Source organism: Erpetoichthys calabaricus, chromosome 6, assembly GCF_900747795.2.
Source record: "Erpetoichthys calabaricus chromosome 6, fErpCal1.3, whole genome shotgun sequence".
NCBI lineage: Eukaryota > Metazoa > Chordata > Cladistia > Polypteriformes > Polypteridae > Erpetoichthys > Erpetoichthys calabaricus.
This window is the reverse complement of record NC_041399.2, coordinates 207,446,756-207,560,925: the sequence shown is the minus strand read 5'-3', so window position 1 is coordinate 207,560,925 and position 114,170 is coordinate 207,446,756. Positions and strand designations below refer to the sequence as shown.

Here is a 114,170-nt window from a genome sequence, read left to right as displayed (position 1 = left end):
AGATAGATAGATAGATAGATAGATAGATAGATAGATATGAAAGGCACTATATAATACATAGATAGATAGATAGATAGATAGATAGATAGATAGATATGAAAGGCACTATATAATAGATAGATAGAAAAGGCACTATATAATACATAGATAGATAGATAGATAGATAGATAGATAGATAGATAGATATGAAAGGCACTATATAATAGATAGATAGTAAAGGCACTATATAATACATAGATAGATAGATAGATAGATAGACATGAATATGATAGATAGATAGATAGATAGATATGAAAGGCACTATATAATACATAGATAGATAGATAGATAGATAGATAGATAGATAGATAGATAGATAGATAGATAGATAGATAGATAGATAGATATGAAAGGCACTATATAATACATAGATAGATAGATAGATAGATAGATAGATAGATATGAAAGGCACTATATAATAGATAGATAGAAAAGGCACTATATAATACATAGATAGATAGATAGATAGATAGATAGATAGATAGATAGATAGATAGATAGATATGAAAGGCACTATATAATAGATAGATAGTAAAGGCACTATATAATACATAGATAGATAGATAGATAGATAGACATGAATATGATAGATAGATAGATAGATAGATATGAAAGGCACTATATAATACATAGATAGATAGATAGATAGATAGATAGATAGATAGATAGATAGATAGATAGATAGACACTATATAATAGATAGATAGATAGACATGAATATGATAGACACTATATAATAGATAGATAGATAGACATGAATATGATAGACACTATATAATAGATAGATAGATAGATAGACACTATATAATAGATAGATAGGTAGATAGATAGATAGATAGATAGATAGATAGATAGATAGATAGATAGATAGATAGATACATAGATAGATAGATAGATATGAAAGGCACTATATAATACATAGATAGATAGATAGATATGAAAGGCACTATATAATAGATAGATAGAAAAGGCACTATATAATACATAGATAGATAGATAGATAGATAGATATGAAAGGCACTATATAATAGATAGATAGTAAAGGCACTATATAATACATAGATAGATAGATAGATAGATAGATAGATAGATAGATAGATAGATAGATAGATAGATAGATAGACATGAATATGATAGATAGATAGATAGATAGATAGATAGATAGATAGATATGAAAGGCACTATATAATACATAGATAGATAGATAGATAGATAGATAGATAGATAGATAGATAGATAGATAGATAGATAGATAGATAGATAGACACTATTTAATAGATAGATAGATAGACATGAATATGATAGACACTATATAATAGATAGATAGATAGATAGATAGATAGATAGATAGACATGAATATGATAGACACTATATAATAGATAGATAGATAGATAGACACTATATAATAGATAGATAGATAGATAGACAGATAGATAGATATGAAAGGCACTATATAATACATAGATAGATAGATAGATAGATAGATAGATATGAAAGGCACTATATAATAGATAGATAGAAAAGGCACTATATAATACATAGATAGATAGATAGATAGATAGATATGAAAGGCACTATATAATAGATAGATAGTAAAGGCACTATATAATACATAGATAGATAGATAGATAGATAGATAGATAGATAGACATGAATATGATAGATAGATAGATATGAAAGGCACTATATAATACATAGATAGATAGATAGACACTATATAATAGATATATAGATAGATAGATAGATATGAAAGGCACTATATAATAGATAGATAGTAAAGGCACTATATAATACATAGATAAATAGATAGATAGATAGATAGATAGATAGATAGATAGATAGATAGATAGATAGATAGATAGATAGATAGATAGACATGAATATGATAGATAGATAGATAGATAGATAGATAGATAGATAGATAGATAGATAGATAGATAGATAGATAGATAGATAGATAGATAGATAGATAGATAGATAGATATGAAAGGCACTATATAATACATAGATAGATAGATCTTGACACACTTCTGCTGAGTTAGTTTGTTGCCTGAAGGTCCTCAGTGTTGGTGTGTCAGAGACAGGATGTGTAGCATTGTCCATAATGGCCCTCAGTTTTGTCTTCATTCTTCCCTGCATTACTACCTCAATGACAGGTGGCACTGGTCTCATAACACAGACCTAGAACTATATAAGAAATGACAGAGCAGGCTCTTCTTCCTTAGCAGACTGTGTCCCTTTATTGTAGGAAGTGACACCCTTCATATCTTCAACAACTCTGTGATGGCCAGTGTGAATTTCTACACTGTGGTGTGCTGGGATGGTAACATCACTTCAAGAATGGCCCACCAAATCAACAAGCTAATTGAAACAGCACAAGCTCAGTTATAGGACGGACTCCGGGACCCCTGGAGGTTGTAGAGGAGGAGAGGATGTAAACAAAACTGAGTGCCATTATGAACAATGGTGCACATCCTCTTTGTGACACACTTACACTGAAGTCTTTCAGCCAATGAATGATTCAGTTTAAGTGTGTCAAAAAACGTGACCGGGGGTCCTTTGTACCTGTGGCAATACACCTGTATAGCGCCTCACTGGGACTGTGATAGACAGCAGGCGCTTTTATCCAATGTGACATGCAAATGAGTCCAAGTAAATCAAGTAAACTTTAGTCTGGGGACTGTTTGGGAACAAGTGTGACAGGACAAGAGTATGAAATAGATCACCACAAGTGAAGAGCTCAAAACAAATCACAAACGAATTCCAATACCTACAGCAGATTATAAAAACCTAACAGCCAGCTAATATCACAGAGGAATTCACAGAACAAGAGAATCTTCAAATATGTCTTAACACACTGAGGGACTCTGAGGTTCGAATGGATGTGGGCAGCTCGTTCCACCAGCTAGGAGCTACAGATGAAAAGAGTCTGGACTGAGATTTGATGCCATGTAGTGGTGGCAGCACCAGACGCCATTCATCAGCAGACCTAAGTGGCCAAGCAGGAGCATAGGACTACAAGAGTGTTTCCAGACATACTGTATATATACAGGTAGGTGCTGACCCATTGACTATGCTGTAGTCAAGTATCAAGGATATGACGTTAATATGTGGTGTTACAGGGACCCGATGTTGTGATCTGAACAGAAGAGTGACGTGTATCTGAACACCAGATGTGCTCCAACATTCTGGATTATCTGCAGTGGCTTAGTGACACAGGTCGGTGTTCCTGCCAGTAAACACTTGGCCAAATTCTGGACCAGGAGTTTGTCAGATTACGGTCTGATCTTGCTTAATAATGTGTAACGCCTCTCTGAGGGTACCGCTAACTTCTAAACGTTCTACCACTTGTCTTAGGACGTGACATAAAAGGAGTATAAACTTCCTGGAGGGTCCCACCTCTGTTATTAAAGCCCCCCACCACCACCACTTGACCTAAGACAGTACAAGCATATGGGCCAGGGTTGCCTTCTGGTTGCTCCTCTTTGAGCAGTCAGTAGACATCTCCCTTTCTTTTGGCCTACACACTCACTCTTTTCAATCTGCACGTTAATAAAAGATAAGATTGTCCAAGGTCCCTTTAAATATCAAAATGGCCTGGAGGCTTTTTGGATGCTTTTGATTAGAAGTGCTCAGAGTCCTTTATTCTCTCCTATGGCTTCCATCCAACTCTCTCTTCCTTTTGAACTGTTACCTAAGGTGCTTGCCAAAACAGTCTTCTAAATACCCCGGCCAGCGTGACTCATTTCAACCTCCCTTTCATCTTTTCTCTCACTCCACACGCAGCTTACATGAGCCTTCTGGTCAGGTGACCCTCCAAACCAGCAACGGTGAAGACAATGCTGGCCACTTGGGCTGCCGGCCTTCACTAAGCAAATGCTCAGCTGGATGGTGGCATCACATGGCGTCAGGTTCAGGGTGAGGTCACTGGGCTCATTTGGTTCTGCGACGCTCTGCCGCTAATTAGGCGTTCACTGGATAGGCGGACCACTTCAGCAGGGCGGCTCCTCGGCTTCATCACACACCAAGCATTTAGCAGGAGACAGATGCTCCGCATTTTTGCATTCTGCTGTTTCATTTCGCTGTCTGCTGGCAGAGGAGGGGAACCATAGGAGAGATAAAAGGACGGTTTTCATTTTATAGGAACTGTACAATGATTCATATTCCATTAAACAATAAAGGAAATGTTTGTCTGTTTTATTCCATGCTGCGTATTTTTGTTTTCAAAACATTCTGAGCCTTGTCACAAAAAATAGACGCAAGAGTCATAAAAAGGTTTGGGGCAGCCACCCGTATAATAGTTCCTGGCTGCATTGTTCACACTGATGTGCTCAGAACAGAATCCAAAACAGAACTGACGAGTCAGGGTAAATATGACGGCCAGCAAGGGAAGTGAGGTCATTCAGGGCGGAATCAGAAGGGCCAGACGTGACGTCATCAAAAGGGCCCGAACCGGAAGGCTCTTCATTCATAGGTTCCAAACCGGAAGTGACGTCATCAAAAGGCCCCTGAACCAGAAGTGACGTCATCAAAAGGGCCCAAGAGCCGGAAGTGACGTCATCAGGGCCAGGCGGGATTTCCCATGAATGGTCTCCAGGAAAAGTGAGATAAAAGGTCAGCACACTCTGCCACCTCCTGGTCTGGCGTGGTATTACTCTCACTTTGACCCTTTAGCTGCCTCCCATGCGCACGTGTGTGACGACCTCTTTAATCCAGTTCAATAATACGTATGGATGAATTAAATAAATGTAGAAATAGGATATTTCTTTACATTGTAACGTCCTCAGTCAGGACTGGAGAGGAACATGTTTTTCAGGTGGCCATGGATTGTCAGAATGGGTGTGCCATGTCGTGGAACTATCTAGAGCAGTTGGACATGAAAGCAACCCCAGAATGTGGAAGTTGAGCAAGCCAGCAAGTAATATCCTAGATTTGGATCAGCTCATGGATCTGGGAAAAAGTGTGGAAGAAGGTGGTGCCACCGAACATCGGGATGGCACTATGGAGCGGCCAAAGAGAAAGAGAGAGAGAGAGAGAGAGATGGAAGGTTTGACCATGAAGACGCCCATGGCTTTTATAAGGACCCAGCTAACGCCAATGTTGCCTAAGAACTATGTCTTTCACACCCTTGAGAGGAGTGGGAGAAGAACTGGCTATTGACCCGAGACAGAGGACAAGTTTGGTATGGAGAGACAGTTTACGGGCTCAACTAAATGTATTTCCCCGCCGGACCTGGGGTTGGCACTCCCTGCTAACTCTTTCTTCCTCTGTCCCGCTGACCAACAGAAGATACCTCAGCCTAATTCCTCTTCTGGTCCTGAGATGTTGCCTTCCAATGCCATCACTTCCTTTTCTGCCCCTCAAGATCCCGCTTTACCATGACGTCATTTTCTCTTCCAGTCCCCAGGACTCCACCCTTCAATCAACATCACTTCCTGTCTGTTGTATATATCTATATATACAGTATATATATAAAAATTCAACGTCTGTCTGTCTGTCTGTCTGTCTGTCTGTCTGTCTGTCTGTCCACTTTTCCACATGAGAACTACTTCTACCTACTTCTACTATCTACATGCTACACCGATCCCTCTCCCACTTGGACAGAGGCAGTGGTGCTGTAAGAATTATGTTTCTAGACTTCTCTAGTGCCTTCAACACCATCCAGCCTCTGCTCCTTAGGATCAAGCTGACAGAGATGGGAGTAGATTCATACCTGGTGGCATGGATCATGGACTATTTTACAGACAGACCTCAGTATGTGCGTCTCAGGAACTGCAGGTCTGACATTGTGGTCAGCAACACAGGAGCGCCGCAGGGGACTGTACTTTCTCCAGTCCTGTTCAGCCAATATACATCAGACTTCCAATACAACTCGGAAGTCCTGCCACGTGCAAAAGTTCGCTGACAACACTGCTATCGTGGGCTGCATCAGGAGTGGGCAGGAGGAGGAGTATAGGGAGCTAATCAAGGACTTTGTTAAATGGTGCGACTCAAACCACCCACAACTGAACACCAGCAAAACCAAGGAGCTGGTGGTGGATTTTAGGAGGACCAGACCCCTCATGGACCCCGTGATCATCAGAGGTGACTGTGTGCAGAGGGTGCAGACCTATAAATATCTGGTAGTGCAGCTGGATGATAAATTGGACTGGACTGCAAATACTGATGCTCTGTGTAAGAGAGGACAGAGCCGACTATACTTCCTTAGAAGGCTGGCGTCCTTCAACATCTGCAATAAGATGCTGCAGATGTTCTATCAGACGGTTGTGGCGAGTGGTGAGCGCCCTCTTCTATGTGGTGGTGTGCTGGGGAGGCAGCATAAAGAAGAGGGACGCCTCACGCCTGGACAAACTGGTGAGGAAGGCAGGCTCTATTGTAGGCACGGAGCTGGACAGTTTGACATCTGTGGCAGAGCGACGGGCGCTGAGCAGACTCCTGTCAGTCATGGAGAATCCACTGCATGCACTAAACAGTGTCATCTCCAGACAGAGGAGCAGCTTCAGTGACAGACTGCTGTCACCGTCCTGCTCCACTGACAGACTGAGGAGATCATTCCTCCCCCAAACTATGCGATTCTTTAATTCCACCGGGGGGGTAAACGTTAATATTATATAAAGTTATTGTCTCTCTGTATACCTGCATTGTTATCACTCTTTAATTTAATATTGTTCTTTATCAGTATGCTGCTGCTGGAGTATGTGAATTTTCCCTTGGGATTAATAAAGTATCTATCTATCTATCTATCTATCTATCTATCTATCTATCTATCTATCTATCTATCTATCTATCTATCTATCTATCTATCTATCTATCTATCTATCTATCTATCTATCTATCTATCTATCTATCTATCTATCTATCTATCTATCTATCTATCTATCTAAGGTATAAGGTGACAGGCATTCTGGGATACAGGATTTAGCAGATTATTGAAGGCTTTGTAAACCATCAGCAGTGTTTTCAGGTCAATTCTAAATGGCACCGATAACCAGTGTAGTGACGCTAAGACTGGGGTGATGTGCTCGGATTATTTTTTCCTAGTTAACATTCTGGCAGCTGCATTCTGCACTCGTTGCAATCGATTGATGTCATTTTTGGGTGGTCTTGAGAGGAGTGTGATGAAGAACCTCCACATTCTCCATGCGTCTGGGTGGGCTTTCCTTCAGGTATTACAGTTTTTCCATCACATCTCCATGTGTATCAAGTTAAATGGTGACTCTAAGCTGACCCCAGCGTGTGTGTGGGTGTGTGTTTGTGTGCCCCCTGGTCCAGAGAGCCTTCCTGTGAAAGAGAAGTGCTCAAAACTGTGACCTCCTTTCATGATTTCCAGCCTTTTCATTGAACTGGTTAAGTAAAGGCCATTTTCCTCTTTTCTTTTTTATTCAGTGTTTTTGGAAATGGCAGGACTGTATCGGATTAGCACTCCCCAAAATGATGCTTGGTTGGAGTTTCTTTTTGCTAAAATAAAGGATTTCACACAATGCTGATTCTAGTGCCTTAGTGAATTCTGTCAGCAATGAGCTCTCCAAAGCTAAAAGCCAGGAGTCGTTGCACAATGAAGAGGAAAACCTGAGCTGTAATAACAGTATCCGTTTCCAGCCTCTCCATTTACACGGCACAATGTGGCAATTCTTTATATCAGAAGGTAGCAGGATGACTTTATACTCGGGAGAGTTATAAAAAAACGCAGCTGATAATTGCTTAGTCACTTTGTACAGGAGACACTCACTCCGGGATGCGTAGGAAACGTCTCATCTCGGCTCATTTACGGGGGCTGCTGCGTCCTGCTGAGGGAGTGGCGGTGGTGAGAGATGAACAGGGCAGATGAGACGCCCAATATAAGAGCGAGGTCTGCGTGGTGAGGTCTGCATGATGAGGGTGCGAGATGGTCAACTGCTGCTCTCTGACATTTCAGGAAGCAATCTCTCATGTCAGGCTGGAGGAGACATGATCCTAAAGTATCAGGTGGGACTATCCACGGTGGCAAAGGCGCTATATAGGTATCGACCCAACACGTAAAAATGAAACAAAAAAATGTATTTTCTTTAGCTGGGGGCCACGTCTTCCCCGTGTCCCTCAAACACACAAAAGCACAAAGCAAAACACCACCACAAAACACTCTTCTTTCTCCTCTGCTCCTCCAAGGCAGCTTCATCCTCCTCCTCCCGACTCTGGCGCCCGGAGTGGTGGCTGCTGGTCCCTTTTATACTTCACCTGGGAAGTACAGCCGGAACTCAACAATCAAGCACCTGGAGCACTTCCAGGTGTGGTGAATACACTGCCCATAGGGGCTCAGGAGTCCCAGCTACAGCACCCCCTGGTGGCGCCTGCGGGACCCAACAGGGCTGCACCAAACTCCAATTCCCATGGAGCCCTGCAGGAGGCCGAGGCACCGCTCCAACCCAGGGGGGTTTGCCATCTAGCGTCCAGGGGGAGGTATTGTGAAGTCCATGGCTGCTCCCCCCGACCATATACAGTGGAACCTCGGGTCACGAACGTCTCGGACCACGTACAAATCGGGTTATGACCAAAAAAGTTCGCCAAACTTTTGCATCTGTTCACGACCACACACTCGGGTGACGAACACGCCAGTTTCCCTTCCGGTGATTTCCGCACGTGTGCAGTCTCTCCCTGTACAGTACATTGTTCTCGGTCAGACGTGTATCACGCAGAGAGACTTTATCTCAAAACTGTAACCTCCTCTCCACCCAGCTTCCTCCTCACTTCCTTCACGCCAGAACTCGACTCATGCAAGGTGTTGTGATGTGAGATTTTACATATAACTTGATGAATATTTTGTACTGTATATCTTTATTTGTAATTTAGACAAAGCAATGTAATGTAAGGTGTACCTTAACATATGGTTTGGGGGTGGCAGGTGTTAAGATGTTCTGTTTCCCCCATTGGTCTGAGGTATGGCTGTTTGGAATTGGCTTGTCTCAGAGGCCTTTAAGTACCATGATGTCCTATTGGCTCTCAGCGTTGGACAGAACATCTATAAATGTATGTGTTTAACCTCACAATCTCTCTCTTACCAACCAACATATGATGAAGAAGCATCTCTCTTGCTAACCTGAAGAGAACACAATGAACAGCACAGCCCAGCAGCCATTTTGAACAGACATGTGGCTGAAAGCTGAGCACCAATGATGCCTTAACTAGAGACATTTAAGTAACCACAAGACTGTGTGCCGCCTGAACTACATATCATCATTTAATCAGGTTGTATGGTTGCCAATATTCAAATATACTTTGCATTTTGTTATTATTTATGAATATTATCAATAATACTAATACATTGTTTAAACTGTAACTTAACTTCTGCTTGTCTTTTACTACATCTAATTGCCTGAGGTTATAGATATAGAAGGGAAGGTGGGGATAAGTTATATACAATAATACCTTATAAACAGTGGTAAGTCTGTGAGATTAGGCATTCTAAGGCTACATATTAATAATACAATAGGGGAAAGTAGAGCAATATATATTACTCTACCAAGACAAAACACAAGGTTAGTTTTCTTGGTTGTTTATGGTTAGTTAGTTAGATATTTAAAATGTTCATTTTTTTCCCTGTTCTTAAAACTCACTGTTTACAGCGAGCAGTTCGTAAGGCTATTAGCGTGAACTCCTGCAATGTTAGTTTTCTCTGTTCAAGGTTTTTACATTTAGTTTACTATTACACTGTGCATTCTATGGTATAATTAACTATTTTTGTGCTTAAAAATCTTTAAAAAAATATATTTACATACAGTTCACACGGTCCGGAACGGATTAATTGTATTTATTGTGGAAGGCATACCCCCGGACACAGACAGACAGACACCAGAATGTCCAAAATAAACTTCTTTGATTCCCCTGAGCACCACAATGCCTTCCTCCAACAATTCTCTTCCTTTCTCTTTCCACTCCCCTCCTCACAAGCTCTGTCTCCTTCCTCCCAACTCCGGCTCGTCTACTGGAGGGTGGCGGCCCCTTTTATACTGACCCGGATGGGCTCCAGGTGCTCCCCCTGATGACACTTCCTTAATAAACCTGCTATTCTTGATAAATTTCAGTCAGGTTTTAGAACAAATCACAGCACAGAAACTGCACTTGTTAAAGTAGTAAATGACTTGCGGGTAAATGCAGACCGAGGTCATTTATCTGTTCTCATCCTCTTAGATCTGAGTGCCGCATTTGACACCATTGATCATAATATTCTTAAGAATCGCCTTAGTCAATGGGTGGGCCTCTCTGGCAGTGTCTTAAACTGGTTTGAATCCTACCTGGCAGGGAGAAAATTCTTTGTTAGTTGTGGTAATTATAACTCAAGGACACCTGATATCCTATATGGTGTTCCACAAGGCTCTATCCTGGGTCCGCTGCTCTTCTCAATCTACATGCTTCCATTAGGTCAGATTATCTCAGGGCACAACATGAGCTACCACAGCTATGCTGATGACACACAGCTGTATTTATCAATTGCACCTGATGACCCCCGATTCTCTTGATTCACTAACACAATGTCTAACTTGTATCTCAGAATGGATGAATAGTAACTTTCTCAAATTAAATAAAGAGAAAACCGAAATCTTAGTGATTGCAATAATGGATACAATGAGGCTATTAGAATAAACTGGATACATTAGGATTAAAAGTCAAATCGGAGGTAAAAAGCTTAGGGGTAACTGTTGACTGTAATCTGAATTTTAAATCGCATAGTAATCAGATCACTAGAACAGCATTTTTTCACTTAAGAAACGCACTCCTCTCAGGACTACCCAAAAAAGACATCAATCATTTGCAACGAGTGCAGAATGCAGCTGCTAGAATCTTTACCAGGAAAAGAAAATCCGAGCACATCTCTCCAGTTTTGATGTCACTACACTGGTTACCTGTGTCATTCAGGATTGACTTTAAAATCTTGCTTATGGTTTATAAAGCCTTAAATAATCTCGCCCCATCTTATATATCGGAATGTCTGACATTTTATATTCCAAATCGTAACCTCAGATCCTCAACTGAGTGTCTGCTTAGACTTCCAAGAGCAAAACTTAAAAGAAGTGGTGAGGCGGCCTTCTGCTGTTAGGCACCTAAAATCTGGAATAGCCTGCCAGTAGGAATTCACCAGGCTAATACAGTGGAGCACTTCAAAAAACTACTGAAAACACATTACTGTAACATGGCCTTCTCAAACTTTACTGTAAATTAAATCCTGATACTCTGTATATCCAATTCATTATAATAAATATTTATGGTGGCTCTAAAATCTGTACTAACCCCTACTCTCTCTTCTGTTTCCTTTTCCGGTGTCCTTTTGGTGGTGGCGACCTGTGCCACCACCATCTACTCTAAGTACCATGATGTTCCAACAATGATGGATGGATTAAAAGCCAGAAGTTTGTATGACCATCAGCATCAAGTGACTCCGTGAGAAACCCTAACTACAAAGAGGGACTATTTCATTTATGTTAGGTAGAATGCCCAGAGGGGACTGGGGTGGTCTCGTGGCCTTGGAACCCCTGCAGATTTTATTTTTTTCTCCATCCATCTGGAGTTTTTTTTTGTTTTTTCTGTCACCCTGGCCATCGGACCTTACTCCTTTTCTATGTTAACTAATGTTGTCTTATTTTAATTTATTATTTTGTCTTTTAATTTTCTTTTCTTCATTATGTAAAGCACTAGATAGATAGATAGACTACTTTTTGTATGAAAATGTGCTATAGAAATAAATGTTTGTTGTTGTTGTTCCTGGTGTGGCGGAAATGTCAGGAGAGCACCTGGAACACTCCGGGTCCCCTGGGATTTCTTTCCGGCAGCACTTCCTGGTGTGGTGGATGTTCTGCCATCCAGGATTTCATAATTGCCCGGGCACCCCCCCTGGTGGGTGCCACATCCTCAGGTAGGGATGAGCGTCCCAGCTCCGTTCCAGTGGCCCACAAGCAGACCCGGCGGGCTGCCCTCTCGTGGCCCAGGGGAGGTATCTTTCATCTCGGGGACCGTCCAGGCGTCCCGGCTGGGTAGGGTCCCCAGCCGTCTGGGACAATTACATGCGATCTTATTGGGGGAAATTACTTTGGGTCACAACCAAATCGGGTTTGCGACCAGAGTTTTGGAACGAATTTACAGTTGTGACCCGAGGTTCCACTGTACTGAAGGGGCATCCCGGCCAGGTATGGGCCCTGGCCGTGCGCCACACCACTTACCAAAAATAAACCCAAATATACAGTGCCTTGTGAAAGTTTTCACTTCCTCTGTGTTTGTCCTGTTTTGCTGCTTTACAATTTGGAATTAAAATGGATTTTCATTAGGATTTTATGTAATGGACTTAACAATATACCTGTAGTCCAATATTGTTTCAGTGTGGGTTGAGAAAGAAACTACATGTCACCACTGGAAAATGTTGGGGTGCCAACCCAGCTGTCCCCAATTAATTCCAATCAAAAATCCTCCTGGTAGAGTCCTGGCACTTCGAAATCAAATCAAAATCAAATAGCCTTTCATCGTCAATTCACTAGAAGAGGGCGCTCGCCACAACCATCTGATAGAACATCTGTAGCATCTTATTGCAGATGTTGAAGGACGCCAGCCTTCTAAGGAAGTATAACCGGCTCTGTCCTCATCAGTATTGGCAGTCCAGTCTAATTTATCATCCAACTGCACTCCCAGATATTTATAGGTCTGCACCCTCTGCACACAGTCACCTTTGATGATCACGGGGTCCAGGAGGGATTAATAAAGTATCTATCTATCTATCTATCTATCTATCTATCTATCTATCTATCTATCTATCTATCTATCTATCTATCTATCTATCTATCTATCTATCTATCTATCTATCTATCTATCTATCTATCTATCTATCTATCTATCTGCACAGAACATACAGGAGAATTGAAATACTCATCTTCATAGTACAATAAAATATAAAAAGTATAAAAGTATAACATATAAGATATGTAACATTAGAACTTGTAAAGTAGACCTGTGTACAATGTGCTATAGGCATTAGTGCAAAAGCCACTTACAGTAAAAAGTGAGAAGGTGCCTTACAGAGCAGCTTATGAGACGCACACAAAGACAGACAGTTAGCAGCAGATGTAATATGGAGTCCTTATAAAATACCAGCTGAGGTAGGGTACTTGGTACACAGTGACTGTTGTTACGGTCCAGGGGGCAGGGGACAGGGGGCAAGGGGGGTGGGGGTAGTGGGAAGAGTTCAGCATCCTATAGAATAGAATAGAATGCCTTTTACTGTCACTATACACATGTACAATGAGATTAAAAGCAGCTCCTTCAGTGCAGACGTACAGTGCATCCGGAAAGTATTCACAGCACATCACTTTTTCCACATTTTATTATGTTACAGCCTTATTCCAAAATGGATTAAATTCATTTTTTTCCTCAGAATTCTACACACAACACCCCATAATGACAACGTGAAGAAAGTTTACTTGAGATTTTTGAAAATTTATTAAAAATAAAAAAACTGAGAAATCCCATGTACATAAGTATTCACAGCCTTTGCTCAAAACTTTGTAGATGCACCTTTGGCAGTAATTCCAGCCTCAAGTCTTTTTGAATATGATGCCACAAGCTTGGCACACCTATCCTTGGCCAGTTTCGCCCATTCCTCTTTGCAGCACCTCTCAAGCTCCATCAGGTTTGGATGGGAAGCGTCGGTGCACAGCCATTTTAAGATCTCTTCAGAGATGTTCAATCGGATTCAAGTCTGGGCTCTGGCTGGGCCACTCAAGGACATTCACAGAGTTGTCCTGAAGGCCACTCCTTTGATATCTCAAAGGTACTCAAATGTGGCACTTGGTGCCACGGCCCACCCGCCAAGTTGTTTTGCCTGCCTAAGGAAAAAGTCATCTCTGATGGAGGATCGCAGGAATCGTGGGATAGAGGGGTCCTTTCATCGGATTGGCTGGCCCAGCACTGTTTCAGCTGTGGAATGGCCAAATGGGGGGAGGCAGCTTGAAGGATGAGGTCTCCAGGACTCTATACAAATACAAATCTTATTATGGGATATATCATCTACTGTTAAATTCTGCTCTGTACTTCTAAAATTTATATATATTTTTTTTTTATTTCTTACTATATTCAGAAATTGTTCTGTGTACTGTACTGTATTGTATTGACCCCCTTCTTTTGACACCCCACTGCACGCCCAATCTACCTGGAAAGGGGTCTCTCTCTGAACTGCCTTTCCCAAGGTTTCTTCCATTTTTCCCTACTAGGTTTTTTTGGGAGTTTTTCCTTGTCTTCTTAGAGAGTCAAGGCTGGGGGGCTGTCAAGAGGCAGGGCCTGTTAAAGCCCATTGCGGCACTTCCTGTGTGATTTTGGGCTATACAAAAAATAAATTGTATTGTATTGTATTGTATTGTATATCTTGGCTGTGTGCTTAGGGTCGTTGTCCTGCTGAAAGATGAACCGTCGCCCCAGTCTGAGGTCAAGAGCGCTCTGGAGCAGGTTTTCATCCAGGATGTCTCTGTACATTGCTGCAGTCATCTTTCCCTTTATCCTTACTAGTCTCCAGTCCCTGCCGCTGAAAAACATCCCCACAGCATGATGCTACCACCACCATGCTTCACTGTAGGGATGGTATTGTCCTGGTGATGAGCGGTGCCTGGTTTCCTCCAAATGTGATGCCTGGCATTCACACCAAAGAGTTCAATCTTTGTCTCATCAGACCAGAGAATTTTCTTTCTCATGGTCTGAGAGTCCTTCAGGTGCCTTTTGGCAAACTCCAGGCGGGCTGCCATGTGCCTTTTACTAAGGAGTGGCTTCCGTCTGGCCACTCTACCATACAGGCCTGATTGGTGGATTGCTGCAGTGATGGTTGTCCTTCTGGAAGGTTCTCCTCTCTCCACAGAGGACCTCTGGAGCTCTGACAGAGTGACCATCAGGTTCTTGGTCACCTCCCTGACTAAGGCCCTTCTCCCCCGATTGCTCAGTTTAGATGGCCGGCCAGCTGTAGGAAGAGTCCTGGTGGTTTCAAACTTCTTCCACTTACGGATGATGGAGGCCACTGTGCTCATTGGGACCTTCAAAGCGGCAGAAATGTTTCTGTAACCTTCCCCAGATTTGTGCCTCGAGACAATCCTGTCTCGGAGGTCTACAGACAATTCCTTTGATTTCATGCTTGGTTTGTGCTCTGACATGAACTGTCAACTGTGGGACCTTCTATAGACAGGTGTGTGCCTTTCCAAATCATGTCCAGTCAACTGAATTTACCACAAGTGGACTCCAATGAAGCTGCAGAAACATCTCAAGGATGATCAGGGGAAACAGGAGGCACCTGAGCTCAATTTTGAGCTTCATGGCAAAGGCTGTGAATACTTATGTACATGGGATTTCTCAGTTTTTTTATTTTTAATAAATTTGCAAAAATCTCAAGTAAACTTTTTTCACGTTGTCATTATGGGGTGTTGTGTGTAGAATTCTGAGGGAAAAAATTAATTTAATCCATTTTGGAATAAGGCTGTAACATAACAAAATGTGGAAAAAGTGATGCGCTGTCAATACTTTCCGGATGCACTGTAGATGTAGAACACAACAAGTAAATAAACAAATGGTGCAAAAAGTTGCAAAGAGTTGCAAAGAAGTCACAAAAAAAGTTCTGCGATGCTATATACATAGAATAAAAACTATTGCCCTATTGGGTTATTGCACATAATTTAAATATTGCACAATAATGATGATCATGTGCAGTAAGTAGTGGATGTTGGAACTTGAGAGTAACGATATTATACAATACTAGCCAGCCGCATAATTATGTATTGATGGGTGAACACTTCTGAAAGACACAGTTGTCTAAATGGGGTGGGTTTGAGGATATGACTGTAAGTGAATGAAGAGCTGCGAGCGACCACGACAGGGCCGATCCGAGGACCTCACTAAACCATCCAATCAGTAGTAGCGACTCAGAGCGAGTATATGACCCGCACTTACTGGGAGTTCCTCATTCGTGGGGAACAATTGCAAGCCCCGGTCCCCATCACAGATGGGGTTCAACAGCTTACCCACGCCTCTCGGCGCCGGGTAGACACACGTTGATCCATTCAGTGTACCGCGAGTGCAGCCCTGGATATCTAAGGGCATCACAGACCTGTTATTGCTCAATCTCACGTGGCTGAAAGCCACTTGTCCCTCTAAGAAGTTGGACGCCGACCGCTCGGGGGTCGCATAACTATTTAGCAGGCGGGAGTCAAGTTTCAGCGTATCCCATGGGCTCTGTCTTAGTGAATTGTCGGTGGCCGTGGCTCTGGCTCTGTCTTGCGTGCTCCATGGTTGTCTTGCGTGCGACGTGGTGGATTATCTATACAAAAGCAGCCAGAAACCGAAAAGAACAATGAAAAGTCAACGTGGCTCAGAGGTGCATGTGGACTGTAGCACAGACGAAAGCGACTGGGGCAGTGTTTGGTGAGCTCTTGCGAGCGGACGCATGACCAGGTAGTGTGTATGCTTCGAGAGTGAGGCGTGGATGTGAATCGCTGTATGCAACGTGTAAAACAATTTGTTTGTCGCAGATGTGAATCGCTGTATGCGGCGTGTAAAACAATTTGTTTGTCGGAGATGTGAATCGCTGTATGCGGCGTGTAAAACAGTTTGTTTGTCGCAGATGTGAATCGCTGTATGTGGCGTGTAAAACAATTTGTTTGTCGCAGATGTGAATCGCTGTATGCGGTGTGTAAAACAGTTTGTTTGTCACAGATGTGAATCGCTGTATGCGGCGTGTAAAACAGTTTGTCGGAGATGTGAATCGATGTATGCAGCGTGTAAAACAGTTTGTTTGTCGCAGATGTGAATCGCTGTATGCGGCGTGTAAAACAATTTGTTTGTCGCAGATGTGAATCGCTGTATGCGGCGTGTAAAACAATTTGTTTGTCGCAGATGTGAATCACTGTATGCAGTGTGTAAAACAATTTGTTTGTCGCAGATGTGAATCGCTGTATGCAGTGTGTAAAACAATTTGTTTGTCGCAGATGTGAATCGCTGTATGCAGCGTGTAAAACAATTTGTTTGTCGCAGATGTGAATCGCTGTATGCAGCGTGTAAAACAATTTGTTTGTCGCAGATGTGAATCGCTGTATGCAGTGTGTAAAACAATTTGTTTGTCGCAGATGTGAATCGCTGTATGCAGCGTGTAAAACAATTTGTTTGTCGCAGATGTGAATCACTGTATGCAGTGTGTAAAACAATTTGTTTGTCGCAGATGTGAATCGCTGTATGCGGCGTGTAAAACAATTTGTTTGTCGCAGATGTGAATCGCTGTATGTGGCGTGTAAAACAATTTGTTTGTCGCAGATGTGAATCGCTGTATGTGGCGTGTAAAACAGTTTGTTTGTCGCAGATGTGAATCGCTGTATGTGGCGTGTAAAACAGTTTGTTTGTCGCAGATGTGAATCGCTGTATGCGGCGTGTAAAACAGTTTGTTTGTCGCAGATGTGAATCGCTGTATGTGGCGTGTAAAACAATTTGTTTGTCGCAGATGTGAATCACTGTATGCGGCGTGTAAAACAGTTTGTCGGAGATGTGAATCGATGTATGCAGTGTGTAAAACAGTTTGTTTGTCACAGATGTGAATCGCTGTATGCGGCGTGTAAAACAGTTTGTCGGAGATGTGAATCGATGTATGCAGCGTGTAAAACAGTTTGTTTGTCGCAGATGTGAATCACTGTATGTGGCGTGTAAAACAGTTTGTTTGTCGCAGATGAGAATCGCTGTATGTGGCGTGTAAAACAATTTGTTTGTCGCAGATGTGAATCACTGTATGCGGCGTGTAAAACAGTTTGTCGGAGATGTGAATCGATGTATGCAGCGTGTAAAACAGTTTGTTTGTCACAGATGTGAATCGCTGTATGCGGCGTGTAAAACAGTTTGTCGGAGATGTGAATCGATGTATGCAGCGTGTAAAACAGTTTGTCGCAGATGTGAATCGCTGTATGCAGCGTGTAAAACAGTTTGTTTGTCGCAGATGTGAATCGCTGTATGCGGCGTGTAAAACAGTTTGTCGCAGATGTGAATCGCTGTATGCGGCGTGTAAAACAATTTGTTTGTCGCAGATGTGAATCACTGTATGCAGTGTGTAAAACAATTTGTTTGTCGCAGATGTGAATCGCTGTATGCGGCGTGTAAAACAGTTTGTCGCAGATGTGAATCGCTGTATGCGGCGTGTAAAACAGTTTGTCACAGATGTGAATCGCTGTATGCAGCGTGTAAAACAATTTGTTTGTCGCAGATGTGAATCGCTGTATGTGGCGTGTAAAACAATTTGTTTGTCGCAGATGTGAATCGCTGTATGCGGCGTGTAGAACAGTTTGTTTGTCACAGATGTGAATCGCTGTATGCAGCGTGTAGAACAATTTGTTTGTCACAGATGTGAGTCGCTGTATGCAGCGTGTAAAACAATTTGTTTGTCGCAGATGTGAATCGCTGTATGCGGCGTGTAAAACAATTTGTTTGTCGCAGATGTGAATCGCTGTATGCGCGTGTAAAACAATTTGTTTGTCGCAGATGTGAATCGCTGTATGCGGCGTGTAAAACAATTTGTTTGTCACAGATGTGAGTCGCTGTATGCGGCGTGTAAAACAGTTTGTTTGTCGCAGATGTGAATCGCTGTATGCGGCGTGTAAAACAGTTTGTCGCAGATGTGAATCGCTGTATGCGGCGTGTAAAACAGTTTGTCACAGATGTGAATCGCTGTATGCAGCGTGTAAAACAATTTGTTTGTCGCAGATGTGAATCGCTGTATGTGGCGTGTAAAACAATTTGTTTGTCGCAGATGTGAATCGCTGTATGCGGCGTGTAGAACAGTTTGTTTGTCACAGATGTGAGTCGCTGTATGCAGCGTGTAAAACAATTTGTTTGTCGCAGATGTGAATCGCTGTATGCGGCGTGTAAAACAATTTGTTTGTCGCAGATGTGAATCGCTGTATGCGGCGTGTAAAACAATTTGTTTGTCGCAGATGTGAATCGCTGTATGCGGCGTGTAAAACAATTTGTTTGTCACAGATGTGAGTCGCTGTATGCGGCGTGTAAAAACAGTTTGTTTGTCGCAGATGTGAATCGCTGTATGCGGCGTGTAAAACAGTTTGTTTGTCGCAGATGTGAATCGCTGTATGCGGCGTGTAAAACAGTTTGTGAGGGGTATCCCATGGTCTTACAATTGGTGGGCGAATCTCTGTTAGTTGCTCTTGTGAGCGGGGCACATGGCCATGGCAGTGTGTATGCTTCGAGAGCGAGGGTGGACGCGACAGGACCATCTAAGAAGAATCATATTGGTTGCGGATGTGAATCGCTGTATGTGGCGTGTAAAACAGTTTGTGAGGGGTATCCCATGGTCTTAGAGTTGGTGGGCGGGTCTCTGTGAATTGGTGGGCGTGGCTTCGTCGTGCGTATCCCATGGTCTCTGTCTTAGTAAATTGTTGGTGGGCGTAGCTCTGGCTCTGTCTTGCATGCCTTAGTGAGTTATATATATAGATACAGATATTACACAGTTATTATCAGTACCATTTAGATATTGGATATTGCACAATTGATGGATAGAAGGAAGTCCAGAGTTTGGGGGGTTAGACTGTGTAGTCAGTGCGTGTGTGAGTTTAGAATGGTTATGGCTTTTGGGAAAAGCGTAGTGACGCTATGACTGGGGTGATGTGTTCGGGTTTCGTTTTCCTAGTTCAGATTCTGGCAGCTCCATTCTGCACTCGTTGCAGTCGACTGATGTCTCGATGATGGACAGATCTCCTGCGGCTGTTCCAGACCTCACTGGGTGGAATTTGTTTTGATGTGCCGACAGTTTCCTCACTGTGTGTGAGTTTTTTTTTGTTGTGGGAAGTGACTGGAGTTCTACATCTGTGTGCTCCCAGCTTAGGATGTCACAAGGAGGAGGAGGACACCATGACGCTGCTCAAGCAGAACCCTGGAGCCTGGTCTGTGTAAAGGGTCCAGTTCAGAGAAGAAGAAAGAGTGAGTTATGGAGTCAATAGTTCAAAGAGCTCACAATGTGACCTGGGGGTCCGGTTTCAATCACATAGCACCAGTGAACAAATAAAAATGTGTGTGAACCAGACGGTCACATTCTGACAACTACAGCCAAGACATAAGATGCCAACTTGAAACTTTGTAATGAAGTTTGTTCCATTTCTGAGAAGCTGAAAGTCACCAATAACCACCACCACTACCATCATCATCATCATCATCACTGTGACAGACTGGCAAGGCACTGCAGAACGCGCCCTTCTACTTTTTTATGTTTCACACCCACACACACGGAAGGGAGGCGAGTGACTCAGAGGAACACAAGCAAAAACGACACAAATAAAGCCTCGATTGTCGTGGACGGCTCTGACTCAGTCTTCCTAGCCCTTGTTTATGGAAAGACCCTGAGCGAGTGTGCTGAAGGCTGGTGATATATTTATGTAAGCTGTACTGTCATAGAAAGAATTACATGAATGTAAAAATCCGTCTTCGTTTCATGGTTACGTATTTACCAAAGGGGGTCTGTTCTAGTTGGTGTCCCTCCCTGGACCTGATTAATGAATGTTTAAATGTGTTTTAACTACCGTGCAGGAAAAAGTTCATTTTGAAAATTCAGTGCAGTAAGAAATGAAAAGGAACTCTGTGAGGGATAAATAAACGAGCTGCAAAGAAATCGCAGAGGAAAAAAATAAAAAAGAATACGCAGTTGTGTGAAGCGTTCAAGGCGTAAAAACGTCAGCAGTGCCAAAAGGTGTATGAGAGGGCGCCCGACCCGACACAAGACTGACAACGGAGGCACGTGTAAAAATCAAAGAAACGATTTTATTTTTCTTCTTCACCACGTGGGAAACGCCTTCCCCGTTTCCCACAGGCACAACACAAACCCACAAGCGTGCAAAAGCAAAACAGAAAGCACAACTAAAGTTTCTTTCTCCAGTCCTCACAGGTAGCTTTGTCCTCCTCCTCCCGACTCTGGCGCCTTGAGTGGTATCGGTATCGGCTTCTCTTATAGCCCACCCTGAAGCGCTCCAGGTGATAATTGACCAAAATTTGGCTGCACTTCCGGGTCACAGCCCAGATGGGCTCAGGAAGCCATACAGCTCCCCCTGGTGGTGGCCACGGAGCTCAAGAGGGATGAGCGCCGGTGTAACACAATTGTGGCCCTGATGCAACCCAAGGGGGGCTGCCACCAAGTGTTTTCTGGAGGACATAATGTGCATCCAATGGCTGCTCCTCCTGATCCAGTGTCCCCACCAAAGTGGGGTCTCAAAGACCACAGCTTCTACGTACAGAGTTTGTTTTTTTTTCAACTAATCTTGATAACAGTTTCATGGTCTTGCTGGAGTACAATACAATGCAATACAATTTATTTGTCATAGAGCCCAAAATCACAGAAGAAGTGCTGCAATGGGCTTTAACAGGCCCTGCCTCTTGAAAGCCCCCCAGCCTTGACTCTCTAAGAAGACAAGGAAAAACTCCCCCCAAAAAAACCCTTGTAGGAAAAATAAATAAAAATAAAATAAAAATTGCCAAGTCCAGGTGTGCAAAGCTTGTTGAGTCAAACCCAAGGAGACTCCTGGCTGGAATGGCTGCCAAAGGGGCTTGAATAAAAGGTCTGAATACCAGTCTGGGATATTTCAGTTCAGATATTTCAGAATCTCCGCATGGCAAACAAGGTTGTGGTCTATGATGTGGTATGAATGTACATACGATACAATACAATTTAGTTTTGTATAGCCCAAAATCACACAAGGAGTGCTGCAATGGGCTTTAACAGGCCCTGCCTCTTGACAGCCCCCCAGCCTTGACTTTCTAAGAAGACAAGGAAAAACTCCTAAAAAAAATCCTTGTAGGCAAAAAAATGGAAGAAACCTTTGGAAAGGCAGTTCAAAGAGAGACCCCTTTCCAGGTGGGTTGGGCGTGCAGTGGGTGTCAAAAACAGGAGGTAAATACAACACAATACACAGAACAGAAGTACAGTAATCCTCCTGTTGTGGGGTGGAGCCTGAGGCGGGGCTGAGCCTGCTGTGGGGTGGAGCCTGGGGTGGGGCTGAGCCTGTTGTGGGGTGGAGCCTGAGGTAGGGCTCAGCTTGTTGTGGGGTGGAGCCTGAGGTGGGGCAGAGCCTGTTGTGGGGTGGAGCCTGAGGTAAGGCTCAGCTTGTTGTGGGGTGGAGCCTGAGGTGGGGCAGAGCCTGTTGTGGGGTGGAGCCTGAGGCAGGGCTGAGCCTGTTGTGGGGTGGAGCCTGAGGTGGGGCAGAGCCTGTTGTGGGGTGGAGCCTGAGGTAGGGCTCAGCTTGTTGTGGGGTGGAGCCTGAGGTGGGGCAGAGCCTGTTGTGGGGTGGAGCCTGAGGTAAGGCTCAGCTTGTTGTGGGGTGGAGCCTGAGGCGGGGCTGAGCCTGCTGTGGGGTGGAGCCTGAGGCAGGGCTGAGCCTGTTGTGGGGTGGAGCCTGAGGTAGGGCTCAGCTTGTTGTGGGGTGGAGCCTGAAACGGGGCTGAGCCTGCTGTGGGGTGGAGCCTGAGGCAGGGCTGAGCCTGTTGTGGGGTGGAGCCTGAGGTAGGGCTCAGCTTGTTGTGGGGTGGAGCCTGAAACGGGGCTGAGCCGGCTGTGGGGTGGAGCCTGAGGTAGGGCTCAGCTTGTTGTGGGGTGGAGCCTGAGATGGGGCAGAGCCTGTTGTGGATTGGAGTCTGAGGCGGGGCTGAGCCTGCTGTAGGGTGGAGCCTGAGGTAGGGCTCAGCTTGTTGTGGGGTGGAGCCTGAGGCGGGGCTGAGCCTGTTCTGGGGCTGAGCCTGTTGTGGGGTGGAGCCTGAGCCTGTTGTGGGGTGGAGCCTGAGGCGGGGCAGAGCTTGTTGTGGGGTGGAGCCTGAGGCAAGGCTGAGCCTGCTGTGGGGTGGAGCCTGAGGTAGGGCTCAGCTTGTTGTGGGGTGGAGCCTGAGGTGGGGAAGAGCCTGTTGTGGGGTGGAGCCTGAGGCGGGGCTGAGCCTGTTGTGGATTGGAGCCTGAGGCGGGGCTGAGCCTGCTGTAGGGTGGAGCCTGAGGTAAGGCTCAGCTTGTTGTGGGGTGGAGCCTGAGGCGGGGCTGAGCCTGTTCTGGGGCTGAGCCTGTTGTGGGGTGGAGCCTGAGCCTGTTGTGGGGTGGAGCCTGAGGCGGGGCAGAGCTTGTTGTGGGGTGGAGCCTGAGGCAAGGCTGAGCCTGCTGTGGGGTGGAGCCTGAGGTAGGGCTCAGCTTGTTGTGGGGTGGAGCCTGAGGTGGGGAAGAGCCTGTTGTGGGGTGGAGCCTGAGGCGGGGCTGAACCTGTTGTGGATTGGAGCCTGAGGCGGGGCTGAGCCTGCTGTAGGGTGGAGCCTGAGGTAAGGCTCAGCTTGTTGTGGGGTGGAGCCTGAGGCGGGGCTGAGCCTGTTCTGGGGCTGAGCCTGTTGTGGGGTGGAGCCTGAGCCTGTTGTGGGGTGGAGCCTGAGGCGGGGCAGAGCTTGTTGTGGGGTGGAGCCTGAGGCAAGGCTGAGCCTGCTGTGGGGTGGAGCCTGAGGTAGGGCTCAGCTTGTTGTGGGGTGGAGCCTGAGGCGGGGCTGAACCTGTTGTGGATTGGAGCCTGAGGCGGGGCTGAGCCTGCTGTAGGGTGGAGCCTGAGGTAAGGCTCAGCTTGTTGTGGGGTGGAGCCTGAGGCGGGGCTGAGCCTGTTCTGGGGCTGAGCCTGTTGTGGGGTGGAGCCTGAGGCGGGGCAGAGCTTGTTGTGGGGTGGAGCCTGAGGTAAGGCTCAGCTTGTTGTGGGGTGGAGCCTGAGGTGGGGAAGAGCCTGTTGTGGGGTGGAGCCTGAGGCGGGGCTGAGCCTGTTGTGGATTGGAGCCTGAGGCGGGGCAGAGCTTGTTGTGGGGTGGAGCCTGAGGCGGGGCAGAGCTTGTTGTGGGGTGGAGCCTGAGGCGGGGCCGAGCCTGTTGTTTATACAGTACTGTACAATACAATTTATTTTTGTGTAGCCCAAAATCACACAAGGAGTGCTGCAATGGGCTTTAACAGGCCCTGCCTCTTTACAGCCCCCCACCTTGACTCTCTAAGAAGACAAGGAAAAACTCCTAGTAGGGAAAAAAAATGGAAGAAACCTCTGGAAAGACATTTCAAAGAGAGACCCCTTTCCAGGTAGGTTGGGTGTGCAGTGGGTGTCAAAGAGAAGGGGGTCAATACAATACAATAGTGCAATAGAAATATTACAAGTACAGAGCAGAATTCAACAGAAAGATGATATCATATAATAGGATTTGGATTTGTTTGGAGTCCTGGAGACCTCAGCCATCAAGCTGCCTCCCACATCGGCCATTCCACAGCTGAGTGAGTGACGGGTCAGTCAATCTGATGAAAGGACCCCTCTACCCCACGATTTCTGCGATACTCCATCAGACTTTACCTTAGGCAGGCAAAGCAACTTGGCAGGTGGGCAGTGGGCACCGAGTGGCACATTTGAGTACCGAGAAGAGAAACAGCAGAGGTGAGGGTTAGTAATAAATTCTTACTATCATGTTACTTATGTTTTAGTGCTAATGACTGACAACAGAGATGAAGTCTGTGCAGTTAATCAGCAGCTCTAGTCAGGGTGTACTAAACTGAATTAGTGAGATTTGAAAGCTGAGACTGAAGGGGCATCTCTTATAGTAGCGGGCAGACCACTCCACAGTTTAGGGGTCCCCTGTAACTAAAAGCTCGACCTCCCACCGTTATTTTATTAATCCTTGGAATCCTAAGCAGACCGGCAACTTGAGATCTTAATGTCTGTTCAGGTTTGTAAGTCATGATGAGTTCAGATAAGTAAGCTGGGCCTCGGCCATTTAATGCTTTCTATATTCAAAGGAGGATTTTGAAATCTGCCCTAAACTTAACCAGGAGCAGGTGTACAGCTTTTGTCTTTGAGATTGCCTTTTGGTCTCACCGTGGCTGTGTTTAGCTGTGTTCAGTTTCCAAATGAAAGCGTTATAAGGCCAACACTGGCGAGTTTACACGACAACGTTAGATTCATAAATAGACTCGTAGACTGCAAGAAACCGTACAGGAATTGTAACCGCTGATCATAACATCGCTCTAATACACACAAATGCAGAAGGGCTTCCTGGTAACCCCCAAAACACGAGGACAATGTGCACACTTCACTGTCACTCACGTGAGCGGGTGTCACTGAGGAGTCACACATAAAACGGTTTGCTCAGTCACTCTGCTCTCAATCTTAAAGTTGAGGAGAACCACCTGGAAGCACATGGATGTCACGTCCTCCCTGACTTCTCTTCTGGATCGTCCGTCATATACATTGCTGCACCCCTGAAAGTCGGGGCACATTTCAGGACCACCTTCAAAAAGAGATGGATCTTGTGAAGAGGAAGCTTATTTAGTTCATGAGGAGCACAGAAGATTGGTGAACGGCCTCAGAACAACACAGTCAGTCAGTCAGTCAGTCAGTCAGTCAGTCAGTCAGTCATTGTCCAACTCGCTATATCCTAACTACAGGGTCACGGGGGTCTGCTGGAGCCAATCCCAGCCAACACAGGACGCAAAGGCAGGAAACAAACCCCGGGCAGGGTGCCAACCCACTGCAGGTCACACACACACCAAGCACACACCAGGGACAATTTTAGGATCGCCAATGCACCTAACCTGCATGTCTTTGGACTGTTAGAGGAAACCCACGGAGACACGGGGAGAACATTCAAACTCCACGTAGGGAAGCTAACCCAGGTCTCCTAACTGCGAGGCAGCAGCGCTACCCACTGCGCCACCGTGCCACCCTGAGAACAATACATTAATGCTTATCCTTGCTGCACATTAAATGGATGTGCACTTTGAGTGGGACCCCCCAACCCTTCAACATCCCCTCTTTTATGTTTCATTCGGCATCACGCAGACCCTGAGAATTCAGAGCCAGGACTTTGGAGCTGGGAGGCAGTGGAGCTAATCACCGTGCCACCATGGCTGCGCTCCTTCTACGCTACTCGTCCCCAGACACCCTTGACGTCGGTGCAGTGATCGTCTCGCAGAATCCGAAGTCGGCTGAGCGCGTCACCCTTAAGGTGCAGAGTCTGTAAAGCAAGCAGGTCTTGATTTGTCCGGATTCGTCTCCGCCCAGCAAATTGCTTCACACATCTGCGCCTTCGAGGGTTGAAACAAACGTCTCCTGCCAAGAGCGACGCTTTCACAGCTTTTTTTATTTTGTGCCCTCTGGTTAGAGTTTTTGTGACAGGAAGAAAAAAAAATTAAGAAATTGCAATGACGAGGATGGCTGTGAACTTTTCATCCCTTTGTGAGTCTGGGTGCCCACTTATTGCTGACCTGCCCTGCTGCCATCACCTCGATTGGCCCTCACAGGCTCGCCTATCCACGACATGGGCCTTGTACTGAACAAACGCTGGTAGCTCATTGTGCCAAAGCAGCTCTTAGTGACGCCATGTTCAACAGACGGGTCCTCCTCAACATCCCCACAAACCTCCATTCACATGCTACCACTGCCCAAGCTGACTGGACATCTGAGGTCAGATTTACAAAACACAAAGAGTCTTGAAATGTGCGTACGTGACCTCCTATGCAAATATCAGGATTTATAAAAGAAAACCCGACAACGGAACAATTATGGCAACTCTGAGCCATGAACATGGACCATGACAGAGAAACTGGGAAATGGCGACACCTTTCATCAAGTAGGGAATTGCAGCCGAACCGGCTAAATGACGACTGACGTGCATTATAATTCACACGGCCGAGCTGCTATTGTAATGTGTGACATGACAGACACATTAAACCTCAAAAGGTGATGAACATGACATACGCACTCTATTTTATGTCCCTTTAAAGAGGGCCAGTTCTGTGTATTTCTGCCATGCGTTGGTGGTCTGTCCAGGGTTTGTTCCTGTCTTGCCCCCTACGTTATTTGGCAAACGCTTCAGCTCCCTGCTGTGGCCGTGACCTGGATTAAGTGGGTTTGAAAAATGGCACGACATGACAACACTGCTTATTTGTACTGAAGAACTTCAAAAGTGATGGAAATGACGTGATGGCTCTGCTTTGGTTTAATTCTAAGAGGGTCAATGCTGCCTACTTACGCAGAAGAATATTTTGTTATTTAGTCATCAATTTATATTGGCTACCTTCTCAGGGACCTGGCCAACACGTCTGGGGGGTCTCGGCCAAGCTTCACTCCATCATGCCCACTATGCTGGAAACCATCAACTGACTGACAAGGCGCTACATCCACTTTCTATCTATCTATCTATCTATCTATCTATCTATCTATCTATCTATCTATCTATCTATCTATCTATCTATCTATCTATCTATCTATCTATTATATAGCACCTTTCACATCTATCTATTTATTATATAGTGCCTTTCATATTTATCTATCTATTATATAGTGCCTTTCATATCTATCTATCTATTATCTAGCACCTTTCACATCTATCTATCAATCTATCTATCTATTATATAGTGCCTTTCAGATCTATCTATCATATAGTGCCTTTCATATCTATCTATCTATCTATCTATCTATCTATCTATCTATCTATCTATCTATCTATCTATCATATAGTGCCTTTCATATCTATTATATAGTGCCTTTCATATCTATCTATCTATCATATAGTGCCTTTCATATCTATCTATTATATAGTGCCTTTCAGATCTATCTATCATATAGTGCCTTTCATATCTATCTATCATAGTGCCTTTCATATCTATCTATCTATCTATCATATAGTGCCTTTCACATCTATCTATCTATCTATCATATAGTGCCTTTCATATCTATCTATCTATCTATCTATCTATTATATAGTGCCTTTCATATCTATCTATCTATTATATAGTGCCTTTCAGATCTATCTATCTATCATATAGTGCCTTTCATATCTATCTATCTATCTATCTATCTATCTATCTATCTATCTATCTATCTATCTATCTATTATATAGTGCCTTTCAGATCTATCTATCATATAGTGCCTTTCATATCTATCTATCTATCTATCTATCTATCTATCTATCTATCTATCTATCTATCTATCTATCTATCTATCATAGTGCCTTTCATATCTATCTATCTATCTATCTATCTATCTATCTATCTATCTATCTATCTATCTATCTATCTATCATATAGTGCCTTTCATATCTATCTATCTATCATATAGTGCCTTTCATATCTATCTATCTATCTATCTATCTATCTATCTATCTATCTATCTATCTATCTATCTATCATATAGTGCCTTTCATATCTATCTATCTATTATATAGTGCCTTTCAGATCTATCTATCATATAGTGCCTTTCATATCTATCTATCTATCTATCTATTATATAGTGCCTTTCATATCTATCTATCTATCTATCTATCTATCTATCTATCTATCTATCATATAGTGCCTTTCATATCGATCTATCTATCTATCTATCTATCATATAGTGCCTTTCATATCTATTATATAGTGCCTTTCATATCTATCTATCTATCATATAGTGCCTTTCATATCTATCTATCTATCTATCTATCTATCTATCTATCTATCTATCTATCTATCTATCTATCTATTATATAGCACCTTTCACATCTATCTATTTATTATATAGTGCCTTTCATATCTATCTATCTATCTATCTATCTATCTATCTATCTATCTATCTATCTATCATATAGTGCCTTTCATATCTATCTATTATATAGTGCCTTTCATATCTATCTATCTATCTATCTATCTATCTATCTATCTATCTATCTATCATATAGTGCCTTTCATATCTATCTATCTATTATATAGTGCCTTTCAGATCTATCTATCATATAGTGCCTTTCATATCTATCTATCTATCTATCTATCTATCTATCTATCTATCTATCTATCTATCTATCTATTATATAGTGCCTTTCAGATCTATCTATCATATAGTGCCTTTCATATCTATCTATCTATCTATCTATCTATCTATCTATCTATCTATCTATCTATCATAGTGCCTTTCATATCTATCTATCTATCTATCTATCTATCTATCTATCTATCTATCTATCTATCTATCTATCTATCTATCATATAGTGCCTTTCATATCTATCTATCTATCATATAGTGCCTTTCATATCTATCTATCTATCTATCTATCTATCTATCTATCTATCTATCTATCTATCTATCTATCTATCTATCTATCATATAGTGCCTTTCATATCTATCTATCTATTATATAGTGCCTTTCAGATCTATCTATCATATAGTGCCTTTCATATCTATCTATCTATCTATCTATTATATAGTGCCTTTCATATCTATCTATCTATCTATCTATCTATCTATCTATCTATCTATCTATCTATCTATCTATCTATCTATCATATAGTGCCTTTCATATCGATCTATCTATCTATCTATCTATCTATCATATAGTGCCTTTCATATCTATTATATAGTGCCTTTCATATCTATCTATCTATCATATAGTGCCTTTCATATCTATCTATCTATCTATCTATCTATCTATCTATCTATCTATCTATCTATCATATAGTGCCTTTCATATCTATCTATCTATCTATCTATCTATCTATCTATCTATCTATCTATCTATCTATCTGTCTATCTATCTATCTATGATATAGTGCCTTTCATATCTATCTATTATATAGTGCCTTTCATTTCTATCTATCTATTATATAGTGCCTTTCAGATCTATCTATCATATAGTGCCTTTCATATCTATCTATCTATTATATAGTGCCTTTCATCTACAGTATATCACTTGCACATTTAAGGTCGTGAGAGCCGATGTCTATCTCTTCAGGATGTGTGAGTTAGAGCGGAGTGTCGCAGTGAAGGAGATGCTGGCAGTACGAGGAGGCGTAATCTCCACACTGACAGCAGCTGGCTGTGAGACTTGAACTCTAATCCTGGAGCTGTGAGGTGGCAGCACAAACTCTCTGCCCTCAAGCCTGTGATACGCTGTCACTCATGCATGTCGGTGGGTCTCCTTGCGGGTCGCTCGAGACACCAGCTCAGTGAAACCGCCCAGTGGGGGCACGTAGCCCCACCCCTTCCAGTTTGTGCGATATAAGAAGACCAGGCTGCCCAGTAAGAAGCGAAACAGAGCGGCCAGTAAATGACGCTCAATTCTATGGTGAAGAAGTGAAGATGTTTGTTGCTATTTGCCCACAGCGCTGCTTGTACCAGTGAGCTTTTTGTTGCACTTGACTCAGTTAAACGGGACATCCCGGTGGGCGTCCCAACTTGTCATCCTTTCCGCGACCCGTCATTCCTGCACTCGGCCACACACACCTGAGAAGGACACGAAGCCTTCTGCCTCACAGCTGCCGCTCTTCATTGCACTTTAGGCGTCTCCTCCTCGCTTCAATCATTTCAAAGGTGCCTGCCTGCTCTTTGCAGATCAATGACATAATAAGCTCGTGGCAGATGGAATGTAATGTTTGACTCCTCTCAATTCTGTCGGATCCTTTCTTGTCTTGCCAAGGCAGGAGTGAAAGTGTAACTCATCACGAAGCCTTCACTCAGCTTCTGCTGCTTCAGGTGATTCTGTCATGTGAAAAGCACAAAACTCTCTGGGGACTGTGGGGCTGCTCGTGGATTTTAATGATTACTAATAAAATTTACGATCCTAAAATAACATGCAAATAAAACCCAAGGTAAAGATAAGGGGCTGTTGATACCTAAATAGTTAATTCCTTCCGTTTCTGAAACCACTTCAGGAGGCTCACGTAGAGCAAGTTGAAGTTCTCCTTTTTGGCGACGAGTTCTTTTGTTGTCACCATTAAAAACTACAGCTTCACACCTTAGTGATCTGACTTTCATAAGTAATGCTCTTCAAAGAAGCACTGATGTAAGGATGTAAAAGCAAGGCATGCAATGGTTGGAAATTTCTAGTATTTGATGATCTTCTAACTTGTCAGCATGCATTTCTCTCTTATTCCCGTTCTTTCATTCTGCATCCTGCACTTTGTCTTGTGTGCCTTTGAGCCATCGTGTTTGCTTGCTGCTCAGTTGTTCTGTACTCAGGATTACTTCTTGCTTGACTGTGTACTTCAGTGTCTTGTCTTCTAATTGTTTCCTGTTCTTCGTCACTTAAGCGCCTACTGCGATCTGCTTGATGCTCAGCAGGTGTTGCTGCTCCTCTTCTTCCTGCCATTATGGTGGTTAGCACTTTGTTTTTTGATCACTTTGCCATAAACACACAAGCACAGTAAAGTAGGGTGCCTTTTGAGTTTTGAGACACAACAGAAGGCTAGATATAAAGTACAAGAAACTCTCCACTAGTTATTTACACATATAAGGACTTATAGTTAATTATGAATACTGAACACGTATTTAATAATCTTCTCGATTGTTGGCATGAATTTCTCTGTCTGACATTTTTACATTCTGAATTCCACACTTGATGCTCAGCAGAGGGCGCAGCTCTTATTCATCTACTTCCTATTATGATGTTCTTCATCATTTTGTTGGCTTCTGAGATTTACTTGACGCTCAGCAGATGTTGCTGCTCTTCCTCTTCTTTCTGCCACTATAGTGGTTAGCACTTTGTTTTTTTTTTTTTATCTTTTTGCCATAAACACACAAGCCCAGTAAACAGCCTTCTGAGTTTGGGATGGGGTCATGTGACCCAACAAAATGGTAGATATAAAGCACAACAAATCCTTTGACAGTTATTTACACATATAAGAACGTACACTTGATTATGAATGCTGAACACACATATGATAATCTTCTGTTATTAGTGTGAATTTCTCCATCTTTGTCATTCTGCACTTGACCATCAGCAGATGGTGCTATTCTTCTTCATCTTATGATGTTCTTTATCGCTTTATTATCTTTTGTGGTTTGCTTGATGCTCAGCAGATGTTTCTGCTCTTCTTCTTCATCCTATTATGATGTTCTTCTTTACTTTATGGGCTTCTGCGATTTGCTTGATGCTCAGCAGATGTTGCTGCTCTTTTTCTACTTCCTGCCACTATGGTGTTTATCACTTTATTTTCTGATCATGTGCCATAAACACATGAACACAGATCAATTTGCACAGGTCCTTAATGCACATTCAATAACATTCAGTGTCTGATGATCAATAAATACACTACATTAAAAAATAGGATGTTGTTAAAGTAAGTAGCCTTTCAAGTCTGGTATGGGGTTGTGTGACACAACAAAAAGGTGGATCTAAAGCACAGTAAACCCGCCGTCAGTTATTTACACGTGTCTCTGAAGGACAGGGTATGTTGGACAATTTATTATGGTCAAAAATGTGATCCGAGCTGTGAGCCACAAGTGCTGAATACTGTGCCTCCCTGAGGTCAAATCATACTCCATGTCCTATATCTCTCTCTGTGTCTCCATAGCTGCTATCACTTTTATTAATAAAGATGTTACATTTGCCCTTTGTGACAAGCCAGGATTTGACTGTTGACAGTATGGGGTGTAACAGCGACTCCAAACACAACCTCACAAACACAGTCCTGGGTACTATATGCATTTTAAAGGTGCATTCTCCATGAGCACAATATGGCACAGCAGTGCAATACAACACAATGCTTCCCCTTTCTCTTCTTTCGTTCTTCTGCTTCTCTCCCGATGCTGACTTGGCCTGATTGAGGCACAGCTGCTCCTCTTATACAAGACCTGGAAGTACTTGCTGTACCAGAGCATTGTCCATAGGAAGTCATTCAGGGTCAAATGGAACCTCCACAAAGTAGAAAAAAAAATGTTCCTGCAGTACTACAGTTCCCAGCATGCTCTGTGTGTGCCTGTATGGATACTGAAGCCCAGGGATGCTGCCATCTAGTGGTTAGAGGGAGCGAATAATTCACATAAATTGCACCATCTTATCCTTTCAGCATTCTGGCTACCTGACTGGGTAAGGAACATCGACTGAGCACTTCCATGATGCCAGCATTTGCTGCAGTGTTGACATCTTCTGCCAATCTCCTGATTAAGGTATGGAATCCCCTGACTTTCTTTAAAGGCACTATATATTAGATAGATATGAAAGGCACTATATAATAGATATGAAAGGCACTATATAATAGATAGATAGATGTGAAAGGCACTATATATTAGATGATAGGCACTATAAGATAGATATGAAAGGCAATATATAATAGATATGAAAGGTACTATATAATAGATATGAAAGGCACTATATATTAGATGTGAAAGGCACTATATATTAGATATGATAGGCACTATACAATAGACAGATGTGAAAGGCACTATATAACAGATAAATATGAAAGGCACTATATATTAGATAGATATGAAAGGCACTATATAACAGATGTGAAAGGCACTATATATTAGATATGAAAGGCACTATATAATAGATGTGAAAGGCACTATATATTAGATAGATAGATGTGAAAGTCACTATATATTAGATAGATGTGAAAAGCACTATATAATAGATATGAAAGGCACTATATATTAGATATGATAGGCAGTATATAATAGAAAGATGTGAAAGGCACTATATAACAGAAAGATATGAAAGGCACTATATATTAGATAGACAGATGTGAAAAGCACTATATAATAGATGTGAAAGGCACTATATAATAGATAGATGTGAATGGTATTTCTGGCTAAGTCTCTTTGAAGGTCCTGGTGGTCCTCACTCAGTTCTGTTCACTGCAGCGCCCTGCCTTTATCATTTTTTAATACACATGAATGTGTTTGCGGTCGGTCATCTTTTCCATGTACAGTCAGATGAGATATTGATTTTATTATTTGTGTGACTTTTCTGCAGGCAGTCAAAGGCGATAATTAGCCATAATAACCACACCAGAGGCCCTAATGAGGGAAATCCGCTGTCTCCAACAGCTTTAGCTTAATACGACAAGGCACCTGTGCCAGAAAATCGCTGAGCACGAATCGAGTGGATTTGTTCCAGTGCAGCTTGGAGTGTTTCTCATGAATAATGGAGGAACATAACCCTGAAGAGAAGCTGATGCCATCGTGATGATGTGAGAGTCCTAAGGGTTTAAATTCCTTCCACTGCTGACGGTCTTTTCAGCGCATATGCGTCATTCCTGAGTGTTGATATCAATCATAAGGGACCCTGATCTCAGATGGATATCTTAACCTCCTTGGCATTCACCCAGAGTGTGACTCGGGGCTCCAAATTCTGTGCTATTTACGGTTAAAATGGAGTCAGTCTTGGGGTGACTTGTAATGAGCCGCTTTATAGAGTTCATGCGGAATGACTCTTGGGACAGTACAGTGCTGCCATCTAGTGGATAACATAACATCATGCTGCAGAAAAAGAAACAAACACATGCATTTTTCTATGCTTTATGTAGTCTTGCTGAAGCCAGCCTTATAACATCTACTTATCCAAAGCAGGGGTCCCCAACTCCGGTCTTTGAGGGCCGCAGTGGCTGTAGGTTTTAATTCCAACTCATTTCTTATAGTTAGTGACCTGTTTTTGTTGCTAATTAACTTCTTCGGAATTTATTTTAGTCGTCTAATTTTAGTTTAGACAAGTCGTCGGAGATGACTTCCTGCACACTGTTGTCATTTGCCTGGTGGTGGCTCCATTTATTTGCTCAGACAATTCTCTCCATTCTCTTTTGACCTCTCTGTCCCATAAGCTGTTGTGGTCCACAGGATGACATCACAGTGGTGTTCATGACGACAGCTGCTAAAACTGAAATACCTAACACCAACTTTCACACCATATCCAGTCTGGTCACTCATGTTGCCCAATCTACTGTCCAACTGACCCTACAAACACAGGTCTGCCTGATTTCTATGACACACTGCCGTCACGGTGAGCTGGAGAATGGGGGTACAGGTAGGAAGTGTACCCCATAGGCTGCATTATTTTCCTCACCCCAGCCAAGGGCCGGGATCTTCTTTGTGTCTTAAGATACTGGGATTGCCTGAGAGTACCAGAAGAAAATTCATATGGGCATTGAGAGGAGACTTGAGCAGAGGACGCTATGTGGGATCCTAATCCTGGTCTGCGACTTTCTCAAAAATTTTTGATGAAGCAGAATTCTTTCGTCTGAATGACAAATCACATACTTGAGATTAGCAGTGGAAAGTAAGGGGAGTTGCATTTAGGTCTGAAGCCCGGAAGCAGTTCCTTACTCCAAGAGTGGTGGGAACAGAGCTGCCCCTTTCCATCTACAGTATCTCACAAAAGTGCATACACCCCTCACATTTTTGTAAATATTTTATGATATCTTTTCATGGGACAACATGAAGATAGGACACTTTTGACACAATGTAAAGTAGTCCGCGTACAGCTTGTATCACAGTGTAAATTTGCTGTCCCCTCAGAATAACTCGACACACAGCCATTAATGTCTAACCCGCTGACAACAAAAGTGAGTACACCCCTAAGTGAAAAATGTCCAAATTGTGCCCAAAGTGTCACTGAGCAAATTACATTGGATCAAAGTGTCATATCTTCAGTGTTGGCCCATGAAAAGATATAATAAAATATTTACAAAAATGTGAGGGGTGTACTCACTTTTGTGAGATACTGTATATTCAGATATAGGGTCCTGTGACCAGATGACCAATATGGAGCCGCCCCCTCTGCGAATCAGGACCTCTGCAAATCAACACCAGCCAGGGGCATAAAAAAAGAGAAAAAACATAAATCTGAAGAAGCAGCTCATGTTGTACTGGCAGGTGTGTTTTAAAAATCTCAATGTGTCAAACTTCCCGTAAGCCTGCATCAATGACATCAAGTGAGCGGTTTACGGGAGTAACAATGGAGTAGCATTACGTATAATAGTTTTGATATTGAGTGTTTAACGGATACGTATAATCGGAGATTACTGCACTGAGCTGTACAAATGGTTGAGGATTATTCATTACTACCACACTGACCTCGGGACGCACACTCATTTTTAAACATATGAAGTGCTCTGAATGTTGAGGACACGTTTGTAAATGTCACCAACACACTCAGGCTATCGTACTTACTAACTAATCAGCTGAACTGTGGAGAAAGCACCACATGAGCAGCTTTGACATCCAGAAAGACGCACTGGCTCAGATGAACTCCAACTGGTGGTTCATTTCATTGGCAGCTAACATTAGCGACTGAGCTGAAGCCTTATTGTCGTCGGCCGTCACTGGATGGACAAAATGAAATAAAAGATTTGATAAATTCAGAAGTGTGGGTAATACAGTCACATGTTCATTTATCCATCCATTATCCAACCCGCTATATCCTAACACAGGGGTCTTCTGAAGCCAATCCCAGCCAGCACAGGGCGCAAGGCAGGAAACAAACCCCGGGCAGGGCGCCAGCCCACACACACACCAAGCACACACCAGAGGACAATTTAGAATAACCAATGCAGCTAACCTGCATGTCTTTGGACCGTGGGAGGAAATTGGAGCACCCGGAGGAAACCCATGTTACCACTGCGCTGCCATGTTAATTTATTAAATATCTAAATATTCAGCTTCATTAAGACCCTGCATCTACTGCATGAAGTCACTCTATTAGGCATGTTCAGTAGTAGTAGCATGTTGTAGCTTTTATTTTATTATTATTATTAGTAGTAGTTTTATTTTATATCATACTAGGGGGCTCTGCCCCCTGCTCGCTTCCCTCGCTAACCCCTGGGAACTGTTACATATGCATATAGACTATTTTACATTGCAGAGAGTAATTAACCATAATTCAAAATAGTAAAACGTAATAAATTGAAATAAAATTATGTTTCATGTTGCGTTAGAGGTATTCATTGCGCAAAACGATTTCGTTCTGTTTGGCTTTGAAATTAACACGCAAATACATTTTAAACTTCTGTCTTTGATATCTCTGTCTTTGGAAACTATTTTTGCTGACAATTTGTCACATGTTGGTTTGTTATATATGCAAACGTGATTATTGGGATTCATATAGAAATCCAAGAAAACTTCTTTGTTCGTGTTTTGCAGATAAATTTTGTGCAAAGTGCGATACTTTTGGACGTATGGATTTGTATCCATTATTGGCTGTAGAATTTCTAATATGCCTGATCGTTTAACTGTTTCGACTCTTTGTTGCATCGCTTCTCCGTTATCATAAATTTTATACCTGACCGAATTTTGGTTTCTTCGAAATTAAACTTATAGTAGCTTTAATTGTTGTGGGACCACAGATTCTCATAGTGTATGGTCCTGAATCGTGTAAATGTACGTTTTGAGCATTGAATGATGTGAATGTGAACAGATTATTGTAAATTTGGATATTTTGCCTGTAGTGTTTGTGGATTTCACTTTCACCAAATAACAAATCTTTTAATTCTCGCGGATACGCCTCTTCATTGGGTAGAAACACTACTTTTCCCTGATGGCAACACGAATTAGACAATCTACAAGTCTCCGACTTAAAATTTAAAGCCGAACAATATCATATCACTGTATATTCGATCTCTTTTTGCTGTTCCATTATTTCACCAAGTAATAATTTCCATTTGTTATGACTAATGCGATGTTTGCTATCAGTTTTTTTGAGATTTTCAAATTGTAGTACTTTCATAATCGCTAACCTGCTCTGCATGTGTACCGCGCCAACATTTTTGAACCTTTTTACGACGTTCTACTTTGTCTTTTACTCTTTGTCTTTTATTTCCGACCCTGCTTGGACCTGCTAGGTTTTCAATTCCACTTGGTTGATTATTACTTTCCTTATTTTCCGAATCTATACTTATTATTATTGTTCTTTTTTGAATTCTTTTCTCTCCAAGGCTTTTGGGCCTCATCGCTTAGTCGTTGACATGTCATCTAGAACATATAAAATTATTGTCCAGAAAAGGACTACACTGAAGGAAATGAATAGATTTTACGTCTAAAAATACTGTCCAGAAAAGCTTCTGTAAAGGATGAAACTAACAGACTTTTCATAAATGACTTTAAATGAGGAAAAAATTTATAAGAGCTGAGAGCACAGGAACTGTTTCTGACAAAAGCATTCACACCAATGAGAGGTGAGAGGACCGCGGGTGTGGGCCGTTAACCTGAGAGGAGGACGGGACTTGAAAAAATCTCTTGGCCAAAGTCTTGTCTCACGGGACATAAAATTATCTCTTGGCAAAAAGTCTTGTCTCAAGATTTCCTTTTATAACAGAGAGATTTATTAGTAATATCATTAGAAGTTGTTGTTTTATATTATTATTATTACTATTAGTAGTATATTATTATTAGTAGTAGTTTAATTTTATTAGTAGTATTTATTATTGTTATTATTATTAGTAGATGTAATAGTGGTAGTTGTAGTATAATTAGTTTTGTCGTATCATATATCAGAAGTACATGGCTATACCAAGCAACAAAGCGTAACAACACGTTCATACCCCAGACCTTTATTATTATTATTATTAATTAGGACTTCACTTATAATGGAAATAAGTTAATCAGTAAATCATTGCCATTAAATACCATTAAAGTCCAAACCTATGATTTGCCCTCCGGATTGCAGCAAACCTCCTATTTACCAGTTTTTCAAAACTTAAACCTCATCACGATGTATGCTGCCCCCCTACATTGTTTTGGAAAAAGGCACATTTTTCATTGATTTACCCCACAGTTTAAAATTACAAATCAATCAATTCAGATGTGATTGAAGTGGACATTGTAGGCTTTCATTTAAGGCGATTTGCAGACATTTCAGTCAAAGCAGGTCGAAATGACAAGACTTTATACACTACCCTCCATTTCAAGGCACCATAATGTTTGGGACAATTGGCATGTTAGGTGTTTGTGACTCCTCAGGTGGGTTTCATGGCTTTATAAGGTACTTTGGCTTGCTTCTACCCGTTGGGGTTTGAAGTTGTTATTGTTCAACATGAGGACATGAGCTGTGCCAATGAAAGTCAAAAAAGTCTTTATGAGGCAGAAAAAAAAAGAATTAAACCACCAACAAAGACATCAGTAAGACCGTAGGATGACCGAAATCAACTGTCTGGAATATCACGAAGAAGAAAGAAGACACTGGTGAGCTCAGTAATCACAAAGGGACAGATAGGCCAAGGAAGACCTCCACTGCTGAGGACAGAAGAATCCTCACCATGGTCAAGAAAATGCCCCAAATGCCTGCCTGACAGACCAGAAACAGTCTTCAAGGGGCCGATGTGGATGTGTCAGAGACGACCATCAGCAGAAGACTTCATGAACAGAAACACAGAGGAGGCCACACTGCAAGGTGCAAACCACTAAAACAGGACGGCCAGATTACAGTTTGTGACAAAGGACTTCAAAGAGTCTGCAGAATTCTGGGGAAAGGTCTTGGGGACAGAAGAGACAAAGATGAACCTCATCAGAGTGATGGTGAGAGCTTCCCAAGAGCCAAAGTAGACCACCTCACCTGTTAAACATGGCTGTGCCGGTGGTGATTTTATGGCTTGGGCATGCATGGCTGCCACAGGTTCTGGCACACTTCACTTCATTGATGATGTGAATGCTGATGCGAGTGGCACAGTGAATTCTATGGTGTGTAGAAATATCTGACCTGCTCAAGTTCCAGTAAAGGCCCCTAAACTCAGTGGGCTGCACTTCATCCTACACAAGAAAATGAGCCAAACACACTGCTGAGGACACACAGAAGTTTATCAAAGCTAAAAAACAGAACATTCTGGAATGGTAAAGCCAGTCACCTGATTTCAGTCCAACTGAGCAGGACTTCGGGGTGTGCTGAAGAGAAAACTTAAGAGGACAAGCCCCTCAAAGCAAGCAGAAGCTGAAGATGGCTGCATGGCAGAACACCACCAGAGAAGACCCTCAGCACCTGCTGATGTCTATAAATGGCAGACTTCAAGCAGTCATTACATGTGAGGAATACACAACAAAGTCCTAAATATGACAATGGCTTTAATAGACCTGCCATTGCTGTGTGCCAAACATTATGGTGCCCTGAAATGAGAGGGACTGTATAGAAAAAGTGTTGTGTGACTAAAATGACTGCCAATCCCCTTAAATGAAAGTCTGCAGTGTGCACTTGAATCACGGCGTCTGAATCGTTTGATTTGTAATTTTAAACAGACATTATGGAGGGCGCTGCACTTGAGGTCATCCATGGCACAAGAACGTAGGAGCAGCTTGGCTCTCGTCAGCATCAACTCGGACCCTGCACAGTAGCTATCATGGCAGTTTCTTCCCATCTCCACACACGATCTCTGGATGATCTCATAGATGACTTCGCCTTCAGAAAATGAAGACATGTGCTGTTGTGATACGCAATATGGAGACTGAAGAAACCCCTTAACTGTCACATTCAAGTGTTGATTTAAAAAAAGCCTTTGTATTTGAAATTAAAAAGGTGATTGCTTGGTTAGTGATGGGTGCTTCTTTGTTTATTTATATATTGATTGTTCAAATGAAAACTGCTATAAGAAATACTAATATGGTGGATTCGTTGCCCAAGATTAGTTTGGCGAGAAATGGCACGGTGTGGGACTCTGAAACAAACTACCGACTCATGGAGTTGAAGCAGAAACCTTGACTACCTTTCAGAAGAATCAGGATGAGATACTGGGGACAGCTTAGCTGTTAGCTAAATAAATGAACGCGATGGACTGCATGGCCTCCTCTCATTTGTTAAATTTCTTATGTTCTCCACACTGACAGCGACCCGGACAAGAACTAAACTGAGGTCTCCATCGTTAAGAGGATATAATCGGATGTTAGTGTACCGAGCTGACCAATTGGTTCAGGATTATTCATTACCACCACCTACTGTAGACCTCGGGACCTACACACCTTTTTAAACGTTAGTTGACATATGAAGTAGCGGCGTTTACCAGTGAGACACCAGACAATCTTGAACATTTGCTACAAAATATCACCCCATTCATTATAGCAAACCCCACAATCCCATAAGATTAAGTCGGCACAACAGCGGGACCCAAACACACCGAAAGTAAAGGACGGTGGTGGTCATTCACGTAGACGGGCCCAGGGGAGTGCGGCGTAAATAACACAGGCTGGGCTGAAGTCCACAGTCCTCCTCTGCTGTGTTTCGGTAGTCAAAAGTGGACGTCGTCAGAGAGGCGGTCAGATCCGGTACTTCAGTTTTCCCTTTTCACTGATGACACATATATGCTGCAAAAAGAAATTAACATTGGATTAGTCACACGGCCAGGAATGACGTGACCAGTAAGCAATACGCGATCGGTGGAAAGAATACACAGAGAAGTTACACAAAAGTGAACATCAGAATTATCCGATAGAGGAGAATGAGACACCAGAACTGGAGCCAGATATTCTAAAAGGAAGAAGTTGTATGGGCAATGAAGCAATTAGCCAACCGAAAAGCCCCAGGCATTGACGCATACCAGAGGCAGCACTAACGGTGTTATGTCAACACATATGGGGCTCGTGTGAGTGGCTGAAAAAATGGAAAAGGTCAGTATTCATCAAAATTCCAAAGACAGACAAGAAGGCTTGTTTGAATTACCGCACCATAGTCTTGATACCACACAGAAGCAAAATCCTTCTGAAGATCATCCAATGATGCTCGAGTACAACCATTGATACGGAAATTGCAGATGTGCAAGATGGCTTCAGGAAAGGCCACACTTCCAACCTTTGAAGGATTATGGAAAGAACCGGGGAGTATCAGAAAGACCTCTACATGTGTTTCATCGATTATTAGAAGGCGTTCAATGTTCTTGCAGCCCAACATACTCAGGACCTGCCTGAAGTAAAGGGGCACACCACCACATCTGACCAAGCCCATAAGATCGCTCTATCAAGATCAAGAAGCTGCAGTCCGAACACCATATGGAGACACGGATTGGTTCAAAATCGGAAAGGGCACATGCCAAGGATGCATCCTGCCACCAGCAGTTTTCAACATGTACGCAGAAGCTGTCATGAGATGGGTTGAAGCTTCGTGTGAAAATAGGCGGCAGAAACATCAACAACCTCTGATATGCTGATGATACTACCCTACTGGCTGAAAAACAAGAAGGATCTCGAACATCTGATCATGAAAGTCAAAGCAGAAAGTGAGAAGGTTGGACTGCACCTGAATATCAAGAAAACAAAGATCATGACAACAGCAAAAAATGCAAGCGTCAATATCAAGATCAACAATGAAGATATTGAAGTGGTTGAAGATTTCATCTTTCCTGGCTCTAAAATTGATCACGACGGCGACTGCATCCCTGAGATCAAGAGACGGCTAGCACTTGGAAGAAACGTATGAACGACAATTAGAAGAGCAAAGACATCAACCAGGGAACTAGATGTATATTGGTCAAGTATGATCGTTTTCCCAATAAAAATGGAACCTAGATGCTGAGAAAGGCAGACAGGCGAAGGATTGATGCTTTTGAGCTGTGGTGCTGGAGACATCTGCTACGCAATCCTTGGACAATCAGACTAATGAATCAAGCAGTTCTGGTACAGATTAAACCGAAATTCACTGGAGGCCAAGATAGCAAAGCAAAAGCTCTCCTACTTTGGTCACATCCTGTGTAGCAGGTTGCTTGAGAAGGACACCATGCTTGGAATGGTCAGTGGCAAAAAAGGAAGAGACCACCGAAGAACAATACTGGACCAAACATAGCAGAACTGAAAGAAGCCAAGAGAGATCAGAAGATGTGGAGAGCATTGATCCATAGAGTGGCTGCGAGTCGTACTCAACTGAATGGGTGAACAGAAACAGAATATATAAAAATAAATCTCTACTGTATTAAAAAAAGTTTCCGCCGTGTCCGCCTTATTCAGCCTTGACCACTTCTCTCCACACTGCTTGCCCAATCATTACTCCTACTGCGCACATTCTCTCCCTGTACCACTCCATGGCACTCTCAGTGCTAACTCGCCCTTCAACGCAGTCGGTTATAATGACAGACGTTCAAGAACGTCGAATTTTAGATCGTGATAGGCAAAGAGTGGCAAGAGCTGATAATGAACGCCGAAAAATGAAAATGAACAAATAACAGCTGCATATAATAAAAATCAAGAGCAAAGTGAATCGTCCAATAAATGAAAAGGAGAAAAATATCCTGAACAGAAATGCAAAAAAGCAACGTTTATAGAATGCAAGTTAGAGGATAAAGTAATTCATAGTACTGTTTTTGATGAGGCGTTAATGTAATTTAATTTATTTACTTTTTATTACATTTTACTGCATTTATTATTCATTAGTATTTAAAATACAGTGGAACCTCGGTTTGCGAGCATAATTCGTTCCGGAAACATGCTTGCAGTCCAAAGCACTCGTGTATCAAAGCGAATTTCCCCATAAGAAATAATGGAAGCTCAGATGATTCCTTCCACAACCCAAATATATTCATATAAAAATGATTAATACAAAATATAAAGTAAAAATACATAAAACAAATTAACCTGCACTTTACCTTTAAAAAGAATCATGGCTGGTGTGAGTGAGTTTCTAAACTCTTATGGGATTCCACCCAACAGGATGACACGCGGAAGAGCGTCCCAAAGCAATCGCAGTCTCCCAGCGCTGTAGCAGGTCGCCATAAAAGCGAATCCGAAAAGATCGCGGACATGCTATAAGCGCTTGCCGTCAATGGGTGATACAAGGAACAAGGAACATTATAAATGCGCAGGGCACAGTATTACTTGGCCATGACCCTGCCTAACTGCTGCGTCTGTGTATAGGAGAGTGGCAGATCCCGCTACAATAAATAACCGTGCTGTTGCTGTTTCAAGCTGAATAAAGCTGGTGTTGCTAAAGTACTGAGACTCGGCTTCGTGTTTTGGGGTGCAAGACGGGGACTCGCATGGATACACACACAGACACAGTCACAATGCTGTAGTAAACAGTATATGCATGTACGGATGTTGACTATATGAGTGAGGCACGCCGACTCAGATGGAGAATAGTACTGAGAAAAGCGCTATATAAATGTAATGAATTATTATTATTATTATTATTAATAGTAGACGATTGCCCACAATCCCGCAGCGAGAGAGAGAGAGAAGAACGTATTGCAAGACCTCGCTCGTTTATCAAATCAAAATTTATTAAAAATTTTAGCTCGCCTTGCAAAACACTCGTAAACCAAGTTACTCGCAAACCGAGGTTCCACTGTAGTTGTACTGAAACACTCAAGTAACTGATTTTCAATCTATAATAACTAAGGACCAAACCGTTTTCCTCCTGTGTCCCGCATACCCTTCTGTTTGCGATCTCATTAAATCGAATTGCATTCTCTAACAAAGGGGCACCCCAATGCCCTTTGCGCAGCATAGCCACAAGATTTGAGGGCCGCCTGGGGGTTGTCGAGCAAAGGTAAGCAGGGGGAGGAGCCCCGCGGTATAAATATAGAATTAAAACGATTTCTTGTTAATTTATTTTTAATTCATGATCTGTAAATATATGACTAAGTATAAATATATAATTCATTATATATGTAAGAGCCATTTTCCTTGTTCTATAAGATTCACGAATATTTCTTAGATGACGAAGCATAAATAATGGGAGGTTCTTATAACCCCCGTAAATAGAATCATAGTGGTATATTCTTACCATTTCTAACAGCTTGGAGTAAACATTATTAGTCAGTCAGCTAGTGATAGCCTTGCCTTGTATAAGGTGTAGAGGCATACGGTTTTTAACCGTGATCGCACGTCACCGTGCCTGGGCACTTGCACTGTGCCAACCGGCTTACGAGCCTTTTGAGTTTGAAGCAAATTACGTACAGCACTTAATTTATGTGTTGTGCCGTATGTAAAGCGTACAGAAGAAGAAGCTAAGAACCTTTAAGTAGAGAAGAAGAAACGTGACTGCACGTAACAGTGCTCGATGGCCTACGGGCTCTTTGAATGTGAGAAATAACAAGTAAAGAAAACTTGTTTACTTAAGTACCGCACCGTACGCCAAGGCGTACAGAAGAAGAAATTAAGAACCTTTAAGTATAGAAATAACTAAAGTCTTTCAAGAGAAGCTAAGTTTAAAGAAGATACTTTTTTCCTTTTTTTTTTGCCTTTTATTCTACGTGTGTAACTATTTTTTCTTTTATTCTTGTGTGGACTATTTGCTTTTACCTTTCACTGAATACCTTTAAAACGAACTCTTGGACTCTGAGAATTCTTTTGACACGCGTCTTACCCGTGCCTGATGACACCTTATATATTTCAGCAGCTACAATATATTTAACACGATAATTCATAAGTCACTGTTCTGCTTTCGTACACAAAGCATAACACATTTAAGAGGCATAATTAAAATAAGACGTAACATTACAGAATTACAATGAACGAGGATTTTGCAACTCGCAATGATCATTCACAAATCAAATGAACGAGAATTGTTAGACTGATTCTCAGGTATGGACTCATTCACAAATCAAATGAGCCGAGACTCATGATTCAGGCAATTCAAGCGCATGCACTTTACACTTCCACCGGTGGAGAGCAGCAGCAAAACGAAAAATGTTGACAACATCATGAAGGACATGCATGCGCTTCAGCACTGGTTCCAATGAGCTCCACTGAACCAATTTGTTCGTGCACATGAATTGATTAATGTGATTCACTGAAAAGTCGTTCAAAAACAAAAAATTGAGTCAATTGTCCAATTACTTTTGAGCCCCTGAAATGAAGGGATTGCGTTAAAAAAATGCTTTAGTTGCCTCACATTTTTATGCAATCATTTTGTTCACTCCACTGAATTAAAGCTGAAAGTCTGCACTTCAACTGCATCTGAGTTGTTTCATTTAAAATTCATTGTGGTAATGTACAGAACTAAAATTAGTAAAACGTTGTCTCTGTCCAAATATTTATGGACCTAACTGTATATGAACCATCTTTATCCGAGGACAGGAGGGCCGTGTGTTTCGTAGTTAAATAAAGAACTTCGGCTTTGCCAGCTCTATAATTAAGGATCACTCATTCTGAATGGAGTGTTTAATTATTACCACTCAGTATAATTTCCTGCAATTCCTCCCCCCCCCCCCCCCACCAAAAAATGTTGCCCACGAAATAAGACTTTCATTTGGGATGAAGAAGCCATTACCATTGGTTTATTTTCCGTGTGCTAATGATGGCTTCCAGGGCTGCGCTTCATTACTTTGCCTACTGAGTTATTTCACATCTGCCCATAACTATGTGATGCAGGCACTGCGGCTGGAGGTTCAAAGAGAAAATGAAGGCAGGCACCGTTTAAATAAAGAACATTACATAAGAGGCTGTGGAATGGCACAGAAGGCAAACATGCATGGCTTACAGCCTCTGAACCTGGTGAGACGACACCAGCCAGGCACCTTGCCGCCTCCATCAACTCTCTAGCAGAGCTGTAAAATTCTCAAGTCTTTTTTTTTTTTAATAATCTCAAAAAAAAAACACCCACTCGTTTTCTTCTGGTTTCCATGGTGACCATGTGACTGCTGTCTCTTTAGGCACAGAGCGAAGACAGCACATGTTGTGAGGAGGTGGCACACGCCCCTGGATTAGCTGGCAGAAGCAATTAACATAAAGCAGGAATGGGAGCGAAGGTGCCTCCATTTCAGGAACTCGCCACCCAGCTACCCGGCCTCAAACCTGAAGCGCTCTTTTGAGTTGGTAGCATCTGGGTGAGGTGTCAGGCCAACAAAATGTACTGACTTAACAAAATTCATGGTAGGCCTTATTTTCTTCTGCCACTGTTCTTAAGCTACGCTCGTGCAAGCCCAGTGCTCACCTCATTTGAAATATTTCACACATCACAAGTCCCATAAGAGGCGCAGCTGTGGAGGAATCAGACGGAATAGGATGAGGTGGGTGGTGTGGCCTGTGCCAAACGTGAATGTCAGTTCAGGTACCCCACACTGCTTATGATGCCTACACCACTGAACATCTAATCAGTTTCTACCTTTTATATCGCCTTTCACAAAACAACAAGGCAGACAAATATGGATGCAAGATCAGCCCTGCTGGCAGGTCAGCTTGCCAGGCTGGAGGAACATTTCCAGTAACAATGAAGTGGCACAAGATGGCAGGGAGCAGCAGGTCATTCAAGGGATAAAGTGCAGTGGTTCACAAGATCAAAGGGGTGTTGTACAGTGATGGTGGCATGTAAAGGGCCAAAGATTCAATAATAATAATAATGATACACTTAAACCAATAATAATAGTCTGCTATGGCTGGTTCTTGTCTTATAACCAATTCTGCTGGGAAAGGCTCCAGCTCTCTGTCATCTTGCTTTGGAATAAAGAGATTTGGAAATTGAATGAATGGATGAATAAGTATTTTCATTTTTATACTAAATATGCTCTAATTGTATTAAATATGTATTTATGTAATTCATTCTGCGGTTTCTCATCTGCAGCTTTAGCAAATGCCTCTAACTAAACTACTGCCCAGTTTACAGGAATGTGTAGCTGACTGGTATAATGAAATCAATATTTTTTTTTCATTATATAGTGCCTTTCAGATCTATCTTTCAATCATATACTGCCTTTTATATCTATCTGTCCCTATACATTCATCCATTTTCAAATCCACTTATACTGAGCAGGGTCACGGGGCAGCTGCAGCCTATCCCAGCAAGGCATTGGGCACAAGTCAAGGACAATCTCTGGACAGGGTGAACACACAAGACACAGACACACAATTACAGGGGGCAGTTTGGTGATACCAATTAAACTAACCTGCATGTCTTGTGGTGCACCAGGAGAAAATCCATGGGGAGAACATCCAGACTCCATACAGGGAGGACCTGGGACACGAACCCTGATCTCCTTTCTTGCAAGGCAGCAGTGCTATAGTGCCTTTCACATGTATCTATCTATTATAAAGTACTATCGTACCTACCTATTTTATAACACCTTGCATATCTACAGTGCATCCGGAAAGTATTCACAGCGCATCACTTTTTCCACATTTTGTTATGTTACAGCCTTATTCCAAAATGGATTAAATTCATTTTTTTCTTCAGAATTCTACACACAACACCCCATAATGACAATGTGAAAAAAGTTTACTTGAGATTTTTGCAAATTTATTAAAAATAAAAAAAACTGAGAAAGCACATGTACATAAATATTCACAGCCTTTGCCATGAAGCTCAAAATTGAGCTCAGGTGCATCCTGTTTCCCCTGATCATCCTTGAGATGTTTCTGCAGCTTAATTGGAGTCCACCTTTGGTAAATTCAGCTGATTGGACATGATTTGGAAAGGCACACACCTGTCTATATAAGGTCCCACAATTGACAGTTCATGTCAGAGCACAAACCAAGCATGAAGTCAAAGGAATTGTCTGTAGACCTCTGAGACAGGATTGTCTGGAGGCACAAATCTGGAGAAGGTTACAGAAAAAATTCTGCTACTTTGAAGGTCCCAATGAGCACAGTGGCCTCCATCATCCGTAAGTGGAAGAAGTTTGAAACCACCAGGAGTCTTCCTAAAGCTGAGCGATTGGGGGAGAAGGGCCTTAGTCAGGGAGGTGACCAAGAACCCGATGGTCACTCTGTCAGAGCTTCAGAGGTCCTCTGTGGAGAGAGGAGAACCTTCCAGAAGGACAACCATCTCTGCAGCAATCCACCAATCAGGCCTGTATGGTAGAGTGGCCAGACGGAAGCCACTCCTTAGTAAAAGGCACATGGCAGCCTGCCTGGAGTTTGCCAAAAGGCACCTGAAGGACTCTCAGACCATGAGAAAGAAAATTCTCTGGTCAGACGAGACAAAGATTGAACTCTTTGGTGTGAATGCCAGGCGTCATGTTTGGAGGAAACCAGGCACCGCTCATCACCAGGCCAATATCATCCCTACAGTGAAGCATGGTGGTGGCAGCATCACGCTGTGGGGATGTTTTTCAGTGGCAGGGACTGAGAGACTAGTCAGGATAAAGGGAAAGATGACTGCAGCAATGTACAGACACATCCTGGATGAAAACCTGCTCCAGAGTGCTCTTGACCTCAGACTGGGGCGATAGTTCATCTTTCAGCAGGACAACGACCCTAAGCACACAGCCAAGATATCAAAGGAGTGGCTTCAGGACAACTCTGTGAATGTCCTTGAGTGGCCCAGCCAGAGCCCAGACTTGAATCTGATTGAACATCTCTGGAGAGATCTTAAAATGGCTGTGCACCGACGCTTCCCATCCAACCTGATGGAGCTTGAGAGGTGCTGCAAAGAGGAATGGGCGAAACTGGGCAAGGATAGGTGTGCCAAGCTTGTGGCATCATATTCAAAAAGACTTGAGGCTGGAATTGCTGCCAAAGGTGCATCGACAAAGTATTGAGCAAAGGCTGTGAATACTTATGGACATGGGATTTCTCAGTTTATTTTTATTTTTAATAAATTTGCAAAAACCTCAAGTAAACTTTTTTCAAGTTGTCATTATGGGGTGTTATGTGTAGAATTCTGAGGAAAAAAATGAATTCAATCCATTTTGGAATAAGGCTGTAACATAACAAAATGTGGAAAAAGTGATGCGCTGTGAATACTTTCCAGATGCACTGTATCTATTAGACAGTGCCTTTTGTATATATCTATCTATTATATAGTGCGTTTCATGGCTACCCATCAGTCTATCTAGCAAAAGTACCTTTTGAATTTATGTATCTTTTATATAGTACCATACGTATCTATCTGCTACAATGTGCCTGTTGTGTCTGTCTTTAATTCTGTCTTTCAATCTATTATAAAGTGCCTTTCATATCTGTCTATCCGTCTCAGAGGTTTCAGGTAAAGTGGTGATACTCACTTATGGTACTGGAGAATGGTGATGTGGTGTATGTGGAGTAACACATGCAAGTAGGAATTTCACTGCACTCTATATGTGACAATGAGGACATCCATAATAACAATAAATAATAATAATAACAAAATTAACCTGCAATGGGCTGACATTCTATCTTAAGTCGGTTATGTTTTTGCACCACATTGTTTGTTGATATGTTCCAGCTCCTTATCATTTTTTGCTGGAATAAAGTTTAAAATTTAAATGATAATAATATCAACTACAACAATAATAATAATAGCTATCATATAGTGCCATTCATATGTGTCTATTATATAGCACCTTTCATAGATAGATAGATAGATAGATAGATAGATACTTTATTAATCCCAATGGGAAATTCACATTCTTCAGCAGCAGCATACCTGATACAATAAATAATATTAAATTAAAGAATGATAATAATACAGGTGAAAAAAACAGACAACAACTATGTATAATGTTAAATATTAACGTTTACCCCCCCTGGTGGAATTAAAGAGTCGCATAGTTTGGGGGAGGAACGATCTCCTCAATCTGTCTGTGGAGCAGGACAGTGACAGCAGTCTGTCACTGAAGCTGCTCTTCTGTCTGGAGATGATGATTTCACATCTATTATATAGTGTCTTTCATAACTATCTATCATATAGTGCCTTTCTAACCTATCTATCTAATAGACAGATATGAAAGACATTCTATAATAGATAGATAGATATGAAAGGCACTCTATAATACAATATATAGGTAGATAGATAGACAGGCACTCTATAATAGATATATAGTGCCTTTCCTATCTATTATACTGTAGAGTGCCTTTCCTATCTATCTGTCTACCTACCTATATATTGTATCATAGAGTGCCTTTCATATCTATTATATAGTGTCTTTCCTATCTATCTACCTATATATTGTATTAGAGTGTCTTTCATATCTATCTATTATACAGTGCCTTCCCTATCTATCTGCCTACCTATATATTGTATTATAGAGTGCCTTTCCAATCTATCTACCTATATATTGTATAGTGCCTTTCATATCTATCTATCTACCTATCTATTATAGAGTGCCTTTTATATCTATCTGTCTGTCTAAATAATTACACTACCAGTCTGGGCCTCAGTAGCCATTCTGTCTGAACTTTCTGTCCTCGTCTTTCCCGCAGACCCTGAGTGGTCTTGTGATGGCATAAACAGGTCTGTAAAATGACTGACGGACTGTAATAGACTGGCATGCTGTAGTGGCTGCCTGGCACAACCTGGTCCTAGGAGGGGTTTCAGTTTCAGTGGATCTTTTGTATGAATGAACTGGTTTAGATCGTGTATGAATGATGATAATAATAGCAAACAATAATAAAATTGCATGCTGCCACGGTGCTATATGAAAATAAAGAGTGATTTGCTGGAGCAGATAACTTGATTTGTATCAATATCTTAGATAACTGATGATTTCTTTTGAATCCTTTTTTTGTCATTGGGTTTTCTGTGAAAGGCACTATATAAGGCAAACTAAAGAATGATGACGTTTATGGCAATAATACTGTATATCTGTCGGTGCTTCCTTTCTGGAAGCTGCAATCTGGTATGAGGTTATGGTGAGCCAGAGCTTGACCTGCACCCCACAGCCTCCACCCCATAGGCTCGAAGTAGGTGGAGGTGACTCCAAAGGGCACCAATAGAGTTTAGCTGCAGACCTCCTGAGCTCTGCTTTTTGATGAAGATTAGTATTATGGGAATCAGATAATGACAAGTACTGTTGTGTAAGTTAACTTCACCTACTTGGAGCTCAAGGGTAGAGGCTCCAGGCTGCAGAAATGTCAGACTCGACCAAACAGCAAACAGGTGCAAGGAAGGTGCCAGTTCACTGCAGGGCACACCCAGTCACTCACAATAGGGACATTTAGAGCCAGCAGTCACCTTAACAGCATATTTGGACAATTTAACAAATAGGCAGAAGCACAGCGATAGAGAAGTGAGTAGGGGGTCCATGTCTGCCCACTTGCTAGCTAACCCTGTTTTTTCCTTTACTGTTTTAAAGGGGTGCAAATGTTTAAGCAAATGACCATTCACCAGTCACCCACACTACACATCTGGAATGAAGAAAGAAATGAGGACAACCCAACGTGCGTCTACTAAATAGATGGAAAACACGACTCCATTAGGGAGCTGAGCGCCATTCATCTGCTGCCTTGAAAAACACAAGTCAGCAGTGCAAAGCATAAAGACGACTGTACCTCTCCTGTCAGTTTTGACAGGCTTATTATAGATATAATCATTACTAGAGGCACACTGGCACGACTCACAGTTAGGTGGGAGTAAAAAAAAAATCAAACAAAATAAAACGAGAAGGAAACGAGAAAATAAGAGATATGTTATACTTTGGTTTAAGTCTCCCTCTGCTGGAGCTATGCGGTACTGCATTTTGGAAATCTCGCTTGGTCAAAAATCTCAATGTGAATATTCCATCTTTATTTGAGCCAATCGATAATTTTAAAGGGGATTTCTTCAAAATGCAATTCTTAACTAAATAATAATAGCACACTGCGGGTTACAGAACATTAAGGCTGGGCCTACCATGTTCTTCTTTTTCCCAGTGAAGAAAAGTAAATGTATATTTTCTTTGGTCAAATCAGAATGAAAACCACAGCAAACTAAATGGTGTCAATTAATCACACAGGAGACTCCAATCAAAGCCCACCACACTGACTCCCCTTATGAAAACAGTTAGCACCTAAAAACTCCTCAAGGTCTTCAGTCATGTTGTTACAGTGTGCCAATGAAAAGTCTGGAGGTTTTCATATTTTGTTATCATACAACACAGAATCACTGTGGACTTAATTTCAAGTGAAAGTGAAAACTGCTCTCTGCAAAGTACTCTAAATTAAGGAAAAATTGAGGAAAAGCTGGGATTGCTGCTGGAAGAGGTGTAGGTGGGTCCAGCAGTGGGGCACTAACCGTGGGGTTTGAATGTGGATCCCAATGCCCCAGTCCAGTGACAGGTACACTGTGCTGTAAAAGTGGCGCCGTCCTTCTGATGAGAAGTAAAACTGAGGTCCTGACCCTCTGTGGTCATAAAAAGATCCCTGGACATCTTATGAAAAAGAGTAGGGTGTATCCCAATGTCCTGCTAAATTCCCCACCGTGGCTTAGTCATTTAGGCCCCCTAATCATCCCTTGTCTCCAATTGGCTAACTATCACACCACTTCACCACCTAACAGCTCATGTGTGGTGAGTGTTCTGGCACAAAAATGGCTGCCGTCATGTCATCCATGTGGATGATGCACATCAGTGCTGGTGGAATTGACTCCACAAATCACTAAAGCACTTTGAGTAGTGAGAAAAAGTGCTATATAAATATAAAGAATTATTATTATCACAAATACAAAACACCAAAGAATCAATCACATAAGTATTCACCCCCTGCAAGTCAGTATTTAGGAGATGGCAGCCTTGAGTCTGTGTGCATAGATCCCTTTGCCGGTCACCTCTGCCAAACTTCTCCATCTCTGTCAGATGTCATGGCACCTGTGAGTGAACAGTCACAGATTCCCCATTGAAGTGAGATGTGGACTCTGACTTGGCCACGCCAGGACATTCACAATGTTGTTTTGAAGCCATTGCTGTGTCTCTTTGGCTTGTCGTCTTACTAGAATACAAATCTTCTCCCAAGTCGCAGGTTTCTTGCAGCAGGCATCGGGTTTTCCTCCTGGATTTTACTGCAAGTTTTTATCCTCACAAGTCGTCCGGGGCCTGCGTCAAAGAAGCAACCCCAGTGCATGATGCTTTCACCACAGTGCTACATGGTGGGGATGTTGTGTGCACTGTAACATGGCATTTAGTCTGATGGCTGAGAAGCTCAATTTCAGTCTCATCAGATTACAGAACCTTCTTCCAGCTGACTTCAGCAACTCCCGAGATGTTTTGTGCATTTCATGGTGGGGATGGTGAGTCGTTGATAACGTGCAATGTAAAATGGTGGCCAAAAAGCTCAATGTGGTCTCATCAGACCACAGATCCTATTTTTGGCTGATTTCCCTCTGCTATACCTTCTGACAAGTCTAGCGAAGACGTCCTGTGCATTTTCTTATTTTATTTTTTCTGTTAGTTACTTCTTTTATGGTCAATAATATTATCTCCATTTGTGTTGGTAATTGCTGTTATTGCATTGCGTAATTCCTGCTTGTGGATTTGTTGGGCTAAGATCTTATTGGCCTTCTCTCTGTGTTCATGATGATGTTGTGATTTAAAGATGAGCTGTTCTGTTTCTTTAGTAGTCAATTCTGATTGCAAAACCTGTCTTTTCCTATAAAGTGCCTTATTTAGAGACCTGGCGTATTCTAGATCTATTCTGGTAATTTCGATGATTAACTCAGATGCCTTCTTGGTTTCCAGTTTATTTTTGTGAGGAGGATAAATAATCTGTCCTCTTAAAAATGCCTTCAGAGTTTCCCAGAGTATACCTGTTGAAACCTCCGAGGATGCATTGATCTCAAGGAAATAACCAATTTGCTTGGATATGAATTCTGTACAGTTATCATCAGCTAATGACGAGGGGTTAAGACGCCAGCTATGAGATGAGTGTGTAGGACGCAGTAATTTAAGCTTCTTGATCAGAGGGACATGGTCAGATAGAACAATAGCACCATACTTACAAGATTTGATAGTGGGCAAAAAAATGATTGTCTATGAGTAAATAATCAAGTCTTAAGTAACAATGATGTATGGGTGAGAAGGAGTACGCTTTCAGGTTAGGATTTGAAAACCTCCATGGGTCTGGTAATTTACGATCCGTTACAAACTGTGTACAGTGATCCCCCACCTATCGCGGAAATTATGTTCCAGACCCACATTTTTTTTTTTTTTTTATAGTTTAAGCCTTAAAATACTCCTCCCACATGCATTAAACACATGTAAACTTATTAAAACACACTTTGGATACACATATAATACACGGATGTTGGGATAAAGATATGAGTAACATAATAATAATCATCATCAGTTTTACCTTCTCCTGTATGGTCAAGGTCTTCCTCTGGCACTTAGGCTCACTGCTACCAGAAGGCTTACAAGATGCAGGACGCTTGGGAGCCATCGTACGGCTTAAAACAAATGAAAAGCTAACAAAAGTCGGACCACAAGCAAGGTACGTGATAAGCGATTTGTTGGGGAGCCACGCTTACTGTTTTTGCGAGATTACACCACGTTAGCAGCAGCTAATCAGAGCCCAAGACAATAAAATCCACTATGATTGGTTGAGTCTCCTCTTTCAGCCAATAACAGGCTTTGTAAGAAATCATCTGGGTGCTGTAATGTGAAACACTTTGTCTGCTGAAAACCGTATGCTTTGTAATGAATTGGCAAAGTACACTACAGGTAGGATGTACTTATTGGATTTTTCCACGTTATAGAGGGGGCGCGATAGCTGAACTGCGATAGAGCGGGGAATTACTGTAATTATCTTTGCAGTATTAGAGGTTATTGCCACTGTAGCTGACGGCCATTATAATTTTGTGAGTATTCACATTAGGGATAGACGCAAATACATTTAATAAGAAATCTCTATCACTCACATTAGGTGCTTAGGTATTAATCAAAATCACTTTAATATTAGATTAAATGCCCTTTACCATGACATATCACCATTCAGAATCAGATATTACATCTGACACTAGAAATGGAATAGTTCTGTGTATTAAGATTCCCACACCACCAGCTTTCTTTGCCGTAAAAAATGTGACCAGACCACTCTCTTTGCAGCCAAAACTGGTCCTTGCTTAATAAGCGAGTCCCCTGTAAAAATACTATCTTTGCATTTAGATCTGTTAGGTGAGAGAGTACTTACTTTCTCTTTATTTCATGATTGAGTCCTTTGACATTCCAACTCACAAAGTTCACTATTTTGTCATAGACACATTGCTTCTGAACTTTTGCTGACATTTTGTAGTCTTAGGTTGAGGTAGTACATTGTTATATACGATAGCTTTGACACAGACACTCCTAAATCATCACTGGTACAACCAACTGGTTTTAGAAGTCCCAGTCATATTATTGCCAGGTGTTATGGCTATGGATCCTATTGTTATGTTGGCACTTATGGCTGTTACTGGGGTAAAAGGGATAAATACGAAATAGCATTGTTCTCTTTCTCTCTCCACCAATCTCAATCCCATTTTGCCCCTGCAAGTGAGGCAAACCACACTATACAAAGTCCTGGTCCTCTGACATGCCAAGAAACAGAGCACGTCCAGAATAAAACAAACCCCCTAGCAGTGGTGTAGAAAAGGTACTGATATTTTTTTTCCTTTGTCACTGTCCCAAAAAACTGTGATTGGTGAAGCACCCTGCATGGTTGTTGTCTGCACCTTTTCTTCACCTAATGGCCTTCCTCTTTCATCTTCTTCAGTTTGTATACAGATGTGCGATACTCGTTCCATTTCTTCATGACTGATTTAACTGGATATTCAGTGACTTGGAGGTTAAAACTTGTGCTTTTCTCGGAGTTGCTTGTTGTGTTCTTTTGTTTTCATTGTAGAGGTCAGCCCACCATACTGACTCCACACCAGTTGGTCCTTCCACATTTGGTTGTTGTTCAAAATGCACCTAACTGAAACCACAGGCAGATGACCTCAATCGAAATCATTCTGGGACTTCTAAAAGCAGTTGATTGCCCCAGTGATGATTTAGAGGTGTCATATTAAAGGGGGTGAATACTTTACACAGTCAATTATTTTATGTTCACACTACATCTGTTTTCACTTAGATGTTTAAGAGTTTTCCTGTTAATCAGAGTCAAAATAGTAAAATGAAACCCACTGAGACGCAATGTTATATAAGGGCTGGGTTATACTTGACGCTCAGAATACTTCCACGCTTTCATCATGGCTGCCACGCATTCCCAGTGCCCTATTGATGCATCATCTGAGGATGTCATCAGAAATAAAGACGACACGAGCGCGAGTTGCAGTACCAGCAAAAATGTGGGTAGGGTGTATATTCAAGTTTTTGTATGTGATATCAGCTTCATTGTTTGCCATCAACTTTTCCATCATGACAGACATGCCTGTCAGAACAGCTGGCATCAAATCGGCAGCTCTTTGGAAGTGGAAGTGGGAATATGCATGACAAAATGGAAGCAAATTTGAGACAGATATGTCCGTTCAAAGCGGAAAATGTCTGAGAAAAGAAGTGGGGATTCGGCTCTTGCAAGATACCTCAGTGTGACAGCAAGCTGCATTGTAGCTCCAACAAAATCAGTAGGCGTACGTCTATGTTTGATGAATGGTTTGATGAGGTGAAGCAAATCATCAGACTTAAATGCTGAAAAATGGAAGAATTTGTGGTGTTTCTCTTCATCCATTTCTTGCATAAGCAAGCAAGGGTTCAAAATCTTAAGAGAGAAGACAAAAACTGAGCAGAAAAATGTCACTTGATCAATAACTGCTTCATCAGCAGGCAGTGTGGCGTACTGGTTAAGGCTTTGGACTTCAAACCCTGAGGCTGTGGGTTCAGCCAAATAAGTAAATGCGATTATTTGTCATGAAGCAACTGGGTTGGAACAAAAACCTGAAGCCGCTACGGCCCTCCAGGACTGACGTTGCTCAGCCCTGATTTAAAGGGTCTGTCTTAAATAGCAAATAAATGAAGTTAATTAGTAGCAAAAACTAGTCTAAGAACTAATTAAGAAAATGATTAGAATGAAAACCTGCAATCACTGTGGCTTTCCAGGCCGCAACAAGGTATCAAAACTCCCAAGAGGGTTTGTAGTCAGTGTAATTAGTTTGTGAATCAAACGAACAAGAATCATTAGTCTGATTCTCATGTAGTTACTCTGTTCATGAATCAAATGCATGAGAATCGTTAGATTGATTCTCAGGTTGCGAATCAACGGAGTCGAGCATCATGAGTCAGGTGGTCTTTTCACATGCGCTTTAACACTAGAATTAGACAACAGAATTCACTTTTCAGTGAATCACAACACAAATGAATCGGTTCGGTAGAGCTCAACAAAAATCTTTCATTTCAGTGCCAGTGGTAGATATTTAACACTAGAATTACCAGAGCCTACGAAAAAACACGTAGATCCGTCTCACCTTAAATCATTTCGCACCTCTCCATCAGCATCTTTTGTTCTGTAAATGTGTCGATAAGCAGCCAGCAGCCTGCTATCACATCCCCCACTGCCGCACAGTTTTCTCAGCTCAAGTCTGTTTACCTTCGTGTGAGTTACTTGGAGTTGTATAGAGTGAGAAGTTTGCGTTGTGATTCACTGAAAAGAGTCGTTCAGAAAGAACAAAAATCGCTTGCAAATCGCCCATCACTGGACTCCTTCAGTGGTACAGCGAGTGTAGTTAGGGGCTTTTGTGTAAGTACAGTGATCCCCTGCCTATTGTGGAAGTTACGCTCCAGACCCATCAGCGATAGGTGAAAATCCGCGATATAGAAAGACAACATAAATAAACTTTTTTTTTTTTTTTTTATAGTTTAAGCCTTGAAATACTCCTCCCACACGCTTTAAACACATGTAAACTTATAAAAACACACTTTGTAAACACATATGATATGTAGATGTCGGGCTAAGGATATGAGTAACATCTCTCTATTATAAAACATTTTAACATCACGCAAGACAAGGCAGTGAGACAGAAGGACAGCTGCTGTACAGGCTTTTAAATTATTGACGCGCAGAGAGACAAGCAGAACAAGCTTCTTGGCAGAAGCAGCACAAAGCCAGTACAAAGTTCACTTCTCCTTAGCGTGCAGTCAGCTTCCCCCACCTTCACAACGAAAAGTGACAGGAGCGTAGCGCGCCTCCAGGGAGTAGGGGGGTGGGGTTTAAGCCAAGTGATCGAGACCAGATCATCTAGGACAGACACTTTGACATTACGCCCTACTTATAAACAATTTAAAACAAGTTCACTGACATCTAACCTAGCAGTTGTTGGAATGCTTTTGGCAGACAAACTTCTGCTTGTGGTTGTTTTAAGAGCTGGGAGCACCTGAACATGCAGTTTGCCAGCAGGAGCTGCAGAAACCCAGCAGATGATCGGAGCACCTCTCCTTAGCATGCGTTCAGCCCTCAACCCCACCCCCCGTCCTTCAGAACGCGCAGAGCGACAAGCAGAACAGGCATCTTGGTAGAAGCAGCACAAAGCCAGTAGCTGACCTGTCCACTTCTGCTTAGTGTGCGGTCAGCTCCCACCCTTCACAAAACGAGTGGCAGAGATGCAAAGTGGCATAAGGACAGCTGCTGTACAGGCTTTTAAGTGATTGACGCAAAGAGTGACAAGCACAACACACAGCTGGCCAGCAGCAGCAGCAAGACACTAGCTGAACCGATCGCATCTCTTTGGAGTGCGTTCAGACCCCCTCTTCACAATGCGAGCAGTGTTATAAGTGCCACGAGAAAGAGATTTAACCATGCCCGGGGCAGGAAATAAAGGACAAATACTGTTTTTGCAAAAGTTTTAAAGTAAAAATGAAAATAATGCATATGTAACAATTCCCATGAAAAAAACAATCGCTTTAAATTGTTTTTCCGGTAAACCAAACCAGGGGATGGGTGAGCTAAGAGAGCAGGGGGAGGAGCCCCCTACTAATAATAATAGTATTAATAAATCCGCGATATAGCGGGGGGCGCGATAGCTGAACCGCGATATAGCGGGGGATCACTGTACTTTGTTTCGATTGCATTTACTGCTTTTTCTGATTATTTCTGCTCTGTCTTTGGATATTTTGTTTGCATAGCTTGAGTGACTGAAGTAATAAAGTGGACATGGGTCACTTGGTGGGCAGAGATTGCCACTTTTCTTCTCATTGGGTTAGCAGGCCGAGTGGGGACGGCTCCCAACAGAGGACAGCACAGATATTAAGGAAAAACATTAAAATGTCACTATATAAAAGTATTTACAACAAAATAAAAGTCAGCATGCTTCAAAACACTTACCGTAGATACTCGCGTATAAGTCGAAAAATTTATGCCCTTAAAATTCATTCAAAAAAACAGGGTCGACTTATCCGTGGGCCAACACAATTGTCCATAGAATTTGGGTAATGACATTGTACACTCAACGCTTCACGGTGTTAAGTCACTGGTCATCTGCCGTTTCCCATGGTCTTTGAAATAATTATAAGCCAGCAATACTATTGCTAATTAGATAGTTTTTTTCTAATTTCATTAAATAATTCTTTAAACTGTGAAATACTTGAATTTGAGCATTAGCTTTTGCAGGTTTTGGATAACAAACATACCATTAGCTGCCACGTGCAACCAGATTTGGAATCAAATGAACCAAGGCAACGCACGCTATCAATGTGATGCAAGCGCAGCCCGCGATTCAAAAAATTTCTCTGCCTACCTGTTTATCTCGTCTGACAGTAGCTGAAAAGCAGCATCAGGAAAGAGCAGCCTGAAGTAGTCCAGCAGCGGGTGATCTGTCGTGTCCAACAGCAAGCCATGCTGTCTTGTGAAGTCCGGTAGCCAGTTCAGCTCTCACAGATCAATGTCTGGGCATTCCTCCCACACGAACCTTGCCGTAGGTGCATCGGCTGCGCGAATGCGTTCAGCTGGCAGCCGATCAGCTGACGTGGCATCGGCTGGTGTCCGATCAGCTGATGCCGGCTTCTCACTCTCTTGCTCGATTCCTGATCACTGTCAATAAAATCGGATTCTGAAAAATCAGAGTCCGACTCAACGATAATGTGCAAAACATCGTCTGTCGAGTGTTTTCTTTTCTGCACTCGCTTCGCTCCCTTGTGACATATCAACGCCATCTTGCCTTTGTTTACATTTGTTTACATTTCGCAACTCATGCACACGCAAGGATTAGTTGCCGAGTCAACGAGTCTAGCATTTCTCCAAGCACAGAGGGAATGCCTGTGATGTGACAGTGAGTTTTGTTGCCATTAACAGCTGATTGTCGCTCTCTATCTCTGATAGCTGTCAAGTTTTACCCTCGACTTATACGCGGGTCATAGCAAATATCGTAATTTTCGGCTTAAAAAAAAAAACACTCGACTTATATGCGAGATCGACTAATACGCGAGTATGTACGGTAAATGAACCAGAATGTCCCAGAAAAAAATGTAAAACAAAACTGTACATTTTTTTAACGAAATCAGACTATAACAGAGCCCCACTCACCCTGAGATAAAACAAATAAATAAAAATATTACAAATGATATAAAGTAAATTACAACAGTAAATTTGCAACAGTATGAAAGTTACTGTAAATGCAATCCTCATTCTGCACTGACATGCCGAAAGGGGGCACAACGCCATTCCAGTGCCCAAGAGGCATGGCACAGGCCACAAGCTCTTTCTTGTATCTGCACCCTGGCTCAGGTTGCTTTTCCCACAGTCACAGTGACAATAGCAAGGCCATCAGAGCTGTCACTTTCAGAGCCTGTTTATCTTACTGGCAACACTTTATATCCACTAAGAGGATTTAGAAAAAAAAATCCATGAGAGCGCTCCATGTCATCCGACACCATCAAGGCTGCTTAATTATTTACACTCTCCTTAGTGTGACAGCACTCGGACCACCGATAATCTCTTCAATTAGGTAACAGCTCTAAGGAATTGCCAGAAATTTATGGGAGAAATGAAACGTTCTCTTTTAGATTCTATTCAGATTGTGACATTAAGTAAGAGAGGCGGCTTTCTTATTATTGGTAGCTCAGCTATTTCTCTTTAAAAACAGATGCTGCTGCACTGTAACACTGATAAGACAACATCTGCGGACTTACATTGAGGTCTCTGAAGTACTCATTATAGTCCAAGGCGTATCCCACGACAAAACAGTCTGGAATTTCAAAGCCAACATCTGAAAATTAGAACAGAAAAAATACATAATGCATTAGCAACTAAAGGCAAAGCAATAGGAGACATCCATCTGTTATCAAACCTACTTAGACTTTTAGCTCATTAGAACAATATGGAAAAAAGGAAAACATTCAGCCAAATCCAATTCATCTAATTTCTCCAAAATAGTCATTTTTTTTTTTAAATTCACAGGGAATCACAGAGAATCGGATCCCACCACAGGAGCAGTGGGCACAAGACGGGACCCAACTCTGGATGGGGGGCACCAGTGTATCACAGGGTGTGTTCACATGAACTAATTGAGAGTCGCCAATTTACCTCACCTGCATGTCTGTGGGACACAGGAGGAAAAACCACAAAGGAAAATCTGCAAAGAAATGTGAGAACGTGCAAACCTCACTGTGACAAAGACCAGATTGGAGATCAAACCTAGAACTCTGGCCGTTATGAATATGAAGGGTGAGGCCTTCCAAAATGGCCCACCCCAAGGGCTGACCCCTGGAGATGGGAGGCCTAAAAGCCAGACTAAGCCTCAAAATGGAGATTGAGCTTTTAAATTAACAAAAAAAAAGCACAGAGCCTCAGAAAGCCTTGAAGTATTGAACTCAATGGAAGGAACATCGTTAAAAACAAAAAGGATGTTTATTAACATTAAAAGCAAACAAAGTCAAAAACACAATCCATAAGAAAATTCAAAGTTCCAAACCAAACCTTATTTGTAACATACAAAGTATACATATAGTACAACATATAGTGAAATCCAGAGCAGAAAAGGTTGAAAGGCGAAACTAAAAATTCGAGAAATCACAAATAGCACAATGCTTACAAAACTACCAAACACTAGTGGAGATTAGAATGAACCGCACTGGACTTCAATTCCCAGATTGACTTTATACGGCTGGGAAAGGCCCCTTAATGGTGATTGACAGGTGGCCCTGCCTCTTGGAGATCCACACCCCCCTCCAAAGTACAACAAACACAAGAAAATCGAAAGACACACATTGATACTACATGATAAACTAACAGAATAAAAATAATACATAATACACAATCAAACAAATAAAAATGAACTGAACATCATAAAAAAAATGACTGATAATGAAAAAAAGACCAAAGATGATAAAAAGAGGGACTTTAAACAGGGTCACTCTACCGAGACTGCCCTGCTTTCAGAGCACAAATGCTCTCCGAACTGCTTGAGCTGCTTCTCTCTCTCCTCTGTCCTGAATCCTTCTGACCTTTAATCAGATTGTGACACCATTAACCACTCTTTATTTATCTCTTCCCTATGATAAAAAGTCTGCTTTGGACTTGTTCAAATCCTACCTTTATGAACGCATCTTTTGTATCTCCTGATTGAAAGTCTTGTATTCTCCCCAGGCACTCTCCACAGGTTTGCCTGAAGGATCAGTGCTTAGGCCCACATCACCTTCTCTCTAGATTTACACCCTTAGGTAATGTTATTTCTTCTCATGGCTTCTCCTACCACCTCTGTGCTGATGATGCACAGATCTTACATTCATTTTCCTCTCACAACCCACATATTTCAGGCCAGCTCTCCAGTTGTCTGTCTACCATCTTATCCTAGATGAATGAATGCTCATCACCTGTACTTTTGTATTATTGTGATATTCCCCTCTATACTTACCCTTTACCTGTTTTCTTCAGGGATAAGTGTACTCATCAGGTTCTTCACTGGGTTAGTCTACTGTCGCACCTTAAGATTAACAGACACATACACAGATATACGCGCACACACACACACACACACACACACACACACACACACACACACAGACTCTAACCACAAAAGTGCCATATCAATGACACGCCACTCTCTGGCACTCTATAGACTTACTTATCTTCGGCATGAACAACGTATAATGTCTTAAGATATATCTCAGACCTAAATGTTACATTTGGTCTCCAAGAATACATACACTGCTCAAAAAAATTAAAGGAAAACTTTGAAAAAACATCAGATCTCAATGAGAAAAGAAATCCTGCTGGCTATCTCTACTGATATGGATTGGGTAATGTGTTTGGAATGAAAGGATGCCACATCGTTTGAGATGAAGATGATCAACCTACAGAGGGCTGAATTTAAAGACACCCCGAAAATCAAATTGAAAAAATGATGCGGCAGACACGTGAGTAAATTTTGTTTGCAGCAACTCCAAATCATACTCAGTAGTTTATATGCCCCCCGAAACCCCCCCTCCCCAAGTGCTTGTATGCATGCCTAATTAGACGACGGATGGTGTCCTGGGGGATCTCCTCCCAGATCTGGACCAGGGCATCACTGAGCTCCTGGACAGTCTGAGGTATAACCTGGCGGCCTTGGATGGAGCAAAACATAATGTCACACCCAGAAGTGTTCTATTGGATTGAGGTCAGGCGAGTGAGCGTGGGGGCCAGTCAATGGTATCAATTCTTTCATCCTCCAGGAACTGCCCGCATACTCTCTCCACATGAGGCCAGGCATTGTCGTGCACCAGGAGGAACTCAGGACCCACTGCACCAGCACAGGGTCTGACAATGGGTCCAAGGATTTCATCCCGATACCTAATGACAGTCAAGGTGCCATTGTCTAGCCCGTACAGGTCTGTGCATCCCTCCATGGATATGCCTCCCCAGACCATCACTGACCCACCACCAAACTGGTCACGCTGGACGATGTTACAGGCAGCATAACTGTCTCCACGGCTTCTCCAGACCCTTTCGCATCTGTCACTTGTGCTCATGGTTCACCTACTCTCATCTGTGAAAAGGACAGTGTGCCAGTGGTGGACCTGCCAATTCTGGTATTCTATGGCAAATGACAATTGAGCTCCATGGTGCCGGGCAGTGAGCACAAGGCCCACTACAGGACGTCGGGCCCTCAGGCCACCCTCATGAAGTCTGTTTCCGATTGTTTGTTCAGAGACATTCACACCAGTGGCCTTCCTGCTGGAGGTCATTTTGTAGGCTCTGGCAGTGCTAATCCTGTTCCTCCTTGCCCAAAGGAGGAGATACCGGGCAGTCCTGCTGATGGGTTAAGGACCTTCTACGAGGGGCCCTGTCCAGCTCTCCTAGAGTAACTGCCTGTCTCCTGGAATCTCCTTCATGCCTTTGAGACTGTGCTGGGAGACAATGGCACGTATTGATGTGCCATCCTGGAGAAGTTGGACTACCTGTGCCACCTCTGTAGGGTCCAGGTATCGCCTCATGCTACCAGTAGTGACACTGACTGTAGCCAAATGCAAAACTAGTGAAAAAACAGATGAGGAGGGAAAAATGTTAGTGGCCTCCACCTGTTAAATCATTCATTCCTGTTTTGGGGGTTGTCTCATTGTTGCCCTTCTAGTGCACCAAAGCAGCTGAACCTGATTAACAAGCCCCTCTGCTACTTAACTGACCAGATCAATAGCACAGAAGTTTCACTGACTTGATGCTATACTCGGATTAAAAAGTGTTCCTTTAATTTTTTTGACAGTATATATTCCAACATACAAAGACTCGACATCCTTGGCTATAGGCCATTTATCAACCAATGAATGTCTTACTTTAATATACTGTTCAGTATTAGACAGAGCTCTTTGTCCTTAGCCTGGTAAACCTCGCAGTTTGGATCACAGGGAATTTCCTTACTGCTCCAGGTGCTCTAAATATTTACCTTATTACTTCAATCACTCTAGACATGAAGACAAAGTAACATGGTATTCATTAAATGAATAATAATAAAACCAAATAGAACAAGAAATACCAACAGGAAATAAGATCGATAGCAAAGTCTAGATATAGATAGTCTTTAAAAAAAGCTTACCAAGAATTATAGATGTCAAAGATGAATGCCCCAGGGAGGCGATGATTTAGCAATCAATATATAAATGAAATGGTCACATGTCGCTCACCCTCTTCTGATATCACTCTGTCTTCAACATTTGTTCTTTTTCTGACATTGCCTTTCAGACGAGGCATATTTATCATAAGATTCCAAGTGGAATGTCTTTCTTTCCCAGGCTGTAATCCAAAATTATTAATTCTTAGTCCCAAGAATCTCATTCTGTTTGCAGGTTATAAAGTAATCGGATATGGCTTGAAGCATCAGCATGTCTTCCTTTCCCAGGCTGTAAACCAACTTAGTAGTTCTTAGTCCCAAGAATCTCCTTCTGTTTGCAGGTTATAAAGTAATCAATACTGCTTGAAGCATCTCCTGGATTGCTGCTCCGTTTAAACAGATGTTACTGTGATTGATACTGGTACAATTCAGGAAAACAAGATGCTTTGGTGTTCTTCCTTTTTTAAGTATTAAATTTATCCTGTCCACTTAAGCAAAATATTTCCTTTAAAGTGATACAATTTGTTAACACTCCTTGCAAGATTAACTTCATTTTAGTTTGTGTGAGCAAAAAATAAAATATAACATTTAAAATCCACAACACAACAACTTTGCGTCCTTCAGATTTGTCTCTAAGCATTGCTCTTGAAGATGTCTCCCTTTCACCATCAGTCAAGGTCAGGAATTTTGGTGTGACTCTGGACTCCTCACTTTCGTTCATTGAATACATTTCTTCAATGACCCAATCATGTGGTTTCTTTCTTTATAATATTTAAAGGATTTGACCCACCTGACTAATTTCCTATTGAGCTCCTCTGAATAAAGGCCAAGTTGGACTATAGACCAATCAGTATAATAGGACAGAGGGCCATCTGTTAACTGATTATCAGTGTGGTTCTGATGAACATTATTTGAATTGATTTAAGGTTAACATTAGCACCATCTAGTGGCGATATTCAGCATTTTTTCTACTTAAGGAGTAGCCTGTCTTTGGTTAATGATGTCATCAAAGCTGAGCTTCACACACAGAACAGACACAGAGAGCACGTTTGTCTCGCTCATTTAACTTTAAATGTTCAGCTCGTTTTGGCTTCTGAAGGCACTGATGGTACGTAGAAAAGTTTTATGAATGTTTATTTATATAGATGCACAGTTGAGAACCTGTCAAAGTATTTAAAGTTATATAGAGAAATGCTTAAGATAAAATGTTTCTATTGTTACGGCAGCTTTCATCATATTTAAAAGAGTAATTGCAAGCAGATCTTTTCAGACATTCTTACTAGCTGCGGTGGAATATGTACAGAGAATGTTTGCTATTTATTTAAAGGTTAATTATTTTTTATATATTTGTAAAGAATTAGCAATTCTGTCACTAAGTGTATCTTGTGAGTTTGCATCTAAAGATTACTCACATCATTCTGTGTTTATGATACCCTATTCTAACTGGCTTCAGTCGAACAAAGCAAACGAGAAACTATTGTCTGCGTGGTCATTGGAAAAGGAATTTATCTGACTGTCGACTCAAGCAGGGCACTTGAGGCAGAGGACAGGACAACCAGGTTGTGTTAATAGTATTTTGCCAACATTCACATGTGTACTCTACCTATACTTTGAGCGCATAGTCTATAATACATGGAAAAATGTAACTTTTTCTCCTGCCCTTACTGGTACTCTCTATAATTGTAGATGTAAATGAAACTGACGTATTTAACTTAACAACAATCACAGCCATCCCTGACAGTGTGGTAAGAGTGTAGGATTTGGAGCATTCTGTTATGGTCTACACAAAAAAGAGTCTAAAAGGGAAAGTACTCTCACTTCACGATCCTACCATGACAAACTTTTCGATCTTATTGTTTTCAGTTTGTTATAATTTACTCTTAGAATCTGACAATCGATCACACATCTTTTTGTCATCATTCTTTAGGATTATTCTGTTGATCTCCGCCTCTTAAAATTAAAATCTAATTGACAGGGTTTTGGTCTCATCACCGCCACAGGCAGAACTGTCAGTAGGGAATTTTTGAAACACAATCTCTTCATCTGTGTATTTGCATTGTTGAGCACATATTGATTTTGTGTTCCTGATTATTTGACCTCGAGTGTGTTTTGCCTGTTCCCATTTTCAGCTCTAATTTATTTATTAATCCATTTTGCTCTTTAGGAGCTAGTTGATTGTAGGTACATACTCACACTGTCTATGTAGGTTTGTGAGTGTGACAATAAGACCTTTGTTTGAACCTTATTTGAGATTTTAATGCCTAATAATTTTTTTGTGTTTACCGTCCCTTTCCCTGTAACACCTCTGATGATTCAGCGCCATATTTTTTGTGTCTTTTTCTTGTTTTATTTTTTGTGCGTCAGCTGCTGCCTGCTCATATCGTGACATCTCAATTGATCAGGATCATCTCTAACCACCACTAAGTTATAGTTTTTGCTGAATGGCCGTTCACACACACATGTTTCTGTAATATTTTTATACTTGCATATTTTTTTTATCCCCCCCCCCCCCTAGAAAATATGAAATTGCTTCAGTACTTACAATTGGGAGAATATCCTCCACCACTAGGAGCTCTCTTCACTAACAAGCTGGAATAAAAAAAATGTAGCATTAGTATTTCCTATTACTCGATCACTACACTTTTTTACACATTTTGCTGCATTTCATCCTTATGCTAAAATCATTTAAACTCACTTTTCCCCTCACAAAACAACATTCAATACCCAAGAATAAAAAATCAAAAACAGGATTTCAAAATATTTTGCAAATTTATTAAATATAAAAAACTATGTGCAACCAGGAAGGAGGCTGCTAGAGAGGGAAGACCCAGCTCCAGACTGGCCTTAGAGTACTGGCAAGGTGGCACAGCTTAGAATCGGGGAGGGAGATGCCACCATCTGACCTGTCCTGGATCTCAAGTGGAGTGTTTAATGGATGGCCTCTTGTGATTCCAAAGGAATGAAGACACCAGAGACTTAACAGATTGCCAGAACTTAGGTGGGGGAGAAAGTGGGAGTATAGAGGTAAAGTTCATTCTAGGGAGCAAATTCATTTAATAATTGAGAGAGAAAGGCGAGAACAAGAAGAAATGGAGTCTCTGACACCCATCAGAACATGGTGAAAGTTGGCAGCTGCCAGCTCTTGGACCCTGGTGTAGATGTCCAATCCCGGGTATCTGAAAAACACTATCTGGGGAATGAATGAGGGAAATGCAGAGAGATGAGAGGAAGAATTTAATGGAAAAATAACAGATTTAGATGAGTTAGTCTTATAACCAAACACAGCTTCGTAGTTATTAAACAGATCAAGGGCATGGGGAAGATCAGCAGGTTCATTACCAAGGTTGAGAAGAACATCACCTGAACACAATGAAACTTTTTTGGGCATATCTTTAATCAATATGGGACTGGTTGGGGATTACTCCACCCTTCCTCGTTGTTAGTCTTATTTTTTTTCTTCTCCCTATTAGGGGCCTTACGCTCCTGTGTGGTGGGTGCCAGTTTACCCGTCAACTTTTTTTTTTTTTTTTAAATGGCCGTCCCTGGTGGCATACAGTATATCTGCGCTGGGGTGATTGGGGAGGGTTAAGGGGTTGGTTTTGTTCATTTATATCCCAAAAATCATTTTTTATTGTTGGTTTTCTTTTGCTGTATTCCTTTTTTATTTTATCAATGAAATTTTAATCATAAAAAGTAAAAAAAATAAAATAAACCAAAATACCAACTTGACACAAATATTCAGACCCTTTTGTCCTGGCTCAGCAGGAAACAGATAATTTTTTTGAGCTGAACCAAGAGATGTGTGCAAAAGCCAAGCCAAAACAAAAATAAAATATAAACAAAGTGGCTGAAATCCCGACAAGAGTCAAGAATCAAAGTCAAAAAACAGGCAAGAAGTCAAAACCAGGCAAGACACAAAGATCAATAACAAAGACAGTGCCATTTTTTTTTGTTTTGTGTTTAAAGGATTTAAATTCACTAAAGCTTGGTGCAATCGCTGACCTTTTATCCCGTCGTGCCGTTGAAGTTGAGGAAATGTACGACGTGACCCTAATGACAGTTATGCAAAATGCTCGGCAACACAGAAAAAGCAACAGGACCCTAAAAGTCAGCCCTGATCATGACACTCTTACTCATAAACTTTATTGAAGCCTCTTTGGCATGGATTCCAGCCTGGAGTCACTTTACATCTGATATGCCACCTGGATTTGGGGATTTTCTACCTTTCTCCGCAGATCCTCTCAAGCATGGTCACAGATGGTGACCATCAGTGGACAGCTGTATCTCTCTCTAAAGATGTTTGATTGTGTTTAACTCCATGCTCTGGCTGGGCCATTCAAGAACATTCACAGAAATGTCCCTAAGTCACTCCTGTGTTTTCTTTGCTTTGTGATGTTTTCCTGTTGGAAGGTGAATCTTCAGCCCAGAGCACTCTGCAGCAGATTTTTATTAAGGATATCTATGTACTTTGCGCAGTTCAGCTTCCTCTCCACCCTGTCTAGTCTCCCAGTCCCTGAAGCCACTTGCAGCATGATGCTGCCACCACCATGCCCAAGCATTGGAATAGTCCTGCGTGCCTGGTTTCCTCGAGACAGGACACTTAGAACTGAGGTGAAAGAGTACAATCTTGGTTTCATCAGGCCAAAGAATCTGGTTTCTCACAGATGCCTATAGAACTGCTGGGTGTTAGAGCACACACATCTGTAATGTCTGATCTGAGAAAGGTAAGCCACGAAGGTGATTTTTTGGTGGAAAAACTGGGAAATGAAGTATATTTTAGGGGCAAACGAAAACAGGAAAATTGGAAAAAACAAGGTCAAAAGAGTCCTAACACTAACTGAATATCTTTTCCCTAACTATGCCTGAAGTTGACATTGTATTTTTACCAAGAAAATCCAAAGCTTCTCTTGAGGGAAGGCAGTGTGGTGTAATAGTTAAAGCTTTGGACTTCAAACCCTGAGGTTATGGGTTCAAATCCTACTCCTGAAACTTTGTGACTGTCAGCAAGTCACTTGACCTGCCTGTACTCCAATAGTAAAACCAAAAGAAACGTAACCAAATGTTGCGAGTTGCCGTGTATAAAAGTCAGGTCAGGTTGGGCAGCATGCACTGGTAACAGGGTGTTGCCGCACCCACCACATGACACAACAGCTCAGGATCCTGGTTGGCAACTCCCCAGGAAGACCAGTCCAGACCCACACTCCGGAAATGACCATCTATCTATTGCGGCCAGGTGTTACGTGGGCGTCACCTTGGCCTGGATAAAGGTGTCAGCCAAATAAGTAAATTTCTCAACAATAATTTTAGTTTGCTTACTTTACAGGGCAGGACTGAATCTCTTGCTTGTGTCCTGAAGTTTTTCCTGGGGTGATTTCTGCACTGCTACGGTTTTCATTCTCTTAGGATTGCTGCCAGGCCTCGGCGTAATACTTGCACTGTCCCTACTACTTTCCGAGACTCCAGTTTTGCGCGAGCCCTCTTGGCATATCCTTTAGTCGGAAATTTGGAATTTGTTGCATAGAAATAGCAGTACATAATCTCCTCTTTATCTTTAAGTGACCACTGAACTGTATCCAGTCCTCTTAATTTCTTGCTTAAGCTACATTTTTGTGGTCTTTGCGTTTCATTGTGGTGAGGCCAGCAACACTGTCCATCTGGGCTGATGCCACACTGGAGATCTTCTTTTCTTTTCCAGAAGATTTTGCACTATCACTGGCACCATCCCCTACCCTAGTGCAGAGGCAGGTGTTGTGCACCTTTTTATCCTGGGTGACGTGTGGCCAGTTGGGTTCCTTTCCATATTATAATAGTAGTTTCACCTTGATGAGGTTCGATATAGGTCTTCTACAGTGATGCCCACTACATGAAGGTACTCATCAAAGCCTGAGTAGTTACAAAGGTTACTTTTTGACTTCTTTCTCCTTTCTTCTCCTCTTTATTATATTCCTTCCAGGCTTCTGGGTTAAAGCTTCCCTTGGGATTAATGTTTCAACAATGGTTTGGTTTGATCATTTTCTGCACAGGAGTGAACCTCACTCGAGTCCATAAGCGTGCTCATTTTTCTGGAGTGGTTTTTGCACTGCTACTGTTGTTATTCTCTTAGATTTGCTGCCAGGCCTCAGGATGTGAGGAGCATGCTGGGCTGGTAGAGATCACGCGACTGGTAATGGGTGTCATAATCAACAACAATATGGTCAGCCATCTCCAGAGAGGTACAAAATGGAGTAACTCACAAGAAAAGCAAACTACAAGTTGGTGACGTGATGATGTCAGTAAAAGTGAAAATTTATAATAACTCAGACGAACATAGTAAATATACAAAAGTAAGCATATGAGGAATCTACGAGTTCAGATTACATTACAACAACATGCTCCATGGCCAGAGGGACTGTCAACTCAGAAGACGCCTCTTCTGGTAAAAAAGGAATAAACATTGGAACACAAGACTCTGGTAAATGAAAATACATAAGTAGGCAAATAAACCCTTTGAAAAATAACACAAACAAGGGCAGCTGGGATGCTGCAGAAGATACTGTGACTACATGATGATGAGCTCCTTTCATCTTGAAGTTCAGGTCCTGTTCAGAGAAACAAGGACAACGAGGAAAATGGACGAGACTACAAATGGGACAGCACTAGTTGCTACATGAGTCTTGACACCTGATGGACTGCCTGTGGTAAATAGAGGTCTGCGGCTATTTGGTGGTTTAAATAAATAATAATAATTTGCATCTTCGTGTGGGGGCATGGTAGCGTGGCGAGAGTGGTTCCCATGCCTGATGCGGGTGCAGATGGCCCTGCACTTAGTACACAGGAGTAGGATCACCTGCGACCCTAATTGATGCTGGGAGCTGCTGATTGCCACAGTTGTGCCACATCCCAATTTTAAAAGGGAAGCGTAAGTGCGCGAGGGAGAAGAATCAAGAAAGAAAAAGGAAAGACGGAGGTTAAAGGGAGACAGAAAGAGAAGGCAGGAGGCGGAGGGAGCTGGTGCGAGTGAACTGAACGGAGCAGGCTTGAGGGAGAGAAGGCAGGCATGCTGGGAAGGAGAGACCATTGAGCGGAGCGAGAGGCTGACACCCGGGGGCTGAAGGAGTGATGACTCTGGCTGAGCAACACTGGGAGCCAGAGCGATGTGTACTAAATGGAGCGACTCACCGTAGAATACCAGGAAGGCAGTAAGGATCGAGGAGGCTTGGGAGGAGAGCTCTAGCGTGAGTGCCATGGCCGTTGGGGTCCCAAGCCTAGGTCCGGAGAGGGAGCCTTACCATAGCCATGGGGCGGCAGGGACCCGGACCTGCGGAAAGGTCAGCTGTGTTTGTTAGTAGGGTGACTCCTCTGCTGCAAGGCCTGTATGGGATAAGCAGGGGAGCTGCCAATTAAAAGGCGGCACTGGGCTTTTTAGTAAAGACAGTTTCCAGTCAGTTGATTTTAACTTCATTTTAATGGATTTCTATTTATTTGATTATATCTTAACCTCTATGGATCACTTCGAATTTATGGATTATTTATTTATTGAATTTTTTTTTTGTAACACTTCACTTTGGGCACTTGTTTAATGGATTTTGTTTTATTAAAAAAGACTTTTCACCATCCTCTTGCTTGGTGTGTTTGTCCTCATCTGCTCAGCTCATCTGGTTACGTTATTGATGGTGTCGGGTTCAAGAGACTCCCAAAAATGAAGAGGGGGCAAGGAGCCGACCCGCGCCATCACACTGCCAAGGTGCACATGAGAGAACAACCCCAAAAGTGCCCCCTTCTCCCCTCCAGCACATTCTCTCCGCTTATGACCGTGTACTCACCTTGCCACCTTCACCATTTTGGGCTTGAATTGTTCCACATGATTGAGAAGGGTTTTCATGGTCTTGCCTGTATTGACAATGGCCTGCAAAAGATGCAAAATGTTTTAAACCATAATTTTAGACTATACTGTAAATTCAAGCTGACATTTTAGGAGTCACAAAGAAGGTCTTATTTTTCTGATTTCCATTGTTTTAATTTTCTGAGGTGTTTCGTAAAATATTTGTTTAGCTAGAATTTTTAGAACCCAATTATTCTTGATCTGATTGTAGTTTGCTTCCAGAAAGCGTTATTGTAAAGTTGAATATTTTTTACAGTCAGTTCCACGATGCCATTTTGTTTATTGCAGGCGTCGGGCGCTGCTACTTTGTGAAGCGTTACTGCAAGTTGCTATGGAAATTACGCAACTGTGACATCACAAGGTTGTAGGCACTTCCTATCTATCTAAGTCTGCAGTAAAATAACAGAAGAATAGCGAGTGTTTATTTAGTTAGTGCTCCTCGTAAATGACTTCTGATCTATGATTTTTCCACTATGATTATGGTCAGTTTTTGATCCTGGTTCAACAAAAGTATTTGACTTAAAAATTTTTGATTTGTTTTTCCTGGTTCACATCTCCTCTTCATGTTTTTTATTTAAAAATTTTCTTTCACCTTCCCTATGTCAGAACAGTTATGATTTATCCTCGGAAGAAGCAAGGACAGACCACAAAGCACTTTCAAAAAGGACCACTAGATAAGAGTAGTTGATTTGAGGCTAAGCTCATTACCAGTCAAGTCAAGTTGGGGAGCATGCACTAGTACAGTGCGTTGCCGCACCCACTACATGATGAAACAACTCAGGATCCCGGTTGGCAATCCCCCAGGCAGACACGCGGCCCAGTCACACCTTCTGGAAATGACACTCTATCTGCCGCAGCCAGGTGTTACGTTGGCGACCTCTTGGCCTGGTCCAGCCACTCGGGTCCCCAACAATGAGGATCTTACAAGCTGGATCACCCTAAGGGAAACGCGCCACATGGCCTTAACTGACACTCCCTCACAATGCAGGTAACGTGCCTCATTCGAGACTCCATGAGCAACAAAAAGTCAAACCAATGGTACCCAAAGATTTTCCGGAGAGACACAATACCAAAGGAGTCCAGCCTTCATCTCAGGTCACTGGATAGCGTCCATGTCTTGCAACCACATAGCAAGACAGGATGCACCAGGACTCTAAAGACTTGGACCTTCATCCTTTTGCAGATATCGGGAGTGCCACACACCCCTTTTTCCAGCGACCTCATGACCCCCCATGCCCTTCCAATCTGTCTACTGACTTCATAGGAAGAGTCACCAGAGACATGAATATCTCTGCCAAGGTAAGTAAACCTCTCGACAAGGTCGACACTCTCTCCGCAGACAGACACACTGCTGATGGCTGTGCCCAAGAGGTCATTAAAGGCCTGGATGTTGGTTTTTATCAGGGCCCTCACAAGCCCAGACACTCAGACTCCTTGCTCAGTCTGTTGAGCACCCCAATCTGAGCCTCCATTGACTCTGCGAAGATCACAGCATCGTCGGCTAAGTCAAAATCCGTGAATCTTTCTTCACCAACAGATGCCCTACAGCCACTGGACCCCACGACCATGTCCAACACCCAGTCCATGCAAGCATTGAACAGCCTCAGGGCTCTGTCCTCGGTCCTCTGCTTTTCTGTATTTATATGCTTCCCCTTGGCCATATTATCCGTAGTTATGGATTGGGTTATCATTTTTATGCAGATGATACTCAGCTCTACTTCAATGTTAAAAGTGGAACTTCATCAGAGCTTTCTCAGCTCACAACCTGCCTTAGTGAAATTAAAACCTGGATGGAGCAGAACTCTTTAAAATTAAATTGCAATAAAACTGAACTCCTGCAAATTGGGACTAAAATGCAACTTAATAAAATGAGCTCCTTCCCAGTCCATCTTGGCAGTGATCTCATCAGACCTGCCTCTACTGTAAAAAATCTTGGTGTCATTTTTGACTCCTCCCTCACTTATTCCGCCCACATAAATCACATTAAGAAACTTTCTTACTTTCACCTCCGTAACATATCCCGTGTTCGCTCCTTCCTCTCCTTCTCTAATGCTGAGAAACTTGTCCATGCTTTTATCACATCCCGCATCGATTATTGTAATTCCCTACTGGCAGGTGCCCCTTCTAATCTTATATCACAGCTCCAGCTTATTCAAAACTCAGCTGCAAGAGTCCTTACTCGAACCAGCAGCAGCGAGCACATCACACCCATCCTGCTCCGCCTTCACTGGCTCCCTGTGTCCTACAGAATCGAATATAAAATCCTACTAATAACCTACAAAGCTTTAAATAACCTCGCGCCAAACTACATCAGTGACCTTCTCCATCACTATGTGCCTGCCCGCCCACTAAGGTCCTCTGATTCTGGTAATCTTGTTGTGCCCGTCACTAATCTACACTCCATGGGTGACAGGGCCTTCAGCTGTATAGCGCCCAGACTCTGGAATGACCTACCAAAATTAATCAGGTCAGCTGACTCCATGAATTCTTTTAAAAAACAACTCAAAACTCATCTGTTCAGGAAGGCTTTTAGCTCTACTTGACTTTATTACCTTTCTCTCAGTTTACTTCTCTGTCAAGATGCTCATGTAACCTGTGTGTGTGTGCGAGACCATCAATTATGTTGTCTGTTTTTTTTTTCAGAATTTACTGTCTTAATCTTCTTTGTTTATTTATCTGGTTTGTACAATGCTATATACTGTATATTCTGCCGTTCTTTGTTTATTCTGTAAGTGCCTTGAGCATGGGAAAGGCGCTATATAAATAAAATGTATTATTATTATTATTATTATTAGCGTAGGAGCAGAAAAGACCACTGACAAACCCCAGAATCAACTGGGAGAAACACAGAGGTTCTGCCTCCACTCTGCACAGCACTCACAGTACCAGTGTACAGGCCGGCCATGATATCCAGCAACCTCGAGGGGATCCCGCGAACACTCAGGATGTTCGATCAAGAGTCGAACACTTTATGAAAATCGACAAAGGCTGCAAAGAAACTCTGACTATATTTGCGTTTGCGCTCCATGAGAACCCTCAGTGCCAGGATGTGGTCGATGGTAGACTTCTTAGGCGTAAAACCAGACTGTTCCGGTCAATCACGGATCCTATTGAGGACGACTCTAGCAAGGACCTTACCCGGCACAGAGAGCAGTGTTATCCCCCTGTAGTTGCTGCAATCCAGGTGATCACCCTTCCCTTTCCAGATAAGGATGACAAGTCCCGTTTTCCAGTCAGTTGGGATGATGCCAGTCTCCCAAATGGAAGCAAAGATTGCTCGCAATGCCAGGAGGACAGCCTTACCACCAGCCTGGAGAAGTTCTCCCCGGATACCACAAATCCCTGCAGCCTTTCCTCCCCTCAGCTGGTTCACCACCTGTGCAATCTCAGTGAGACTGGGTGGTTCACAGCTAATTGGAGGATCAGCCTCAAGGACCGCGGACCCAGAGATATCCAACGTCCTAGCTGGAAGATCAGCTTTGAACAACTGCTCAAAGTAGCCAGCCCAGCAGGTCACAACTGCAGTGTTATCCATAAGGACCGTTCCATCAACCGCCCTTACTGCGACTCTCCGAGGAACAGATTCGGATGTGTGTAATGCTTCGATTCCTCTGTAAGCAAGACATGGGTCGCTAGACCAAAGATGGTGTGTCACTTGCTCACAGATTTCTCTAACAAACGCCTCTTTATCTGCCCTCAGTTCCCGGTACAGACCAGAGTTGCCACTGAGCTGTGCGCTGTGACTCTTCTCGATGACATCCAGGGTGTCCTGTGAGATGAAACACCTCCTTCTGGGAACACCGGTAACACCAACAGAGCCCTTACCAGTGAGCAAGAAAAACTAGCATCAAAACCCATTAGGAAATCCTAAACTCAAAGTTAGTAATCCAGTACTTGAATTTAAAACCAAGAGGAGTCCAAGTCAGCAGCACGTTTGGGATTTTATAATTTCCTACCGCTAGATGTAAAAACAAGGAAGCAGAGGAATGAGGTTTTTTTTTCCCATTATGTGCAATAGCGATTCAGCATGTTGTTGATCTGATTTATGTCATGTTCCATTTGAAGAGGCAAGTCGGAATTTTCAACTGTAACACCCCCTTAACTCTGAAACTTGGGGCTGGTCAGTCAAGCCCAAGTATGTCTGATTTCAGATCATGATGTCAATCCAAAATGGTGACATACATCGCAAACTTTAGTGAAAACTGTAGTATTATACTGTTTATTAGCACTTGTGTCTTATTTCTGTCTCAAGTTCAACTATCTGTGGACATGCTGCTATGCTACTCTGGATGAGCAAAATACAGCATACTGCATTGTTATCAACTACTATTTACTCCGACGACACAGACACAACAAAGGCTTTTCTGGATGCATCCATAATGCAATAACCTGAAGATTTCTCTCTGGAATCGTATTTTGTAGATCCTTCTACCCGAGGCTGCTGAAAGTCTGTCTAAAGCAGGGGTCACCAACCTTTTTGAAACTGAGAACTACTTCAAGGGTACTGAGTAACAAGAAAGGCTACTTACTTGATACAAACTTCCTGGATAACAAAGTTGCGCGGTTCACCTTTAATGATATTATTAATATATCGGGTTAGCTTTTCTGCCATGTTTTTCTTTACTTTTAGGTGGTACAAACTGTGTCTAGCTCCCCATCGTAGCTGCGCCCGTTTGCTTGTTTCAGCAAAGAGTGAGATGGAGGTTTGTCTTGTGCACAATATTGAACTTTGACCGCAGACTACTCCCCAATCTACATCAATGCAAGTGTTATTGATTCAAAAAGAACAGCAACATAATTAAATACAATTTTTAGACACAGCTCCATGGTGTCTAGTGCTATTTTTTGAATATGCCCTGTGGGCACCGTGTTGACTGTGGTGTGAAGCAAATACATGCGCAGTATGACAGACTGCAACCGACACTGGCAGAGTACAAAATCCTTAATTGTAACCCGGTTTACACGACCACTGTCCCTTTCTTTCTTTATCCTAATTTCCTGTTGGGGACAATAAAGTGTCATTTATCTATCAATCTATGAATAAGATGTTGCAGATTACATCTCAAGGTTCCACATGTGCAACACCACAGGTAATGGCAAAAGCGTTGCTAATAACCATTGCAACAACATGAATTTTCTTTTTATCATACATTATATTTATATAGAGTGTGAAGACCGGTCTCGACCACGAACAGACACTGAGACAGCTATATCCAAAACACACTCTTTTTACCGTGTTTTCTCCTTCCACTACAGCACAAATCACTCAGTCCTTCTTATTTCTTCTCCTGCCACCTCCACTCCTCTCTTGTCAAGCTCCGTCTCTTTCCTCCCATCTCCGGCTCTCGGAATGGAGTGAGGCGGCCCCTTTTATCCAGTACCCGGATGTGCTCCAGGTGTTTCTTGACGAGCCTTGTGCAGCACTTCCGGGTTTGGCAGAAGTGCTGCCATGGCACCCGGAAGCACACCGGGTGTACTTGTCTTTGGGCTCAGCAGCACTTCCTTGTGTGGCGGAAGTGTTGCAGTCCATGTTCCCTGGAACGTTTGGGCATCCCCTGGCGGTGGCCACGTGCCCCAACAGGGTGGAGCCTCCCAGCTCTGATCTTGTGGCTCCCCTGCGCCCCAAGGTGGTAGCCCTCTCGTGTCCCGGGGGAGTTATTGGCACTCTCCTGGTCCTTCCATGTCCCAAGCATCCCGACTGTGCAGCCATCTATCACAAGAGCTTTTCAAGGTAGGTACAACACTTTATACAGTGAGTGGGGAGCCACTTTAACCACTAATGTGCAGCATCCACCTGGACGATGCAACGGCACATATTAGCAATTGGGTGGTGAAGGGGTGAGAGATAGTTAGCCAATTAGAGATATGGTATGATTATGGGGCCAGAATGACCAGGCCGTGGTGGGCAATTTAGCTAGGACATCAGGATAGGGGTGGGCAGTATGACCAAAATTCTATATCACGGCATTTTTCTAAATTATCCCGGTTTCACGGTATTTTTTTCCCCATGCATGAGTGGATGTTAACCACATTTTCCACTGCAATTACTGGCTAAGAATAACCTATTTCACTGTCAAGAGTATTGTACATTGTACAAAAAAAAACATTTTAATGTGCACACAAGTATTAATACAGTTTTGCACTGCCCCATAAAGTGATAGTTTTCAAGGGGGTGGCACTAATGGAGAAAGTATCACATTGCATCACAGATGCAGTCAAAATATAGAACCTTTTTATTGAACAAATTTCGCAAAAACAAACTATAATTTTGACAACATATTTTCAACCATACAAAGAGGCATTTAGACTTAGGAAAATATCCAGAAGTGCTTGTCAAAAATTGTATTGCACCGAATATGTCTTAGAAAAGGAATAAATAGTAAATATTTTTTGTAAACCAACTACACTTTCTGTTAATGTTAACAATCTCTGTCCACTGACACGTTAAAGTGACTTTTTAAACAACGTTATCATCATTAAACTGCATAATATTTAAACTAATAAATAATAACAATAAAATAAATAATAGTATTATTACTGATAGTTGCACTATTACTTCAAGAATTCAAGCCCAGGCGCATTACACAGTATTCACCAAATTAAAATAAAATAAAACAAGTGCAACTTGGTGATGACATCTTTACCAACTGAACCATCATTTAGGCAAACTGCATTAATATGGACCTTGCTTCAAGCTAAGCTATACTGGGAAGAAAAAAACAAACTATATGTCGAGAACAAAGTCAACATTTCCACTTTATTCTCGCCGTTTATGTCGAGATTAAAGTCGACATTTCCACTTTATTCTCGCCGTTTATGTCGAGATTAAAGTCGACATTTCCACTTTATTCTCGCCGTTTATGTTGAGATTAAAGTCGACATTTCCACTTTATTCTCATAGTTTACTTCATAATTAAAGTAGAATGTCGTAAACTAAACTTCTTCCTAAAATCAATGTTTAATCAATTACTTAATTTACCCCGTCATAAATTAATGCAGCACATTAAATGCTTTGTGTTACGTTCCCCGACCCAGTGGTTAATCACTACTCTTCTTAAACTGACTTCCTCCGCACTAAGAGAAGACAGCGATCACTTCATGATATTCCTGCTTTCTGAAAATTTAGAATGCTAAGATAAATACTTGATATCATTTTCATGATGAAATGCATTAAAGCAGGTATTACACATGCACGGTAGTGAGGCGGTAGTGCTGCTCCCTCGCAGTAAGGGGTCCCCAGGTGTATGTTCAGTGTAGAGAACTTTATGGCAGGTGTGATGAGGCTCCAAAAAACTGGATGTATCAATAGCTATCGCACAGGTTTAACTTAAATATTGTGTAAATGTTGGGTTTGTGATCTGGTGGTCGGAGACACGAACACAGAATTCAATGCATGTTCTTCTGAGCGGGCTATCTTTATTGCATGCATGCTGTCTCTATCTGACGTAGGCTACCAAAACCCCAGTTCCTATCCTTCCTTTTTCTTTCACCACATAACCAATCACCACACGTTAAACGTCTTTGTGAAATTAAAACTAGTTATAAACTTAGCCCACGGAGTGTTCAGAACTTTAAAAATATCTTCGTTATACATGTTTAATTATGCCATCCATTCAGAGTTGCGCCCATCTCTGAACGAGTCGCCAGCACATCACAGGATGAATACAAGCAAAACATACACTAGCAGGGTCAATATAGCACAACAAAACCCCACATCCTACATGACTTTGAAAGAAAACTGAAGCACGCCGAGTAAACCCTCCAGAAAAACATGCAAATGCAAGGCAGGCACGCCACCGTGCCCCCATATGATTAATGCATGCTTTAATGCATTTCACCATGAAAATTATATTAAGTATTTATCTTAGCATTCTAAATGTTCAGAGAGCAGGAAGATCATGAAGTGAATGTATTCTGTGCGGTGATCGCTGCCGGCGCCTCCTCTTAGTGCAAGAAGAAGTCAGTTTAAGAATCCATCCATCCATCCATTTTCCAACCCGCTGAATCCGAACAGAGGATCACGGGGGTCTGCTGGAGCCAATCCCAGCCAACACAGGGCACAAGGCAGGAAACAATCCTGGGCAGGGTGCCAACCCACCGCAGGACACACACAAACACACCCACACACCAAGCACACACTAGGGCCAATGTAGAATCGCCAATCCACCTAACCTGCATGTCTTTGGACTGTGGGAGGAAACCGGAGCGCCCGGAGGAAACCCACACAGACACGGGGAGAACATGCAAACTCCACGCAGGGAGGACCCGGGAAGCGAACCCAGGTCCCCAAATCACCCAACTGCGAGGCAGCAGCGCTACCCACTGCGCCACCGTGCCGCCAGTTTAAGAATCACTTAACACAAAGCATTTAATGTGCTATATAACTTATGATGAGGTTTGAGAAAATCTAGTAAATTATATATTCATTTTACGATGAAGTTTAGTTTACGATGTTCTACTTCAATGACAAATTACGAGAATAAAGTCAACATGTTGACTTTATTCTCGTCATAAGCGATTAAAGTGGAAATGTCAAGAATAAAGTCAACATGTCGTCACACTATTACACAGTACCCAGGTACATTACACTGTATTGAAAACAAATAAAACAAGTACAACTTGGCTTGCAGTATTATCCAGTAGTATAGAAACAGTATTTACATATCTGACCTTTTAAAACTAAAGTATCTCCAATTGACGGACGTGACTCCTTTTTTTCGGCTCTCTGTCCATTTTCACCGCGCGGCATACCTATGCTACTGTCCACTATTTTGTGGTGTAGCACTGAAAAAGAGCCCTAATGCAACAAATCTGTGTTTAGCGGTGTAGCAGTGAAAAAGGTCCCCACTTGAACAGTTTCCCGCTGCACCACGTTCCGAACGTCGTTTAGGCAATTTAAACCGGTGTTGCGGTATAAGAAAAATCCATATCATAAAAAAAATAAAAACGGTTTTCGGTATGAACCGGTATACCACCCAGCACTACATCAGGATACACCCTACTGTTTACAAAGTGCGCGAAGGGATCTTTAATGACCACAGAGAGTCGAGACCACGGTTTTATGTCTCATTTGAAGGACGGCGCCATATTTACAGCACAGTATCCCCAACACTGTACTGGAGCATTGGGATCCACATTCAGACCACACTGTAAGTGCCCTTTGCTGGCCTCACTAACATCTCTTGCAGCAGCAACCCAAGCTTTCCTAGATGGTCTCCCCACCCAAGTACTGGCAGGGACTGAACAGGCTTAACTTCAGGTGGATGACCTCTTCTGAAGTGCATGTGGAATGACTGCTGGTATGAAGAGGATGAAATAAAGTATGTTCAACAAAAGTGAAAATAAAGACAACTAGCCAAAGCACCCAACACTGCCTGGGTATAAATAAACTGGGAAAAACTGTCTTTTGGAAATTCAACATGGCTAAACACAACCCACAATGAGACAAAATCTTAACTGAGAAGAAAACACTGAATGTACCGGTTATCTTTGATAACATTCCACTTTGGCTGATACAAAACTTTTTGCATGCTGATGTCAACCCCCTTGCATCAACCCCATTGCACTCCTGCTGCCTGATGGGAATTGTAGTCCCCAGGTCAGAGCTGGTTTTTGAGCTGTGCCCCTCCCACTGTAAGCCCAATATGATACATAGCGTACGTTTTAAGATAACCAATGGGAAAGCGTCTGCAAAATTTTGTGAAAACCAGTTCAGACTTTTTGCATGATTAGCAAACAAACAAACAGACATACAATGGCTTACGATTTTATTAATATAGACCTGCCAAAGTACTCAGTATTGCTTGTATAAATAAACAGGGGGAAAAAACGTCTTGTGGGAATTCAACATGGCTAAACTCAATCCACAATGAGACAAAAAGACTACTCAAGATCTCTGAGGTTGCACTTTGGCCGGGAGAAAACCTTTGTGTGTGCTGATGAGGATCATGATCACCATTAGCTTTAGTAGACTCCAGCAGCCTGATGAGAATCATAGCCCCTGAGTCAGTGCTGGTTTTTGGGATGTTCCCAGTCTGTAATAGCACATCTCTGCGATATTCAATACAAGTCTTTTTCTCAACACATGAACTTTGTTTTTGGGAACAAATGAGTTCTGGTAAAATGAAGGCCCTGGGCCACTTGTGGTTCCACATCACTTTCGTGTATTAGATTCCCGCTGCACAACATGAACTGTAATCTTTATACAAAAAAAATGTGATGTACAAAGAAGAGTGACGTGGTGTCAAGTGAGCCGCTTTCGGGAGTTCATGGGGGAGGGACCCCCACGTCTTACTGTTTGAAACCAATTGTGACTTTACAGGGGAGATTGTTGCTTTGATGCAGTGAATGGCGCAGCACATGAAGAGAAATGTGGTGCTCTTAAGTTCCAAACTACTAACAGATATGCAAGACGGCACCAGTGCTAATGGTCAACCAGTCAGCACAATTCATCACCCCTCTCCCTGATATTACATACAGTATAGCTTATATTTTAAGTTGGGATAACGATAAGGCACATGCAAAGTTTTGTGAAAATTAGAACATTAGAACAATCTGGACGAGAACAGGCAATTCAGCCCAACAAAGCTCACCAGTCCTGTCCACTTATTTCTTCTAAAAACAACATCAAGTCGAGCTTTGAAAGTCCCTAAAGTCCTGCTGTCCACCACACTACTTGGTCAATAATTCTAAGTGTCTGTGGTTCTCTGTGTAAAGAAAAACTTCCAAATGTTTGTGTGAAATTTACCCTTAACAAGTTTCCAACTGTGTCCCCATGTTCTTGATGAACTCATTTTAAAAGTCTCAGTCTCGATCCACTAATTCCTTTTCATAATTTTAAACACTTCAATCATGTCTCTTCTTAATCTTCTTTTGCTTAAACTGTAAAAGCTCAGCTCTTTTAATCTTTCCTCATAACTCATCCCCTGTAGCCATGGAGTCAGCCTATTTGCTCTTCTCTGGACTTTCTCTAGTGCTGCTATGTCCTTTTTGTAGCTTGGAGACCAAAACTGCACACAGAACTCTAGATGAAGCCTCACCAGTGTGTTATAAAGCTTGAGCAGAACCTCCTTGGACTTATACTCCACACATCAAGGAACTATATAACCTGACATTCTGTTAGCCTTCTTCATTGCTTCTGATTGGTTCAGCTGTTTTGCATGATTAGCAAACAAACCGATTGCAATTTTATTTATATAGATAATAAAAAAAACAAAACAAACAGAACTGTGAGAAAAATATATAAATAGAATCAACAGACATGCAATATCTGGGGAAAACAAGAGTGGGAAGAGAACATGCTGACCAACACACCGTATCTGAACCTATGACCATCGATCAGGATGTGAGATTGCCTAGGACTGAGCCTCACTACTTTCCCTAAAATACAAAATTAGCAAATCCTAAACAATTCTTGATATATTGTATGGGGACTTATTGACTTACCTCTACAATGAGAACGTTCTTCAAGACATGAAAAAAAAGAGAAATACAGAGAAGGATTGATTAAACACACATTCAGCCTTATTTTGAATTTAAATGAATAGCTCCTCTTAAACATGAAAATCTGTAATCAAACCTTTAAGGATTATTTCAAAATTTAGAATTTCACAATCTTTTACTTACTTCAAACCCTTAACATATTACAAAATTTAGAATTTTACAATATTTTACTTACTTTATTATGTTTGAAAAGAATCCTCAGTTCGTAGTCTGGTTAAAGACCGTTTCAGTATTTTCTACAGAATTCTGAGCCGAACCCAACAGAATGCAGTGGTCCATAAAATCGTGTAAATTGAACGCTCTGATTTCCATAAAGGAAGTTCAAAGTCAGATGCTTCAGCCTGTGGTGAAATGTGTTCGGGGTCCACGGCGTGATTAGCGGATCTGGTAGGTGAAGTTTTTTTTTTTTTTTTTTAGATGTCATGAGTATAGGTGTGCGTAGGAGAGATGAGCAGCCACAGAGTGCCTAAAGGGGGCAATGGGCTGATTAGGTATTCACATGCACGAGACCTCATTAGTGCCCCGTTGATCATTTAGAGCACCTGCAACTCACAGGCAGTATTCAAGATCTGAGTAGGAATGATGGGAAAAAAAGAAAGAAAACTGGAAGAAGAAAGTTGAGTAAGTAAGTCAGAAATAATAATTCTTTAATAATAATTCTTTGCATTTATATAGCGCTTTTCTCACTACTCAAAGCGCTCAGCAATTGCAGGTTAAGGGCCTTGCTGAAGGGCCCAACAGAGCAGAGTCCCTATTGGCATTTACGGGATTCGAACCAGCAACCTTCTGATTGCCAGTGCAGATCCCTAGCCTCACAGCCACCACTCCGCCAGAAATGGGAAGGCGAATGAGAAGGAGTGGGAGGTCAAGCTGTCAGGATGCCGCACAGAATTAATATAAGTACAGTAGAGGCATTCCAGTGATTGACCTGCCCTGCTGAGTTGTGGAGTCTGAACGATTGGGGTCTATGAGAGAATAACAGAGTTATTTATGGGTAACATAGTTGGTGCATAAAGTGTTTTGGTGGGCAGTGTACAGTAAAAGAAATACATAGCATTTGTCTTAGAAGAATAGCATGAAGAGACTGCTGAAAAGGTCAAGTAAGCAAACAATGTTCTAAGGAATGGTTCAAGAAATTTTCTGATGTCACATTCTTTCATGTACCTAGTAAGATAGTTTTCCATGAAAGAATAAGAGCTGAACTTAAAAAAATATTGAAGGACAAGAATGTAGTAAAAAAAAAAAAAAATCAGGCTTTTATGTGGTGTCGCACACCAACGTATGGGAGGTAGTCAATGGGTTTGGTTGAACGTCATATGCCGGAACAGGGGTTATTGGGAAACACTAACGCCTTTTCTCTCTCTCTCTCTCCTCCAGACCATCCGAACAGAAGCCTGCCTAACTCCGCCTTCACTTCTAGAACCTTCCCTACCAGTGACCTCACTTTTGGTTCTGGCCCCTTGGACACACCCCTATCTCCTCAGCAGCTATAAAAACAGCCACTTTTCCCTCCCCTCTCAGTACTGTTTTGGACAGAGTCTGAAGTAACTACTCAGATTGATTGAGTCTCACTATATGTTATCTTCATTGGAATTCGAATATATGGGGTGGGACCCCAAACTTTTTTTTTATGGTGTATAAGTCAATGAACCAATCAGAGTGAATGCAAGCTAATGAACAAAGCAGAGTAAGCAATAATTCAGCACTGTTAGTGCAAATTCCATTACCTACAGTGCATCCGGAAAGTATTCACAGGCATCACTTTTTCCACATTTTGTTATGTTACAGCCTATTCCAAAATGGATTAAATTAATTTTTTTCCCTCGGAATTCTACACACAACACCCCATAATGACAATGCGAAAAAAGTTTACTTGAGGTTTTTGCATATTTATTAAAAATAAAAAAACTGAGAAATCCCATGTACATAAGTATTCACAGCCTTTGCTCAATACTTTGTTGATGCACCTTTGGTAGCAATTACAGCCTCAAGTCTTTTTGAATATGATGCCGCAAGCTTGGCACACCTATCCTTGGCCAGTTTCGCCCATTCCTCTTTGCAGCACCTCTCAAGCTCCATTAGGTTGGATGGGAAGCGTCGGTGCTCCAGAGATGTTCAATCAGATTCAAGTCTGGGCTCTGGCTGGGCCACTCAAGGACATTCACAGAGTTGTCCTGAAGCCACTCCTTTGATATCTTGGCTGTGTGCTTAGGGTCGTTGTCCTGCTGAAAGATGAACCGTCGCCCCAGTCTGAGGTCAAGGGCGCTCTGGAGCAGGTTTTCATCCAGGATGTCTCTGTACATTGCTGCAGTCATCTTTCCCTTTATCCTGACTAGTCTCTCAGTCCCTGCTGCTGAAAAACATCCCCACAGCATGATGCTGCCACCACCATGCTTCACTGTAGGGATGGTATTGGCCTGGTGATGAGCAGTGCCTGGTTTCCTCCAAATGTGACGCCTGGCATTCACACCAAAGAGTTCAATCTTTGTCTCATCAGAACAGAGAATTTTCTTTCTCATGGTCTGAGAGTCCTTCAGGTGCCTTTTGGCAAACTGCAGGCGGGCTGCCATGTGCCTTTTACTAAGGAGTGGCTTCCGTCTGGCCACTCTACCATACAGGCCTGATTGGTGGATTGCTGCAGAGATGGTTGTCCTTCTGGAAGGTTCTCCTCTCTCCACAGAGGACCTCTGGAGCTCTGACAGAGTGACCATTGGGTTCTTGGTCACCTCCCTGACTAAGGCCCTTCTCCCCCGATTGCTCAGTTTAGACGGCCGGCCAGCTCTTGGAAAAGTCCTGGTGGTTTCGAACTTCTTCCACTTACGGATGATGGAGGCCACTGTGCTCATTGGGACCTTCAAAACAGCAGAAATTTTTCTGTAACCTTTCCCAGATTTGTGCCTCGAGACAATCCTGTCTCGGAGGTCTACAGACAATTCCTTTGACTTCATGCTTGGTTTGTGCTCTGACATGAACTGTCAACTGTGGGACCTTCTATAGACAGGTGTGTGCCTTTCCAAATCATGTCCAGTCAACTGAATTTACCACAGGTGGACTCCAATGAAGCTGCAGAAACATCTCAAGGATGATCAGGGGAAACAGGATGCACCTGAGCTCAATTTTGAGCTTCATGGCAAAGGCTGTGAATACTTATGTACATGTGCTTTCTCAATTTTTTTATTTTTAATAAATCTGCAAAAACCTCAAGTAAGCTTTTTTCACGTTGTCATTATGGGGTGTTGTGTATAGAATTCTGAGGAAAAAAATGAATTTAATCCATTTTGGAATAAGGCTGTAACATAACAAAATGTGGAAAAAGTGATGCGCTGTGAATACTTTCCGGATGCACTGTATAAACATGACTCTCTGTCTCTGTTCTGTGATAATTTACTGACAACCCCAAGGCGCTGTTCCTTAGCAGACATCTGTAACAGGGTGCTCCCTCTTCATGAAGAGATAATTAAAGACAAACAAACAAGTTTCCTCCTGCCAGGTTTCTGACTCAAAGATGTCCTAGCGAGGACAAATTTCTTTCTTTAATATATTTCCAATTTAATTTCTTCCAGAAAGAGGAAGGCCTTGCTTGGAGTGTCCTAGCACATACTCAAGAAGGTGGTTGGGATTGGAGTCGAATTGTGGATGTTCTTTGCAGGTGAGCAGGGGAGACGTCAGACAAAGAGTGGAACAAATGAGCTGTTCCCGACTTTGATTTTATGCCAGATTTTAACAAGTGAGCCAATCCTCACTTTGGTTTTATGCCAGATTTTACCTATTCACTGGTTTTACCTGTTTAATCATTGTAACTTCCTCATTTACGTTGTGGGCACTATTGTTTTTATATACTATTACTTAAAGTTCAGTGTATTCCAAAATTCATTATTTTTGAACACTAATAAAATGCACTTTGCACCGATGACTGTTGTGGTGTCCTGATGGTCCCGAGTCCATCCTCAGCTAGGACTATTGATGTCTCGGGAGATGAAAGAGGCCCATGGCTGCGGGCAACGAGTACATGACACAGCCATATAAACCGACAGAAATTTGGCAGTTTTTGTTCTGGCAATGCAGACAGTGATATTTTTCATCAATTTTATAGTGAAGCCTAGGCCTGTTGCAATCATCAGATTATTTTATCTGCCTGCAATCATCTTAAATAATTGTTTGAATTCACAATTTTACATTTGAATGCCACAATCTACTGTACAACCCTTTTTGTGTCTGCATATCATGATTTGGGCCTTCTTTGCTGCCTCTGGACCAGGAGGTCTTGCCATCACTGATGGAACTGTGCATACTGATTTGTATCAACAAATTCTACAAGAAAATGTCAAGAGTACCTGACGTGCAAGAGAGAGGGTGTCAAGAAGCAAGACAATGACCCTAAACACACAAAGAATGGTTAGAACAAAAGAAATGTCATGTTTTGGAACGGCCAAGTCAAAGTTCCATACAAATGTTGTGGAAGGAATTGCAGCAAGCAGCTCATGAAAGCAGGTCTACCACCAACCCTGAGTATTGAAGCAGTTCTTCAAGGAGGAATCGGCTCAAGTTCCTCCAAGATGATGTGCAGGGCTAATCAACAGTTACAGAAACATTGAATTGAAGTTATTGCTACCCAAGGGGGTCGCAACAGTTGGAAAGATTCACACACAAATATGTAACACTGGATAATTTTCCTCACCTGATGAATGAGTAGAATGTTTTTGTCACCCTTGTTTAAGGGCTTACACAAGTATCTGATCACATTTTAGGCCATATTTATACAGATAGAATGCAGAAATACAAAAAAATTCTAAACGGTTCACAAACCTTCTAGCCCCACTGTAGGTGTTGGCTATAAATGAGACAATATACAGTGGAACCTCGGTTTGCGAGCATAATTTGTTCCGGAAACGTGCTCGCAGTCCAAAGCACTCGTATATCAAAGTGAATTTCCCCATAAGAAATAATGGAAACTCTGATGATTCGTTCCCCAAACCCAAAACTATTCATATAAAAATGATGAATACAAAATATAAATTAAAAATACATAAAACAAATTAACCTGCACTTTACCTTTGAAAAGAATCATGGCTGGTGTGAGTGAGTTTCTAAACTCTTGTGGGATTCCACCCAACGGGACGACACGCGGAAGAGCGTCCCAAAGCAATCGCAGTCTCCCAGCGCTGTAGCAGTTCGCCGTAAAAGCGAATCCGAAAAGATCGCGGACATGCTATAAGCGCCTGCCGTCAATGGGTGATACAAGGAACAAGGAACATTATAAATGCGCAGGGCCCTGCTTGACTGCTGTGTCTGTTTCAAGCTGAATAAAGCTGGTGTTGCTGAAGTACTGGGACTCAGCTTTGTGTTTTAGTGTGCAAGACGGGTACTTGCACGTCACAGCACACATGCGCGCGCAAGCACACACACACAGTCACAATACTAATGCTGTAGTAAACAGTATATGGTGGTACAGATGTTTACTATGAGTGAGGCACGCCGACTCAGACGGAGAATAGGAGACAATTGCCCACAATCCCACAGCGAGAGAGAGAAGAACCATCAGCTCAGTTGTGATCACATGACGCTCAGCAGACAAAGAGTATACAAACTACTCGTACTGCAAAACCTCGCTCGTTTATCAAGTCAAAATTTATTACAAATTTTTGCTCATCTTGCAAAACACTCGTAAACCAAGTTACTCACAAACCGAGGTTCCACTGTAATCATAAAAAGAATGGCTGACATTGTCAGTTGGTGGGTCCCCATGCCTGCTACCTTAGACATACCACCAGAAAGCCGACACGTATAAGAACAGAATGGGTGCAAAATAGGACCTTAATAGGGAGGTCCTCGAAAACGAAGTGCAAAGATCTGGAAGGGCCAGAACTGTGTCCTAACTTACCTTCCCAGTCAGAATGGTAAGATCTTCACCTCCAATGATTTGCATGGCCTCCGTTGACTGGTCATTCTTTAAAAAAAAAAACAAAAAAAAAACACAACATTAGAAGATGTGGCCAATAGGAGGTGCTCAACCTGATCCTAAGAGAATAATGTAAATGAAGCCAACAGTATACCAGAAAGGTGATTTTATTTAAAAAATGAATAATATAAAAAGAAGGGAGTTCAAAAGGGAGAGGGCAGACAAACCTACATTAGGTGCCATCTAAAGCTGCTGTCACATTATGTGACCTTTTTAACATGGGGTATGTCAGATTTGCAGACTGCTTCACTGATCTTGTTGCTAGACCATGTCAATTTACACAACTGAAATGACATTGTGCCACCTGTGCCCATGTCACATTTACCAACCAAGTCCTGACCTTCCAATGCAATCATGGTCGCCTCTTTTTCTGTCAGCCAATAGCGTATACAGACAAGACGAGTTCAGCAGTAATCTCAGCCCTTTATTTCCGTTCTGTTATGGTATGTAAAACATGAGACATCAGTCAGATGAGCTTTTCTTCTGCTTGGGAGGTCCACAGCCCCCATGCTGAGAGCAGGGCTGGTGCTATTTGAAGTGTTAATACCCGGTGTCCCCTGCGTTTATGGATTGAACAGCGAGTGTCCCGGATGTCCACGTCACCATCATTATCAATTTCTTCCAGGTGAAGCCTGAAAACCATGAGGACTGATTTAGAATATCTATGTTAGGTAGAGGGCGGCACGGTGGTGCAGTGGGTAGCGCTGCTGCCTCGCAGTTAGGAGACCTGGGTTCACTTCCCAGGTTTGCATGTTCTCCCCGTGTCTGCGTGGGTTTCCTACGGGTACTCTGGTTTCCTCCCACAGTCGAAAGACATGCAGGTTAGGTGCATTGGCGGTTCTAAATTGTCCTTAGTGTGTGGGCATGTGTGTGTGTATCTGCGCGCGCCCTGCCCGGAGTTTGTTTCCTGCCTTGCACCCTGTGTTGGCTGGGACTGGCTCCAGCGGAACCCCGTGACCCTGTAGTTAGGATTGGATGATGGATGGATGGATGTTAGGTAGAATGTTCAAGTGGGGGTGGGTGGTCTTTTGGTAATGGAACCCCTGCAGATTTTTTTTTTTTTTTTTTTCTCCAGTCTAACTGGAGTTTTTTTTGTTGTCTTCCTGGCCATTCAATCTTACCTTTTTCTTTGTTATATACAGTGGTACCTCTGGTTACGACCGTAATTTGTTCCAAAACTCTGGACGCAACCCGATTTGGTTGCGACCTGAACGTTATTTCCCCATAAGATTGTATGTAAATACAATTAATCCGTTCCAGACTGTACGAACTGTATGTAAATATACATTTTTTTAAGCACAAAAATAGTTAATTATATCATAGAATGCACAGTGTAATAGTAAACTAAATGTAAAAACATTGAATAACACTGAGAAACCCTTGTAGAACAGAGAAAACTAACATTGTAAGAGTTCACGCTAGACCCTTACGAACCGCTCGCTGTAAACATTTTTTTTTTTTTGAGTTTTAAGCACAGGGAAAAAAATTAAATGCCACTTCTCTTGCGAAACTTTTCAAACCATCCTCTACTGGCTTTAAATTCCTCACCCTCGCCACTCAAAGAATGAATTTTTTTTTCAGCAAATAGCCATGAATCTTTCTGGCTTTCTCGCATATGATCACCTCGCTTATGCTATCCCCTGAAAGTTGCTTCTCGTTCAACCACTCTAGCAACAGTTTTTCCACCTCTTCCAGCACTTGAGGCCTCTGCTTGGTTAACACCGTAACTCCTTTTTCAACATCAGCTGCTTTGTTAGGCCCTGTATATGCAAACAAAAGAAAATGGGAAATGGAGAATGGGAAATCATTGGCACGTACGAACGTGTGTAGGGAAACTGGCCGCCAGTGTTTCTGTTCGCCACCAGAGCGTGTGGTCGTGAACAGATGCAAAATTTTTGATCGTAACCCAATTTGTATGTGTTTGGAAACGTTCGTGACCAGAGGCTCTACTGTACTACTCGTATAATATTATCTCTTAATCTTGTTAGCTTACGTTTTATATTAACTTCCTTTTATTTAATTTTGTAAAGCACTTTGAGCTACATTGTTTGTATGAAAATGTGCCATATAAATAAATGTTGTGATTGTTGCTGAGCACCTGTATTCTCAGCTCTTTTTCTTTTCCCATCCTGTTTTAGTACATAAAATACAAAACATCAGACAGACGGACAAGCTTCCCTTACTTATGTTTGCAAGGTTCTCTCTCGTTTTGGCTTTGGCAGGAGTCATGGTCTCTGCTTTTTTCTTTTCCAAATTTTTGACTGCGTCTTTTCTCCCGGTTACTCTCAACAAATGTGCCCATGCCGTTTCAGAAGATCTTAGTAGTATAAGCAACACTCTCTCTCTTGTCACACTTGCTTGGCTTGACTCGATGACATCTCAAAGGCATGCAGGTATACAGGGGACACTGGCTGTTGATTTCATCACTTCTCAGGAGGCAGACAGCACTTTTTCCATGAGCTAAAAGGGGACAAATGCATTTGTCCATATCTGTATTTATTAAATTTTGTTGGAAATATTCCTCCATTGACTATGACTATGCTGTGATCTTTACGGAGTCAATGGAGGCTCTGATTGGGGCACTCGAGAGACTGAGCGAGAAGTCTGAGTGTCTGGATAAAAACCAAAGATCCAGGCTTTTAATGACCTCTTGGGCACGGCCATCAGCAATGTGTCTGTCTGCGGAGAGAGTGTCGACCTTGTTGAGGGGTTTACTTACCTTGGCAGTGACATTCACATCTCTGGTGACTCTTTCTATGAAGTCAGTAGATGGATTGGGAGAGCATGAGGGGTCATGAGGTCGCCGGAAAGGGGTGTGCGGCGCTCCCGATATCTATGTAAAAAGACGAAGGTCCAAGTCTGTAGAGCTTCCTGTCTTGCTATATGGCTGTGAGACATGGACGCTATCCAGTGACCTGAGACGAAGACTGGACTCTTTTGGTACTGTGTCTCTCCGGAAAATCCTTGGGTCTAGCTGGTTTGACTTTGTGTTGCTCATAGAGTCCTGAATGAGGCACATTACCTGCATTGTGAGGGAGCGTCAGTTACGGCACTACAGCCATGTGGCGCGTTTCCCCGAGGGTGATCCAACTCGTAAGATCCTCATTGTTGGGCACTCGAGTGGCCAGGCCAAGGGGTTGCCCGCATAACACCTGGCTGCGGCAGATAGAGGGTCATTTCCGAGATGTCGGACTGGACCGAGTGTCTGCCTGGGGGGTTGCAAACCAGAATCCCGAGTTGTTTCGTTGTGCAGTGGCTGTGGCAACACACTGTACCACTGCATGCTCCCCAACTTGACTTGACTATGAGCAAATACAACTCATTCATTCTGAATGAACTCTGCTTAATCTCAAGCGCTCCGTCTTTTCCGCTTCACTTTGAAAGACATCCCTGCCTGCCAAATAAAGCAAATATCTATTGTGATTTTTTTTTTTACTTTCTCATATACGAAGCGTAGACAGAGTATTGTAATCGTCCAAAGATTCGACGTTGAGATTTTGATGAATCTTGATGCTTTACACCTCCCTGTCTTTCTTGTAATGGAAAAGTACTGGAATCCTCCCAAAACTCCATTTTAAGATTTTGATTAATCTCGATGTTTTAGACCTCCCCGAGTCTGAAAATACCATTTTTGGAATTATGTCTGTGTGTGTAGGTAAATACGATAACTTGAGTACGCTTTCACTTAGGTCAACCAAATGTTGCTTTCAAGTTTTAGGTACAAAATGTAGATTTCTATCAACTTTTGGGCTAGGTCTGTTAACCGGAAGTGGTACTTTACCTTTTATTCACGCAGCTGCAGAGTCCGATTTATTCAGTTTTACTTTTAAAATTGTCCATCCATCCATCCATTGTCTCCCGCTTATCCGAGGTCGAGTCGCGGGGGCAGCAGCTTCAGCAGAGATGCCCAGACTTCCCTCTCCCCGGCCACTTCTTCTAGCTCTTCCGGGAGAATCCCAAGGCGTTCCCAGGCCAGTCGAGAGACATAGTCCCTCCAACGTGTCCTGGGTCTTCCCCGGGGCCTCCTCCCGGTTAGACGTGCCCGGAACACCTCACCAGGGAGGCGTCCAGGAGGCATCCTGATCAGATGCCCGAGCCACCTCATCTGACTCCTCTCGATGCGGAGGAGCAGCGGCTCTACTCTGAGCCCCTCCCGGATGACTGAGCTTCTCACCCTATCTTTAAGGGAAAGCCCAGACACCCTGCGGAGGAAACTCATTTCAGCCGCTTGTATTCGCGATCTCGTTTTTTCGGTCACTACCCATAGCTCATGACCATAGGTGAGGGTAGGAACATAGATCGACTGGTAAATTGAGAGCTTCGCCTTGCGGCTCAGCTCCTTTTTCACCACGACAGACCGTTGCAGCGCCCGCATTACTGCGGATGCCGCACCGATCCGCCTGTCGATCTCACGCTCCATTCTTCCCTCACTCGTGAACAAGACCCCGAGATACTTGAACTCCTCCACTTGGGGCAGGATCTCGCTACCAACCCTGAGAGGGCACTCCACCCTTTTCCGGCTGAGGACCATGGTCTCGGATTTGGAGGTGCTGATTCTCATCCCAGCCGCTTCACACTCGGCTGCGAACCGATCCAGAGAGAGCTGAAGATCACGGCCTAATGAAGCAAACAGGACAACATCATCTGCAAAAAGCAGTGACCCAATCCTGAGCCCACCAAACCGGACCCCCTCAACGCCCTGGCTGCGCCTAGAAATTCTGTCCATAAAAGTTATGAACAGAATCGGTGACAAAGGGCAGCCCTGGCGGAGTCCAACTCTCACTGGAAACAGTGACTGTTCGACATACTGCCGGCAATGCGGACCAGGCTCTGGCAACGATCGTACAGGGACCGAACAGCCCTTATCAAGGGGGCCGGTACCCCATACTCTCGGAGTACCCCCCACAGGATTCCCCGAGGGACACGGTCGAATGCCTTTTCCAAGTCCACAAAACACATGTAGACTGGTTGGGCAAACTCCCATGCACCCTCCAGGACCCTGCTAAGGGTATAGAGCTGATCCACTGTTCCGCGACCAGGACGAAAACCACACTGTTCCTCCTGAATCCGAGGCTCGACTATCCGACGGACCCTCCTCTCCAGGACCCCTGAACAGACTTTTCCAGAGAGGCTGAGGAGTGTGATCCCTCTGTAGTTGGAACACACCCTCTGATCCCCTTTCTTAAAGAGGGGGACCACCACCCCGGTCTGCCAATCCAGAGGCACTGTCCCTGATGTCCATGCGATGTTGCAGAGGCGTGTCAACCAAGACAGTCCTACAACATCCAGAGCCTTGAGGAACTCCGGGCGTATCTCATCCACCCCCGGGCCCTGCCACCAAGGAGTTTTTTGTCCACCTCGGTGACCTCAGTCCCAGAGATGGGGGAGCCCACCTCTGAGTCCCCAGGCTCTGCTTCCTCATTGGAAGGCATGTTAATGGGATTGAGTAGGTCTTCGAAGTACTCCCCCCACCGACCCACAACGTCCCGAGTCGAGGTCAGCAGCGCACCATCCCCACCATATACAGTGTTGACACTGCACTGCTTCCCCTTCCTGAGACGCCGGATGGTGGACCAGAATCTCCTTGAAGCCATCCGAAAGTCGTTCTCCATGGCCTCCCCGAACTCCTCCCACGCCCGAGTTTTTGCCTCAGCAACCACCAAAGCCGCATTCCGCTTGGCCTGCCGGTACCTATCAGCTGCCTCCAGGGTCCCACAGGACAAAAGGGACCGGTAGGACTCCTTCTTCAGCTTGACGGCATCCTTAACCGCCGGTGTCCACCAACGGGTTCGGGGATTGCCGCCACGACAGGCACTGACCACCTTACTGCCACAGCTCCGGTCAGCCGCCTCAACAATAGAGGCACGGAACATGGCCCATTCGGACTTAATGTCCCCCACCTCCCTCGGGATGTGGTCGAAGTTCTGCCGGAGGTGGGAGTTGAAGCTACTTCTGACAGGGGGCTCTGCCAGACGTTCCCAGCAGACCCTCACAACACGTTTGGGCCTACCACGCCTGACCGCCATCCTCCCCCACCATCGAAGCCAACTCACCACCAGGTGGTGATCAGTTGACAGCTCCGCCCCTCTCTTCTCCCGAGTGTCCAAGACATGTGGCCGCAAGTCCGACGACACGACCACAAAGTCGATTATCGAACTGAGGCCTAGGGTGTCCTGGTGCCAAGTGCACATATGAACACCCCTATGCTTGAACATGGTGTTCGTTATGGACAATCCATGACGAGCACAGAAGTCCAATAACAAAACACCGCTCGGGTTCTGATCGGGGGGGGGCCATTCCTCCCAATCACGCCCTTCCAGGTCTCACTGTCATTGCCCACGTGAGCATTGAAGTCTCCCAGCAGAACGAGGGAGTCCCCCGAAGGTATGCCCTCTAGCACCCCCTCCAGGGACTCCAAAAAGGGTGGGTACTCCGAACTGCTGTTCGGTGCATACGCACAAACAACAGTTAGGACCCGTCCCCCCACCCGAAGGCAAAGGGAGGCTACCCTCTCGTCCACCGGGGTAAACCCCAATGTACAGGCTCCAAGTCGGGGGGCAATAAGTATACCCACACCCGCTCGGCGCCTCTCACCGGGGGCAACTCCAGAGTGGTACAGAGTCCAGCCCCTCTCAAGGAGATTGGTTCCAGAGTCCAAGCTGTGCGTCGAGGTGAGTCCGACTATATCTAGCCGGAACCTCTCAACTTCGCGCACTAGCTCAGGCTCCTTCCCCTTTAGAGAGGTGACATTCCACGTCCCAAGAGTTAGCTTCTGTAGCCGAGGATCGGACCGCCAAGGTCCCTGCCTTCGGCCACCACCCAACTCACACTGCACCCGACCTCCCATAGGTGGTGAGCCCATGGGAAGGGGGATCCACGTTGCCTCTTCGGGCTGTGCCCGGCCGAGCCCCATGGGTGCAGGCCCGGCCACCAGGCGCTCGCCATTCGAGCCCCACCTCCAGGCCTGGCTCCAGAGTGGGGCCCCGGTGACCCGCGTCCGGGCAAGGGAAAACGCCGTCCAAAATTGTTTTCCATTATAGGAGGTTTGTTTAACCGCTCTTTGTCTCATCCCTCACCTACGACCAGTTTGCCTTGGGTGGCCCTACCTGGGGCATAAAGCCCCGGACAACAGAGCTCCTAGGATCATTGGGACACGCAAACCCCTCCACCACGATAAGGTGGCAGTTAAAGGAGGGGCTTTTAAAATTGTTCAATATATTATTCATTTGGTTTGATTTATTGTTGAGGGTTCTTTAATAGACATACTGCAAAGTAAAAATATAATCATTGTCTTGTGGTTTACTCCTCAAATATCCATCCCCATATCTGAGCATAGAAGAAAGTCTAGAGGAGACCTCTCCCGATTTTTTTATGAATAGATCGAGTTGGGCCCCATAAAATCCTGTGCAGAAACCCTTTAGTGAGGCATGAGAACATAACAGATATTGTCGCACGAAGACAGCCGGTACTTACACGGTAGCTCTTAAGTCGAATAAAATCCACCCGCATGGGAATTGAGCGGTTGGATGTGCAGCTCAGCACTTTAATGTAATCCAGCAAGTCGGCACAAAACTTGTAGCCACCTTTCAGCACACAGAGGACCACAATGTGATGGTCACCAATGTCATCCATGATGTTTCTTGCCAGTCGCTCAGTCCTGCAATGCAAACACACATATATTCCTCACATTTTCAATATAAAAGTAAACCTATGGTTAAGGATGCTGTAGAGGGTTAAATGACCGGAGGTAAGGTTAATGAGAAAAAAGATGGGAAATAAAAGATGCTGTTGGCGTACTTTGAATCTCAGTATTGCTCATTTGCTGTTTAAAATTAAAAAGTGAACAATAAAGGGTTCTGAATTCCATTAGCAGCAGTCATTAATTACAAATTAAGGAACTGCCAGCTACCGTAGCCCTCCAAGATTTGAGTTTGAACCCCTGGCACAATGTCACATCCAGACTACAGCATGCCATTGATGTCTAGAAGAAGAACTTTAAAGCTGTATGCATCCAAAAAGCTTCTGAATGGTTTCCATTAGTGCATTACTAGAAGTTTCTTGAAAGTGTGAAGTTTGTATGTTCTTACTGTTTCTACATGGGTTTTTTTTTCTCCCTCTTCCAATAGATGACGGGGGGGGGGGGTTTAGATAAATTAGTGATTTTGTATATGGAACACCTTAATAACATCAAGTCAAGTCAAGTTGGGGAGCATGCACTGGTACAGTGTATTGCCGCACCCACTACCCGTCGAAACAGCTCAGGATCCTGGTTGGCAACCTCCCAGGCAGACACACAGTCCAGTCCTACCCTCCGGAAATGACCCTCTATCTGTCGCAGCCAGGTGTTACGTGGGCGACCCCTTGGCCTGGTCCAGCCACTTGGGTCCCCAACAATGAGGATCTTATGAGCCGGATCACCCTCAGGGAAACGCGCCACATGGCCGTAGTGCTGTAACTGACGCTCCATCACAATGCAGGTAATGTGCCTCATTCGGGACTCCATGAGCAACCGCTCATTCGACACAAAGTCAAACCAATGGTACCCAAGGATTTTCCGGAGAGACACAGTACCAAAAGAGTCCAGTCTTCATCTCAGGTCACTGGATAGCGTCCATGTCTCACAACCATATAGCAAGACAGGAAGCACCAGGACTCTAAAGACTTGGACCTTCGTCCTTATGCATAGATATCGGGAGCACCACACACCCCTTTCCGGTGACCTCATGACCGCCCATGCTCTCCCAATCCGCCTACTGACTTCACAGGAAGAGTCACCAGAGACATGAATGTCACTGCTGAGGTAAGTAAACTTCTCAACAAGGTCAACACTCTCTCCGCAAACAGACACACTGCTGATGGCTGTGCCCAAGAGGTCATTAAAAGCCTGGATTAATTAATAACATCCTCAGAAAAAAAGAATATCTACAGTGGATTCAGAAAGGATTCAGACCCCGATGAGGGTGCAGCTTGTGTCCCTGCCAGGATGGATCTTATTCTCTTGCCTGACCAGGAGGCCATGGGAGAGGAAGGTCAGCAGGGAAGGGGTGATATTCCCCTTTCGTGTCAGGACATGGGCACAGAAATACACTGTGGCAACAGCTACACTGGGGCTGGCATCCAAGAGACCACGAGGGGGACGCTCTGCCCATAGCAGGTATCCACCCACTGTCCTGAACTTCCAGGTGCCCCAGCCCAAATAGTGTGTCCCTCCATTTAACATTTAAAAAAAAAACATAAATATTTGTTTCTTTACCTTAACCTAGCAATGCCGAGTACTTTGGCTGGCTACAGTGCCCTCCATAATGTTTGGCACAAAGACTATTTTCTTTGATCCCCCCCCTCTGCTCCACAATTGAAATTACAAGTCAAACAATTAAGATGTGATTGAAGTGCACATTGCAGATTTTCATTTCAGGGGATTTGCAGACATTACTGTCACACATTTTTTCAGCACAGTCCTGCCATTTCAGGGCACCATAATGTTTGGAACAATTTGTGTCACGTGTTTGTGATTCCTCAGATGGGTTTCATCGCTTCATGAGATACCTCGGTTTGCTTCTACCCTATGGAGTCTGTAGTTGCCATTGTTCAACATGAGGACAAGAGCTGTGCCAACGTAAGTCAAAGAAGCCATTATGAGGCTGAAAACAAGAATCAAACCATCAGAGACATCAGTAACACCTTATGATGACTGAAATCAACTGTCTGGAATATCATGAAGAACAAAGAACATACTGGTGGGTTCAATAAATCACAAAAGGACTAGTAGGCCAGGGAAGACCTCCACTGCTGATGACCATAGTGAGTATTCTTCAGTCAAGAAAAAGCCCCAAACGCCTGTCTGACAGACCAGACACAGTTATCAGGAGGCAGATGTGGATGTGTCAGAGATGACTATCAGCAGAAGACTTCATGAACAGAAATACAGAGGACACACTGCAAGATGAACACAAAAACAGGATAGCCAGATTACAGTTTGTGAAAAAGTACTTCAAAGAGCTTGCAGAATTCTGGGAATAGGTCTTGTGGACAGATGAGACAAAGATGAACCTCATCAGAGTGATGGCAAGAGAGTGTGGAAATGACAAGGGATTGCCCAAGATCCAAAGCAGACCACCTAATCTGTTAAGCTTGGTTGGAGTTGGGGGGGGGGTGTTCTGGCTTGGGCATGTATGGCTGCCCACAGGTCCTGGCACACTTCTCTTCATTGATGATGGAGCTACTGATAGCAGTTGCAACAATGAATTCTGTGGTGTGTAGAAACATCTGATCTGCTCAAGATCCAGTAAAGGTCTCCAAATTCACTGAATGGCACTTCATCCTACAACAAGATAATAAGCCAAACATACTGATGGGGCAACAAAGGAGTTTTTCAAAGCTAAACAAAATGTAGAATTCTTGAATCACCAAGCTAGTCATCCAATTTACATCCAATTGAGCAGGCCTTCCATATGCTGAAGAAAAAACGTCAAGCCCCCGAAACAAGCAAGAACTGAAGATGGCTGCAGTAGAGGCTGGGTAGAGCATCACCAGAGAAGATTGCCAGCACCTGGTGATGCCTACAAATCGCAGACGTCAAGCAGTCATTACATGTGAGGGAGATGCGACAAAGAACTAAATATGACGGCATTAACAGACCGGGCATTGCTGTGTGCCAAACATTATGATGCCCTGAAATGGGGGGACCGTGAAGAAACAGTGCCGCACGCAAATCCACTTAAATGAAAGTCTGCAATGTACACTTTAATCACAACATCTGAATTGTTTAATTTGTAATTTTAAACTGTGGAGCAGAGGGGTAAATCAAGGACAAATGTGTCTTTGTTCCAACACATTATGGAGGGCACTGCATATTATAAATTCTATTTAAACACTCCCAGACTCCATCCTGCCAAACAGAAAATGTAGTTCAGGCACCTTCTGAGGAGCTCAAGTGTGTTCATGTCATTGCTCAAACTGATGAAGAAGAGGTAGACTGGCCAACCCTTTCAGATGGAGAAATTAGATGTCGTCAGTTACTACAGTTGAATTGGCGATATCAAGATGCCACCAGCACTGTGGTGAAGCCCACTTCCTACATACCTGTCCTGGATCACTCCATGAGGTATATATACACATTCGAGATCATCACAGTAATGTTGAGGGTATGTGAACAGATCCAGACTGTAGCCAGGCCAGCCATCATTAATCTGCAAAACCAAGAATGTTTCATTGATGATTGCGATTACAGGTATCAGTACACTCCCTGTCAACACTGTACCGGAGAAAAGCAAACACCTACACACAATCTAATTTGCATTCCAATACCGTGTATAACTTCTCTCAGAAAAGATTGGTAAAAATAGTGTGAGAAATCTAGAAAAGGTAAAGGTGATGTGCTGCAGCTTCTAGTGCTGGAGTTGGGTTTTACTCCAAAACTCATTTGACTCTGGTGGGCTTAAGTCCCAAACAGATATGTTATCATACCATGTTGGTGAGTCTGACTGCCTCCCAGGGTGGATCTGTGTGTGCAGTCCCAGTGACAGACTGGAATTTCCAGATCCCTGCCTTGTGATGATGCTGCGAATGGCTCTAGCCCCCTTGCAATTGAGAATTGGATTATGTATGTTTGAGAGTATTATGCTAACACTAGCTGCGTAAGCCCATGCTGTAAAAAGCCCGGGCTCCGAAAAAATATTGAAATCGTCAGGAAAAAAAACTGAAATGCAGAGTCGGCAGTTTTGTTTTGCGGTCGTGCTCACCCCACTCATCTATCAGCGGCTAAGCAAGTTTCTATCTCCTTGGAGGTTTTGTTTTGAAGATGTGTTCGCCCCACTTGTCTATCAGCGGCTAAGTGAGTTTGTATCTCCTCGGAGGTTTCGTTTTGAAGATGTGCTTGCCTCGCTTGTGTATCAGCAGCTATGCAGAGTTTCTATCTCCTTGGAGGTTTTGTTTTGCGGAAGTGCTCGCTCCACTTGTCTATCAGCGGCTAAGTGAGTTTCTATCTCCTCAGAGGTTTCGTTTTGAAGATGTGCTCGCCTCGCTTGTGTATCAGCAACTATGCGAGTTTCTATCTCCCTGGAGGTTTCGTTTTGTGGAAGTGCTCGCCCCACTTGTCCATCAGCGGCTAAGTGAATTTCTATCTCCTCGGTGGTTTCGTTTTAAAGGTGTGTTCACCTTCCTTGTGTATTAGCGGCTAAGCAAGTTTCTATCTCCTTGGAGGTTTCGTTGTGCGGAAGTGCTCGCCCCACTTGTCTATCAGCGGCTAAGTGAGTTTCTATGTCCTCTGAGGTTTCATTTTGCCGATGTGCTCAATGTGCTTCTGTATCAGCGGCTAAGCGAGTTTCTCTTTTCTTGCTGGTTTCACTTTGACGATGGAGTCGCTTTCTTTCAGCTTCATGCTGTAGCCTCACACTTCTTTCTTCTTCCCACTTGTTAACTTGGAGCCATCTTTCCGGCTCTTTGAGCTTCATGTTGTAGCCACTGACTGAAACAGGACAACAAAAACCACGCCAATTACCACAGCCAAAAACCACGAGACAAGAACAAGGTCAAAAAGGATCACAAAGTTGAAAATGAGTAAAAATCAAACACGAATTGATAAAATGGAAGTGCAAGAAGGGTTTTGGAATCCAAGCAGTCAGACAAGGAAGTGAGCCTAGAATGAACCTTTTATTTTGTTGAGTAATGACTGACAGGCTCATGACCTCTGAAGCTACGCCCCTTACTGGGCAAAACATGGCAATTTAGTGCAACTGAACAGAAAAGAAAATGGTGGTGGAAAAACTGCCCAAATCAAAAAGGAACTTCAGAATGAAGCATTGAATCGTAAAACAAGCGATTCCAACAGATTCCTAAGTGTCAAAAACTTCAATAACGACACGCAGCTCAATACTAGAGTCAGAAAATCACCTGTAAATAATTTACAAAAATGTTTCAGGGTCCAGGTTGAGATTGTTGTGGGATTGTCCGAGTGTCTCCATCTCTAGTCACCAACTTATGCTGATGCATATTGGAGTCCATTCTCACGGGCTGTAGGGCACCTGCTCAGCCCATGGCTGCATGGAACTACACAGGATGATGAAGCTGGTTAAGAATACTACTGGCACACAGATCCCTTAAGTCCAGGAGATATGCAGTGCCTATAAATAGGACCCCCTATCCCTCCCTACTTGGACATTGTCACATTTTATTGTTATACTGCATTGAATCACAGCAAAACACTTGATTGCATAAGAATTCACTGCCATCAAGTCAGTATTTAATGGATGCACCTTTGGCAGCCGTGACAGAGGAGTCTGTGTGCACAGGTCTCTCCATGTATGAATTTTGCACATCTGGATGCTGTTATTTTGTCCACTCTTCTTCGCAAAACTGGTCCAGATCTGTCAGGTTGCATGTTGATCACAAATGAACAGCGATTTTCAAGTTCAGCCACACATTCTCGGACTGAAATCTGGACTCTACTCCAGGACATGTACTTGTTATTCTATAAACGAATAACTGTGCTACCGGTCTAAGATGGATTGAAAACTGAGTTATCAATGTAGACCTCAGAGTTAAAGTTTATTGGAATGTATTTTGCAATGCATGTAGTTAGTGCTGGGAGATATACTAGTTCATACTGAAAACCGTTTTTTATTTTTGTTATGATATGGATTTTTCTTATACTGCAATACTGGTTTAAATAGCTTAAACAACGTTTGGAACGTAGCGCAGCAGAAAACTGTTTAAGGGGGGCCCTTTTTCACTGCTACACCTCTAAACACGCATGCAATGGAGTACATGCGTTAGTGGAGGTATTGAGCGATGAACAACATTCAGAAACTGAAGCTGTAGCTTATGATAAAGTTGAACGTGATGACACAGAAGAACTTTTGCTGAAAAAAGGAGCCGTGTCTGTTGTCTGGAGATACTTTGGTTTTAAAAGGTTGGATGTAGACCAAACAACTATTTACTGCAAATGCTGTTGAGCTAAAGTTGTCGCCAGAGGCGGCAACACAAGCAATTTGCTGCACCACCTTAGCCGCAAACATGCTTTGGTGTACCATGAATGTATGGAACTAAGATTGGCACCCTCCATGTCCTCAGGTAAAACTGAAAAAGCTACAGGACACTCGAGTCAGACGCGTTTGCCAAAGGTACTGCCTACAACAAAAAAAAGCAAGCGGTGGATCGAGAACCATCGCCATTACAATCCATATAGCTAACGTGTCAGTGGACAGAGATTGGTAACATTAACAGAAAGTCTAGTTGGTTTACAAAAAATATTTACTATTTATTCCTTTTCTAAGACATGATCAGTGCAATACAACTTTTGACAAGTACCTCTGGATATTTTACTAAATCTAAATGCCTCTTTGGATGGTTGAAAATATGCTGTCAAAATTATAGTTTAAGTTGTTTGCAAAATTTGTTCAACAAAAAGGTTCTATATTTTGACTGCAGCTGTCATGAAATGCGATTCCTTCTCTTCATTGGTGCCACCCCCTTGAAAACTATCACTTTATGGGGTCATGCAAACCTGTATTAATACATATGTGCACATTAAAATGTTTTTTTGTACAATGTACAATTCTCATGACAGTGGAATAGGTTATTCTTAGCCAGTCTACTGCAGAAATTGCAGTGGAAAATGTGGTTAACATCCACTCATGCAAGGGAAAAAAATACCGTTGAATACCATGAAACCGGTATCATTTTGAAAAATACTGTGATATAGAATTTTGGTCATACCGCCCAGCACTACATGTAGTAATAAAATGTATTGCATTTGTAAGACGTGATAGATGTGACATACACAGGAACTCGAGAAATATTGAAAAGTACAGTAAGGACCAAGAATAGAGTGAAATGAGACTTTTATTTTGGGGAATGTAAGCTGGTTATACTCTCTGCTAGAAACATCTCACGTCTTTTAACCAATTAAAATAAATATTCACATTCTGCAAGCCAACAAACCAATCAGAGTAAATGTCAGATAAATAGGTACGTATTACTGCAGCACTGTTATATAGATTCAGTTATCAATATAGCTCTGGGTCTTTACTATGTGACCATTCCTGTGATGTAGTATAACTAGTGGTGCAACGGATCACTGTTGATCCGTGATCCGAACCGATTTCTGTCCACGGTTCGGTACGCACATGATCCAAAGATCCGAGAAAAAAAAAGTTCCACTGTATTGTGTGCGTGTCTCTCGCGCACTCTCTCAACTTCTCTCGCGCACTAAATCTGTCTCTCTCTCGTGCAACTCGGTAGCTCTCACTCACTGAACTGCAATTAAACTTCTCTCACGCACTAACTCAACCTCTCTCGTGCATTTTCGCTCAACATTTGTCCGGTTTGCCGCTTCATACGCGTGGTCATGGACAGCGGTAGCAGTTCGAGCAGAGGAGCTCGACAAACCTCCAGCATCATTTAAAAAAATGTTTTAATCAATAATGTAACTTTCCCTGCAGCAAGAAGTTTGCACAGAAGGACATGGTCAGCAAGGCTTTTGCTGACACCATCAAAGAGGAGGTGGTATTCTATGAGGCAGCAAGTGGCATTCCAGTCGATGGTGATCCACTGACTTGGTGGAAAAGGAACGAATGAAAATACCCTCACCATGCCACAATGGCAAGAGCCCATCTTGCTGTGCCTGGCACTTCAGTGCTTAGCGAGAGGGTGTTCTCAACAGCAGGGGACATAGTTACAGCAAAGAGATCTACACTTTCCCCAGAAAATGTAGACATCCTCATCTTTTTGAAAAAAAATTTGAGATTATAAGCTCAGGTCTGCTTTGCTTTCTTTCTTCTTTTTTGATGATGTGGACATAAGCTAGTTTTTATTTCTCTCTCCATGTTCAAAGAAAGAAGCAATGATGCCTTAAATTGCATTTAAAGTTGCTTTTTATTGTGTCCACATTAAAGGAAATAGTTATCATGCCCTATATTGCACCTTAATTTGTATTTATATAATTGAGTGGAATGAGTCTTGAGTTGAATGTTTTTTAATGGGCAAAAAATACTTAACTAAATAAATGGAGAGTTAAATTTGTCGTCTTTTTTTTTTTTGTTGATCTGAAAATTGATCCGATCCATGACTTAAAACCGTGATCCGATCCGAACTGTGAGTTTTTTGATCCGTTGCAACACTAAGTATAACCCTATTCATGACAAGAAATAAAAGATGCAATGGACAAGCTTCCTCCTGCCTGATTCTTTGGGTTGCTTATTAATAGACAGATGTTTAAGGTAACAAATTCTTTTAGGCTATCCAACAGATGGTGCATCACAAACATTTGCAGTACAGTAATATTCAGAACACGAACTTGATCCATTCCAGAAAGCTGGTTGAATTTCGAATTGAATTTCTCCATAAGAAATAATATAAACAGGATTGACCCATTCCAGACCTCCAAATAATTGCTTATTTATACCTATATACGCACATAATGCAAGAGTCGACACATGCGACCCACTTTCATGTTTCGCAATTACTCCCTGTTATAACTCAATTGTAACATGTACAAGCTTTCTTTTCACTTTGCTACTCTCACTGCTAACTTTTTTAAGGGCCAGGGTAATTAATTTCAACAGGAAAAAAAAAAAAAAAAAAATTTTACAGAGGACACAGTTTCAGCATGTCTTTACAACAGGAGATCTGCGGCGATACGGAGGCTGAGTCATAGGCATGTACAGCATACATAAGGCCTGCTTGGCTCTGTCTCGGCTTCTCATGGCCACATCTTGATCTGTACAAGTTTTAGCAGGCTGTTTGTGTTCTGAGTTTTTGTTCAAGGTTGGAGGCCAAAAAAAAAAAAAAAAAGGAATTGTTCAAGTATGGAGACATTTTTAAGTTCTGAGGTTCTACTGTAATCAGAATTGGGTGATGTCGACTTCACACTTTCTTCTTCCATTAGGAAGGAAGAAATATGTTTAGCAAATAGTAACACACCTTTAGCGTTTATTATTTCACAGTGTGTTTTGATTTGGGGGGGGGGGGGGGCTCCTTTAAAGCTTCTTTTGAGTTGTTGCAGGTCACATAGCTAATCTGCATACATAATAAGCCATGTGGTGCTGGTACACAGGGATCATAGTAATTTATGCAGTGCAGCACCAATAATACTGAAATTGTTTTGCTTATTTTTTTTTTTAAAATACATGCAGGATGGAATTCTGACAATGTTTCTCAACCTTTTGTGGCTTTAGGACTCATTTTTTACCTTTTTTTTTTTTTTAATGTTCACAGATGACTCACATACGGCCATAGAAGAGCCCTAAGGGTTAAAACAACTGCAAGTGTAAAAGATGACCGCAGTTAGGGGCCAAGAAACAAGTAATCGCACAACCCTGTCGAGTGATCTTACAGTAGGCATGTGTGCAAGTGCTGTGCATGGCTGCTACAACTCTGATGTCACACTGGCCTCGCAAAGCATCATGGGGTGCTAGGCAAATTTAAAATAAATAAATAACATGGTGTATTCACTGCGAAAAACCCTTTGGTGAATTTCGCAAATCAACACTAGCAAATATCTGATCATGTCTGAGGTTATACAGTAATCCCTCGCTATATTGCGCTTCGACTTTCGCGGCTTCACTCTATCGCGGATTTTATATGTAAGCATATTTAAATATATATCGCGGATTTTTTGCTGGTTCGCGGATTTCTGCGGACAGTGGGTCTTTTAATTTCTGGTACATGCTTCCTCAGTTGGTTTGCCCAGTTGATTTCACTCAAAGGACGCTATTGGCAGATGGCTGAGAAGCTACCCAACCAGAGCACGTATTACGTATTAAATAAAACTCCTCAAATATATTGTGAGCACGGGGGCTGTTCGCACCCCTAGAGGATACGGCCGCTCCTCAAAAAACGCTGAAAGATTACCTTCACATTGCTCTCTTCTTTGCTGGGCTTACATGTGGCTGCTTTGTCAAGCGATATGCTTCCTGCACGGTTCTTCGCATACTTAAAAGATCAAACAGCACCTATTGATTTTTGATTGTTTGCTTCTCTCTCTCTCGCTCTGACATTCTCTGCTCCTGACGGAGGGGGTGTGAGCAGGGGGGCTGTTCGCACCCCTAGACAATACAGACGCTCGTCTAAAAATGCTGAAAGATTATCTTCAAATTGCTCCCTTCCATACAGCTGCTTTGTCCGGCGGTGCTTCGCATACTTAAAAGCCAAACAGCACCTTTTGATTTTTGATTGTTTGCTTTTCTCTCTCTCTCTGACATTCTCTGCTCCTGACGCACACTCCTTTGAAGAGGAAAATATGTTTGCATTCTTTTAATTGTGAGACGGAACTGTCATCTCTGTCTTGTCATGGAGCACAGTTTAAACTTTTGAAAAAGAGACAAATGTGTGCTTGCAGTGTTTGAATAACGTTCCTGTCTCTCTACAACCTCCTGTGTTTCTGCGCAAATCTGTGACCCAAGCATGACAATATAAAAATAACCATATAAACATATGGTTTCTACTTCGCGGATTTTCACCTTTCGCGGGGGGGTCTGGAACGCAACCCCCGCGATCGAGGAGGAATCACTGTATTTATGCAGAAACTGAGAAAATTCTGAAGAGCTCACACACTTTCTAGCACCACTAAAGCACAGAATCAACTGCTAGCACTCAGGAGTGTGCACTTTGTGACCCTCAGAAGGACAGATTCAGTGGCATGAAATTATGGCCTGAAAGCAGACTGAGACTTATCAGGAAGGTCCTTTTGAGCTAGAAAGGGCTACAAGCTGACACAAAACAGCTTTCTCGAGGATTTCAGAAGGAAATGATAATTAGGAGATAGTGTAGGATGAAAATTATTGAGAGCAGAGGTTCAAGATTGGTTTTTTGGAGCAGAGGTTGAATGATTGCATGTTTAAAACAAGAAGGAACAGAATCTGTCATTAAAGAGCTATTTACAGTATAATAGACACAACCTACCGCCCAATTACTTCAAATAGATAGATAGATAGATACATCTTTAAAAAAAAAGTGAGCAGGCATTACATCAAGGGAGCAAGAAGCTGGCTTCATGTAAGAAATGAAGTAAGTCAAGCAGTTCAAGCTTGAGACTAACAGTACGGGGGTGCAGTCGTTAGGATGGGTTACTCTCTGGCTACTCTGATTTTTCATCTAACATTCCAAATATGTTTCGGTGAGGAGACATTAAATTGGCTCTGAATGGCTGAGAAGATCGATACCAGGAATGATATTAATTGAAGTTTGTTTTCTTCTCCTCCTGTAACCGGCCATACCTCCATTGTAATATTAACTGGACTTTATATTATCACTAGATTGAAAATCAATATGTTTCACTACGACAACAACATTTATTTATATAGCACATTTTCATACACATAATGAATGAAATGTATGTGTTTAGCATTATTTTGGTGCTTAATTATATAAATATCATCTGGTTTAATTACATACTATTAATGCATTATACTTGTAAAGATGTGTAAGGCTCCAAGCATGCAAATGCAGAGAAGAGTGCAATATAAAAATAAAAAGAAACAAATCAATGTTGTGTCCAGGGTCGCTTCCTGCCTTATAACAGATGATACCTTTAGAGGCTCAGGCTCATCTGACTTCTAAATGCATTTAGTAGTCTGGATAATCAAGCAATCAGTCTTTCTAAAATGGACAAATCACATTCAAAATACGACAAGTACCAAAATCAATGCAGAAATTGTACAAAATGAACTCCACTCTTTGCCCGGTGGAGTTGGTGTGGTGGCTCTGAGGCTAGGGATCTGCACCGGCAATCATAAGGTTGCCGGTTTGAATCATAAATGCCAAAAGTGACTCCACCTTGTTAGGCCCTTGAGCAAGGCTGTTAACCCGCAATTGCTCCGTCCTGGGTATGACGTTAATCTGCATCCAACCCTGCATGTAGGCTCTCCATCCTGCAGGGAAAAAACCTGTGGGTTAGTGGCAGAATTGGCACTCCAGCCACCTTAAAAAAACCTCACATTGCTTCCATTTCATCTGAACTAGTGTGGTGCAGAGGTGTCACCCATTGCATGGCTGCACTCGGGTCCTCATCTGGGATCCTGAGTTGGTTTGTCCTGTGGTGGGTGCAGCAATGCACTGTATCGGCGAGTGCTCCTAACCTCTCTCTCTTTGCCCAGGGTTCAAAGTAATATTATGAATCCAACATAATAAAAGCAAACATGATTGATTTAGGGTCTGTTTGAACCCCTATGCTTATCATATCTAACTCTCTATTTATGCTTTTCTTATAAAGTGCTTGTCACTCTTTTCAGATCATCCAAAATCTTCTACCTAGGATTTGTTGCACTTTTATACAATTTATTTTTGAATAGCCCAAAATCACACAAGAAGTGCCACAATGGGCTTTAACAGGCCTGGCTTCTTGACAGCCCCCCAGCCTTGACTCTCTAAGAAGTCAGGGGAAAAACTCTCAAAAAAAAAAATCTTGTAGGGAAAAATGGGAGAAACCTTGGGAAAGGCAGTTCAAAGAGAGACCCCTTTCAAGGTAGGTTGGCCGTGCAGTGGGTGTCAAAAGAAGGGGGTCAACTTTTATATATGCTTATTACTTTTATTAAGAGTGTAATTAAGTAACTTCCAATACATAGATAGACAGATAGAAAGGAAAAGTGATATATAAAGGATAGACAGATAGATATGAAAGGCACTATATAATAGATAGACAAACATAAAACAGGCAGGAAAAGCCACTCTGATAGATAAGATTTTTGAAGGGCATGAACGATCGATAGATAGATAGATAGATAGATAGATAGATAGATAGATAGATAGATAGATATAGAGTGAGTGACTCCTATCTATCTATCTTAGAATAGGAAAAGGCACAATAATAGATAGAATGTTGAATGGCACTATATTAGATAGATAGAAATGACAGACAGACAGACAGACAGACAGATAGATGGATAGATAGAAATGACAGACAGATAGATGGATAGAAATGACAGACAGACAGATAGATGGATAGATAGAAATGACAGACAGATAGATGGATAGAAATGACAGACAGATAGATGGATAGAAATGACAGACAGACAGATAGATAGATGGATAGAAATGACAGACAGACAGATAGATGGATAGATAGAAATAACAGACAGATAGATGGATAGAAATGACAGACAGACGGATAGATAGATGGATGGATAGATAGAAATGACAGACAGATAGATGGATAGAAATGACAGACAGACTGTCATGGATAGAAATTAAAGACAGACTGTCATGGATAGAAATGACAGACAGACAGATAGATAGAAGGATAGATAGAAATGACAGACAGATAGATGGATAAAAATGACAGACAGACAGATAGATAGATGGATAGAAATGACAGACACTGATATAGATAGATAGATGGATAAAAATGACAGACAGATAGATAGATGGATAGAAATGACAGACAGACAGAAAGACAGATGGATAGAAATGACAGACAGACAGAAAGACAGATAGGTAGAAATGTACTATATAACTGATATATAAAAGTTAGCGCAGTGAATAGTGCAGGTTCTTCATTCGCAAATTCAGCATTCCGGACTTGATTCTCATGCCCAAGCTGTGTTAGTGTGGAATTTGTTCATTGTCCCTGGGTTTATGTTTTCGTTTTTAACTCCTATATTTACAAAAACATGGCAATTAGGTTAGTTGCCAAATTGGGCCAAGGTAGGTATGTGCCTCAAACAACCTTGCATTAAACTGACAGACTGGCACCCTGGTCTGCTGTGGTACGCTGGCCAACTGGGACTCTGAACTGCATTAGTCAGGTTCGAGAAGGAGGATGGATGGATAGATATTAAAGGCACTATGTAATATAGAGAGATAGATAGTACATTTATATCCATCTGTCTGTCTGTGTCTGTGTGTGTGTATAACTGATCGATAAAAGGTGGTGCAGCAAATGCTGCAGTTTCTTCATGGATTCCGCATCCGGAATTTCATTATCACACTTGGACTATGTCTGTATGGAGTTTGCTTATTCTTCCTGGGTATACCCGTTTTTGTTTTTGACTCCCGTATTTCCAAAGACCTGCTGGGAAGGCTACTATAGCACTTATCTTGGCTCGTTTCCTTCCTTGTGATTGGTTCTATCGAGGTAGGATGGTCTCCGGTGCCAATGAATTGAATTTGACAGGATTGGAACTGAAACGTAAGAAACAAACGGATATGTACAGACTGTATACGGACAGATATACAGTATAGCGAGATAAGTCAGTCACAGTACCCGTTCGGAGGTCTCGACTCGTTCGCCTCTGCGACACACGGGGCTCAGTCGTTCGCTACTGGACAGAGTGCCGCCTTCCTTGCCACAAAACCGACGCAGTTTTTTTGTCCACATTGTAAATGTATCGGCATTTCGCTCTATTAATGTGTTTAACCTCGCCGCACGATTCTGTCAATGGACATTTTTAAGTAAAGGTTTAGGCGAAACAAACAAACAAAAAAGTTTACCACAATAGCGGCGCTCTCATGTTTCTCCTCGCTTTTGTTACAGGTTTCCATGCCTCGTTATGCCGGAGCCTCACAGGACGCTGCTGTTTAACAACACATTCAGCTACAGATTAAAAAAAAAAAAAGGCGCCGGCCGGTAAGCAACAGGCAGATTTTTACTTTCGCAAAGAAGGATGGGACACTCCGCCCACACCTCGGGTCACGTGTCACCAACCAGGGTTCGGCTCAGCGGCCTGGACGGAGAGCGGCGGAAAATTAAAAAGGATGAGCAGCACAACGGAGCGAACTCCTTCTGTCACCGTCAGAGATCCAAGACGTGTTAGGCGAGTCTCTTCGGGACACAAAAAGCTTTGAAGTTTGATTTTAGGTTCTAGTTTCTTTGCTGCAAAGTCAATTAAGTGGTCCTGGATAAGGGGGTTAGGGAAATGAATGGAGAGATCGTAGGAAAGACACTTTTAAATAATAGACGGATATACATGAGATTCGCTCTATAACACAGGAAAGGCACTATAAGACTAATGGATATGTAAGGCACTGTACAACAGATAGGCAGGAAAGGCTCTGTGTAACTAATAGGTCTATAGATAATAAGAAAAGGTCCTGTAAGATAAATAGATAAATAGATAGTGAAGCCACTAAATAACTAAAACATATATATGAAAGGCAGTCTATAAAATATGAAAGGCATTATATAATAGATAGGAAAGGTTAAAGGCACTCTATATACAGTAAAGTACGAAATGCATTATATAATAGATAAGAAAGCCTCTGTATAACTGATAGATACTGGTAGATGTGAAAGGAAGACACTAAATAATAGATAGATATGAAAGGCACTCTATAACATATAAAAGGCATTATATAATAAATAGATAGGAAACACTATATGTAATTAATACAGTATAAAAAGCACTATATAACAGATAGCTAGATATGAAAAGTGTTCTGTAATAATAATAATTCTTTGCATTTATATAACGCTTTTCTCACTACTCAAAGCGCTCAGCAATTGCAGGTTAAGGGCCTTGCTCAAGGGCCCAACAGAGCAGAGTCTCTATTGGCATTTACGGGATTCGAACCGGCAACCTTTCCGATTACCAGTGCAGATCCCTAGCCTCAGAGCCACCACTCC

The 114,170-nt window shown here is 42.6% G+C and overlaps 1 protein-coding gene across 1 annotated transcript; it reads right to left on the bottom strand.

Moving 5' to 3' along the window:
• Nucleotides 1–40,800: 40,800 nt before the first annotated feature.
• Nucleotides 40,801–113,236, bottom strand: LOC114653836 (hypoxanthine-guanine phosphoribosyltransferase-like). Its single transcript, XM_028804386.2, has 9 exons — nt 113,039–113,236; nt 101,696–101,802; nt 98,087–98,270; nt 90,536–90,601; nt 84,598–84,615; nt 73,094–73,176; nt 67,834–67,880; nt 61,396–61,472; nt 40,801–41,074 (listed from the first exon to the last, which is right to left on the bottom strand). Exons 1-9 carry the CDS (start codon nt 113,087–113,089, stop codon nt 41,027–41,029), a joined length of 681 nt encoding a protein of 226 aa, XP_028660219.1. The 5' UTR covers nt 113,090–113,236; the 3' UTR covers nt 40,801–41,026.
• Between the last annotated feature and the right edge of the window lie 934 nt (nt 113,237–114,170).

Excerpts from the sequence above, each read along its gene's own strand:
- LOC114653836 (XM_028804386.2), bottom strand. The coding sequence starts at position 113,089 with ATGGAAACCTGTAACAAAAGCGAGGAGAAACATGAGAGCGCCGCTATT. Across the intron at positions 67,881-73,093 it reads AAAATGGTGAAGGTGGCAAG|CTTGTTAGTGAAGAGAGCTC; the intron begins GTGAGTACACGG and ends TTTTTATTCCAG. Across the intron at positions 61,473-67,833 it reads TGGAGGATATTCTCCCAATT|ATGTTGGCTTTGAAATTCCA; the intron begins GTAAGTACTGAA and ends TCTAATTTTCAG.